Source organism: Oreochromis niloticus, linkage group LG9 (genome assembly GCF_001858045.2).
Source record: "Oreochromis niloticus isolate F11D_XX linkage group LG9, O_niloticus_UMD_NMBU, whole genome shotgun sequence".
Taxonomy (NCBI): Eukaryota; Metazoa; Chordata; class Actinopteri; order Cichliformes; family Cichlidae; genus Oreochromis; species Oreochromis niloticus.
In genome coordinates, this window is record NC_031974.2 from 18,359,000 (window position 1) to 18,486,849 (window position 127,850).

General features: G+C 40.1%; 11 protein-coding genes across 15 annotated transcripts in view; 2 read left to right on the top strand and 9 right to left on the bottom strand.

The window, feature by feature from the left end:
* vipr1b (vasoactive intestinal peptide receptor 1b) overlaps positions 1 to 6,709 on the bottom strand; it is a 51,316-nt gene extending 44,607 nt beyond the window's left edge. The window contains exon 1 of the mRNA XM_003439191.5: positions 6,414 to 6,709. Within this exon, the coding sequence (XP_003439239.2) occupies positions 6,414 to 6,464 (51 nt within the window). The 5' untranslated portion in view covers positions 6,465 to 6,709. The remainder of the gene's footprint in view (positions 1 to 6,413) is intronic.
* Positions 6,710 to 42,604: 35,895 nt separating this feature from the next.
* Positions 42,605 to 54,373, bottom strand: si:ch211-161h7.4 (eukaryotic translation initiation factor 5B). 3 transcript variants are annotated; one of them, XM_019363114.2, is made up of 17 exons: positions 54,042 to 54,373; positions 53,859 to 53,946; positions 52,970 to 53,013; positions 52,685 to 52,749; positions 52,440 to 52,582; positions 52,179 to 52,227; positions 51,847 to 52,057; positions 51,653 to 51,739; positions 51,107 to 51,250; positions 49,145 to 49,842; positions 48,405 to 48,923; positions 47,106 to 47,670; positions 46,929 to 46,999; positions 45,269 to 45,409; positions 43,224 to 43,384; positions 43,024 to 43,114; positions 42,605 to 42,833 (listed from the first exon to the last, which is right to left on the bottom strand). In XM_019363114.2, the coding sequence occupies exons 2-17, from the start codon at positions 53,880 to 53,882 to the stop codon at positions 42,751 to 42,753; spliced, it is 3,096 nt and encodes a 1,031-aa protein (XP_019218659.1). In that variant the 5' UTR covers positions 53,883 to 53,946; positions 54,042 to 54,373; the 3' UTR covers positions 42,605 to 42,750. The 3 variants fall into 3 exon arrangements, with proteins under 3 accessions (XP_019218659.1, XP_019218660.1, XP_005448913.1); XM_019363115.2 differs by lacking the exon at positions 53,859 to 53,946; XM_005448856.4 differs by having other exon boundaries at positions 53,859 to 54,373.
* A 2,231-nt stretch (positions 54,374 to 56,604) lies between these two features.
* LOC100709399 (uncharacterized) lies at positions 56,605 to 59,847 on the bottom strand. The gene is made up of 8 exons (XM_003439318.4): positions 59,375 to 59,847; positions 58,950 to 59,064; positions 58,680 to 58,824; positions 58,388 to 58,501; positions 58,112 to 58,256; positions 57,834 to 57,982; positions 57,301 to 57,440; positions 56,605 to 57,161 (listed from the first exon to the last, which is right to left on the bottom strand). The coding sequence occupies exons 2-8, from the start codon at positions 59,047 to 59,049 to the stop codon at positions 57,010 to 57,012; spliced, it is 945 nt and encodes a 314-aa protein (XP_003439366.1). The 5' UTR covers positions 59,050 to 59,064; positions 59,375 to 59,847; the 3' UTR covers positions 56,605 to 57,009.
* Positions 59,848 to 61,306: 1,459 nt separating this feature from the next.
* Positions 61,307 to 63,592, bottom strand: LOC100709130 (uncharacterized). The gene is made up of 8 exons (XM_003439317.4): positions 63,469 to 63,592; positions 63,242 to 63,358; positions 63,008 to 63,152; positions 62,806 to 62,919; positions 62,268 to 62,412; positions 62,027 to 62,175; positions 61,806 to 61,945; positions 61,307 to 61,692 (listed from the first exon to the last, which is right to left on the bottom strand). Exons 2-8 carry the CDS (start codon positions 63,339 to 63,341, stop codon positions 61,541 to 61,543), a joined length of 945 nt encoding a protein of 314 aa, XP_003439365.1. The 5' UTR covers positions 63,342 to 63,358; positions 63,469 to 63,592; the 3' UTR covers positions 61,307 to 61,540.
* Positions 63,593 to 66,120: 2,528 nt separating this feature from the next.
* On the bottom strand, positions 66,121 to 67,276 carry nanos2 (nanos homolog 2). Its single transcript, XM_005448855.4, has one exon. It carries the CDS (start codon positions 67,198 to 67,200, stop codon positions 66,595 to 66,597), a length of 606 nt encoding a protein of 201 aa, XP_005448912.2. The 5' UTR covers positions 67,201 to 67,276; the 3' UTR covers positions 66,121 to 66,594.
* A 1,129-nt stretch (positions 67,277 to 68,405) lies between these two features.
* Positions 68,406 to 75,878, top strand: kpna1 (karyopherin alpha 1 (importin alpha 5)). The gene is made up of 14 exons (XM_005448854.4): positions 68,406 to 68,521; positions 69,154 to 69,287; positions 69,436 to 69,549; positions 70,566 to 70,665; positions 70,952 to 71,046; positions 71,230 to 71,361; positions 71,499 to 71,587; positions 71,688 to 71,787; positions 71,953 to 72,116; positions 72,513 to 72,591; positions 72,685 to 72,810; positions 72,922 to 73,049; positions 73,483 to 73,658; positions 73,795 to 75,878. Exons 2-14 carry the CDS (start codon positions 69,162 to 69,164, stop codon positions 73,980 to 73,982), a joined length of 1,617 nt encoding a protein of 538 aa, XP_005448911.1. The 5' UTR covers positions 68,406 to 68,521; positions 69,154 to 69,161; the 3' UTR covers positions 73,983 to 75,878.
* A 4,458-nt stretch (positions 75,879 to 80,336) lies between these two features.
* On the bottom strand, positions 80,337 to 83,909 carry fam162a (family with sequence similarity 162 member A). 2 transcript variants are annotated; one of them, XM_019363117.2, is made up of 5 exons: positions 83,684 to 83,909; positions 82,516 to 82,675; positions 82,034 to 82,145; positions 81,405 to 81,513; positions 80,337 to 80,990 (listed from the first exon to the last, which is right to left on the bottom strand). In XM_019363117.2, exons 2-5 carry the CDS (start codon positions 82,661 to 82,663, stop codon positions 80,874 to 80,876), a joined length of 486 nt encoding a protein of 161 aa, XP_019218662.1. In that variant the 5' UTR covers positions 82,664 to 82,675; positions 83,684 to 83,909; the 3' UTR covers positions 80,337 to 80,873. The 2 variants fall into 2 exon arrangements, with proteins under 2 accessions (XP_019218662.1, XP_003439238.1); XM_003439190.5 differs by having other exon boundaries at positions 80,619 to 80,990; positions 82,577 to 82,675; positions 83,684 to 83,889.
* A 260-nt stretch (positions 83,910 to 84,169) lies between these two features.
* Positions 84,170 to 88,832, top strand: mix23 (mitochondrial matrix import factor 23). Of its 2 annotated transcripts, none has more exons than XM_013277468.3 (5): positions 84,170 to 84,302; positions 85,743 to 85,868; positions 86,845 to 86,991; positions 87,662 to 87,721; positions 87,822 to 88,832. In XM_013277468.3, the coding sequence occupies exons 1-5, from the start codon at positions 84,252 to 84,254 to the stop codon at positions 87,870 to 87,872; spliced, it is 435 nt and encodes a 144-aa protein (XP_013132922.1). In that variant the 5' UTR covers positions 84,170 to 84,251; the 3' UTR covers positions 87,873 to 88,832. The 2 variants fall into 2 exon arrangements, with proteins under 2 accessions (XP_013132922.1, XP_013132924.1); XM_013277470.3 differs by lacking the exon at positions 84,170 to 84,302 and adding an exon at positions 84,338 to 84,489.
* A 3,736-nt stretch (positions 88,833 to 92,568) lies between these two features.
* Positions 92,569 to 93,410, bottom strand: LOC100708320 (cystatin-A1). Its single transcript, XM_003439314.4, has 3 exons — positions 93,254 to 93,410; positions 93,048 to 93,149; positions 92,569 to 92,903 (listed from the first exon to the last, which is right to left on the bottom strand). Exons 1-3 carry the CDS (start codon positions 93,326 to 93,328, stop codon positions 92,775 to 92,777), a joined length of 306 nt encoding a protein of 101 aa, XP_003439362.1. The 5' UTR covers positions 93,329 to 93,410; the 3' UTR covers positions 92,569 to 92,774.
* A 4,529-nt stretch (positions 93,411 to 97,939) lies between these two features.
* On the bottom strand, positions 97,940 to 98,779 carry LOC100697579 (cystatin-B-like). The gene is made up of 3 exons (XM_003439188.2): positions 98,648 to 98,779; positions 98,442 to 98,543; positions 97,940 to 98,270 (listed from the first exon to the last, which is right to left on the bottom strand). Exons 1-3 carry the CDS (start codon positions 98,720 to 98,722, stop codon positions 98,142 to 98,144), a joined length of 306 nt encoding a protein of 101 aa, XP_003439236.1. The 5' UTR covers positions 98,723 to 98,779; the 3' UTR covers positions 97,940 to 98,141.
* Positions 98,780 to 113,303: 14,524 nt separating this feature from the next.
* Positions 113,304 to 115,122, bottom strand: LOC100697316 (cystatin-B-like). Its single transcript, XM_003439187.4, has 3 exons — positions 114,917 to 115,122; positions 114,726 to 114,827; positions 113,304 to 114,199 (listed from the first exon to the last, which is right to left on the bottom strand). Exons 1-3 carry the CDS (start codon positions 114,983 to 114,985, stop codon positions 114,071 to 114,073), a joined length of 300 nt encoding a protein of 99 aa, XP_003439235.1. The 5' UTR covers positions 114,986 to 115,122; the 3' UTR covers positions 113,304 to 114,070.
* Positions 115,123 to 127,850: the final 12,728 nt, after the last annotated feature.

Here is a 127,850-nt window from a genome sequence, read left to right on the forward strand (position 1 = left end):
GATTTGGCTCAGAGTCAGTGACATGATAGTGTCATGCAGTTGCTGCAGATTTGAGCAATTTGAGTACCACGAACTAACTGTTTGAGCCACTGTTTTGAGTTTGTAGCTGACAGGAGTAGACCTTGGTGTGGTCTTCTGTTCCCAGAGCCCATCTGCTTTAAGGTTTACCATGTTGTGCATTCAGATATGCTCTTCTGCACACCTTGGTTTTAACATGTGATAATTTGAGTTACTGTTGCCTTCCTCTCAGCTCAAATTCTCCTCAGCAAGGCATTTTCACCCAGAGAACTGGTGCTCACTTGATATTTGATAGTTGTACAGATCCCCGTAAACCCTCAGAGATGGTTGTTGTGTGAGAGAATCCGAGTAGATCAGCAGTTTCTGAAATACTCAGACCGACACCAACAACCATACCAAAGTGACTTAAATCACCTTTCTTCCCCATTCTGATACTCAGCTTGAACCTCAGCAGGTCATTCTGAGCATCTCTACAAGCCTTTGAGTTGCTGCCTTGTGATTGGTTATTTAGTGTGTTAAGCAGGTAACCTACTGCAGCATTTAGCAGCCAAACAATTGTCTGTTACTTATATAGAGTGCTTATCTACTCTGAGTCTTCAGGAGATGTTTTCACCAAAAGATTCATTTACCCATTCATACAACACTTTATTCTATGCCTTTAAGCACTTCAGTCACATGGATGTCACACTGTCTGATGGATCCATCAAGAGTCAAGTGAAATTTAGTGTCTTGCCCTTGAAATTTAGGAGGACCTGAGGATCAAGCCACCAACCTTCTGTATAGAAGGTGACCAGCTCTACCTCTGGAGCCACAGCTGTCCTATATCAGGGACTTCATCGTGGAGACCAAAAATAGAGAGCAAAAAGCAGTTTTATGTCTTAATGTCTTAGAAAAATCCCTCCAAGCCATTAACTATATGTGAAAATCTAAATTTCTTTGACTTGTAATCTACTGTCAGTTGTTTTCTGATTACTTGGCGTCTGGTGTCTTTTGAATGGCCAGTGTTTCAGGACTTCGGGTCGATGTCTGTCAACTGTGATTGGTCAATAGAAATCAGACTACAAAATAAAATCAAAAAACAGGACAATAATCTTCTTGTTGGATATCTTTCCTGATGGTTTCTCCTATGAGCAGCACTTTCTCCTACATCTCCTCCTCATGACTGCAAGAAAAATGATAACAATCCACTGGCTCAAACCAGAAACGCCCACAGTTGCCCAGTGGCTTCTGAAAACTAGACATGTCTATACGATGGAACGGATAACAGCTCAACTACAACTAAAAGTGCCAACCTTTGAGAAAAAATGGAGACTAATTATAAAATATCTTGAAAGGACATTCAAGCCTTAACTTTGTTACATCTGTGCTTAGGTATGTAGGTATTGATATGTATGTATGTATATGTATATGTGAATATATGTTTTTCCTTTTAAATTAAGTTTTTGAATTACCCTCACCATTATATACTGCAGATTTGGTCTCAGGTCATGTTGTTGATGTGAACTGCCTTGTTATTTTTGGCAATAAAAAAACAGGACAATAAATTGTGTCCCTTTCATACAGATTCTGTTAACATGCAAGTATTTACTTATAGAGATTAATATACAGCAAGACACTCAATAAGTTTAAATACTTAAACTTTATCTGTTTGTGTTTTAAACTCTAGTGATTATGCATGCTGACTCCCCACACTATAACAGGGCCATCCTGAATCTCATTAACACCCAACACCCGTGTTGTCTCTACAATGACAAATCTGCATTTAAATTCTTTTTTTTTAATGTTTATTTGAATGAATTGTGTTTTCTAAAAATAATAATAATAATAATAATAATAATAATAACAAGATCTGGGTAACAGCCAACAATTTTAAATATGACAATGATAATTAAAGTTGCTTCGTGTCTTGGAGCTTTTGCAAAGTGTAACTCATTTTGAATGTGAAGTTTCCCAAAAGCCATTAATGCTGCATAAACAGAAGACAAACTGAAACAAAGTCCCTCATCAGGGAAGAAAACAGACATAGCAGTGGAATGTGTGCATGGCTTTCTACTGTAGGCTGCTGGGATCAAGCTTTCTCTATTGCATGGAGGTAGTTTATTAGTTCACATAATCCTGTATATTGTGAATAGAGCCAGAGCACACAAAGAGGTAGACCAATGATAAAACAGTCATCAGAGTTCACGGCAAGGGATTCATACAGCTGGAGTGATACAGGAGGGGAGGAGATGTGACAGTGATTTATAACTGAGCTCAAAAAGGAGGAGACAAAAACTAAGTGCTTGCCGCTTGAGATACTGGAAACCTACTAATACCAAGCACTTAGACAGCCAACTATGGAGATGACTGTATTGAGGAATGAATTAAAATGTCAGCGCCAAACTACGCAAAATTGTACAGATGATAAGTGGACCTCATCAAAGACTCAGCTACAAACACGTATACACACAGAACACATATGCATGTTGTCTCAGTGTGGAAAACGTTGCATAAATACCTGCAGGATTTAAAGTTTTGGTTGCGTAGACCTCATCATGACTGGGCCAGGATGCTGCTCTAAGTTTTTACTGATTGTTGTTATTCAAAGTGGCTCCCAGCCTGGCATTGTTTGAGATAACAATCAAATTTAAAAAAGGAGGAAGAGCTGAGAGAAGAATGAAAGGTGAAACTCGTGTCTGACATTGTGGACTAATGTGTTTTTGCCAATTCTACACTTCACTGAACAAAAAATAAAGCAGCATGTACATAACGGTTGCCTGTTGTTACAAATCTGCCAAAAATGAAGGATTAAACACCGTGCAAGCCAAACAAACAAGAGCACAGGACACGTCTGACTCGACTTGAGCAGTATTTTGAATTGTTCTCAGTTACTGAGAACAATGTGCTTATGCATGGCCTTCAAAGAGCTTGAGTGATTATCATGTTGTTTCTGAATGATCAAACATCAGGCTGTGGATTTATGTGGTTCCAATTATGCAGTGTCGTTTCCAGTTGCCAGTACAAGTGTCAAAATCAGCTGATGGAGTAGCTGCCGACACATATCTGTAACCAATAACCAAAAGCAGCTCTGCGTGCCTATCTGCTTTAACACAACTTGTTGCTCTATGATTAGTTCAGAGCGAGGTTTCATCAATTGTGCCATACTTGTGAAATACAATCTTTGATAAATAAAGCTAACATTTTGGAATATTTCACATCAGTCTTTCACAGCGCAGTTTTCTCCACGTACATCCTAATGGACCAAACGCCTGTTTGTCTGTATGTTTGTTTGTTTGTTTGTCCAAAAACTCCTCCTACACAATCAGGAGCTGAACAACCAAACTTGACACACAGGTACCTCTTCGGCCACAGAAGGTTCTTATCAATATTACATACATGATGTAATCCTGTTGCCTAGCAACCACCTACTGATGGGCTCAAATGAATAACTTTTAATGTCCGTGCACCTATAACACCTCGAAAAATCATTGTTTTATTTTAAATTCACCACAGCATCTAATTTATATGCACAAAACTGACATGTGGATATTATGATGCCATTGCGTGGCCATAAGAGGCTACATAATGGACAACATAATAGTAGACTACAGCGAGGTTTATATAGTAGAGCAGGCTTGGAGTGTTGCAGGTATTAATTTTTATGCAATAGGCCTCATATTTATCTTTTATTTTTTTCACATAAATACGATTTACAACCCCTATTTTTTCAGTGTGATTAAGTATTACAGTTTGCCAACAGCATGAACAGACCAAACAATACCGTAACATCCGCACGTGCTAGTATTTAAAAAAGATCCTATTACATGCACATTTAGAAAAGCTTTGAACTGCATTCTTATGGCCTTCTCCTTCCTTAGACGACTGTTTTTGATTGCACACCATTACTTTCTGAAGCATTCTTTATGCTTATCCTTTGAAAGTAATCCTATAATGCTACAGATACTTTCATTTCTATTTTTGTGCAGACAAAGTTTGGAAATGCTGACTTACTGTGTGACTGCAGAGAGAGTGGAAACATCTCTAAACTTTAAGAGCCCATGGTGGAAGAAGTATTCAGTGCCTTCACTTGCTTACTTTAAGAAGCAATATGATACTACTGTTAAAATACTCCACGAGTAAAAGTGTTTTACTATCTTACATGATGTTTTAGGGGTAATATAACTGATTCATTAATGTGTTTGCTGAGTTTTACTGCTGCAGACATTTAAGGTTGAGCTATTTTGAACAAACTTCATAAACTGTTGGATGGTTTAATCTGCACCATGTGTTTGTAGGATCAGAGCCCTGTGAGAACTATGCATCTCAAAGCCCTGTTTTCTGCATTTTCTAGCTTTATTTTAAGTTTATAACCTGCTAATATTTAAAAAGAATTGTCAGCCAACAAAGGAACACTATATCCTTCAGCCTGATTTTATTTTAAAATCACCAAATTTGGAGATATGCGGTTTGCCTTGAATTGAGAGAAGGAATATGATAGTTTTAATATGTCACTAAAGCTTACGGACAAATACATAATATTAATATTTGTCTCTGAGACGGAGTAGAGATTTAAATGATCATAAAATTCAAAACAGCACCTGAGTAGATGTACTTAGTTACATTCAGCCACTGGTACAGACACATAAGGATATTAAGGCAGAAAATATATTTGCTTTTTTTTCACACTTGAACCAAAACAGAAAAGTCATTTCCAAGCATCGGAACGGAAACTGTTTGAAGAAATGAAATACGTTTGGGCTGCACCTCCCACACCACCCCACAGCGTAAATGGGTTTCTGTGATTATTTGGAAGAAAAGTTCCTTAAGGTTTTTCTCGCCTGGCTTCATATTCAGAGAGAGACGAGGAAGAGAAATCATTATTGCCCCCACCATCACCACCACCTCTCATCCCTGTCTCTGCTCTTCTCCTTCTCCCATCTGCATTCTGTTAAATCAATAACAGCAACATCCAGCCACTAACATACCCTTTTTAACCACTTTCTTCACTTCACTCAGCACCACAACTCCTTATTGGACATATTGATGAAACATGTCACGGCGTGTTATTATAAAGCAGCCACCTAAGGACTTAGGGGGGGGAAAAGAGACAAATAAACTGCATATGAGCCAATAAAGTATGTCAACTAATCACACATCTGGCTAAGCTAAAACATCAGGCTGAGCCTGATATCAAAGAGTCGTGAGAGGTGAGCGGGGAGAAATTCTCACACAGGCACTTACAGTAGATGTTCACAGTGTAGTCTGGCTGAAGAGAGCTTCTGTGGAAAGCCTCGCTTCAGGGACAGATGACTCAGATCAGCACAAGATTATAACCATTAGTAGATATTTGTCTATTTTTTTGTCTCCCACATGTCTGAAAATTGTAACAAAAAGCATCTTCAGTTCACTGAAACTACAGGTTCCTGACAGAGATCAGATGAATAATGAGTAAATCTCTGCCATCAGTTACTGAAATGCAGTGAGAGCCCTCACTCAATATTCTCAAATATTGACTGTTGTGAAGCGGTGCTATTGTGTAAAAAAAAAATAAAACTGAAGTGAAATTGACAAAACATTTCTGAAAAATGAGGCAAAAACTGACGGCGCTTCGGTTTGTTGCTCACAAAAGGACCAAAAGGTACAACCGAGCAGACCAGCAGAGACTCATGCCTCGCTCCTGCTTACATCTACAGTGAGTGTAATTTTAAGGAGATGCGGGAAAGCCTATGCATCCATCACTCACAGTGCAGGCTTAGACAAACTCCCTGCAGCAACACTGAGTGCCACTAAAAGGTGACTTATTACCAGGTGGCAATGCTCAAAGGCTTTCTATGTAATTATATAAACCTAGAGAAAGTACAACTATTTACTAAAGTAGTAAAAATAGAGCCAAGGTAAATTACTCCACTCATCCACCTGGGAGAATGGATGAAAATAGTGGGGAGCCCTGTATGAGGTGTCCATTTGTATATAATAAATCAAACAGGCGAAGGAACAAAGTAAAAAGCAGCCAGGCGGGTGGATTTCACACACAAAGGTTTCACAGCGAATTCTGATCTGAACCACTATCATGTGCGATCTTTAAGAATTTAGAGGACTTTTATTTTACTACACTCACGGTTTTTTTTAAAAAAGCCAACTGTTCACGTTGCCAGCTACTGAAATTACCTAACCACACATATATTGCTGGGTGGAAGCAGCCTAGTTTATCTTTTTAAAGCCAGATGTCTTACGAGAAGATGAACAGGAAATATCATAGAGCGGGAAAAGTAAAATAGTAGTAAAAGGGTTTTTGTTTTATTACATTAAACACACTCGAAAATGTTTTTTAAGAGTCCAACGGCGGATTTAATCTAATATGCCTTTAGTAAAAGTATATATTAATGGTTTCAGTATGAAGAGAGACAGAGACTTACTTTTGGCAGATATCCGCACAACACCAGAAGGAGCAGCTGTGCAGAATCCATCCTGTCCTTAGATTTTTTTTCTTCTCTTTGGGTAAAAAACCTCCCTTGGAGACTGGTTTAAGTGTTTCAGGAGAAGTGAGTGCGTATGTTTACGCGTGTTTAGGTGTGTGAGGTAAACCGCCTACGCTCCATCGGATTGCGCTTTTCTGTGTGCGCTCCTCCGGCAGGAGAGCTGCGTCTGCTTCCCTGTACCCGCCCCCTCTCCCATTCACAACTCCACGCCGCCTGTCACGTCCCTGAAGACTGCTGACAAGTCTGTCAGGCTGGTTAATTGTGAACACAATGCATGCTTTTGTGGACAAACACGCCGATTCTCCACAGCGAGGCTAGTGACAACACACACTGCGGAATAAAACCTGCAAGTGTGGGTTGGTGTTTTCCTGCAGATTTTATGAAGTATTGTGTTGCATATCTTAGAACCATAGATGATTGCATTACTCAAAGAGTCAAAACATTGATTATGGAGAGAATAAGAATATTACAATCAGAAATAAATATGACGTACAATTTTATGTTTCTTTCTTAAACATAAAATATTTACCAAGCTGACTCACTAAATATTTGCCGTGCGTATTGTTTTCTTGCTTAGTGTTTTCTTCTTCGCGTGCGTCACTACTTTGCATTTCACTACCATAAATCAAGAGGGGGCTGTGAAACTAACTGCAGGGAAGCATAATGTTTGTATATGCTTGTATACAGTACGACACAGAGAAAGTCACTGTGAAGACATCCATTGGTTTGTAGATTGGAGGTTCTGACGCCTGGTTTAAGCACTTTTATCTTTTGCAGCTGGATGTTTGGACGGGAGCAGTGAAGTGTTGAGTTATAAGCTAAGAAAAGCTAGCTTGGTTATCAGAGCCCATCCGTCTGTATTGGTGTAGCATTCAGACAGATAGCTGCTAACTGTGCTAACTTTTAAATAAAAATATTGCTAGACTTTCACTTAGTGGTGCAGTGGCTAGCACTGTTGATTTACAGCAAGAAGGTCCTGGGCTCGAACCGCTAAGCATGCTGGGTAAGTTTGCGGGTTTAATTTTTAAGGTAAAGCGTTTAGCTTTTGCTAAAATTACGGGATACTGCGCTTAAATCTAAACCAGGAGGAATGTGTTTTGGTGTCATGGTGTAATAAAAGAGTGGCACAGAAATAGAATATAGAATAGCATATGCAATACATACATAGCCATATAAATATTAATATAAGTGCACACAATAGGAATATATACCAACTGCCTACAGATATTATTAGAATACAAATTAGAATTTGAAAAATATGTAAATGTTATGAGCAATAAGGGAGGAAATGCAATATGTAGGTGGAACATGATGTGCAAAGTGCTTGTATTGAATCCAGTGTGCAAAGCTATTATAGCCTGTGTAAGTAAGTGCCTTATTGTAACACATTAATCGAGTAGTGATCGAAGTAAGGGGGCGTAGTAAAGTAGTCCGACAGCCTGGGGAAAGACAGAAGATATAAATAAGTAAAGCTTTCAGACAAATGTAGGTTGCGCTATATTAACAATATTTTTTATCGCTGAGATAGAGCAGTGATGATATTCAGTGATATGAAATGGAAATGTATCTTGAACTTTTACTGAAGCTCAGTATGAGTCATCTGAGTTAAACTGCACCACTTGTCATTTTTGATTAAAAATATATATAACATCGTCAATGTAGGCCACTTTATATTATTCAAATTATATTGTAATGACACCAGTCACATAAATGACATAGCTAGCTGTTGTTTACAAGCTAACGTTTTACATTTGGCTAACAGTCTTGTTTTTATGTGACTATAGTCTCTCAGCCTCAGACAGATCTAGTAAAAGTAAAAACAAATGAGGCAAAATGAAGATTTTCTCCTCCATCTATGTTGAGGAATGATAAGGTCTGTAGCTGCTAGGCAACAGAAGCGGCGCATCGTAGGCTAGACCGTCCCATTTAACAACCGCTCACTTCGGCTCTTCGTGATAGGCCACGTCCTTCGAAGGATGCTTAGGGCACACTTAATTTGATAGCTCTGTGATGGATTGGACCTGCAAATAACTGCCAATGATAGTTGAGACAGGCTCCAGTCCGCCCTCCTGAATTACATGAAAAAAAAAATGGATGGATGGAATTTCACTCACACAAAAATCAGGAGTACAGACTTCTTGAATGTACTCTGTTAGCAATTAACTACAAGTAGATGTATCATTTGCTGGGTAATTGCACCGAAAATGCTAAAAAAACAGATATGAAAGCTTGAATTAGGAGATGTTAGACCTAGCAGCCTGTGTTAGCATCCGCCTACCAAATAAAGTGACCATCTAACTTTAAGCCATTAAGCCTGGACATTTTAACTGGGAACTAGGAACAATGAACCCAGCTTCCCTGTTCCCTGCTTGAGGATCGCACTTAAAACTCTAAACTTAGGCAAGACTGAATCAAACTCCTGCAAAAAAAACAGAGAATGTAATAATCTTACTGACATCTGACACATAAAATGGCACAATGGTAACTTGAGTAATGAGTAATTTAATGTACCTGCAAAAAAAAGCAGCCTAAATGCATCTTTGTTTGGGAACCATTGCCATATATCCACTCTTACGACAGTATAAATTAATCAAATAATCCTTGAAGGTTTGATAATAAGATAAAGGTTTCTGAAAGTTTTCTGAAAACAAAAGTTATGAGGTTGAAGATGCGCTCTGTGGTTGTAGCGGCAGGAAGGAGGAGACGCGTCTATTGCAGGTGGCCAGCAGCTCGTTACCCTAATGTTGGGGTAAAAGCCTGATGTGACACAAGGGTAAGAAATCTATAAAGAGGGATGCACTGAACAGCTACTTCCTTCAATGACAAAAAGTCCATTACCCAAATTGAAGTGGGCAATCCCTTTGTAATTGCTAATGCATAAAGATGAGCACAGTGTGATCAAAAATAACATGCCGCACCAAGTGAGAGACACAAAATTGCCTATAAGTTCTCGCAGAGCCTCTAAAATCCTCTCGTCCCCTGCAGTCACACAAATACACTCATCATCCTGACTGCAGCATCGGGCGACCCCTCCATCTTCTTAAGTCACAGCGGTACCCTCATTGCCGTCTGTGTCACGGTGGCTCCGCTCACAGCTGACTAGACCTCACAGCACAGTAAGGACTTCTCTGCCTGAGCTCTCCCATGAATACTGATGGATAGTGTGGCTGGCGCGGGCCATCGTAACACGTAACAGAACACATACCAACACAGAGCGTTCTTGTTTTACTTAATCCTTGCTTTCTTTGTGTGACATCACAGGTTATTTCTATCTTATGGCATCACTCCCTGGTTTGTGTCTAATTTAAGCATGCTGCCTTGGTAGTTTCAAAGCACACTGCACTATATTTGCCATATAACCACTAATGAATATACAAATAAATGTGGGATCGTATGCAAAGATAAAATATAAATGCAGTTAGAATTTCATCAAGTTAAAACATTTTTAGCACCACTGTCAGGCAAATGTTTATGAATCAGGGCTTAAATTTTGCTGCTACTGTACTGAAAAGCTGTGATCCCTGTCAGATGGATAAATCTTTTTCTTATATACAGTAGGCACAGTTTTATATAACTTATTTTTTGAGTTACTGAAAAGAGCTGATGCTGTTACAAAGTATATATGACTGCACAAACCTCTTTGCTTTCCCTTCAGATGGGTAACAAAGAGCAGCCTTTGTGCTGAAAGAGACAATTTTTTAAGTCATTAGATTAAAAAAAATCTATAGTTTCTCTTATGTGGTTGGATTTGAATCACATCTGACCTTTAGATCCAGAGAGTGATATATTAGACCACCAGACCATGGAAAATTAACAGATTTCTCTCTGGGTAAGGTCAAGAGTCTTTCAGGCTACTGAATTCATCTTAGGCCACCTCCATGTGTAGGGATGGTTTCACAATGAAGAGGCAAAGGATGGCGAAAAATAAATGCTCCAAATTATAGCTCAAGTAGGATAAATTGCTCCTTGAAGCGTCAGAAAAAAATAAGGATTAAGGTAGATAGACTCTAATTTTGACATTTCCTTTAATCATCTCAAATTCTTCAGCACATTTTCAGTAAGAAGTAAGGTGAATTCTGTTGGGTTCAACTTGCAGGTTTAAGTAAGTTACATTATCTGTGATTTTAGCAGCTGCTCTAGTTTTTCTATGCCTCATGTGCCATGCATACGCGAAGACATTCGCAGCGATGTGACAACTACATCCAGGAATTGTCAATAAAATGTTGCAGTGATGGATAAAATAACAGGGTGTGTTGAGCTGATTGTAAGAGGAGAGATCAACGCAGCTGTCAGTGGGAGCGAAGGATACAGCTGACTGGTATACAGCAGGGTGGGAAGTATACAAGAGGGTTACCAGAGCCGATAATACCCATTACTATCTGTCAGCTACAAAGCTGACAAAGGAAATGTTTTATACGTAGGTGGTGCTTTACCCTGCATCCATGTGTTACTCAGACTTAATGTGATTTTAAGTTAAACAAAATGAATGCGACATAAAATGGGTTTTATGTTATTATTCAAAGTCCCAGATTTACTAATAGTTGGTTCCAGACAATTCCCTCTTGTGCCTACAGCTGATATTTATTACGCAGTTAATTTTGCAGCTGGTCTTACGGCATTCGCATTTATAGGAATTTACTATTCATAGTGCAGAATCTCAGAAAGAGGTTTATTAAAGTTTGTGGCAGATATTCTACTGAGTCACATTTAACACAGAAAAAGGTATACCAGCAGAAGATCAAGTTAGAGTGAGTGTGTATCTGGTGTGGTTGGATTTTGTCAAAGCTGTGAGCTCAGCGTCAAAGCTTTTGCCTTTGTCCTCACCTGAATCGTGAGTTTCAGTAGCTTAGTGGACTTCTTGTTCCCTAATCATGATTCCTCGGTATCCTCCCTGCTGAACTTGATGTTTCTGTTCACTGAGTTATTGTGCTCACCAGGGAGGATACAAAGAAAACAGGTTATCGCTCCTGGACTGTGCTGTGTATTTTGGGGAGGATGATAGCTTGGACTTTGAAGTTTGCCAGAAACCCACATACAGACCAGCACCTGCTCTTTGACTTCCACCACTAACTTGAACACAGACTTGAGGTTATCAGGACCTTATGCCACTTGGCAGAAAACGTTAACTGCAAGGCAGAATGGAAAGAAAATTAACACAATCATTAAGAGAGTGCTCAAAGCATGCTATTATCCCAACTGGGTCTTTATTAAGTCAGTAAAAAGGCATGACAAAAACCTGAGACATTAACCAGAGGAAACAGAACAACAGGTAGAATAATACTTTTTATTTAGCGGCTTTGTCAGAGAAACTCCAGTATTTTCTCCAAGAATAACATCCCAGTTCATCTCAGAGGACAAAAACACCTGAACACAAGATGGACAATGTGTAAGCTGCGCAATGCAGTGAGGAGAGCTTGGACATACAGAACACAGGAGAGGCCAAGTGTATGCACCTCAAATGTAAGACACTAAGCTGTGCATCTGCACTTAATGAAGAAAATACTTTTTTTATGAGTGTGAATGTTCACATTTTTGACCAAGATGGTTTGAGAGAGGAGTGAAAACAAAGGTGGTGCCCTCTTTTACAACATACGACACCAACTACCAGCCACCTATAGCTCAGTCTGGAGAACCCTTCCCAGTCAATTCAACCCCCACTCACACCTGTCTTTTGAGTTGTGGTTGATTGACATGATAACAAGGTGGGGCCAATGACTCTTCGTACCACCTCCAAGGTGATAACCTCACTAGGGGGTTAAATATCTTTAATCCATCAGTTTTTGACCTGAAAAAGGCTCTTGGATGAGAGGTGAAACAGTTACTTTCAACTAAAGTGATTAAGACCACAATGATGTGGACGATTGAGGACCTACACCAGGTCTGTTGAACTCCAGGGCTCAAGGGCCGGTGTCCTGCAGGTTTTAGATCTCATCCTGGGTCAACACACCTGAATCAAATGATTAGTTCATTACCAGGCCTCTAGAGAACTTCAAGACATGTTGAGGAGGTCATTTAGCCTTTAAATCAGCTGTGTTGGATCAAGGACACATCTAAAACCTGCAGGACACCGGCCCTCAAGGCCTGGAGTTCGACACCTGTGACCCACACAGACTTCCTGTTAAAAAGGAGTTCTTTCTCCCCACAATCGTCAAGTACTCAATCACCGGAAATCATCCAATTTTGGGGGTTCTCTCTCTAAAATTGTAAAACTTGATAAATGGGATATATCTAGAATGCTTTTATGATAATATCTTTCAGTTTTAATTAATGCGCAGTGAGCTTGTTTTTAAATATTAATGCAGAGCATTTAGCAAGTCAGTCATGCTAATAAATGCATTTACAGTTTTGCCCCCAAGTGGGTCCACATTTCATTTGTTTGCATGGGAAACAATAAACACCGTAAATTCAAGCACCATCATTATAATCCCACACAGCATTTTTCCCTTTCATTCTTCCATTGCTGCAGCTGCTGTTCATCAAAGCAACAAGCATTTCTTTCCTGCCTGCATTTTCTAAAAAAGAGCCTTAACCCAAGGTGAAGGTGAGACCATTAGTGTCTGTGAGTGTCATTGTCAGCCTGTGATTCAAACACACAGCATGCAGGACTTCAGCCAGCTGAGCCTGTTATGAGTGAATAGAAGAGGAAATTGGAAGATAGTTTGTATACCTGTGTTTTTTGGGGGTTGGGTTTTTTGTTAAACACAACGACATTTTACAATTTGGAACATCCCTTTGTTAATTGCGAACACGGGGAAAATAATAAGTATGTCCTTGTTTATTCAAATCAAGTGCACAGCAGTTAATTCTGAGTTTGAAGAATAATGGGTTCAAATGGGTTTCAATGATATGAAACAAAGTGGGAGGAAATCAGAAATATTCTCAATAACATGCTTGAGCCAAAAGAGAAATTGATAGAGATGGGAGCTATATCTCAGGAATCTACCATCGAGTTTTTTCGTTCCATTATGTGCCGTCTCTGCATTGTGTTAAATTGTAAATATTGCAGTCACATCCCTTTTCATCTGACTGACGTCCGATAGAGACTGCAGGCGTTGTCTCTTCCTGAGAAGCTAAAAGCTTCCTGTAGGCAAGGAAAACATTGAGGAAAAAGATTCATGTGGAGCTCACAGCCCTCAACCTTTTGTTCAGGCTATCAATTCAAGCATCAGGAAAGTGTTGCTCACAGTTTCAGGCCAATTGTTGTATCTATCAGGTTTTATACAGTTATGGTAAAAGCAAATACATCTTCTGTTAATTCTTTGGTTTTACCTATCAGAACATAATGAAAATCATCAGGTCTTAAAATGACATAAGCAACATGTCAGAAGAACAAAATGATGTGACACAATGTCATTATTTATTTTACAAAAACTGAGCCAAAGTGTGGAAGCAGTGTGTGAAAAACTAAGTATACCCCATGATTCACATTTGTAGGATCACCTTTGGCAGCAATAATTCAAAGAAAATCCTTTTTGTATGAGCTTATCAGTCTCTCATGGGGAGGCATTTTGGCTTTCTGGCTCAGTCTTTACAATGAATGTTGTTTCATCTGATTGAGGCATCTGACCATTTGTTTATGCACAGCTCTCTTAGGGTCTAGTGACAGCATTGAGTCGGGTTCGGGTGCAGCCACCGCAACACCTTGATTTTTTTCCTTTTCAGTGATCCTGTTGCAGATCTGCTGCTGTGTTTGGACTCCTCGTCATGCTGCATCCCCCAGCTTGTGCCAACCTTTACCTGTTGGACAGATGTCCTCACAGTTGACTCTGGAATACTTTGATATACAGACCAGTACAAGGTTGCAAAACAAGCCCAAATCATCACCCCTCCCTCACCATGCTTGACAGTTAGTACCACAGCATGGTTGGTTGTTACCAACTGTGGTGCTATGGATTATGGGCAGATATCTCCACTTTGGCTTTGTCGTTGTTCCACAAGTCTTTGATTTGTTCAGATTCAGACTTTGCAAACCTAAACTATGCTGCTATGACCTTTTTTCAGTAAAAGAACTTCCGAACAAACCATACTTATTCAGTGTTTTTCTAATTGTACTCTTATGAGCGTTAACATTTAACATGCTAACTCAGGCCTGTAGAGTCTGACATGCAGCTTTTCTGAGCATTTGCAGTTTTTCTGAGCATTTCACAGTCTCACCTCGGAATTAATTTACTTGTGTGTTGACTCCAGGGAGCATTGGCAGCTGTCTTGAATGTTTCCCACTTCTTTTACACTGCAGAATGATGGACTTCACATTGTATGAAAATGGCCTTGTAACCCTTCCCAGATTAATGGGCAGCCACAATGGATTTTTTAAAATAATATCATTGCTTATATCTTTCCCCCTTGGTATTGTGTTAACACACCTGAATGCTTTAGACCCACAAACTGCCAAAATGTCTGTTTTAGTATAGAGGTGCTCACACTTGCAGATGATCAATTAATCAAGTGCATTTGTTAACAGCACCTGGCTGCTACTTACCCTCTTAATTCTAATGGGTGTAGTTAGTTTTTCACAGGACTGCATTCATACAGTCTTACGGCTGTATATTAAACAGATCAGTGCTAAAACTGTACTTTCTGTAATGTGACACAAATTAATCAATTGCAAATGCTTAATTTGATTAACTTAAAAGGTACAAAGATGCATTTCCTTTCACTTGAGCTAGCCTTTTGGTTAGAGCAGAAGGTTTTTCATGTCAGTAACGGAAGCATCTATTTATGGCTGTTTGTGCCAGACTTCAGTTACCAGTGTTCCCCATGGTCAGACAGTTTAAGAGCTCTTGTTGTTTAAAGGCTTCTCATGCCTCAAAAGTGTAGAATAGAGGAGGTGTGCTAAATGCTGCTGCTGGAAGAAGTGAAAGGTGAAAACGTGATACACATGGTGCATCATAATGGAGGTACATCGCAGTGACAGCAATCATACTGACAGCCAACTTGATTTTCTCTCTCTGGTGAGGTCGGCAAGAACAGCCTGCCACCTGCAGTGCCACTCAGCCGTCGTCTTTAATCCTCTGCAGCCGCACATCAGCAAGCGCAACCAGGCCGGCCACATCAATGCCTGCTATAGAAGGTTTCTGCAAATTGTATATTCCAAGATTATGTGGAGTCGGTTGCTTTACTGTCTTAACCTTGGAAGCTTATTATTTTTGCTGGAGCTGTATCAGCAGAGAGACTCTTCTATGTTTCTTTGGCATTGTTTAATATCACTCTGTCCCTTCGCTGTATTGATATGTATAAGCTGGAGAAAATGCCTATAGTTTTTGCTCTATTACTCTTACTTGCCAGTGACCAACTCAGGTCTGCATCTGGTGCTTAGAAAGCATTGTATATACTTGGATATTTTCTATACAACTACATGCTGCCACACAAACCTGCGCAAGACAATGAACTATAAAAATATTTGAATACTGAATAATCTGAATGCTTCCACTCTGGTCAGAGCTTCTTCTTTTATTCTGCATGACTGGCACAGTCACCTTACAAACAATCAGGAGTGACAGTCTAATCTGAGCCTCAGTGGGCATGACTGCAGCATTTCTTCCAAGGACAACCATTAAAGTGCATTTCACCTGTAGCTTGCACTCTGAGAGTGCACAGTTATGCACTTGGCAATCATGACACAGTTATAATAAACAGTCTGCTGATGCTGCAGAGAAAGCTGTTGACAGTTGAGCCAATAGAAAGCGAGTATGCAATTGAGCGGCAATCAGTACAAGATGCAGGTTGTGGGATAGTGACTGCCACTTGGATGAAGGTTTTTGAAATGATGCTTAGATAGTGGGAGCAATGCGACTGCACAAAGCACAGAGTATTGTCTTCTGCCTGGACGCTGCGTGTGTGTTACAGAGCTGTGGCAGAGAGAGGTGTGATCATGTGTGTCAGAGAGCTGCTCCTCAGTCACAGCTCCCAGAGAGGAAAATACATCAGCGGTAAGCTATAAACTCACACTGCTTTCTTATTTTTATCCCAAATGTATTGCTTCAAGAGAGTAAAATGGTTAAAACCTCCAGACATACTGTATACGTAGTGGGGAATTCCTAGTGACATTTATTTCTCATCTGAGTAGTGCTTTTAAATGCAGCATTAACTCTGATTCCTCCTCCAGCTCTCCAATCAGAGCTTGATTATAAGGGGCACCTGCAGCCCATCATTCAGTCTCTCTCTCTTGACTTTTGTTGTTGTCATTCTAGTCGCAGTTGTGTGCAAAGGGGATTTAGTGTGTTTATACTAACTGTGAGAGCACATTTAGTGACTGTCTTTCTGTTCCAGTCTGATCCTGATGGTTGTTATTTCTGTTGGTGATTGTTTGGCTGCCCAATGCCCGATGATGGTGAGTTTCACAGCATTAAGTCTCCGGTTTGAACAACTATGGTGATTTTTTCCCCTTTTTATATGACTACCCTGCTGCTGGCTCGTTTAAGCCTTCTTATTGTATTTTAGCCTAATTGTATATTCAATGTATTAACCACACAAGCATCTTTATTTTAAATAGTATGGTATCCTGTGTTGTTTGGTTTATTTTTTATTTTTTAGTTATTAATCTATTTTAATTATTGCTTGATTTTTAGCTTTTCCTTTTAGGTAAGCATATTATAATAAAATAATGTATTTACATAATTTTGTGGGGTTTTGGAGTTTAAACTAAACTGAATACGTACCTCCACTAACTGCTAATATAATTCATTATATTTCATTAGAGTTATATTTTATCGTGTCCAATTCCCCAGGTAGTGTTGTGTTCTTCTTCTTCCTTCCAGTTCTCTTGAAGCTGCCCCCATGGTATAATTTAAAGAATTGGCTTCTTATAAAGTATGAAAATGGGTTAAGCAGGCATGGACAGTTCATTGCAGCATCTTTATTTAATGAGTAATTAAATCTGGTAGCTTACCGTCAAGCTAACTTTTCATGTGCTGCAGCCAGGTGGTGTCTCCAGGTGTTTTTGGTTGTTTTTCCTTCTCATCCCTGTCCTGGATTAATGGTGCAGATGCCAATAAAGTTGGGGTTGCAATTTAAGTGTCTTGCTAGTACTAGAGAAGAGGAGAGCAGTGGGAGGTATTTTGAAAAGCTCAACAAATATCAGCAAACACACAGTTTCTGTGTACACTGGCTCTAAAGAACTGTTATGTATTTTTCAGAAAGAAAAAAGGTCCATGAGTTTCTTTTTTTTTAATACTTCAGAAATGAAAACTTGGAGAAATCGAAGGGCAGGAAGATTTTTTTATTTTCTTTTGTGGAAGAGAGAAAAATCAACTTTCATCTGATATCCTGTTTGGCCACTTTTCGTACCTGTTTGGCCACTAAAGTCAAAGTAAATTCAGAGATGGTTTCAGAATGAGTGCACAGATGCACTTTAGTGTGGCTGCTGAATAACAGGTTGCTTAAATTTAAGTGTTTTTGTTTGTTTGTTTTTCCCAATTAAAGTGACATTTTCATATTGGCTAGGGTTTGGACGTAACATTTTCTTATATGCTGTTGAATACAACTGGCTACAAAGTGCAGTAAACCTCAGAACCTATTCTGTATTTTTTGACTTTTATTGGCCTCTCAGGCCACACAAGGAGCACCATAACAAGTTTACTGTAGCCCTTTGCAAAATGACTCCAAACAAACATGATGGGGAAAAAATGGCTTCTATTTGGAGTCTGATAATTAACAGACTTGAACCAATTAATATTTAAAAAATGAAAAGGAAGCAGATAAGGATCATGGAATTCAAGGCTGACACTGTAAACAATGACCCCCACACTGCCTGGAAATTAAAAGCTGAATCAATCATGAAATTAAAAATGAAAATGATAAGCTTCTTAATGAGCCACAGAATCAGAGAAATCTGACCTCTACAAAGCATTGTTAATCTTAAGTCTAATTAAACATACTTAATAAAACTGGCAAAGAAGTCAAAGCGAGTGAGATTCTGTCAAAAACAATGTTATCTCACAATGGTAAACAACAGCAACCACTCAGCCTGCTCGGGAGCCATATGAATGTAGGAGTGAGAGGCCAAAGGAAAGTCGGAGAACATGTTGAAGCTAAGCAAAACTGAAGCTATTGTATTCTGGAGATGAAGCAGATTTCCTCATTACACTTGCTGTTGCTTTAAAGGTGCCGTTTTTTCTTTTTTTTTCTTTTTTATGTATATTGAACAGAAGCCTCATGTCCTGAACAGAAGTCAGGGCTCTAACACATGAAAATGTGCATTTATTCCTGATATTAGACTAGACAAGTGACCTTCCTGCCTCCAGACAGCTGACAACAAGCCAGCTAAACAAGGCTGGTTTTAAGCTAACACTGTATCAACTAATGTTAGGAGTGAGTATCCTAAAAATCACTCTTTCCCGCTAACCAGTTTAATTATATTCTCACATCGTATGTGAGTTTATTTATTAAGAGTCCAGTAATGTTACATTCACTTAAAAGGAAAATTTCACAAATACTGGCTAACGGCAGGAAACAGATGCTAACAGTAGCTAACAGCAACAAAAACACCAGCACTTACCAACAGAAAAATCGGTATCTCAAAAACGTATGTTACTATTGCTGTCATTCGACAGAAGGGAGCTCATAACAAATGCCATTCACAAAGTTTTAGCCTCCTCCAGAGTGAATAGATGTTGACACATATTGACAGCTGAGGTAAACAATGGACTGACAGCATTGTAGCCATTCCCAACTCTTTGGAAATTGTACTCGTGGTTATTGATTGATGGGCGTTACAATTTGCAAAGTCCGTGACATAACATTCCTCCAACTTAATACACAACATGTAAATGAACAGGCTCAACTTTCATTGGATACTGACATTCAGTGGTGATATTTTAGACACTAACCTTTCTGGTCCTGTTCTGGTTCGGCTGTGTTGGGTGTGAGAAACACGTCCTCCTACACTCCAGAAGAATCACAAAGTTGTTGTCCTCCCCTCCCAAGTGTTTCTTCTCTTAATTGGGTCTGCTTAGCATGCTGCCTGGAATACATACCACCACAAGATCCACCACCAGGCTGGATAAAGTGTTTCTCTCGATGTCTCAGTCAGGCCACTTATTTCATGGTCCCATCCTTATGACTTTAATATCCTGAATTTTCCTATTGCATCACCAGCAGGTCAAAGAAGCCAAATCTTGCCCTTCCTATATGCATGACTGGTGATCACCTTCAGTGTTATCACGAGGTTGCAATATAATGAATCTGTGATGGTTTGCAATGTAATTTTTTGCACATCTTTATGCTCCCAGCAGGATAAAGATGGGATCTTCGAATTCATCCACCTACCCATCTTTTGTTCTATTGTGATGATCCTCTACATTTTAATAACCTACAGAATCAGCCTTTGATTCACCCAATTACCTGCTGCAGCAATACAGCATCACATCTTGCTTCGAGACATGATGAAAAGCAGTGAATTCAAATATATCCAAAGAAGTGCTTTCCTCTTTCTCTCGATAGACCTTTCATTGGTCGTGCACAGCCTCCAGAAGCAAATCGGACTCATCTTTTTCTTCATGAAATTATGATATCATAACAGTCCAGTGTCCTAACAGAAGGTACTGTATGGTGGTCAGAAGTAGAACCTCTATTTTTGTGTGTGGTTAGCTTAAATTTGCACCACAGGACATGTTTGTGACTCAGTTTGCTGCTGCCTTGCTGCCTATCTACTGTTAGGCCAGCAGAGTGAATTACCTGCAGCGCTGTGTATCTGAGAGTACATGAGAGCAGCATGACATGTTACATCATACCTCATGATATTCCCTAAATATAAAGTCCAATGTTTTTTGTTATTAATAGAGATTTCACAACTTGCTTATGAGTCTTGTCTGAGGTAATTATGTCACTGCTAGAAGCGGCGGGGCATTGCAGCCTGTCTGTTCAGAGAAACAATTTTGACTGCAGGGATGTAAAGTCCAGGACACAAGCAGCCAGAGATGCATTGAAAAAACACACAATCATACTCTGAAACAAAAAATAAACTTGGCCTGTGTTTGCTTGGTGTTCACAGGCACTTGATTGTTTAGAAAAAGATTTACAACTATTGAGAAAATGTGACGTACAGCTATGTGACCAATGTGTAGACATCGGATTTCTTGTTTTGTGTTGCTTCAAACTCCCAAAATATAGAGTTTGAAGCATGTAAACCTCCCTTATCTGACGAGGAAACGCTGCAGTTCTTCATTCTGAGACATTTTAACCAGAGTGTGGCATTTCTCTTAAAATTCTTTGCATTTCATTTAATATTTAAGTGTCTGTTGAATCCATAGACTGATATTAAGGTACTAATTATTTTTTTCTCGCTCATAGTTCATAAATGGAAAATGTTACAGTTCACAGTCGGAGAATAAATGAGTTCATGTTCATTTCTCCTGGAGGGAGCTCTAAGAAGAACTGCTTTTCCTTCCTGTTAAAAAGGAGTCAGGTGAGGTGGTTGGTGCATCTAATTAGGATGCACCCAGCACCCGCTGGAGAGATTAGATATCCCCTCGAGCCAGGGAATGACTCAGGATCTCCCAGGAGGAACTGGAAAGCTCTGCATTGGAGAAAGATGTCTGGAATACCCGGCTTATCCTGCTGTCGATGTGCCCAGACTTCAGTTAAGTGGAAGAAAATGAATCGACATACTTCCTACAATCTATGCAGTCCCCAGTCATTGCCACTGCCCAGACTAAATGAATCAATTATTAATACATTACAATCACAGACAGATTGCTTTTAAAAGCGAGGAAAAAGCAGCACAAGTATGTGTTTCATCACTCAATGAGTCATGAAGCAAGAAAGTTTAATTGCACAGATATAATTCAGCTCTATAGGAACTTTGTGGCCTTTGCTTCATATTAATGATTAATGATTTCTTGTTATAAAGCTCTCTCGTCAGATATTTCCCAGGACTCAAGTCAATATCGCGTTTCAAATTTGTTGCCGACATCGATGACATTTTGTCTTGTTCTTTAAAATGTTACATTTATTTTTTTCATCTGAATCCATAATCATCCGCTCATAACACTTCACATTTCCGTAACTGCAGTATGGGTGTTACAGAAGCTGCACTGTGGTCATCTCCACGATCCATGCCAGCAGCTGAAGTATTTGGTGTTTACTGTGCATCATATGCAGCGCACAACCTTCACTGCACTCATTCAGTCTTTAACTGCAGACTCAGTTTTTGGGGGGGATACTGGATTGCTGTTTTTAGCTCATTCATGCTTGGCACTGGTCAAGGTTTCATCTCACACACGTTGGTCATTTATTGTGTTAATGACTCAGTGATTCCTTGACAGAATGTTAACTTGCTGGATTCAAGGATTTGAATGATCCAGTGAACAAACTCACCTCTGAACTACTCTTGAATAACCAAAAAAGGAACAAAAGAAGACCCCAAAACTGTACTCTGTGCTCTAATTTGAAAAGAGAAAATCAGTTACATGATTAGAGCACTTGGCTCAATTTACCGACTTTTTGACATTTATGTGCTTTCCAGACAGTTTGAGAGCAGGTTTGTACAGAAAGCTAAGAATTAGGATATCCACTGCCTCTCCAATACCAATATCCTCACTAATGGAAGGACATCGTATACACTGTAAGAAAAAGTCCTAATATAAAAGTATTTTACAGTTTTGTTCTGTTCTTCTAGAATATCATTAAATGTACATAAATAGACTGATTTCACATTTCAAATGTAAATTAACGTAAAATCACTGTAATGTAATAAAACATAATTTTCTTGTTTTTTAAATGTATTCGTCTGTACATATGCATATTTAGATTGTTAAAATACATTCACAAATGTATCATGATGTCACAAATATGTGTCCGTTATTTGAAAGATTGAACTGTTAAATTCAAATGTAATGCTATGGAAGAATATATGAAATGATTCTTATAAACTTTTTTAACATCAAATAATTATTACTATTATTGCTGTTTAGGGCGATCGTGGCTCAAGAGCTGGCAGTTCGCCTTGTAATCAGAAGGTTGCCGGTTCGAGCCCCGGCTCGGACACTCTCGGTCGTTGTGTCCTTGGTCAAGACACTTCACCTACTGCCTACTGGTGATGGCCAGAGGGGCCGATGGTGCGATATGGCAGCCTCGCCTCTGTCAGTCTGTCCCAGGGCATGCAATCCATTATTATTTAAACCAACTGTTAACTGTATATTTCTCTACATTTAAGTATTATTATTCATATTGCCACATTCATTGACCTTCTTTATAGGTAATTTCATTGTTTAAAAAATGTAAAATAAAGTAAAGTAAAAATGTTCCTAATTTAATGTTTAAAAGCACTTGAAATAGGCAAAATCCCATGTAAAATTAGGGCAACAAACTGTATTGTCATTACTGAAAATAACCGTATTTTTATGAGAAAGTTATTTTCTGGTATTTTCTGGTATTATTTTGGCGCCCCAGCTGCCGGAATATTACTGTTTTTCTAGGACTTTTTTGTTTAACAGTGTAGTGTGAGCTCAGCTCCAGCTCCAGTGATCCTGCAGAGTGCTCTTTCATCCTCAAACCCATTTGATTAGCCTGATCGCGTCACAGCTGAATATTGCCCTGAACAAACTCAGAAAACAGCCCTGCAGTAATATTGTCCTTCTGTCACACGTTAGGACAGTCAGTGCGCTACTTTTAGGTCGTTCATTTTCTTGCATGCGTCATACTCTTGATTCATTTTGTTGAATTGAATTTCATATCATTACGTGTTAAACGTGGTTAAAAATGCCAAGGTGGAACAATTTCAGCTGAATTTTAATACACAAAACCCTCTGTGAGCTCAGTTAATTTAATTTAAATTCAGAGGTGTCGGTCTGTTATTCCTTGTGAAAAGTCCAGTGCCACAGAACACCAACGTACATTTACGACACCAGACGTCAAACCTGGGATCTGTCAGATTATGTAGAGGTATTTCTCTTCTTGTCCATTTAGTTACTGTACAAAATCACCTCGTTACATAGCAGAGCTTACAGAGAGGGACAGAATATTAACTTCTAGCTCCTTTTGATGCTAGATCCCTGTCAAATTCTTTATCACCGCCAGCAGAATTTATAAAACAGTATGCATGCACACTTTCGCTCCGCTCCATGAAGACTGTGAAGCAAACTGCCTTAACATCTTTTCACAAGCTCCTGCTTAGACAATAAGTGACCAGCAAAGTTGGGGTTACTTAAGAATGTGGGGATTAAAATACATTGTGGACATTTCCCATTGTGCACGTGCAAAAGCGTAGACCTGGCTGCTCGATTGGCACAACAACCTTTCGGTCCACATGCATCACTGTAAACCATTTCAAGGCCCTTTTTCTCTGCTGCAGCTTCCTGTCAAGTTAATTGTAGTTGCACAAACACTTTTGCACTTGCTGAATTTATAGCTGGGTGTTGTTGGAACACTGTACTCTATAGTACATTGGCCTCTTTACAAGATTTATATGGTGATTTGCATTCAGTGAGAATTTAAGGGTTCAAAAAGAAAGGAAATGCCCACGATGATCTACTATCTGAAAGGGGATTAATGCCTCTGTGAGAGTGGACGAGGGGTAAACGCCCAGTTTCATTCGTCATTGTTTTCAGCAAAAATACGAGAGCAGTAGAGGTAAGGTCAAATGCTTTAAGCAACATACTTACATAATTACATTTCTCTGCCAGGCGTCATTCTACTGTAGTATTGTCTGAGTAATAGCTGTTGTCAGGAGCAGAGGCAGGAGTAATGTGACTTTGCAATAGTGCACAACAAGGACACATCGTATAATTGTTGACACTTAATTGCTGTAGCTCATCGTTTACCAACAGCTAGAGGGGCGACTAGCCAATTAACACTACAGATGGGTATGGTAAGACTTTTATCATTACTGATACTGCTCTCTATATTTTGATTTAAAATAAGCAAATACCATGACTATTGCTGAGAAATCCCCCATGGTGTTTGTTCACATCAACTTCAGGTGGCAAGCAATGTGCCTCTGGGATAACGTGGTGTGATAAACCCCCTACATTTAAAATATTAATAACTCTGAGCAATAAGGAAGTGTGGTTATCTCTGGTTGTCAGAACATCTCCCGCTAAGCTCTTTAATTAACTAACTTGGGGATGGGGCGGGGTGAAGCCTACTACATTCACAAGGACCAAATGCGAATACCATTAGTTTGGGCTTGTTTTTGACTGTTCAGTTCCTCCATACAGTCCCTTTAAGTGTGTAAAAGATGGATAATACGATGTAGGTTTTTTTGTCAACAAGTTTAAGCTCATCAAGTGTGAACCTTTGACTCTAAACTCAAGGGTTAGAGGCTTTTAATCAAGAGGGCAATAGAAAAGTCAGTGATTCGATTCCTGGCTCTTACTAATCTGCACGTTGGAGCATCATTGGCCGACACTAAACATTGAGTTGCGGCTGATGCACGTGTCAGAATGTGTGCATGAATGTTTGGTTAAAAGTGCATAGAAAGTTTTTTGTGTGTGATTGAGGCTTGTAGTAAGAAAGTCCTTTGAGTGCTCAAATACAGTAGAAATGTGCTATATCAGTACCAGTCCATCTTCCCCCAGTGTGTTAATTCTAGAAAATCTGATCTTTAACACAGCTTAATTAAACTTGATGTCCTCCTCATTTCATCTTTTGCTATGAAGATTTATGTGGTTTTTTTTTAAAACACAAAACAAAACAAAAAAACTCACCAGCACTTTTTTAGGTGGACTCACTGAACTGGTCATCAACAAAATATTTAATGAGCTAAAGAGCATCGTAATGGCGACGAAGGCTGATTTAAGTGACGTGGTGTGGTTGTTGATGCCAAATGAGCATTTCTCAATGCACAACACATCCAACCATGATGCAGATGACCTACAGCAGCAAAAGACCATGCTGGGTGCTGCTCTTGTGAGCTAAGAACAGGAACCTGAGGCTACAATTAACTGAATCTCGCCAAAATTGGCAATGTTTTTACAGTCTTCTGTTCACCACCAGTTCAGACTGCTGCTGCTGGTGTAATGGTGTAAGGGATATTTTCCAACCACCAATCCAATAAAGCACCTTTGGTATGTGGTGGAACAGGAGATTCACATCATGAATCTGCAGCAACTGTGTCATGCTATCATGTCAAAATTGAACAAAATCTCTGAAAAATGTTTCCAGCAACTTGTTGAATCTGTGTCATGAAGACTTAAAGCAGATCTGAGGACAAAAGAGGGTCCAACCCAATACTAGAAAGGTGAACCTAAAAAGCTGTCCACAGTGTCTTTTTGTGGTGCATGTAGTGTAAAATATATTTTACACTATGCATTCATATTTTTGTTTCAAATGCAAATGAAAATCTCTTGGAGTACAAAGTACAGACATGCTAGCTCATTAGTATTTTGTAAATCTAACACCAACTTTGCTAACTGAAAATCTATGATGATCTGTACCACAGAGCCTGCCATAATATTAGGCATATAATCCATTAAAAATGCTCTAAAAGGCCTCTTTGATCACTTGAAATACTGGATAAAGGGTAGCAGACACTACCTGGCCCAAGCTGCTCACAGGACAATGTCAATCAAGAAGCCACTCCCCTCAATTATCCAGGTAGATGAGTTATAAAAAAAATTCACCCCATTCAGAATTATGAAGGAGTAAACTATCCATCGAGCCCCAAACCTCATCTGTGAATATTTTAAATTTAAATACATAACATAGGAGTCTATAGGGATTGACTCCCTTTTTATCACCAGCCTCAAATGGCCAAAAGAGGAACTGCACTTTTTTCCACTAATGTATCTAAGCACTACTTCAGCACATTTAAAGCAGTTCTTAAAAAAAAAAAAAAAAAAAAACAGTCTTAAAAGTGTGTCTTTAACAAATCAATCTCATTTAAATAACTGTGTGGGATGTTGACTTGCATCAGAACCAGGAAGCTGCACTGAAGAGGCTGAGATGTGTCACAGCTTCAGTCATTATGCATGATGGATTTTTTATTTTTATTTTTTGTAAAGTTCCTGAGTTTGCTTGTGTTGCATATTTTTCATGCAGCTACTTACCTGGCAGTTTGAAAACATCAGCTAAATTTGGCGCTGCTTGTCTAGCTACTTATCAATACTTTGATCTGGAAGCAGTGCCCATTTAATACCTGTCCTCTCTACGTGTCCCTAAAGTAGAGTGCTTAGCAGCTAAATAGCCAGATATTTCCCATGAGAGCTGATTGAAAACAGAGTACAACCTCTCACACATCTCATATATATCTGTGTGCTGTTATTTTTTTAATCATAAATATGTTTCACACCATAAATTTATCAGAAAACAGAGAACAAATGAGAGAGAATATTACATTTAAATTCCCAGGCGGCAGAAAGTCTAGCCCACACTGAACTGTATTGTTGTGGAGTGTTGTTGCATTCAAGATGCTCTGTAAATGCTCTCAAATAAAAGGAAAGTCAGTTAATATTAACCACAGAGGTGAGGGATCAAAAAAAAGTCCTGCACAAAGACTGGGAACCTGAAATGTTTGTAAAATCCAAATATATTGCTCTGCATTGTCTTATTCCAGCCGCTATTTTTTAAAGTGCATCCACTGACAGCATCCATTACACCAATGATTTCCAATAAACTAAGAACCACAAGTATGTGCGTTTACCTCTTGCCATGCTTCACAGCAGACTGAAGTAATACAAACACAAGCTCATACTTATATTACTCATCTTGGAGGGTCCCAGGAGGGGAAACCTCCCATAGAATTACTGCTAAGAGTGTCAATTAGCCTTTATGCTGACACACTGACACTGCACATGAGTTATTAAAGACCCACCGATCAGGCAGTGTCAGACAATTGCAGTGAGGGAAAATGAGTAAACCTCTAAAGTGGTAAAAAAGTGGCTGCAAAAGTATCATGCAGTCACTTAAGTTTCATTTTGGGCAACGTCACACAACTGGTGCAATTTCCTGCCCAATTATCTGAAACTGTAGAATCTACATTTCAATGGGATAAATCAGAAAGAAAAAAAATCATGTCCTTCTCATAAATATCCAACAAAAAAAAGTTTTAAACTGATTTTCATCGTTTTAAAACTCTTGTGTGGCAGCAGCATTAACAGACCACTAAATCCAGCAGAGCCAGAAGTCACGGCGCATCCATGAGTGAGAACTGCAGCTATGAGGCAGAAAATCTTTCTCTTCTGCTCCTGTCCACAGAGCTAAAATCCATATCGCACACAAGCTGACATCCTTCATCGGAGACTGCAAAACTCATCTGGGGGGCATGTTGGAAATCACTACCTGAAGAAGATGAAGATAAGGATAAATGAATACACTATATATAGATTTCTGATGGGAAATGGGGAATGGAATAGTGTCAGTTTTCTTAAAAATTTCTCGATCGTCAAGCAGTGGCCGGTGCTTTTTTTCTTTTCCTTTCTTTCTTTAAAACACTTACACATCCTTAAAATTTATTGTTGATATCTCGGGCTGTTAAATCACTAAGCAGAAGGTAACTGAGAAGGCTGACTCATTGTCTGCTGGAGATTAATTTACTCCGTCAGACCACAGATGGATTTCAGAGGTTACTGGCTGCTTTTCAACACCATTATATCTGGCTCCAAATGTCACATTCACAAGGTGAAGAAAGGGAAGCTCCACAGAGCTTTTACTCTAATTGGTGGCTTTATAAGTGCAACAGAGAGAGGGGGGAGTCCTCCTTTACACAGCCTGTGACGAGTCTCCTGACACAACATCCCTCTGCAGGGAGCCAGCTGGCCAACTTTGATTGTGGCTAGAAATAAACTTAGCCGTGACTGCTCGTGTCATCGGTTTTCGACTGAACATCCTGCCCAGAGGTACAAATGGGATGGGCTGAAAAAAATACAGAAATCACAAAGAAAATGTGAATATATGATTAAAGTTTTCTCAACAAAAAAGACCCTTAGTTAATCTCTCGCTGTCTGATCTGTGGCACCAAGCTCTTCATTCCCTCATGAAACTATAAATTTGAACTTGAGATCACAGATGTATGCATTCGTTTAAAAAGCAAAACATTTAGCACAATTAGCAATTAGCACATGTGATGAGGATTTTGAAATTTTTGTTTAATAATACATATTTAATGCTTGAGTGCGTATGCATGACTCCTTCTGAGCAGTCCAGTAATACATTACATCACAACCAGTGTGAACCCTCAATGGATCAGTGCTGCCATGTTGTTGAAGCCTTCTCTTCTTCTTCTCTTTTTTCTTTTTGTCAGCCCTTGCAAACTGCAGCCCCAGTGTCTTTTCCTAATTCACACTGAATAGCACCCAGGGTGCTCTTCTGCTGCTGTAGTCCATCTGCTTCAAGGTTTCACAAGCTGTGCATTCAGAGATGCTCTTTTAAAAAGTGATTATTTTAGTAACAGTTTCCTTTATACCAGCTTGAAGCAATGACCTCTGACATAAATAAGGCAGTTTTGTCCAGAGAGCGTCTCTTTTTTGACCCTTTCTCTGTAAACAAGGATTTAAAAGGTGTACTTAATTAACTGACCAGTGAGTGTAGATGAATGGAGAAAAAGGTGATTGTTATAGCAAACAATCTGTCTCTAGCGTTAAGCACAGATTGTCACAGATTATGTTAAATACATGGGACTTGTGCTTTTGTTTGTTTGTTTGTGTGTTTTTCTTTTCGTCAGATTTGTTCATAACAACAAAAATAAATAATAATCCAAACCGCATCCTTTAAAGCGAAAACATTTGTGACCTTCAGCTTATGAACCTGATTGTAAAATCCTGAACGGAGTCTAACCTTTGATCTTTATTATAAATGGGAGATGAATACAAAAAGCATTCTTTTTTTTCTGTGGATGAATTTCGCCGCAAAACATCAGTTTCTCTTTTCAATTACGGCTTTTGTCCTTTTATGTGCCTGACGTGTCATGTTTCTCACACAGAACTTTCTATTGGCAGCTTACAACAGGATATTTGGAAAATGTTGAGCTCTGCAGCATGAAAGATTGCAGTTTTGAATTTATAGCCACATGTGTGTCGCCCTGCTGGGATCTATTCTCTGGCAGGATCCTTTATCCCTCCCCCTCCCCCCAACCGTGAGTTCAGTGACATTTCAAGCCTGTCTCACTTCACGATGAACAGTGGGATGCAGGAAGGATTCACGTGGGGAGGGGGGGTCACCCACACTGCTATTATGATCACGCACTAAATCACTGTGCAATGACAGCTTCAGTTTTTGAGTGTTTGGAGGCTACAAGAGCAACGATTGGGAGCAATGGAGCTGAAAATAAACTGAATGACAGTTTTAGATTTAGTTTGATATGTTACATGTAAAGCCCTTCTCACTGTTCCTAATGTGATGAAATAAAAAGCAAGAAGCTGAAAACAACATCTTTGAGCAACAGTCACAAAACTGTAAAGGTGAAAGTGAGGGTTGAACCGAGATGATGGGTTATGCCTGTCCAATGAGAACAGCGTGTAATGATGTAATAATCACTGCTCATTTCTCACTACCAGTTAATCTGAACATCAACATGATGTAATCCCACTTTAAGATCCCCAGTAGCTGATTTTTCCCTTAATATGCATCAGAGACGGGCTGAATAAAGGACCGGATCCTACTGTTGGAATGGGAATCTTTTTAGGAATAAAGAATATCCTCGTTATCTCTAACTTTGAGTTTTTTAGGAAAGAGTGGATAGTTGTGAGGTTAGGAGAGCATTATTAATGGCTTGAGGAGATTGTGTATAAAACCCTGCTGAATTCGTTACTGTGATTTCTCACTCTTGATCTGCTTGAAATTTGCTTAATCGGGCTCCTTTCTTCCCAAGATTCCCAAGAGTCGATCTTTATTCCTAAAAAGAGGGACAACTCAGGTTGTGCTGTTTACAGGCAAAGTTAGAGAGGCAAGGCTGAGATAGTTTGGGCACGTGCAGGAGAGGGGTGATGGATATAATGGACAAAGGAAAATCTGTGGAATATCCACAGATGTGGATGTGGTGAATGGTTGGTGTGACAGAGGTGGATGTTAGGGTTAGAGGAAGACAGTCCCACAGAAATAGAAGAAGGAAGTGTGTTTGTATGGATCTAGTTTTGCAGTGATGGGTCAGAGCCTGTATTGATGCATGTACCAAGTTTTTTGAACTTGATAGAAGTTTATTCTGTTCTTGAGTGTAGGAAGGTTTTAAGCAGAGCTTTGGGATGACAGAAGCAACGCAACTCTCAGATGCGTTTTTTCTGACATTTTCAGAGAATATCAGTTTGTGATTCTGCTCTCATCGGCCACTTTGTTAGGCACACATGTTCACATATATCTACAAATATCTAATCAGCCAATCACATGGCAGCAACTCACGCATATGTTCAAGACAATGTGCTGAAGTTCAAACTGAGCAGGAGAATGGAGACGAAAGGTGATTTAAGTGACTTTCATGGAGGAACTGTTGTTGGTACCAAACTGGCTGATCTGAGTATATCAGAAACTGATGTACTGGGATTTTTCCCACATAACTATCTCTAAGTTTACAGAGAAAGGCCAAAAATAAAAAATAAAATATCCAGTGAGTGTCAGCTCTCTGGTTGAAAATATCTTGTTGATGTCAGAGGTCATCTTTGAGTTGATAGGACGGCAACAGTGACTCAAATAACCACTCATTACAACCAAGTTGTGTAGAAGCAGCAGACAGGGTGCTGCTGGGTGTCACCCCTGTCAGCTAAGAACAGGAAACTGAGGCTTTAATTCACACAGGCTCACCAAAACTGAACAATAGAAGATTGGGAAAATGTTACCTGGTCTAATGAGTCTCGATTTCAGCTATTCCATTCAGATGTTAGGATCAGAATTCTGATCATTCTGACAGCATGAAAGCAGAGATCCACCCAACCTGGTATCAATCATTATGTGTGGCAGATATTTTCTTGGTATCCTACCTACCTGAGTGTTGTTGCTAATGATGTCCATCCTTTTATGACCACAGTGTATGATGTCTGAATGTCCAGCATGCTTTCTTGTGCTATCAGCATATTACGCTTTTCACTTGATATCTGTGAAAAACAGCAAGATACTGACCGAGGACGTGATCAATAAAATTTTCCTGGCATTTATACAATCCAGGACCAGCTTTGTGAAGATACCGGTGTGGTTTTAGTGTAGCAAGTGCAGCTAACAGTAGTGAGTCACAACATTTAAATAACGAAATAATAATCATCAAATTGAATAATCACCCTTCCATGTAAACATGATCTATAGATACAGCAGAAGAAGATGCTACCAAGTGGATTTTTAAAGTAAATGCATTCAGTACTTTTCCAAAGTTGCACATTAATTAAAAAAAAAAAAATAGTTACAGTATAATCAGCCTGTGCTTTCATTTAAAACTGCAAAATGTTACTGCCTTATTCTAAATTTAAAGTAGTTGAAAGCAATGATGAAAATTACAGATACTGAAAATGACACCCTAAATTCAGAAGAATTACACGCTTCATGTTGGGTAATTACAATGTAAGTGGCAGGCTGATTTTTATCATTTTTATTTAAATTCACAAGTTAGTGGAAAAAGTTGTGAATGTAATACTTTATTTTAATTATACATATCACAGCTTATATTTGCCCAACATTTGTTTTCTCCAGACTAAAAATTTAATCTGTTTTCAAAGGCTGAAAAACAACCTGATGACTACTTTGAGAAAGGACCATTGCTCTTAGGCCAGTCGTGCCACTGTTACGATTAAGTGTGCACACTGTGCCATTGTTTTCTTGCTGCTGGGTGACTTCTCCTTTATGTTCTTATGCTGCAGACTAAATTTGGAGTGAGTTACACACCTCTCTGCTGGTGCTGCGTGATGGATATAAATCTAAACATGTGAAATTAGAATCGCTACCTCGTATCGGCTTTTTAAATCTGTTCTGGTTCTGGTTATGGAAACTAACTCAATCATTGCTCGACTTGGCCAGGTTGTGTTCAATCTATGTGACAAATCCACTCAGATAAACACGTCCTTGGCTAAAGCCCCAGAGAGGACATAACAAAATTGAGGCGCTAATGATATCAAAACATTTGGGAAGCTGTTTAAAGTCAGGACTGTTTAGAGGTTTAAAAAAAACCCAAACCCCTAAGCACCTCCTTTTATCAAATACTTCCTGGATATAGACACTCATCTCAGAGCAAAGCAGACACTGACAATCATATAAACTGCCTCTTGGTAAACTTGTGACAAACAAACAGGAAGGAAACAGATTTTGCTCTTATATTTTCTGAAATTACAGGGGAGCAGACTTAGAAGACTTTAAGTGGAAGGTATTGTGTATTAGTAATCAGTATTTCTCTTCTAATACCAACACATATACATGGGTGTATAATAACGAATGAGCAGGTAAGCAGGGTGGCAAGGAAGGAGGCCTGATGGGTAAGTATTACTGCGAGGGCTTTGGAGAGTGGGCAGGTAGGCAGGTACTCGAGGCAAGAGTCTATTTTCTTTGGAGGGGAGCGATAAAACTACTCCAGGGCAGGTGGGTACTTTCAAGTAAGAGCCTCTTTTCAGAAGAGTCCAAATCCAAAACTTCAGCAGCTTCATGCAGCAGGGGGTCAAACAGCCAGGGTGCACCAGGAGGAAACTAAGGGGGGGGGGGGTGAGAGTGCAAGGTTAGTACACAGGAAGTAAAAAGTAAGAAGAGAGTCTGATTGTTGCTGCTAAACACAACAATCTGGCCCGGATCTTAAATCCACAGCAGGTAATGAGAAAGTGGAAGAAAAGTTTATGCCGCGTCTCCAGGTGGAGCTTCCTGGAGAGGGGGTGCCTGGCACACCCAGCAGAGACAAGAGACTCAGAGGGAGGGAAAGAGATGGAATGGCCAAGCCATAAAGTCAATAAATAATGGATACAATTATTAAAACACCCTTTATCAGAGCTTTCCGATTTTCAATGCAATGGAAAAGCGAATAATGAGCCGACATCATGTGTGAGCGACACATTGACGGGTGGGTATAGTATGTGAAAGCTGTATTGTGAGTCTGGAGAGTTTAAAAGGGTTTCCACAGCATTCATTATCAAATAAATGTTGAATCTATCGTGCGCCAAATCCTCCTTTTTTACGGTCTTTTTGTTCTGTTTTCTAACTAAACACAAAATGAGCTGTTATCTCTCGCCTCGCTGTTTTTTTTTTCATGCTCTGAACATTTTAAGTACATAGTCTAAGCTAAATTCAGAACTGAAAGGTTGGGTGGGTGTTTGGGACGTTTGTGGCTAATGTATGTGGTGTGACCTGTATTGTAAAAAGTCTCCTATTTTTCTGAACCTTTTCTAAACCTAATAATAATAACTGTACAGTCCCTAATACAAATACCACACAGCTTAATTACAACACCACAAACCGCAGCCTCGGAAAAATACACAGCTCTGATAGGCTGTAAATAACTATTAAACATTCAAAGGTTTAAGTTTATTGTTATTGGAATAAGGCTTGTGTGAATCCTGGATGCATGTCACAATTGGAAAAATAATTAGAAACAATTTAGTTATAGTAATTACAAAACAATTACCGTAACAGTTAAAATAGTAAACTATATTTGAAAAAATAAAGCAGAAGTAATCATAAAAAAATAAAAGAGACTTTCCCTGAAATCCATTTCTCAGTAGCTTTCAGCTGAGAAGAGCTGTAGCAGAAAAACACTGATTAATCCGTGAGTCGTTCTTCGTTTGTGCCTGTATCTGTGACTAAAGCTCTCGCTCTGCTTTTCTAAAGCCGGAACACTTTTTTGAGAGAATTTTTCATTTGATACACCTTGAAAGGTGCAGACGGGAAAAGCTTGTTTGTGGATTTCAGCTGCTATGAATCTGACTGCGAGGTTGTAAAGTGGAAAAATTGGAAAATGTAAACTGCCACTTCTGATGGGAATCACCAACTGATTTTCAACCATCTGAGACGACGTAGGGAAAGTAAAAGGCCCGTGTTGATAACATTTGATGAAGATGATGGGATGACATTGGACTGACTGAAATTTAATAAAGATTGGCAACAGAATGGAAACACTTTCAAATATTACACAAGATTTCACTCAGGTTGCAGCTGCTGAGAGCGCCTTCAGTCCTGCTGTAGTGGTTTATCACCTTATCTTTTCAGGTATACTCCTACAGCCTTCACTGACACCACTTGTCTCTCTCAGATGTGTTGTGATTCATACTGATTAAGCATTTTATTTTGACACACAACTTTTATTCTAGTTTTCACTGAGCTTTAGCTGAAATACTTAAAGTTTGACTTATTATTGAAGTCTTAATTAAACAGGCTTCTTTTAACTGTTTCAATCTTCGAGTCTTTGGTTTTAGCTAATTACAGTTGGCTCCACAAGTATTTGGACAATGATAGGCATCACTTTAATGCACAGCCGAGTGAAGAACACACTCGAGGAGGTGGACATATAATTGTCAAAGTCTACAATCACTACATCACAAAGTGCAAACCGCTGGTTACACTCAAGAGCCAGACGACCGGATTAGACTTTGTCAGGAAACATCTGTTGATGAACAGTTTTTTTAAAAGAAGGATCATCTGGACAACTTAAAGCAAGATTAACTTGTACCACAAGGTACATACGAACTATTTGTCAGATGTGGTGGGGGCAGTGTTACAGCATGTATGGCTGCCAGTTGATGATGTCACTGTTGAGAGAAGTAGCAGGATGAATTCTGAAGTGTACAGGCCTCTGCTCTCTGCTCTGATTCAGCCAAATGCTGGAAAACCGATCAGATAATGATAATTAATGACCCAAAGCATCCTACCAAACCATCCCAAAAGTTTCTCACAGCGAAGAAATGGGATCAAGGATACTTGGGTAAACAGTTTACCCGAAGGTTAGATTGTGCAATGTGCAGGGAAAGGACATAAGAACTACATCTGAGACTCGACAGGCCTCGTTAGTGTGTTAAATGTTAAAGTTCATTAGAGTGCAATTAGAAAAGAACGGAGGATTGTTGCCAGGAACAAACCATGATACTTCTGAAACAATGTCCTTTGGACAGATGACATTCTCAACACCATATTTGGTGAAAACCAAACACAGTTTATCAACACAAACACGTCATACCAAAGGTCAAGTATTGTGGCGGAGGGGTGGTGATTAGGGTTTGTTTTGACATGACAGCCTTCCAGTCACTGGGTCGAGCATGAGCTCTGTTTTAGAGTCCATCTCTCTGACACCTAAAGACAATGATCCCAAGCACAGCAGCAAATCTACAACAGAGGGACTCAAAAATTAAAGAATCGACGTGCTGCAATGGCCCAGTCAAAGTCCAGACCTCAACCTGACTGAAATACTGTGACGGGGATTAAAGAGCTGTGTATAAATCAATTCCTGCAAACCTCAATGAACTGAAGCAACGCCTAAAAGAGAGTGGGCCAAAAAAAATAAAAAATCCTCTACAACCATGTGAGACACTGAGAAAGCACACAAAAAAACGATTACCTCAACTTGCAAGCTGCTGAATAATTTTCACTGGACTGTATATTTATTTGTTTATCACAAATGTAATTAAATGGTCTTAGTAACTGAATATATCTGATATTCAAAACACATGTGGCTATTCTTTAAACACTACCACTGGAATTCGCAGGTCTGCTTTTCGTCTTGTTCCCTTTTAAATTATATCTGGCCAGTTACAGCTGGTGCACCTGGCTGAAGGTGCTTCTCTCAGCATCCATCTGCAGCTGTAGAAGAGTTCAGCGGGAACAGATTGAATCCAAGGTTAGAGAGGCCTGAACGAGCTGTTCAGGGAGGATTCTTGAAGCGCATGTGTGTCATTACAGCACACAGATGGAAAACCATTTTCCACTAAATCGACCTTTTATCATTTAACACGGGGAAGAAAAGGACTGTGTCCCTTGATTTCTTCTTTTTTTAAAAAAAAGAAAAAAAAGCTCTCAATATATGTATTACGCTGACAAGCGAACATAAAGCAGCCAAACCCGCTGACAAAAGATAATTGGGAATTTTAGAGTCAAAGGCTGCTTCGGCTCCCTCATCAAGACAGTAACCCTGAACACGTTTCTCTACTGTACTTCTTTATAAAGAGAAACGCTGGTCCATCATGGTTGTGCTTTTCCTCTGAGAGCCCCCTCTCTCTGTAATGCAGGTGAATCAGGTCATCAGGGTGAAATGTTTACACGGATTCAGACTGCTTCCATATTATTGCATCATAATGATCTTTTATAGAAAAGGTTAATGTCACAAGAAGTGACGTCAGAGGAAATCTTTTCTTATTTATGTCTAATTTTTGATCACTGACTTCTGACACACATGGCTCGTAAAATTTTCTTTATCAATGCTTTATTATATATTATATTAGCTTGAATAAAACACTGATGCAGTGCATCACCAGATTTATTAAATCTACTTATTCAGTGTTCATTTTGATGAATGCTCCACTGCAAACTATTTACAACATAGTTAGAATAAACGAACAAGGCTGACTGTTCAAACCATCTCTTTGAGTTTTACTGAAAAGGTTTTTGTGTGTGTTCAGAATGTAGAGTTCTTCCTAACACAGGCTTGGATGAGTAAACTCAATCCAGTCTCCTTTTTTCTTTTTCTTTTTCTTTTTGTTGCTATTGAAATCAAATACTATGTCTTCCTGCTGCTGCTGAGAGTGACTCCTACACAGCTGAAGATAATTATTTCACTGTTAGTTTTTACTCCAGTCTGTTTGCCCAGTAAAGTGTGCGCAGTCTATAAAGCCAAGTCCGCCAACCTGAGCGACTATATTTGTCCCTCTCGTACAGGACTGTAGCATGGGCAAGACAAACGTTTTAAAATTAAAATTTTTATTAAAATTTACACTCACCGGCCACTTTGCTAGCTAAACTTTATTAGTACCAGGTTGGAAACATTCCTCAGAGATTTTGGTTCATGACAACTACATCCTAAATATTTCATTTGAGTAAAGCTGACTCACTGTCATGTTAAAAAAAACAGTCTGAGATGATATGAGCTTTGTGACGTGGTGCGTTATCCTGCTGGAAGAAGCCATCAGAAGATGGCTACACTGTGGTCAGCAACAATACTCAGGTAGGCTATGGTGATTAAATGATGCTCAGTTGGTACCGAGGAGCCCAAAGTGTGACATGAAACTATCACACCACTGCAACGCCAGCAGCCTGAATAGATCCGTGCTTGCTGTTTATGCCGAATGACTCCACCATCCGAATGTTGCAGCAGAAATTGAGGCCGATCGGACGAGGCAACATTTTCCGGTCTTCCTTTGTCCAGTTTTGGTGAGGCTGTGAACTCTAGCCTCAGTTTCCTGACTTAGCCGACAGGAGTGGCACCTGGTGTGGTCTTCTGCTGCTGTAGTTCATCTGCTTCAGGGTTCAATCTGTGGTGCATTCAGAGATGCTCTTCTGCATATACTGGTTGTAATGAGTGGTCATTTGAGCTAATGTTGCCTTATCAACTCAAAGCAGTCTGACTATTCTCCTCTGACCTGTAGGATCATTTTTACCCAGAGAACTGGTGCTCACTGGATATTTTCGTGTTTTCAGACTGTTCTTTGTAAACACTAGAGATTGTTGTGTGGGAAAATCCCAGTAGATCAGCAGTTTCTGAAATACTCAGACCGGCCCGTCTGGAACCAACAACCACGCCAATTTCAAAGCGACTTAAATCAACTCTCTTCCCCATTCTGATGCTCGGTTTGAACTTCAGCAGGTGACTCATTGGATAATTTTCTGAACAAACAGTTGAACAGCTGTAGCTGGAAAAAGTGGCCAGTGAGTGTTTAGAGTTTTACGAAAGTCTGCTAATCCCTATTTCTTAATCCGAGAATGAAGTGGTTTTATTACAGGATATCGATCCTGTAATAAAACTAAACTGTTTGGACATCTCTGCATTTCTTCTGTGTGCATCTACATTGCATAATGGATGTGCATATGATTTACTTCTCTAATAACTAAAACACTGCGTCCATTTGCAAGGGCGTGCTCTTCAGTGCAACTCCTGTGGATAATTTTTCAATGAGAAATATTCAAATTCTGTTTGTGCCAAAAGTGTCAGTATCCTCTGTTAGCAGGGGTGTAAACAGGATGTAAAACAACACACTGGAGTTCAGTGACATGGGAGACGGGGGTAGGAGACTCTGATCTGTGGCTCTTTCAGCTGTTCGACTCAGGGTACACATCAGGAACACAAACATGTGTTTCAGGATTAATTAAAAAGCTTTATTTTCCCTCTCAACGAGTCTTTGTGTTAAAATTTCAAATGAGCATTAAAAAAATGATTTCCTGTTATTTGCCTGAACATGAAAGCGCTCACTGATTAATAAAGGCTGATTCATGGAACAACACAACAGCTTTGTTGCAAATTGGTTTATCATAGACTCATGCGCCCATTAGCAAGTGCCTCAAACAGTTACTCGGAGCCAGTTCGAACAAAGGAAAGGAACAATGATCAGTGCCTGAAGTCGGGTCCAAGAACTGAGACTGAGATTAATGACTGAAAACTTAAATAGGCTTTGTTTGGACAAATGAATTCATGGCAGGCTCAGTGAATGCAAGTACTGTGTGATGTCTGTAGGCTCGGACTGTTAAATATACTCACTGGCAGCCAGGTTTCTCATTATGAATGCTCTACATCGTTTATCCCAGCTGCTTTAATTCAAGATTAGAAAGCAGTGATTGCTATCCCGACTCATCGTAGCTTAAACTCTGCTCAAACTATCTCAGAAATGTAAACACTGGCTCTCCAGAAGTTGTCTGCTGATAAGCACTTTACTCACAAAGGACCTCTTTTTGCGAAAGAAATCAAACATCTGAGCAACAACTTCCTGCATCAAACGTTTCCCTGCAGAAAGAGATAAAGACAAAAGGTCATTCATCTCTCCCGAGCACGCCTGAAGCCACACACCTCTGCTTTGCACTTTGAGCTGAATCACATGGAGTTTGATTGAAATCTGCTTTGTTTAAAAACAAATATATATATATATATATATATATATATATATATATATATATATATATATATGTACTTGCATCTGATTACATCGCAAGCCCTGGGTGAAAAACTTAAAATAAAATACTTCTTTTCATTTTCTCATGTTGACATCTTAGGTGAAACTTTAATAAAATACATACTGATCCCCACGAGGTATAAGACCGGCGAGGTAAGCGCCGTATCTGTGGCGGTTAAATGAGTCATTATGCAGTTTTAGATACACTTATGTCAGATGCATTAAGGAGTAGAACTGTGAGTAAGAGAGTGCATTTCGTTGGCAGAGACTGAGGTTAAGCTCTGTGTTAGGCAGACTGTGGATACATTATTCAGTGTCTGTCTTACCACTTAAACCAACTTATCTGAGAATGGGAGTCCACATTTGCACTTTAGCTCAAACTAAGGCGCCACACTTCTTTCACTCTATCACTCATTAGCCGAGGGTTTTTCAGACTGGCTTGCAGCTTTGTACTTAATTTTGGTGACTGAAATATCGTAAGACTTCTAAATGAAATTTAGCACATGAATCTGTGTTTGAAAAATTGGCAAGACCGAGGCCCAATCATTTCTGAGTGTCTATGTTAGAGCCCGAGCCACAAGTTTCTGAGGGATCCATGTGATTTGAGCGTTTGGGCTCAAATTACGATTAAAACACTGCATCCTCTCACACTGTCTTCTGTCTTCTCTTTAGGGTTCACTACCGGGGGTGATCTGTCTCCATCTCACCCTATCCCTGTCATCTGTAACAACAGTTCTCCCTGCAGCATCCATGAACCTCCACTGTGGTCTTTTCCTCCTGCCGGGCAGCTTTATCTTTAGCGTCCTTTGTCCAATATATCCACTATCCCTCCTCTGCACATATCCAAACCACCTCAGCCTTGCCTCTCTACAACTCATTTCTAATTCTATCATTTTGGTCACTTGCATCAAAAATCTTAACATCTTCGATTCCAGTTCAGCCTCGTGTCTTTTTCTCAGTGCCAGAGTCTCCAAACCATACATCATAGCTGGTCTTGCCATCATCTTGTAAACCTCCCCTTTCACTCTTGCCGCTATCCTTCTGTCACAAATCGCTCCTGACAGTCGTCTCCACCCACTCCATCCTGCCCAATCTCTCCTCTTCACCTCTCTCGTGAACTGTCCGTTGCTTTGGATGGTTGAACCCAGCCATTTAAAGGCATCCACCTTTACTATCTCTGATCCTTGCATCCTTTGCGTTTCCTCCAATCTCACCTGCATTCTCTTTTTTAAACGTGAGAAACATGGTGGAGACGGTTTTCTTAGTGAGCAAATATTCACTTTAACATTATTCACTGCGCCCTGCTTTTCCTTCACAACAGCAGACCAGGCTTGATGTATTTCGCTCACTTCCTTGCACAGATGTTGCGTTACAGGCGGCATATTACGGTAGTTTATAATTAAAGACCTTGGGAGGCCATTCCCGTGAATACTCTGGTGGTCCACACACACATCCTGAGTGAGAGTTCCTGCCCCGAGGCGAGTCAGTCTGTGGGTGCACTATGCAAAAACCAGACGTTCAAAAGTGATGAATTATCAAACCGGCAGGTGGTTGGATCCTCACCGTGGACAAGATTCATTTCTCCTTTATTTTACATTCAAGTCATGGGTGTTGATGAGTTAATTAGCGACTATCAGCGCGCCTGCAGCAGTGATGGACATTTTGTAGCCTGCAGAAACAGACCTCTTAATGGAAGTCGCTTCACTGCACAGCGAAAGATTTTCAAAGCCACTTGTGTGTGATACATTATGAAGGAGAAGCTTCAAGGCTTAACCCCAAAGTTCTTGTTTAAGAAACATGTTGGTATCATTGTCTCATAAACTATTCAACAGTATAGTGGGGGGAAAATACCATATTCACTTACGGAAACATGATTTTGGCTCCTGAGGTAGCTCGGTAAATATTTAATGACAGAGCAGAGCGGTGGGTGTGACTTAGTGCTTGCCAGCAAATGTGTGAGCTTTTAAAACAAACATGACAAACGCCTGTTTATCATCAGTTACTTTTGGCAAGATTTTACTGCACTGCTGTCAGTGATGTGCTTTTTATTTCTCCCGTGCGTTACTTGATCAGAAATTTCAGCTGTTTTAAAAAAAAATTTTCTTACACATAATTTATATTGCATTTCACAATAAAAGCCTTCAGTGTACCAAAACTTCCATTATCCATTATTCTGTGGATTCTTTCCAAAGAAAAGACCAAAAGGTGCGTTCAGGTGAGGTGAGGGGAGTAGTGTGGGGAGAAGAGACTTCTCGTGGAGTCCAAGCTTGTGTCCCATGTCAGATGAATCACACACAGTGCTAGGTCATTTTTATTTTTTCTGCAAAACTGCCTTACAATACTGTATCTTTTAAATATAGTAATTTTCAAAGGTGGTCTTTAAGGATGTGAAAGATCACTGGTAGCACGTATAATGTGTTTCCGTGTGGTATTTCTCATCTCTTTATCATTTTGAAAGATTACAATTCTTTCAAACTTGACGTGAAAAGAAACTCAGACCAGAGGAAGAGGCAAACATTTCTGGCAATGCCTCTAACATGAGGTGACTTCTGAAGGGCAGTTTCTCTAATGACAAACCGTCTGTGCACACCTGTGGACCGGTCACCCTGAATGCATTCACAAGCCAGGATTCCACTGAATGCGGTGTTTCACTGAAAATCTGAGCATGTGACAAGATAAGTTTTAATGATGTTTACGTGTCTACTTCCACCTTTCACTCCACTGCATACATCCAACTGCTTGACAGTGACTCTGGAGACTGAAACTAAAACATTATTTCAACATTATTAAAAATAAATGGCCTCTTCTACCTAGATTACAGCCAAATATGGCTCCAAAAATGAAGGTCAAGGTTAAATGCTTAGCCAGCCTTTGTACTCTCGTCCTCCAAGGCCTGGAATACTGTTTTGAAGTTTGAAGAGAATCCTTAAAAACTGGAGGTAATATAAAGTTTTACTGATTTTCACATTTAGTGTGACCTTGACCCAATTTTCACAAAAATGAAATCAGGTCGAGCTGTTATTGGCATCTACCGTAACACAAAATTTGAACAACATATCTTGAGAACTGTGAATGCCAGACAGCTAACAGACAGACCTCTTTCTTCAGAGGGGGAAACAAAACCAACTCCAAACATCTTGAACTAAAATTATATCCGAATTTCTCGATAGTCACGCTCTGATAAAGATGCAGTTTAACGCAGGCTTTGGAAATGGCAAATACGGTATTTAAAAGCAAACTTTATTCAAATATTTTACATTTTTTTACCAACATTTTCTTTCAGCTTTTTTCCTAGAATCATAAACTGAAGTAAGTCTTAGGAAAAAAAATTACAGCCAATTTTCTATTTACATTTTCACAATGCATCAGTTGACAGTTTCAGCTAACATTCTGGTGAAGTACAGAACCGCAGGCTGTGCAGTCAGATTCTTGATGGCGTATGCACGTCCTGTAAGAAGAGAACAGTAACTGTAAGAAACAAAAAAAAGCATCAAAAATATGTGCATTTATCACTAAACCATGTTAAAGAGCTATTATGTATATACACGTTTTTATGATCAGCTAGAAAGTTGGCTAAATTTCCCAACACCCTTTTTTGTTCTCTCTCTCTCTCTTACAGTAAATGTAAATAGTCTTACCAGACTCCACCACAAAAGATTTTCCAGGACTGAAGCACGACTCACAGCCATCGATGGTCACACCCACTGAGCTGGTTAGTAAGTTAAAAACCTTTAAAAAGACACAGAAATAAATAATGGAAATACTTTAGGACTCTGTTGTATAAGAGGCCTAGTTACTGCATAATTATATGTGAGAAACAGAATAAAGTAGTACTCACTGTTGTAGCACTGTGGTCCACCCAGAGAGGCTTCTTCATGAGGGATCCCAGCAGCAGCTTTCCACTACAGAAGGAGTTGGTGCTCACATCCTCCTGGAGGCCCATAGCTCGGTCTTGATAGAAGTACCAGTCAAACTGGTCTGGAGTGACACCAGGATCGCCTACAGCAATACGAAAAAACACACAAGGATCATTAGACGACAAAAGTTTATTTATTGAAAATGTCTTGTCTACATTAAAAAGAAAGCAAACAAAATTAGATAGACGCATAAATGCTTTGAGTTTATTGATGCAGGCATTTTAAGTATTTTATTTTGATCCTAACTGACATCCATCCATCCATCCATCCATTCGCTTCCGCTTATCCTTTTCAGGGTTGCGGGGGGCGCTGGAGCCTATCCCAGCTGTCATAGGGCGAGAGGCGGGGTACACCCTGGACAGGTCGCCAGTCTGTCGCAGGGCCAACACACAGGGACAGACAACCATTCACACTCACATTCACACCTAGTGACAATTTCGATTATCCAATTAACCTATCCCCACAAGCTGCATGTCTTTGGACGGTGGGAGGAAGCCGGAGTACCCGGAGGGAACCCACGCAAACACGGGGAGAACATGCAAACTCCACACAGAAAGACCCCGGCCTGATGGTGGAATTGAACTCAGGACCTTCTTGCTGTGCGGCAACAGTGCTAACCACAATAAAGAGGAAATTAATAAAAGATGATCAATGTGTCCAGTTATGAAGGATAAACTACTGTGAATCCAATTCAGCTGTTTCGGGGCAAGTGAAAGTGACAACAGGTGCACTGGAGAGGCCACAACATGGATTTAACAGGTGTTTGCCATGGACCACTGCTTTCTCCTTATCCCTCCTGACTGATTGTTCTCAGTTTGGCTTTTTGCTTGTGTTTTTGTTCCTGCTGGTAACATGAGATGATGCCTTCAGCCCATTCTGTTTGCACAAGTAGTCCAGCTTCTCCAGGATGGCACATTCTTATGTGTCGTTGCAAGAAGGCTTGTCGTGTCTCCCAGCAGAGTCTAAAGAGCGTGGAGGAGATAACAGATGAGCCGTTACATGAGAAGAGCCGAACAGGGCCATAGAAGGTCATCAGCCCTGCAGCAGAACGGATATTGACTCCTTTGTGCGGGCAGAAGGATGGCTGCAAATTTCCCCAGAAAATGACCAAACTGTCAGAAAAAGACTCCATGTGCATAGCATGAGGGTCCTTTAGTAGGACCTATGCTCATAGCTCTGCACCATGCAGGTCAACTGGCATTTGCCAGTGATATACCTCCCCAGACCATCGCTGACCCACGGTCAAACCAGTCATGCAGGGTGATTTTGAAGGCAGCATAACATTTGCTACAAACGGTTGTCTCGAGACTCTTTCACATCTGTCACATGTACTCAGTGTAGTCCTGTGCTCATCTGTGAAAAGAGAGAGGCCAGTGGGGGTTCTGACTGTTCTGGCGTCCTCTGGCGAATGCCAATTGAGCTGCACAGCGCTGAGCTGTGAGCAGCAGTCCCACTAAAGGAAGTTAGGCCCTCATGGCATGCTCATGCAGTCTGGTGCTGACAGCTTGGTCAGAAACATGCACATGAATCGCCCACTCAAGGCCATTTTGCAGACCTCTGGCAGCGCTCCTCATGTTCTTTCTAAAACAAAGGAGCAGATGCTGCTCCTGCTCTGTTGATCCCCTTCTACATGCTTGTCCAGGAGTCCTCGGTTAATGACCCCTGTCACGGCATCTTCTCCACACTCTTGAGACTGTGCTGGGAAACATAGCAAACCGTCTTGTGATATGCTGTCCTGTAGGAGCTGAACTACCTGTGCAACCTGAATGGACTGCAGACACTGTAGCCAATCTGCTTTACAAACAGCACAAACAACAGGTATTTATCCCCAAACAGCTTATTTTATTTAACAGTGTAAAAAGCAACAGACATTTAAACACCTGTATCTGTGAAGTCAGTGCAAAAACAACATTTGGAAATTATTTTTTCTTATTTTTTCCTCTTTTCTTTCTTATAATTTTCTTACCTTCTGGTGTAGCCAACCAGAGGCTCCTAAACCACTCAGCCAGGTTGGCCATATCCTTCCGCTGTAAGATCAGCGGCTTGAGGGGAGGGGCACAAAGATCTGAAGCAGAGAGCAGAACTGGGCTCCTGGATGACGGCAAAACTGGAACATAATAAAAATAAAACGCAGATATTTATAATGAAAAAATAAGGGATTTTTTTTTAACCATTCGGGCACGCACCCAAACAGTGACCACACTTTCAGATATTTATCATTTATATTCAAGCCAATTGAGGTTAACAAGGGCTACCATTTTAGGGCTGTAAATATTGCAGTATGAATGCTCGTATTGCCAGCCTGACAGACGAAAATGTCAAATGTGGCTTATTCATTTCATTAATTCAAGACTGAACTCACAGTGACACACACTGATTCATCCGCAACAAACACTAGATTAGGCTTCAGCCGGTTCTACTACTGTGTAACAACAAAGGGAAAGCTTCAGTACATTTCAATTCCTCCTCTAATGATTCTGAATCCTTTCAAAAACATTTCTGAGTCTCTTTATCTGTTTAGTAGTTTATAGGACTGACAGTTTATTTCCTAGTTGGTCTGACATTGAAAATCATTGTGAGAACCAATTCTGCTCTCAGTTATTTACCTATTCATCCAGGTTTTAAAAACTGCCAGTGCCCCAAGTTCCTGCTTCAATTACTGATTCTATAATATTTGTAGAAAAGGACCGTCCACAAACACTGCACTTTATAGTGGTTTGTCTGACTTTAGTAAAGTGCATTTCTACCTCAGCACAGTGCAGTCAGTCTGTCTGCAGATGCCTGCAGTATCAGAAAACACTGAGAGGCTAGGAGAGATTATGAATGAAATATCAGATGATCACAGAGCTTAATGGTTCTGGGCATGTCACCAGCTTGAAATCTGACGCAAAATGGAAAGAATTTCAGGGCCTTGAGATTTATACAAACAATAAACTACCTTTTTTTTTTAATTAGCAAAATACTTAAAGGGGTTTTGATTTCAAAACAAGCCAATAACATTAAATCCTTGTTGATTAGATTTGTCTTTCATGTAAAGTAAAAGCGTTTTAATGACTTCAACTCATCCCATCTCATTTTTACTGCGAGTGAAGCAGCCAGTGTTTTAGTCTTTACACTTTATTAAATGTTATAGTGAAGCTTTTTTTCAAAGAATTGTGTAAAATGTTCTTTGAAAGATAAAACTGTGGGAAAAGGTTTCATCCATCCATCCATCCATCCATCCATTCGCTTCCGCTTATCCTTTCCAGGGTCGCGGGGGGCGCTGGAGCCTATCCCAGCTGTCATAGGGCGAGAGGCGGGGTACACCCTGGACAGGTCGCCAGTCTGTCGCAGGGCCAACACACAGGGACAGACAACCATTCACGCTCACATACATTCACACCTAGTGACAATTTGGATTATCCAATTAACCTATCCCCTCAAACTGCATGTCTTTGGACGGTGGGAGGAAGCCGGAGTACCCGGAGGGAACCCACGTAAACACGGGGAGAACATGCAAACTCCACACAGAAAGACCCCGGCCTGATGGTGGAATTGAACTCAGGACCTTCTTGCTGTGCGGCAACAATGCTAACCACCGTGCCACCGTGCTGCCGGAAAAGGTTTCAATGTAATTTAAAACCCACTTATGCTGTCAGCGTCTTCATAGTCTTCCAGCTCAATCATGGAGGACGGTCCACTCCTGTGGACTTGTGACCTGCCAATAAAAGATGAACAACAGTCAGAAAATACTACTGAAAATATAACAAAGACAGAGGTTAAGAGTAATTCAGGCTTTTCCTTGCGTGTCATGTAGCTGATACCTGCTGTCTTGTGTGGTCTCCTGGTTGTCTGGGCTGTTGTAAGCTGCATGAGTGTTACTGCCTGCTACACAGATTTCCTCTGACGGACGTGATCTGACATTACATCTGTTAGTCTGACGCCTGTCCACAGTCGAAGACTCTACGACTGAAGCAAAAATGTCTTTAAACGCTGCCAGAGAGCGTTTGACAGTCTTAGGAGTGATCAGTGACTTTGCTGTCAAAGGAGGCACTGGAGCTCCTCCTAGAGGTTTTAATGAGACTGCTGTGTTGCCATTTTTGGGAACACCAAGTCTGGGAGATTTGCTCTGTTTAGACTGTTTCTTCCTTTCTTTTTTAGGTTCGGGCCTCTTGGGATGAAGCTGCTGAGGCTTTGAGGACATATTCTCCAAATCTTCAGCCATGTTGTTGACAAGCCACCATTCGCCCGGCGCTCTCCTTCTCCGTTTGGCTGAATCTGCTTCCGTGAGCCGCTCCTTAGGTCGACTTTGAGACACGGGCGCTTTTGGTGTGACTAGCAGTTTTCCAGTAGAATCGTGCTGATATACTTTCTGAAATATCTTATCTCCTGTAACAAAAAGCACATTTCCTCAAATAAAGTTTTGAGATAATCAACTTTTGTGTTTAGATTCTTTGCTACTTAATATTTCACACCAACTAGGAGGTAAAACAAGAGCACTCCGAGAGCGCAAACATTTAAGAGAATACTTTAGTTTTACTTTTAAGTTAACAGTATTATATTTCGCAAACTTTCATTTTGTTTTCTTTGTTATTTTTAAATGTGCTTTATGAGTACAATAAAAGCAAGTGCAAAGTGCAGCCTTTTTATTTGCACTGGTGAAACCCATTTTAATATACCAGGCACAATTTTGAGTGCAGTTATTTTTTATTTATGTGTAGCATGCATTTCACTGTTTAGTAAGTTACATTTGTGTTAAGTTTTTAGCAATAAATAGAAAAGTTTTTGATCCCAAGTTTATCTTGTCTCCTCATTTTGCCAATTCTAGACAAATAAATCATTGAGTTGACCTTGAAGACCTTGGTGGATCTAAGCCAAATTTTAATGTCTTGTTAACATTATCACAGTATAAACTCATAGCCAACAAGATTGACCTATTTTAGTTTGGAAGACTAAACTACCTGTCAAGACATCTGTTAAAAGTCGATCCAACACAAAAGGCCAAAGTCTCTTTATCTACACATGCATCAGTACTAAGAGTCCAATAGCACAATATATAAAACACCAGTCACAGAAACTTCAGAAACTCCTCTGTAGTACTGGCACTTTTACCTTGACCTTACCTGAGTTAAGGCTGTGGTCCCTCTGATTAAAGACCAAAGGGCTAGACTCCAATTCTTGATCCGGGACCTCCTGCTGCTCCGGCTCGTCGGCGTGCTCCGGCTCAGCCGTTATTAAATCTTCATCAATTGCTTTCATCTTGTCTAACTTTTCTCCTTGTTTATTTCCTTTTTCGCTCTGTTTTGTTTTCCTTTTTTTAACCTCACTCGTCTGCTGACTGGGCAACACTTTAAGCTGTTTCTGATTTCTTTTCTTTGAGGCTTTGCCTTTCTTTGCTTTTGCAGGTGAAGGAACTGCTGCGCTGGAGTCTTTAGGTTTCTGTTTGGACTTCTTTTGCGTGACCTGCTGGCTGTTGTCCGCTTCCTCTGTGCTCTGAGGGCAACTCAACCACCACTCTCCTGTCGATTTCCTTTTCCTTTTCCCGAGAACCTGACAGTCTTCAGATGAACTCCCTTTAGAAACAACTGGCTGGTTGTTTTGTTTCACCTGTCCATCTGTTTCACAATTCATAGCTTCTTTGTCTAAAGGGATCAAAGGAAAAACATTTATAAAGTAAGCAAAGTAATTTTAAATGAATGAAGGAAAAAAATATGTTGCAATTCCAAAAATTAACATATTTTGATGATAAAGATCAAAACTTTAATCAAACTTCAAAGGTTAAGATCACATAAGATGACAATAGCTAGCACAAATATTCAACAACAAATTACAGAAGAGTTTTTAAAAAGTACAAAGGACTCACCAACAGTAGAAACTATGTCTTCAGTATCTCTGTGCTTGTCACTGCTCTGCTCATCAACATCCTTAACAGCAGGTTCTCCCTGCAGCTTTTTCCTGCTCGCCTTTAACGAGTTAGCCCTCTGTGTCTTTGTATTTTCTTTACCATCTTTTGAAGACTTTTGTTTCTTTGTTTTAGCAGACTTACTTGCCTTCGTTTCTGTTTTCTTAGAGAGTTTCGCTTTTTCTGTTTTCCCACTCGTTGTGTCTTCAGGCTGATCTTCTGCTTCATCACTCTCCTTTGACGAAGTCTTCTTGAGCTGCTCCTTCTTTTTTTCTGGCTCTTCTTGAACCAATAAGTCACCCGCAGGAGCATCTTGAGCAGCAGGAAGCTTATCGTCCTCATTTCTCGGCCCAGTCTCCTCACTGTTCTTCTCTTTCTTAGTTTTCTTCTTAATTTTCTGATCAACAGGCTGACCTTCCAATTTACTTTTTGACTTTTCTGTTTCCTGCTGTGGCTGTGGCATCTCCACTGATCTATCCTTTGTCCTCTTATCTGAGCTGTCTTTGTCTGTGCTGGGAATCCTGCTGTGACTTTGTTTCTTACTGGTAGCACTTTTACTTGGGATGGAAAACCACAGAGGTGTCTCATCTTCTAGGATCATAAAATCATCCTCTGGTTCAGGGGGAGGAGTGGGTACTTTAATTTGTTTCTTCCCGGAACTTAAAAAAAGAAAAGGAAAAAAAAAAAAAAAAAGGATAAATACATATAATTAAAAATTTTTTAGGAAAGAATATGACTGAGGCCATGTGGTATTATGTGATCAGTGTTGGGGAGTAACGGAATACATGTACCGCCGTTACGTATATAAAATACAAAATATGAGTAACTGTATTCCGTTACAGTTACCGTTTAAAAAGATGGTATTCAGAATACAGTTACTTTGTTGAAATAAATGGATTACACGGCGGTCTTTTCCTGATTTATATGTTAGGCTATGCCTTCTCTATTTTTGGTAATTCCACGCCGGTGAAAACCCAAACAAAACACGCATTAAGAGGCTCTAATGCCTGTGTCTCAGTCTCACGGCCCATGTCACCTCTTCTTGAGGCCCGCATAATGACGTGAAGAAATATTTTTTTAAAATTATTTTTCAAAAAGTGATTTAATATGAAGGCAATAGGCAGAGTGTTACAGACATAGCCCTAAAGAATGTAGCCTCATGGGCAGTGTAGTCCATGCTGCAGGGAGAATGGACTGCCATACCCGTTATGTGTCTGTGAGCGCGAGGGAGGGAGAAAAGGGGAGTCGAAAAGTACGAATTGTCACTGACCAGAAACGGGTTAGGGTTAGCATGTAAATATAATAATAACCACTGCAGCCAAAAAGAGTGCCTGACGAGCCCAGTTGTAAGCTTTTAAGACTCGACTGTACACTGTGTTCGTGTTTTCCTCCAAAACAATAAGTTCCGCTGGAGCAGCCTTTCAACGCATCTCTCTGTCTCTCGCTAGCAAAGTTGACCCAGACAACAAAGTAAAGTTTGGTTACGAGCCCGACACTAACCCGACGTATTAGCCAGAGGTCCCTTTACTACGGTTCGGAGCTGCGGACCAGTTTTATATAAACGCGGAATAGTTTTAATACGAGATCGCTGCAAAAAGTGCAGCCTTACCTAATGTCCACCCTACTGTTACTCATTTTATATTAAGATTTAAAAATCTAGTTGGTATTCAGTAATAAATGACACAGCAATAGTACATTCATGTAGTTGTAAAAAGCATGATAATATATTAAGTAAGCCAAAATATTCAGAATACGTTACTCTCATTGAGTAACATAACAGAATACATTACAAAATAAATTTTGGGGCACATATTCTGTAATCTGTGGTGGAATGCATTTTAAAAGTAACCTTCCCAACACTGTATGTCATGCAGACATGTTTAGGGAGACAAGTTATAAAGATGTCCTCTGATCTCAACTCACCTGAAAGGTTTTGACTGTACGGCATCTTTCAGTTTCTGCAGAAAAGCTGTCATATCTTTTCCCGCTCGTGTGGATGCCACAGGAGCTGCGACTTCAGGCTCCTGGCTCACTGTTTGAACAGCTGGCTGTGTGCTTTCTTGACTCCTGTAAACAAAGAAGATATAAAATGTAACTGAAATAACCGAATAGGTTTCAAGGAGCAACCAGAAACACTTTCCTAACTGTTTGAATCGGTGTTGCTGCCTCCACTGATCAAAATGAAGTGTATCACCAATACAGTATGTTTGATGTGCTATATAATCCCATAGCCTATAAATATTGTTCATCTTTGATTGCTGTTGTGCAGTATTGCTGTGTATGTTTGTTTGACTGGGGATTTTTTTTAAGTAGAAAAGGGAAGTATTACACTGGACAATTGTAGGCAAATGTCAAAAAACGAAAATATCTTGTACAAATAATGGTCTCATATGGTCACATTTACAGCATGAAAATCCCTTCCTCCTGAAAAAACACCCAACACGGTATTTAAATGAAAAGCAACCTTACCCTTGTAATTCAATCTCCTTCTTGTGGCCAGATATCTTTGTTAAACCAATCTTGCTTGGGGGAGACTCCAATCCAGACTCACTGTTCCTAGAGGAGAACAGGATTAGTGAAAGATTTGTGGAAAATAAAAAAAAAAACATGAAAAATTGCAGAGGCAACATTTCCTGCTAGGAACTAAGTATGAATTTCCGTACTCCTCTGTGACGTGTCCATTACACTGGGGATTCTGGGTGGGTAGAGAGTCTTTCTTCACCTCTTCTATTCCTTCATCTTCACACATAAAAAGAATTGGGGACACAACTTGTGCTTTTTCATCGTCCTGCTTTTCTTCTTCAGCAGCCAAATTTAGTTCTGCTGGACTGGAAGTCTTTACTGGGCGATGTCCTTTAAAGGGGATGTCCAAATCTGTAACAAGAAAAAGGCCACTGCTAAACAATTCATTTAATAAAAAAAACAAAACAAACAAAAAACATAAAAACACACAAGGCATATATTTTCATTATGAACACAAATTTGAGTGTCTTACTGAAATCCAGTTCAGGACTTGCAGGATGCGAGACATCTCCATCATCTCCCTGAAGAAATTCAAAACGTGAATTAAAATAATGAACAAAGATTACAAAGAATTTTGTCTCGTTCAAAAAAGGACTCACAGCTGAGCCAGTAAACAAGAATTCATTAGAAACTGTGTTTGTTTTAATAGCTGGACTGCAACAGATGTTTCTAACACTGGAGCTTAGGACATGCATGCAATATAAGCAGAAATGACCGTATCGACTGACTGTACCATTACTAATTGGTGTCCTGGAGGTTTGTTTATCAGCTGTCCCTCTTGTGGAACCGAGTCCTCACTCTTATTCTGGTGTATTTCTGAATCAGAAGTCTGGAGCAGAGGAGAGGGAGGCTGTAGATTCACATGTGAGGCTGAATCTGAAAAACAAAAAAAACAAGCAATAGTCGAGAAGAGGTTAATAAAATGGAAATACCTAATTTAACGCAAAGAATTACACCAATCGGATGAATCTCACTCACCCAAGTCATCAAAGATCTTATCAATATCTTGCAGTGTCAGTGTACCTTCCCAGTGCTTAGATGGGCTGAAAAACAAAGGTAAGAATTAAAGGGTAATTCCAAACTTTTGTAATTCCTGTTCAATTTCTGTGATATCAAACACAAATAAATCTGCAATAGCATGAATAAATCCAGAAAACGAATGAATGAAGCTCATAGATATTAAAAAAAACAAAAACACACACACACACAAAAACGTTTAACTAAAATAAAACAGCTAAATTTTAGAAACGTGTTTAAACTTACCTTTCATTGTCGGTAATGTAACAGAGCTTCCTCTTGGGTCTCCTCTGTGAAGAGAAACCAGCTTAGAAAGCACTCCAGGATCAAATGAATAACTATGTTGACTTAGCAAACACAGCCCCTGCTCTTATAGATACAAAGGGTCTGAAGAGACAACAGATGGTACTATGAATTAAGCAATACCATTTTAAAGTAAGGCTAAGTGATTAACTCTTTTGTTTTTTAGTGCCACCATCTCCAAGCCATGCATCATAGCAGGTATTACTACCATCAACATTCTCTTTCACTCTTGCTGCTATCCTTCTGTCACAAATCACCCCTAACATTTGTCTCCATCCACTCCACCTTGTATGCACTCTTCTTCACCCCTCTTGTGCACTGTTAATATGATATATAACACGATTTAAATGGGATGGGGGGTATTTTATTTACAGGCAAAAGGCAAAAGTATTGTTACTGGAGGTGGAAAAGTTGGATCAGAGCATCCCTGCTTTTCAGAGAAGGGTCAGAGTCACATGATCAGTCACCTGATCCAGTCCCACCAAATAAAGAAAGCTTTTACCTTTGTTTTCCCATGGAGCTTTAGTATTATGGAATTACAATATTCCAGCCCACAAGTGAGCAGCGCGGATTATTTTTTTCAGTATCGCTCTGCAACAGGTGCTGCAGAGATTAAAGAATGCAGTCCTTATATTAAGTTTAGAGGACGAGTTAAATGACAAGTCGTGTTCAAATGGATACAAAAGGCGATGAGCGTTTGTAAATAAAGACGGTAATCTGCAGCCAGACTCGGAAGTTTAAAAACTTGTCACCGGGAAAATGTCTGAATCCCAACCCTTGGGCCAGGGTAATGTTTGAAATAAGTTTGTGCAAAAGCACGAATAGAACTTACCAGGACTGGGTACTCCGTCTCCATTTGTGTTAGCTGGCTGTCGTTCTTTCAACAGTATGATTAGCCGACTGTTTCCGACCGCGAGACCCTAGTTAACAGGTAATAATCATTTCGTGTTCGTTTACTCTCTAGTCTGTTAGCCCTCCCGTGAACACCTTTTTAAAAAAATCACGTAAAAAATACCTATTTTGCCATATAAAGACCAATTATGACGTTTTCTTCTAGCCGATATCCTTCGTTAGCACAACAATGGCGCTGTTTACAGTTTGTACTTCACCCGCGCACTCTAGAAAACTATGGCGACATTGTGCCCCGAGTACTGCCTCAAAGGCGGGAGTGTCGCGAAGTTGGCACGCTGTAATTCACAGTCCATGTCTTCAATAACATCGTTGTGAGTGTGTTAATTAAGTAATGACTTGAGCATAACTGTCTAATTGGTAGGGCCTACTGATTTTTAACAAAGTTTTGGCTTGCAGCGGACTTGCAGCCTGAAGAACCACGCAGAGGGAATCAGTGTTCACAGTTTTCTTCTTCTACATATTAGTTTCCGGCAGATTAAAGTTGGCGCTTTGCTTACTGCCCTCTACAGTTTAAAGTCGGAACCAGCATCCTGCGGCATATACTGGATAACAAAATCAAAATCAGAATACTTAATTAATCCCTAAGGAAATTATGTGATTACAGTTGCTCCAAGACAATAACAGTATAAGTTTGAACTAAATTAAATAATACAATATATTACTAAGTTTACAAATTATAGAAAATAGCTCTAATAAATAGCTTTCCAATTTCATACGGTAAGTATGACTGTGCAATGACAATAAAGAGCTATCTTATCTTAATATATACAAATACTTTAATTATAAATAGCATATTACAGAGGTGAAATATACATATTGACATATTACTCTAAAATGTAAAAGTTTGTTTTACATTTTAGAGTTTGTTAGGTTGGTCATTGTAGGTCATTGTAGAGGTTGTGCAAAAGGGTGCAGCTGTTTCATTATTTCACAAAAGAGCCATGAACATGACTTAACTGACTTAATTTCTATCCTTAATGGATTATCCGCAGTCAAACAGCCAAAAGCTGTGCATTACTGGTAAAAAAAAAATTATCTCTGTTAGCTGCTGTTTTTAATAGCTGTTTCCTCAATGTATTTATCTTGTGAAATACAGTGTAATATTTTGTGATTTGTTAATTAAAAAGCTACACAGCTTTGAATGAAGCCTTGAATCCCTTCACGCATAGTGGCCACTACACTGGACAGCTATTCAAAGGCTGTTTTCTCGTATTTGTGTCAGTGTTGATGGTGTACTTGCACATAAACCACTACGTTGGACACTGATGTGTCACTCCATACCCTGCCACCCACTTTTCAGCCAGTGTAAGTGCACAAACCATTTCTTATTTAAATTTAAATTTCTCTAACTCCTTAGAAGTTTAAAAAAAATCTTTTTTTCATGCCTAAAGATGAATAAAAATACTTGAGAAAAAATCCTGATTGAGGTTGTCATAATTCATGCATGAAAGGGTTGAATGGTTGTTACAATTACCAGCTGTTGCAGTTTACTCCTACAGACTTCTTTTCTTTTGGTAAACTGGGTAAATATCTTCGTTTTCATATATACAGATAAATGTTAAGTAACGGCAAAAATTTGGACGCTATCTTGGGATAATGGAAATGATCGTCATGTTCAAATGTGTAACATTTCACTGAAAACAAGTGCACACTAATAAATGAAACTTAAAGTTCATTTGTACTTGTGAAATATGACATATAACTGATTAAAACATATCAAAATGTTTCTCCTTTATGTATATTAATGTGTTGCATATAAGCTCTATGGTGTACGTCTTTTACTATGAAACCACAGCCTGCACAGAACTCATCCCTAAAGCAGTTACATAATGCATCCATATATGATCTGCATGGGATATAAAGAAGTTAAAAATAATTAAGTGTGGTAATGTTTATATTTGCTGTGTCATAACTCAAGTTATGCACTGTTACATCCACTGCATGACTTCTTCGAGTCAACAACTTCACACATAACATCTTGACAATAATATAGTCGTACGTATATGCTCTAAGTCAAGGGTGTCAAACATAAGGCCCGTGGGCCAAATTTCAAATCCAGCATACAGAATGGCTTTGGAAAAGGTGAAAGAGGGTGTAACGTCTGGACTTTTAACTGTATTTTCTTAAATTTTACAGCATTTCCTACTAATAAAGACCTCTCCCATGGCCATACACTAAGGTATTTAAGTGACAGAAAAACAATTACATGGCATAAAAATCACTGTTTTTTCACTTTCTGCTATAGAAGTTTGTTTTTTTGAAATGGGTCCACATTTTCTGTGAAGTAACAAAAACTTTTTTATGTTTTATAATTGCAGGACAGTTTGGGCAATCTGCAGCCAGAACCTTTTCGCTAATTTTACACATTTATTTTTACAATTTAAGCCCAAAAGAGTTGTGCTGACAGATTTTTTTCATTTACTTTCAGCAACATTTATTTATCATGTAGAAAAACTGAGATCTACAACTGAAATTTTCCTCCTTTTCTTTTATCAAGATATCTGAGGGATTTTGTGTGTATTTACATTTCTTTACACTGATAGAAATGTAAATGTAGATAGTAACATCTCTAAAGTTAAGCCTTATAGTCTTTTAAATGTAAAAAAAATTCTGAATGCTTAAAATTTAAAAAAAAAATCTTTAGCGCACATCTTAGGTCAGAAATAATATTTTATAACACCTTGATTGTGGAGTAGCAACATTTATCTGGTGTTAACACTGAACAAACAGCTGTGATCATGTATAGTCTATGTTTTATTTCACAATAAATATGTCAATATTAAGACAACTACATTTGGCTTTGGAGTGTAAGTTTGCACTAATACAAAACAAACAAACATATATTCAATCATTTGTTATACATAATAGTCTTATAAAGTTCAGTGTTTACATGTTTACACATCAGTGTCAAAACATCGTTAATGCAATATATTCACAATATTCCAGTGCATTTTAATACGTCAGTAAACATTAAAACAATACAAATCAATACGATGGGAAAACAATTACATCATACATGAAAAACCTTCAGTAATAATAACAATCAGGTTTGTTTTTTATCATAAAGCTGCTCAGCAAAATATCTTTTTCTGCTTCTTAGCGATCTCCATCGGTTCCATGGTTTCAGGGTCGACACCTTCGTAGAGCGGCTGTTTGACGTGTCTCCAGACCACCAAACTAACCCGAATCACAAACAGCACACAGGCTGCAGCCAGCAGCACAGCTGAGAGAAGAAAATCGAATCAGTACAGCTCATGCACGTGACACACGGTGACACAGAGCTCTTTACTGTGGGTGTATTTATCTAAAAAGTCTAGTGTGGATGCAGGGATTTATGACCGAGAGCTTAGGTGGGGTCTTACCAATGAAGACGCCATTGCGACTGGGTGATTCAGCATCATAGTTTTTGTCAAGGTTTCCAGACAGCGCCCAGATCACAACGGGGTAGGTAATGCAGATGTACCGCACATGCTTGTCGAGGACAAGATTCTCCAAAACAAACCTATGAAACACAAAACGCGTCGCTTTAGCGTCTCAATTTTAATATGTTAGATTCTAACATATGTTAATATGTTAGAAGCCTAAGAGTTCAGCCAATTCTACACCAGTCATATGTCAAGGTCATAGGTCAGAAGTTTTAGCTTTCATTGGATCATCTCCAAATTTTAAATATATTAATCATGGGGGACATCAGAGCTGTCTTTGTTTGAACTATTTCAAACATTATTGTTTTAAAGAAACATTATTTGACAAATATCACTACACTAGCTTTCCATACCGATGCATAAAGCATCTAACTTTTAGTGTAGCTGTTGCCCTTCAAAGGGAATTGGAGGGAACTGGGCTCTCTCAATGCTCTTGATTGGTTTATTTTTTTTTAAAGATGCACACTCACCATCCAAGCAACAAAATAGTCAAAAGAGAGTATGAGAGTGTGGCAGCATCGTCTTGGGACATGTCCGTTTCATAAGCCAGTACAATGGTCAGGTTGAGGAGGGTTGCAACAGTTGTCCAAGTCGTGTATATCATGACACCATTCTGGACCTGCAAACATATTTTTTCATAGAGTCCAAGCAAGCATTATATTAATAATGTCTGACCGCAACAGGCTAATGTAACTTGATCTACATGCAGGATTAAAAGCTTAGCTTACAGTTAATAATGCACACTTACCAACACCCGGAGGAGCCACAGGTCTGCTTTGTGGTATTTGTTGAGCCAAGCTCCATAAACGTGAATCCCATGGCAGATGAAGCATATCATGGAGTAGTTAGTGCAGATGATGAGGATGAGAAACACCAGTGCAGGAATCATGAGTCTTTTTTAAGGACAGATAGAGCAGAAAAACACATTTAATGAGTCTGTTGAACAGCTTTCTTTTACGTCTTTTAGCGCCATGCATTACTGCAGGCTTAATGTAACTCACACATGACACTCAAAGACTCTTACTCTCTGTCCCAAACCAGCAGCCAACCAATATTGACGCCCATATTGACACACCAGCTAATAAAGAATCCATAAGGCAGTACTGCAGGAGTGCAGTAAACATATCCATATCCATTCCTACAAGATAAAAAGTCAATAAATCTGTGGGAACAGTTTTTCAGTGGGTTTTAAAAATAGACTGAAGAGACCTGGAGAGACATGAAAAGCTACTCAAAAGTACTAAGTGACTTTTAATCTGTGCTTTAAAAATAACACTGTAGTTTTAAACAAGAAAATATAAAGAAGTGGACACAACTTTCTGAAAAGACCCGCAACAATGTAGATGATCATGAAGATCAGCCAGATGTAGATGAGGGTCCAGATGAAAAATGTCCACCCTGAAGGCGTGAGCTGGGTGTCAAACAGAGCAGAGACATTGGCTTGGGTGGTGTGAAAAGGACCTTTGTGGAGAAAAAGGTTAGATTTTAGGGAAAGTTGACTGTTCGCCGTGTGCTTTCACATCCTCCACACGAATATCAAAGATACTGAACACAGCTGACAAACGACTAACAAAGTTTCAACTTACTAACTCCAACTACAGCCAGCCCATTAAGCACCAAGCTCACTGTAAAGGCAGCTAAAGACACGAGTACTGCAGCGATACGTCCTGGGTTGTGTTTTCCCATCGCGGTCCTCTTATTCTAAAATGGGAAGAAAAAAAACTTGTTGTAAAACAAAACCAGGAGCAGGAAGAAGTGGCAATTAATCACTTTCACACAGTTAACACAGAAGCCACTTAATATATCTTTATACATTAATCAGAAGCTCTTTTTATAACTTTTATCAAAGTTTGCCACCATAAAAAACAAAACAACAACAAGAAAATTGACTCTTCTTAAGATTTGACCAGATAGTAATTTTTAAAGCTTCCTGTGTATTATCCACACGACATACATGTTTTAGTCCGGTTTAATAAAACAGCGTCCACATGATGAGATTAATAAGACTTACCTGGCTTTGCTCCTTGTTGTGTAAGCCGTGTGAAGATCAAGAGTAACTGTGCGGAGGACACGGGACCAACTTTTATATGGAGCGACTAGTTGTGCAAGAAGAAGGTTTATGACTCTTCAAGACATCAGGTGCATCTCTTATCCTCTTTACATTTCTGAAACAATCAATCATAAAAAGCTGATAAATATATCTACTCATATATTAAATAATTTTGAAAGCACTTATATACATGTATGTGTTTAATGAATTACAGTTTACAGCATGATTTTATTACGTTATTACTTCCTATTTGTCTCAGCCCTCCTTCAGAAATTACAAATTTACTTTTATACTGTATAACTGGGAGTTTGAAGGTCCTTTATCAGGTGGCGTGGCATGATAGTAATCCCTGGTTATGTACAAGGTCATATCTGATGATGAACACGCTCTTGACAACAGGGTTTGTGGAATATACAGGTAATTGTTTGCATAAGGAAATCAGTGGGTGGAGGTCTGTATTTTTTTTTTTTTATCAAAGCTTTTTATTGATCTGTAAAAACAAAAAAAAGAGCAAAGCCAAGATAAAAAGATAGATTTCATGAAATTGTACAGCTCTTTGAAGTCTAAGTAAAGAGTATAATCCTCATATCTGTGTAAGTCAATTCAATTCAATTCAATTCAATTCAATTCAATTCAAGCACTTTGGCGACAGTGGGAAGGAAAAACTCCCTTTTAACAGGAAGAAACCTCCAGCAGAACCAGGCTCAGGGAGGGGCGGGGCCATCTGCTGCGACCGGTTGGGGTGAGAGAAGGAAAACAGGATAAAGACATGCTGTGGAAGAGAGACAGAGATGAATAACAAGTATGATTCAATGCAGAGAGGTCTATTAACACATAGTGAGTGAGAAAGGTGACTGAAAAGGAAAAACTCAATGCATCATGGGAATCCCCCAGCAGCCTACGTCTATTGCAGCATAACTAAGGGAGGATTCAGGGTCACCTGGTCCAGCCCTAACTATATGCTTTAGCAAAAAGGAAAGTTTTAAGCCTAATCTTAAAAGTAGAGATAGTGTCTGTCTCCCGAATCCAAACTGGAAGCTGGTTCCACAGAAGAGGGGCCTGAAAACTGAAGGCTCTCCCTCCCATTCTACTTTTAAATACTCTAGGAACAACATGTAAGCCTGCAGTGCGAGAGCGAAGTGCTCTAATAGGGTGATATGGCACTACAAGGTCATTAAGATAAGATGGGGCCTGATTATTTAAGACCTTGTATGTGAGGAGCAGAATTTTGAATTCAATTCTGGATTTAACAGGAAGCTAATGAAGGGAAGCCAAAACAGGAGAAATATGCTCTCTCTTTATACATATGGATGTAGTTTGCCACCAGCAACTTGTGCTGTTCAGTGGAATTTGTTTAAAAATATACATTAAAAGGTTATTAAGGTGTACAGCAAGCAGAGGCTGGCTCTGAAGACTGTACGTGACAAAACCAGCAGCCTTGGACTGGAGCAGAAAATACGCATAATCTTAAACTTTGAACACAACTGAGATTTGTTGACTCCGTTCACGTTTTTATTCGCTTAAATGGTTTTATGCCCACAGTGCTCTACATAATAATGCATTTACTTACAAGTGCAGTGTGCTCTTAGTTTATCCAATAAAGATGATTTTTTTCATGAGGCTGATCAACAATCAGCTCCACAGCTCCATTGTGTGTGTGTGTGTGTGTGTGTGTGTGTGTGTGTATTAAACATTTCACCATATGTGTTAGAATGACTTTTTTCAATCTTATCATCCATCCTTGTCATTATTGTCAAATCTTAATTGCTTCAGATTTCTTTATTTGAGCACTGCTGCATACTTGGTGCCCAAATACATTTGTCTTCTCTCTTATTGAACAGCTATACTGTCTGTTAAATAACTCAAAAAAGACCCCATTAAAGTCAGTGTTAACGTTTATTTTTACAGCTTATGAAAGAAAAGTAAATAAAAGCATAACTACATGTTTCATGTTTGTGTGGTGAAATCAGAAATACACACTTTATTGCAGTTCATAATTTTTGACAGGTGTGAACCTTCAGCTTTATATATCACTTTATGAGGCTTGATGATATTCAGCTGAGGCTGGAGTCATTTACAATACAGATATCATATAGAAATCATACTGCAAATCTTTTCCTCGCTCTCTCACTTAAATATCTTTTTCTGCTTCTCTAAAATCTCCATCGGAGACATTTTGTCGGGGTTTACGTCTTCGTAAAGCGGCTTTTTCATTTGCCTCCAAATGACCAAACATATCCGAGTGGCACACAGGGCACAGGCTACACCCAGCAGGGCAGCTACAGTGGAAAGAAAATATCACAGCAAGGCATCAGTGCGCATCCGCATGTGAAGTTATCAGTTATAGTCAGTGCTATAGTGTCATTGAGACTGGTTGATGGTTTATCCTCACCGATAAAGATGTTGTTGCGGGTAGGAGCTGCGGTGTTGTAGTTTTCGGTGAACACCCCTGTCAGCGCCCAAATCACAGTGGGGTAAATGCTGAGGATGAATCTCACATATTTTTCGAGAATGGAGTTTTCCAGGATGAACCTGTGAGAGAGACGGCACCTTTTATTTATCCGTTTTTTGTAAAGAAGTCACCGTTGTTGTTTCCTCTGTTTGTCCACTTACCAAGCTATCAGCACAACGGACAAAACAGAAAGAGCAAGAGTGGCGCCGTCAGTGTGGGACACGCTTGCATCATACGTCAGCACAATAGTCAGGTTAAGCAGGGAGGCAATAGTTGTCCACGTTGCATAGATGGCAATGCCATTCTGAATCTGCAATGAAGACAAGGCAAAAGACAGAGATGCTGAGATTATAAGCATGTATATATAAAAAAAGAAAAGCAAACATCAGGCGCCATACTAACCAGCAGATGATGCAGCAACAGGTCTGTTTTGTGGTATTTGTTGAGCCAGGCTCCATAGTTATGCAGACCATAGCAGGAGAAGAATATCACAGCGTAGTTAGTCAAAGCGATTAGGATGAGGAAAGCCAGCGCAGCAGGTGTGTACCTGAAGCAGAGATAAAAAATAGAATTTGACCACAATTAAAACAATTAACATGTACACTAGAAGCTGTGTTTACATGCTTCTTGCATGGACATCCTTCTTTTTTCCCATTTATTTCATGAATTCAGGTCAATCTTATCTTATATTTAGGCCAAGAGAGCCTGACAATCTGATTCAACACACCTTCATTTGGTTACTCAGCTTAGGTGGACTGACCTAAACAAAATCAGTTTTAAATGAATCAGCATGCCGCCTGTGCAGTGCACTATATCCAGCCCAGTTTATATGCCCCTTTTTCTAATGCAGTAAGGAAAAACATTAATCAATACTATGGGTTTTACTGACATCAGCTAAAAATCATGTTGCTTATGTGAGGAAAACTCTCTTCGCACTCACTTTCTGTCCCACAGGAGCAACCATCCAATATTGACGCCCAGATTTAAGCAAAAAGTCACAAAAAACCCGTGTGGCAAAACCGCAGGGCTGCAGTAGACATAACCATAGGCATTCCTGCAGAAAGAAATCACAGCGGTAAATGTAGACTTCAGCAAACATCATTTAGGAGAAGAAAAAATTAGTCTCAAGAAAAAAAACTTACTTCCTAAAGATGCCTGCAAAGACATACAGCACCCCTAAACCCATAAAGATGTAAATGATGGACCAGATGGTAAAAGTCCACCCTGAAGGCGTGATCTGGGTCACAAACTCATCTGAAATGTTCCCGGTGGTGGACAAAAATGGATCTGTGGAGCAGAAACACAGAAGTCAGAGAGTGTGGCAGCATGTGCAAAGGTTACAACGTATTCCTAAGAGTATTCAAAGTCAGACTTACGTTTTCCTAACGCTGCCAGAGCAGACAACACAATGGTGATGCTGTAGAAAATCACTGCCAGCACTATGGCAATGACAAGAGTGATGTGGTGTTTTGCCATTTTTAGTAACCCAGTTTCTATAAAACAGAAGTATAATTGAAGACAAATTATAACAAGTTTCTAAACTCCATATTAACAATTTGCCATCAGTATTAAATGTCACTAAGCAGAAGAAGCCATGACGTACCGTTTAATGTCTTTTCTTGACTGAAAGCACTGGAAGACTGCTGTGTGGGGTGGGCTTTTCTTTTTTACATGAAACAAAGCTGGTTTTGTAACAGAGAAGCTTTTATAGCCCTGTAGCACGTGTACATGTTTGACATCCTCCGCGTGTCCTCTGTTTTCGGCTGATTAACTGAACAAAAAAAGGGGAAAACAATCCTTTCGCAGAAGCTGACTCAGCTTTATAACCATGTTCCATAACTTTAAACATATATAAGAGCTGGACTTTGCCCCAGCAGTCGTGTTTAGTAACAAGTTTTTATCACAGACTCGTATCAGCAGCAGGTAAGACCAGGGAATGAAGAGCCAAAGGATTATATCAGCTTTAAGCAATTTAACCTTCACAGTTATGAAATGTTGGGTATCTGCCAGCTGGAGATCTGTGTATCCCAATCCTGCAACTTCTACAGGTAAATGAGAAGAGTCAGTGATATGTTTGTTAATGACTGACAGGCCAAATAAATCAGCTAGGGTTCTATAGAGCTGGAGTGCACGTGAAAACAGAAGGTCATAGATGTATGATCAGGCACATGGGAATACACAGAAGGCCACACACCCTGCATCAGAGCAAGACTTTACTAGAAACACATGTAAACAGCTGCACTGAGTTAAGAGTTTGTGATCACCTGTTTGGTCAATTTTCGTTTCTTTCAGCTGTTTCGTTTCTTATTTGAATCACGTGATCCAACAAAAGATATCCGTAGTATACAAAGTTCTGTTCTTTAGGACATATTTTTATACATCTGTGGATTATTTAAAGACAGTGGAAGTAGGTTTACTGCACTTTTTCCATACATTTCCATTTGGAAATTAATATCCAACATTGTTTTTTTTATGGATTCTTAAGGAAAAAAACAGGCGATATAAGTCGGGACGCCACAGGCAAGTTTTTTTTTACATGATCAGCTCATGACCATGTCTTCTTTTAGAAAGATAACATCCAAAACATACATTCAGCTGTTTATTTTACTACTCTTTGTCTTTTTGCACATGCACAAATTAGTTTATAGTTATTGTGATATTCTCATTTCCACATTTGCATATTTTTTTTAAACCAATCAGAAAAGGTTTCCAGTAAATATGTATGTAATGTCATATTTAAAGGCCGTTTGTTGTGGGGGGGGGGTTTACAGTTTTTATGGAAAAGTTTGTTCACATATTATTCAAAGCCTGCAATATACTGTGTAACACTCAATGTTCAGATTTATGTTCTGGAATTGTATTCAGATAAGCTTATATTTAGAAATGTAGGCTTTATAATGCATATTTAAATGTATGTTAAAGTATTTGTCTTGATATACACCACTGTGCAAGCGTCTTGAGTGACCACTCATTTCTTAATATTTCCCTTTCATGGAGCCAGACTTTGTTGTATTTTATAAGCTTAATATATAAGTTTTTTTCTGGACATTGGCTGCTTTTTCATTCATTTTCAGTCCAGTTCTTGTACCTGAACATTTTCAAACGACTCTTTTGTTGTTTGTTAAGCCACTTAGCTTTGACATATGATTCACTTAAGCATTTTTTTGAAAGTACGTAACACAAGGGCTGAACCAGTGTTGTGTCCAAACATAACAGCAAACCCCTAAGAGGAGTGACCGCCTATTCTTCAAAGAAAACTCAAGCATGAAGGTGATCATTCTAAATTATGACTTTGACGCTCATTAGAATTGTAAAAACTCTGTTTTGACCTTAAATCCTGTATTTCCATCTATTTTGAAACTAAAACTATTGAACTTTAATTCAGTTTCTCACTTCACACAATCGTTTCATTATTGCCTTGAAGTTTTACTTTTAATTTAATTTAATTATTTTTTATGACACATGTTCTCTGGTGAGTTCAGTTACATCTGTAACTTCAGCTGGAAGAGTTGAGAGTTCAAATTTCCTATAATACCAAAAACAGACAAACTACTGATGTTTTTGTAGAATAACCTGTCTGACATGAGGGATAATATAGCATTTTCATTTTAACCAAAAGAAAGGGCTCTAAATTCGCCTTTGGCTGCATGTGTCTTTTATCTTATTCTTTTTCATTAACAATGTACTGACACTAAGGGCACATTTTTAGAAATCTCTGTAATTCCACAGAAAGGTTAGCCACTTTAGTGTTTCACTTGTGACCTATGAAATACCTCAAAATGACCTCCTACCCCCTGCACCCTTTGAACAGCCCATTAAAGCGGCAATGTAGTTGAATAATCTAGTGATATAAGATATTTCTCTCTTTAAAAGGGCCCCGTGTTTATGCACCAGTTCTGCAGAGGCGGTTTATTGCCCGATCAAAGCACGTTGCTCTTTTATGAACACCACGACTCCTGAGTTATGAAATCCCATAAACATCACTTGAATTAGTTTGAACACTGCTTTGTGATATTTTTATGTTTTATATGTTAAGAGAAAAACGTGTATGTGATGGCTGCAAACAAACCGAAAAGTTCATAATCAATAAGAGGAAAGCTTTTTTTTTTTTTTTAGATATTTTTCCCAGAATTTACATTTTTATGCTGTTGGTTTGTTTTTTAAATTACTATAAACTCGCTAATGCTGATAGAGTGACTTCACTTCATTTCACTTATTCTTTTTTGTATCATATTAAACAACAACAACACTGGAGGACTTTAAAGACTTTAATTTTTTCCAAGGTTTGAGAGCGCTCACCCCGGCTCGGGGCTCCACAGATGTGATGGATGAGGGCTCCTTGCTGCAGACTGCAGCGGAGTGTTTGACAGTCAAACATGAAACAGTTTTTGGAACTGAAACGGTCTCTGCTAACATGAACACACACCCCAAACAGTTCGGTAAATATGTACAGTTTCTCTCAGCTTCAGTTTTCAGCAGCTACCAGAACTTGGGACACCCCCAAAGCTGGCGCAGTTTTCTCCCGTTGAGCCTGCGCGTACTGGCGAGCGAGAGCGCTCCGGCTCGTGGCTCCAGATGTGATGGATGAGGGCTCCTTGCTGCAGATTGTAGCGGAGTGTTTGACAGTCAAACATGAAACAGTCTTTGGAACTGAAACGGTCTCTGCCAACATGAACACATACCCCAAACAGTTCGGTAAATATGTACAGTTTCTCGCAGTTTTCAACAGCTACCAGAACTTGGCCCCTGTCTCCATCCTCCCAGCCGCCTCCCACTTCATCTGCGGGCAGTACCTGCGTGTGTGAGCGCTGTCACCGGTGGCTTCGCAGATAGGGCAGGTGTAGTTCCGGAGGATGGGGCAGAAAACTTTCCCGTCGTCTGATTTGAGCTTGTGAGATCGGTACACCCTCGGAGTCTCCCCGTTCTGCTTGCAGAAGCGGCAGTAGTCCGAGGATGACGCGCTGCTGCTGGTGTCCGACGCGCTGCTGGTCGGACTGGACTGCGATGAGTTTTTGGAGGATTTCTTCCCCCGAGTGGAAGTGTGGACCTTACTCCAGGGGGGCGCTTGTCCCTTCTTTGGACGCTCGGTGTCTCGGTTTTCAACCTCACGGTTGCTGCACAGTCTCTCGAACACTTGGCTCAGATTCATGTAGTCCTGCCACATGTTAAAGCAGTCCCCACCGGGGAGGATCGAGCTCTGGACCTCCAGTCGTCTCGGCATTGTGGTCATTTTTTGGCAGAAGTCAAAGGGAGGGTGTGTTTGGAGCGCCTCATATTTATAGCTCACTGAAGTTGGTTTTAAAATGTAACAATGTTTGGATCCTATAGATTGCATGCAGCCTGACGACGTTTTTTGGAGGCAGAGAGAGAGAAAAAAGAACTTTGGTGCAGGTGCAGTCTTTTATGTAGCTTTCTGGTGACCTTAGGACCTCTTAAGAACCTTTACGAAGCCAGTTGACAGGCCTTTAATCGAATGATCGGTTGGTTGATTGATAACAGAAAAATGACGCATAAGCTGGACATAAAGGACTGAAAACACCAAGAGCAAAATATTGCATCGCATTCATTTTTTGTAGTTTATGTTTAGATTAGATAATTTCGCAAAATAACGCAGCAAAATAAATAATAAGAGCCGGGATGTGGAGACTATTTAGCACTGAAAACGCTACGTCCAGGTGAACAGAATCAACTTTCTGGGATTACCTTACCTGGATGATTGAATATGTATCAAGACTATTTAACAATAAGCTTACTTTAAAGGCTCGTAATAGGTGAACTGTTTTGGTATAGTTGGGTCACGCAAAGTTCATGCATTTCTTTTTTTCTGTCGCAGTGCGTTGGCCTTTATCCTCTCATCCCCTCTCGCTCTTTCTCTCACACACAAACACGCGCGCGCACACAGTGTTTAATTGTATGAAGATAGATAGATAGATAGATAGATAGATAGATAGATAGATTAAATTCAAAGTGAATTATGTGATTTAATCTGTTAAGTTCAAATCTCTCTTCTTTCCCTTAGTTTTGCATGTATTTGCGTTTTTTTTCTTTTTTCCCTTTCTTTTCTTATTTTGTCACTTGTTTACAGTTTTATTATTATTCGTACTTCTAATGTGCTCGTATCTGATGGTGCTGATGCTCGTGGGCCGTGTGTGTGTCTGAGGATGATGATGGTCCATGTTGTGTTACTTGTTGTTTGTGTGTGTGTCCCCCGATGACCCCTGGCGCCGGAGCGTCTAGACTACATTAGAGAAGTGTCGCATCCAAGAGCCGCACCTGCACTTATAGAGAGCACATACATAGAGGTGAGTGATGAGGATAAATGGATAGATGGATTTTCGAAGAGCGCACAGTTGTATTTCCTGCACAATCACACACGTAGTGAGGCTGTGTGTATGCCGGTTATACCATGAATGTAACCCTGCAGCCACCGCTTGTTTGTCAAACTGTTTATGAAGCAAACGTCGCATTTCTGTTAATTTACAAAGCAAAAAGAAGAGGGGGGGAAAAAGAGGCGTAGGAGGGGGCGGAGCTTAGATACGTGCGGGGGAGTTGTGGGTCGTTTGCGTTTAGTTGGACGCATGCGCACTAGTATACCGGCGACGGCTGTTCAAACGGTGGCCTAGCGAATAAGGGGATTACGGAGCCCAATCTGACAGGTTAGATAACGAAAAACGTTTACATTTTAGCTGTGTATGTGTGGCAGCGATTCATAATGAGAAGTTAAATGAATTCTTACTGTCTCAGACGGTGGTCTGTCGTTTGCGCTAAAGTTAATGTAATGGATTTTGGTACTAAGCTAACGTTAGCTACAGCAGTTAGCCGCTGGCTGCCAGCTAGCTTTCGATAGTAGAGGAGGCTAAGAGCGGCGTTGACATTAGCCAGCTGACCAAGTGTACCCTCCCGGGGGACTTGTGCTTTTGGGTTTTCCTTGTGCTTGTCCGAGTTGTGAGTTGACAACGGAAGTACTGGACCCCGATCAGTAGGTGGTAAAATGATGCTTTCTTTTCACGCAGCATCAAGGCACGGGAAGCTAATAGGCTAGCTGCTATCCTTACATGACCCTGTTTGTTGAACAATCTTTTTTGAGAGGAATGATGCACACCGGTAGCTATGCCAGCGTTGGCTACGTTAGTTGGTGTCTGTCTTGCTAGTCTTTGCAGTACAGTTGGTGGTGTTTAATAAAAAAAAATATGAAAAAAAAACAGGAGGGTTTGTTGTTTCTCATTTGGGAACTTTGAAAGATTTGCTCCAAAGCATATCCAAATAATAGACTTCTGACTCTTCTCAGGCTGCACAATGAGTCAGGGCAAGGACAATGCACGCCTCAAAAGCTACAAGAATAAGTCTCTCAACACAGATGAGATGAGAAGGAGGAGGGAAGAGGAAGGCCTGCAGCTCCGTAAACAGAAGAAGGATGAGCAAGTAAGCAATGTGTTATACTGTACAACTAAAACCGTCATAATGATCCTGAAATTACATACTGCCAGTGTTTGGAGTAAACTTGAGGCCATGCTTTGTTTGCAGCAATTTAGTGTTGGAAGGGAAATGCCTATTTGTACTTCTGTTGCAGCTTTTTAAGAGGAGAAATGTCGCCACTGTGGAGGATGATGGCACCCTGGACGAGGATGGGATGGCTGATAGCGGCTATCTGGAGTCCCAGGCCAACAACATGGACCCACTCATGGTGAGAAGGCATTCATATGTCTGCTCTGTCACACATACACGCCTTTCTGGTAATCAGATGGCATCTAAACATGTTGGTTTTATGTCTAAATGATTACTTGGGTCATTTTTCTGTAAAACTCATGGAGGCTGTAGAGGAGCTTTTCTGTGTCATGTTCAAAACAACACAAATTTTAATGTATGCAGTGACATTGACACATAGCAAACCACACAAATAGCATGTTGAATCTTTCGTACACAGTGCAGTGTGTTTCTCGCCTCACCAGACCACAATGTTGTATGCAAAGTTACATTTTAGCACACAAACTGTAATTTGCATAAATTCCTCTGTGATGCATTTAGTTCTAATCAGTTAGGGCACTGTCTGTAAGCATGTTAGTAACTGTAATTTGCATAAATTCCTCTGTGATGCATTTAGTTCTAATCAGTTAGGGCACTGTCTCTAAGCATGTTTAAGATAAGATAAGATAAGATAAGATAACCTTTATTAGTCCCACATGTGGGAAATTTGTTTTGTCACAGCAGGAAGTGGACAGTGCAAAAGTTATGAAGCAAAAATTAGAATAAAATAAAATAAGAATAAATACAGTACACAACTGTACAGAATAGAATAAAATAAAATACTATATACAGTAGAATAAAATAGAATAAAATATACAATAAGATAAAAATAGAATACAAATGCTATATACAACTGAGTAAAAAATACAACGATGCCAGGAAGATTATTGCACTTAGTGTTATTGCACATGTGAGGAGTGAGCTACAGCTTTCTCAGCACCACTGAGCAGACTCCCTGCTCCAAGTGGCAAAAATGAAAATGAAACATTCAAAAGTGTGGTTACCCCCCCCCCCCCCCCCCCCCCCCCCGAGTTTCGTCAACTGACAAAACTCATTGTACCAAGAAGATTCCTGATATCCAGGCATATGAGATGTCATCACTCACTGCACACATCAAGTCAGCTGTTACAGCAATTCATATGTGTTATATAAAATCCCCATTGTTGTGCCACACAGGGTGGGGTGATCTCTGAAGACATGATTCAGATGATTTTCTCCAGCTCTCCTGAGCAGCAGCTAATAGGTACTCAGCGCTTTAGGAAACTACTTTCTAAAGGTAAGTGGGGCCCTAGCTTTGCCCATTACAGCCACTCCTGTCTTTGTATTTGTTTCAGTATGTCTTACAAGGGAAAGATGATAACTGATTGAGGCCCAATGCAAGGACAAAAGCATTTTTTTGAGCTGCATAATCTGCCACTCTATCTCACAGTTTACCGCTGCCAAAGCATTCCTGCTAAAATTCATAACTACACAATATCAGAGTGGCCGGAGTGAATGTTACATGGGGTGTAATGCTGTTAAGTATGCCTGTATTAATTGTTGCCACGTCACCTCACACGCAGAACCCAACCCACCTATTGATGAAGTCATTGCCACTCCAGGGGTGGTGGAGCGCTTTGTTGAGTTCCTGAAAAGAAGAGAAAACTGCACATTGCAGGTACGTTTTCCTAGAAAACTAATATTAGATTTTATTTGAAGCTTGTAGATTTTTGTTTTTGTTTTTTCTCCCTCATGTTTGTTTGCAACGTGTTCTTCCTGTTTCACCATCATATCTGAAAGGTTGCATGTGTTGTGAGTTCAGTGCACTAACTTTCTTCATATGTTTTGAATATGATTGTAGTTTGAGGCTGCGTGGGTATTGACCAACATTGCTTCAGGTACATCTCACCAGACACGGGTGGTAATCCAGGCAGGAGCTGTGCCCATATTCATAGAGATGCTCAGCTCGGATTTTGAGGACGTACAGGAACAGGTGAGGAGGCTTCATTTTTACCTTTCCTGGTGTTCACTGACCTCTGGCAGCTTGTTGAGGTCAAATTTAAACTGATTAAAATTGTAGTTTTTCATGTTGTTTTTATTGTTTGACTTGAATAATTGCTTCACCCTCAGGCGGTGTGGGCCTTGGGAAACATAGCAGGCGACAGCACAGAATGCAGAGACTTTGTCATAGACTGCAACATACTGCCCTCGCTGGTGCAGTAAGTATCCCCTCAGTCTTACATTCTTTGCTTGTGAAGTTGCCTCTACGGGGAAACAAAGAGGAACTTTGATTGTGATTGTCAAATTTTCCTCTTCCAGGTTATTGGCCAAACAGAATCGTCTAACAATGATGAGGAATGCGGTGTGGGCGCTCTCAAACCTGTGCAGAGGAAAAAACCCACCTCCAGATTTCACTAAGGTAATTTGCCAAGATAAACGCATCACTATGGTAACTGCACACCTCTTACACTGCTTAAAGGCACATCGTGTCTCAGATTTCAAGGTCACAGGCTATGTGAAGATGCATAATTGCTAAACTGGATAATGGTTACACCTGCTGAATGTGTCCCTTTGTTTCTTTCAGGTGTCTCCGTGTCTCAGCGTGCTGTCTTGGCTGCTGTTTGTAAATGATACGGACATCCTAGCTGATGCATGCTGGGCGCTCTCCTACCTATCAGATGGCCCAAATGACAAAATCCAGGCTGTTATTGACTCGGGAGTCTGTCGCAGGCTCGTCGAACTGCTGATGTGAGAGCCAAAACAAACAGTCACAAACACATGCGCACAGATATTTTCAGAGGCTGTTCTACAAAGAGATTTATTGTATGCGAAACACTTGGGACTCTAGTTAAATACCCATAAAGTGACACGTAACACATGAGTGCTATCAGTTAACAGGACTGAAACATCTCGAAGAATTAGGTTATATTGTAGAGGAAGGGTGCAAAGGTGCATTAAAGCTGTTCTGACAGCACATGATGACCTTACTAAGACTGCATTTTTTCCTCTTTAATTTGTCACTTAGTAACAACAAATAGTGGTTTAACATTATTGCTACCATCCTAAAAATGTAGGGTTAACATTTCTAAAACTTGATGAAAAAACTGTATGATCTCACACTTCAACTTTGCTCCCCTGTTCCAGACACGTGGATTATAAGGTGGTCTCTCCTGCACTGCGGGCTGTTGGAAACATAGTCACTGGAGACGATTTACAGACACAGGTGGTAGCTGCATCTACACAGACAGATGTGAAAAAAGCTTATGCAGAAGGCAATGGCTCTTTCTGACTCTGTGAACATTTGGTATTTTTCTAGGTGATTCTGAACTGTTCAGCACTGCAGTCTCTACTTCAGCTTCTGAGCAGTCCCAAGGAGTCTATCAAGAAGGAAGCGTGTTGGACAATCTCCAACATCACTGCAGGGAACAGAGCACAAATACAGGTGTGCTGCACATTCTTACAGACTAACCTAGAAAAAAGCTTCTTTTTTGTTCCCTGAGATTGAAAAGCTGACTATTAGAGGTTCTAACACATTGTTTCCCACTTCTTGTAGATGGTGATAGATGCAGGTCTGCTGCCTCCGCTCATCACTATCCTGCAAGTAGCAGAGTTTCGCACAAGGAAGGAGGCAGCGTGGGCCATTACCAATGCCACCTCAGGGGGTTCTGCAGAGCAAATCAGGTACAAACTGCTGCACCTTAACGTACAGTGTACAGCCAGTGTACCCATAATAGTCACGCTTGACTTGAGTAAAGAAGTCAACTCATGCCACTGATTTTAAATTATACAGACGCTTCCATTATAAACAAACCTACTTCTGTTTTGTTGTATCATTTAAGGCTCGAAACTATTATTTTGTATTCTTAGTTTAAAGTGCATAAAATCTAAACATTATATGTAGCAAATGAGGCTTCAAACAGGTTTATTCAAATCATTTTTCAAGACAGTGAGTTGGAGAGGGATTAGGGAAATTGTCCATCAGCTTGTTGCCTTGCATGTCAGTTTTTCTTTCAGTGTACTGTGTTGTTCACTGATTAATATGTTGTCTCTTAAAAAGGTTGTTTGTCTTCAGTGACAATTAATGTCTACTCTTTGTGTGGGCTGCCATCTGCAGGCACTTGGTGGAACTTGGGTGTATAAAACCTCTGTGTGACTTGCTCACACTCATGGACTCCAAAATAGTTCAGGTGGCTCTAAATGGCCTAGAGAACATCCTGCGACTGGGAGAATTGGAGGCCAAGAGGGGAGGAGGCATCAACCCCTACTGTGCACTCATTGAGGAAGCCTATGGTAAGTAATTAAATCCGGACAAAGGAAATAGGAAAGTAACGGTACTCGTCAGTAACCCTGGTCATCGGTTAATCTTTTATTTTCTGGACTGTGCCTCCTCTGTTTTAGCACTACTCTCCACCTTTTATCTTCATAGGTCTGGACAAACTGGAGTTCCTGCAGAGCCACGAGAACCAGGAAATCTACCAGAAAGCCTTCGACCTGATTGAGCGCTACTTCAACACTGAAGATGAGGATCCATCTTTGGCTCCGGCCGTGGACCTGCAGCAGCAGCAGTTCCTCTTCCAGCAGTGCGAGGCCCCGATGGAGGGCTTCCAGCTATAATGCTAATTCCTCCCTTTTCCCAGAGCTTCACGTTCATCCTCACCTTTGCTCTCGTCTCACTCTATCCCCACAGCCATGATTCAGGGTGACATGCCTCTGCCTCCCCCTCCTGTTCCCCTTCTCATTGTCTGAGAGGTTTAATCATCATCATGATTATTAAAAACGTACCATTAAAGGGGCACACTCTGTTCACACATCCAGCACGGGTGAATTCTGCAGTCTTGTCAGCCAGTTTAAGGTTTTACTCATTCTGTCTTTTGCTGAATTCATTTTTTCCCTCAGCACCTGGACCTCTCCTGCCTAGTTAAGCCCCAACATTTCCAGCTATAAACTTTTCCTATAACCCCATCCCCACATTATTACTATTTTTTTTATTTTTTTTTGGAATTCCTCCTCAGCTTATCCCAAATAAAAGAACCTTTTTGTGGTCCTGTAGGATTGGCTATTGCTATCTCTTGAGTCAGTGGTAGTATTTGGGCTGCACTGCTTGTCTGATTGAAGCATTAATGAGTCTCAGAGACAGACGAACATGGACATAATTTCATTTTCATTTTTTCTTCTTTTTTTTTTTTGTAATATATAAACCCCTCCTCCCATCCACATTGAGAATAATGAACCTAAACACTGGACTGACCATGAGACGTTGACCGCACACTCGACTGTGGTCACTGGACTGAAATGCCCACACTGGGCCACATGGCTAGTTCCAAAATAAAGACTCATCTGACCACTACGAAAGGCACGACTCAAGAATGAAGGTTGTTCTCCGATCGCAGATGGACAATTTTAGAAATGTGACTGTGTTGCTGAAGGTTGGAGCTCGTCGGTGACAAATTAGGCTGCTTGCATTCCCATATGGATCTCATATCACGCATTCCTCTTTCCAGTAATGGGACTATTCCACCTGCACAGGCTCCATCCCGAAGAGTTTAGACTGCCTGCTGCCTTCTGGTGTGGCGTGAATTAACCCCATGGAATCATGGGAACCGGAGTCTTCCCTCGCACTGAGACAACTGGACAGACTTGGACAAGACAAAATAGACTATTTAACCCTGGTTTCTGACCAGTGGGGATTTTTTTTTTTTTTGTAATTACCATAATTTCATTTCTTTTGCAGCACTTTAGTTCAGGACTGATGCCTGCTCATTGACAATAGACCACAATTTTTACATTAGCTATGTAATTGGTTAATGGCACGGCTCTTCCCTCCTAAAAAAGCGAGGTGCAAAGAGGTGGTCTTTATTGTTGTCCCCCCCACCCTCCTGGTATGACAAGGATTTACACTGTTTTGCCCTTAACCACAGAGAGACTCGAGCAGATTGTGGACTGAAAATGTTAGCACACACTTATCGCAGTCGGAGGATCATGGTTCCTCAGCAAAGCTAGAAGAACTTTTATTCTGACAAAGCAACCTCTACCAATCAGACTGCATTTGGAAAATTGGCCATTTAGCCAATTGGCTGTGTAAAAAAATAACGTTCCAATACGTGTTCAGGTTGTATTTTTCCAATTTGATCATGCCAAATCAGAAACATACAGTATGCCAGCTATTAGGCCCACAGTCGGTCTTATTTTCAATAAAATGTTTTTGTTTTGTTATTTTTAATTTGGGGTTTAGCATCTGCCATGTAGCTGATGGTGCCATAATCCTTATTCTACAGAAATCCTTCCACATAATTTCAAGAAAAATCCAGATTAAAACTTGAAAACCCCGGTGATCACCTTAGTTAGCAAAACTGAATGTTTGTTTACCAAGTCCTCTTTACATTGCTTATTTTTGTCAAAATCTTAGCAAAAGATGACCAGCTCTACGTGTTCATTACTGTTTGTTGTACTGGGTTTGTGCATCTGTCCCCTGTTATGCCATTTGCATAAAAGTCGTTTCATGAACTACAATGTTTAATCGGTTTCATTAAGAGTCACTGAGTCTTTTTGTTTTGTTTTGTTTTTATAATGGGATTTTTATTAACTTGCTTCCTTCAGTTTAAGGCAGCAACTAATTATTTTCCGTGTCATTATATCAAAGCTTGCTAGAATCATAAATGCTAAAAGATGGCTGAAGCCACCGTGACATCACTCTGATTTTTAGACTGTGTTAAAGTCAGTAGGCGCCACACAGAATCCATGCATCTGTGGCTGTGAGAGGAAGATGGGTGGAAAGGTAGTGAAGGTGGATTCAACCATTCAAAACAATGAGTGCCCAAGGAGAAGGAGACAGTGCAGGCAGGGTGGAGTGGGTGGAGATTAGCATTAGAGGTGATTTGCGATGGATGGCGGCAAGAGTAAAAGGGAAGATCTGAGGATGCTCGGACCAGAATGGACAAAATTAAAAATGAGTCCATCGGAGGGACAGGTTGGGTCAAGGGGTTTGGAGGCAAGGCTGAGATGGTTTGGACATGTGCAGAGTAGGGATGGTGGATGGATATGGAGCTGCCAGGCAAAAGAAGAAGACCATAGAAAAGATTTATGGAAGTAGTGAAGGAGGACCGAAAAGGATGCTAATGGATGGGGTGAGATGTAGGCAGATGATCTGCTGCGGCAACCCCTAAAGGATGCAGCTTCGGAAAAGCAGCTGCTTTTTAAAGCTTTAGCTTTATTATTATTTTGGCTGCTTCCGTGTGTTTTTAGAGCCAGGAAGGATTACATTTGGATGTAAGTGGAGTATGAAGTTGTTTAGACTTTAAACTGGATGGGTGCATCACAGACACTTCCTAATTTGTGCTGAGAAACAGAGCAGTTTTGGGTTGTAAATCTGTTTTAAATACTCTAAGGTTGAACATTTAAAGATGAGAGTACAGAGGCTGATGACCTTAAGTGGCCACCAGAGCAACTGCAGTTTTTGGCACGTTATTATTAAGCTCTGGAGGTTGCCACTCAGCTAAAACCTTGCAAAGATTCATTTACTATCATTATTTGTAGGTCTTATTATCAGTAACAGGAAGTGCAAATGTTACAAGTTGAGAAGGTGAAACAGGTTGAATTATACAGCCATCTAGCTTGTGTTGGTGCATGATGAGAATGCTACCATTCAAATTCACAGCTGAGTATGTAGGTTGAACCATATTAAAGACCTATCACATATGCAGTTGTTGATATGAAAACGTTTTTGCAGAATAATGCAGAAAAAATTGTCAGAGCCACCACTTCTTACAATATTTAGAACTGTCTGCTTGTAGCTGAGTAGATGTAGGATGATTGGGGCATTACCACGTGCTTCTCAATACTTATCTCAGCTGAGCAGGTGGTTGTTCCACTTCTAACTGCACTTCTCAAAAAAACTAAACACTTTGAAAACACATGACATCTGAATGAGAAAAAAATGCTCGATATCTACACTGTTAAGGACTGGGCAATGTGTTAGGAATGAAAGCATGCCCCATCATCTGGGAATGAATGGAGATCCCCCAGGATGGTGTGCTGGTGGATCCTGGTGGAATTATGGCACCAGTTTAGGTCAGGTGAATCAGGGGGAGCGAGTTTATGGTACCAATCCGTTCATTCACTAGGAACTGCCTGTATGCTCTCGCCTCATGAATCCAGGTGTTGTTATGCACCAGGGTGGACCCAGGATCCACAGCACCAGTGTAGGCTCTGAAAACAACCCCCTGAAACCTAATGGCAGTCAGGGTGTTGTTGCCTAGTCTGTAGAGGTCTGTGCCTCCCTCCATGGATATGCCTCCCCAGACCATCACTGACCCACCACCAAAATGGTCATCTGAACAGTGTTACAGACAGTATAATGTTCTCCACTGCTTATCCAGACCCTTTCAAGTCTGTCACATATGCTCAGGGTGAATCTGCTCTTATCTGTAAAAATCACAGGTCGCCAGTGGTGGACCTGGAAATTCCAGTATTTTACAGTGAATGCCAGTTGGGCTCCATGGTGGTAGGCAGTGAGGACCGGGGCTAATAGAGGATATCGGGGCCTCAGGCCATGCTAATCAAGTCTGTAGGCGTTTATCAATATGCGTACTTGTGCGTACTTGCGTTCTCGTGTACTCGTGATACGTCATCAGTCGGAGACCAAGTACTGTTCCAATTCGAAGTACGCATCACGCCGAGAACGCGAAAAAGTCCCGGATGTGTTCTCGATCCGCCCATTTTATCGAGCATGCATCGATGTAGACTTGGGACAGCTATGTATCCCAGAATGCATTTCGTCCAAAACTCAACAGCGGACTCCCGGCACATCGTCCCCCCCCCCCCCCGCTCGCGGACTTCTCACTACTCAGGTTAAAGAAACCCCAGCAGCTGTCTATAGTATTGAGTGTCCACTAGAATAGAAATAAAAGCGTTCTAACATCTCACCTGCTTGTTTTTATTAAGGTATGTACACGTATGTACATGTACACTATTTTTATTATTAGAGGTTTCACTAGTGCGGTTAAAAATGATATATAAGTCACTTAGATCACTTCTAAATGTTAATGTTTGGTTTATTTCAGTGTGTTATTTGTTCCTGAGTAAACCGGTTTGGCTGTGATTAAAGTTAAGCTTCATAACATGTTACTCACAGTTACATTAAGAGGGGACGGCAGTAAAAACTCCGGACCTGTGACATCATCACCTATGCTGGTGTTCCGACTGTACAAATCACGAGTCCGTGCTCGCGTACTTGAGAATTGAGAAACGGCCCACGAGTCCGTGCTCGCGTTCTCGGCGGGTACGTACTCCCGTGCGTTCTCGGCGAGTACGTACTCACCGAGAACGCGAGTACGTACTCGCGTACTTGGGCATTGATAAACGGCCTCACACTAGTCTGCTGGAGGGCATTTTGTAGCTCTGGCACTACTCACCCCGTCCCTCTTTGCACAAAGGAGCAGATGCTGGTCCTGCTGATGGGTTCAGGACCTTCTACGGCCCTGTCCAGTTCTCCTAGAGTACCTGCTTGTCTCCTGGAATCTTCTCCATGTTCTTGGCTGTGGTGGGAGATCCAGCAAACTTAGCAATGGCACGTATTGATGTGCCATCCTGGAATTGGACTACCTGTGCACCCCCTCTTGCGTCCAGGTATCACCTCATGCTAACAGTACTTAAAATGAACATTAAAACTCAGTTTTTTACCTTTACTCACAAAGGGTTAAAAAGAGAATGCCCACAATTTAGGCTTTTTGAATGCAGGATATTTTATTAAAGTAGTTTAGCAGAAGCAAAGCAAAGGCCAAACACAAATACGACCTATCTTAATGACCTATTCTGAGCTAATGTTGATTTAGTTCTACTCTGTGAGCGAGATTGGAGAGAATGACCACACCTTGACCACCGACACACTTATCTCTTCTGTGTAGGTATATAACCCAATGGGAGAGAAGCAGAGTCCAAATCCTGTTGAATTTATAATCTAATGCAGGAAAATGAGCAGAGAAAAAGTCAAAAATTATAAATCCAATTAGTGTCTCCACACTGGTTGCTCTTCTGGCATTATTTCTTATAATTTCTAACTGCGGACCACCAAAGCCAAATCTTCAGATTTCTTATGCTCATCGGAAGAACCAACCCCGAATGTTCCCAGGTGCCCTCTTTTACACTCATTTGCATCCCCTTCTCTCTCTGGTTATCCCATCAATGTTGACATATAATCACCTCATGTCTAGCAACACCTTATCCTCCCTCTTTTTCACAGACATGATTGAAAACCAAGTTTAATCTTTAAACCAGCACTTTTCATATTCAAAACTGTTTATTAATCATAACACATCCAATTTCTTTTATTCAATCATATATGTTAAAACAAACAAAAGAAACCTCAACCCCTCTGCTTAGTCATTCTGACTGAGCGCTACAGACAAGCTCTGGGCCGTTTGCCATGTTTACATTCCCCGCATGTGCAAAAACCACTCGCAGCACAGAATCACATGCATGCACCCACACACACACCAATCGCAGTAAAAGGTAAGGGCAGTTAGAATAATTTTGTCGCCCAAACTTTTATTGTTAATCAAAGATTTACTATTGGCAAAAGCACATACAGCTAAACTGTATTATAGCACCCTGTATCACTTCACCCATTAAAAAGTTAAAAAAGATAAGACCTTTTACCTCCCATCCGATATAATGAGAGGTAAGCCAGGGGAAATCAATCTATTTCAATCCCACCTTTCTCACCATGCAATATGCTGATTAAAAAGTGGTCCTTTAAGTTTTTTCCAGCAGTATAGTTCGTGACGATATTGCAGGGAAAATAAAATACTGTATTATCCAAATTACCCTCCCAAACTTTAGTAGAGATAGCTGCAATAAATAAATGAAGGCAGGAGGTATTCAATGGTGCATATTTCCTGAAATAAGCCTTCCAATAGCCTTGGAAGGTGTCCACATGTGCCCAAACCAGGGGTCATTAAATGAGACTGCACATTTTTATAGAAGAACTGCTTTATTGCACTAGTTTTGGTGCTCACCACATACAAACACAGATGGCACATCATAGTGGCCATGAAATAAGAAGCCCAGTTAGAGGGGCCCACTGCACAGGTGAACAAGTCACATCCAATCAGCTACTTAATGTTCCACAAAAAGGGGAAAGAATGTTTTCACAAGGCATAAATGCACATTGCAGCAATAGTAAACCCTCCACTGGTCTGAGACAACCAAATGGCACTACCAAAATAATGGTTTGTGCCATTAATCAAGTGCCACTTTATAACCCTGTTATTTATATACATTCACTAAGTAGATACATTTTGCATTAGGTACTAAATTATTTCAAACTATTGTTAAGGCCAATTTCCTAGTTGCAAAAGCACTACTCAGAATTTACTGCTGATATTTTTTTGGTTGCACTACACCTCCAAACGGTGGGACTGGAGAAGTTGTGGTATACACAGAAAGTGAGACGCTATTGGCTTGGGTTTGAGAATAAATCATGAGCGTGTCTGAACGAATCATCTTCCATCACTGAGCCTTGTCAGACAGGGCAACAGCACTGTCACTTGGTTTCTTGAGTTCTTCCCTCCATCTGGCTTTCTTCTCGATGTTTAGTGCCGTCAGGGTCTCATTCCTGGCAAGAGCCTGCAGGAAAATACATGTGGCATTATTTAAATTTGAATGAGAATACGGAGGCAATGCATGAATCAAAGCAGTGAGAATTAAATTACTCACTAATTATTAAAATTCTTGCAGGGGACTTAAAATTGTGATACATTTTCCACTTTGATATCCTGCTATTTTTAAACATAGGTTGAAATGTCACAGTGGGAACTTTGGGACATTTTGTGACGAAACTTTTAATTGCAAGTCATTGCTCTGTTTATTCATAACATGACGTACATGAGCCTATGTGAACAGGCAGGATTAAACCTGCTCTTTCACATTACTGGATAGCAGTGATGACATGTCTGTCCTTGTTGACAGTTACCGGAGTTGAAAAGAGAGAGAGAGGAAAAAAAAAAAAGTTTCACGCAAGACTCATTCATCCATTGTTACCCTTTTGCCCATGAACACCATAATCATACAGGCTCCTATCGTGGCAGCCATCATCACGTAGGCAGCCTTTACTCTGATTTTGTTTCTGGCAGCGTCAATCATCTCAAACCTGTAGAAGAAGCACACGTACACATGAAAACTCATTAGGAAATGTTTTCTTGGCTCAAAAGTAGGCTTGAAACATGAGAAGACCTCAGCATTTAATCTTGTTATTGTTATTGAGGATCAGCGCAGTAGCACGATATTTACAGGGCCTTTTGTTCCAGTTATAGCAGCATTGTTGACTGTCAGCAGATATTCAGTCCTTCACACATTTTGCTTTGTTTTGGATACTGGGGCTTTTGAGTACAGGACATAGGAGGGCTTCTGTTTATAAGCTTGCCATGCAGGTCTTTACATCGCAGCAGCAGATCAGATGTGATCTCCGCCCCGATGCCAAGATAATCCTCTCCAGTCACCAATAGAGGGCTTGTTTGAACTGCAGCTGTCCGAGGACCAGCTACACGCTGTGCCGCCGCTCATCCTGTTAGCTAGCCCTGTTCCTGTGATGCAACTTAACTGAATGTGACAGAGGCAGTTGGACTGCAGTGTGCCGGGAGGTCTGGTATAAACAGGAAAAGGCTACTTACGACACAGTCTCTGGTATCTGGTCTGCTGACTTGAAGCGCCCTGACCAGATCAGCATCTTCTTGTCCATATCTGAGGGCCTGTAGCCTGGGACTCTGAATGCAGGACGTGGCTCTGTGTGAATTAACAAAGCATGCATTATAATGAAGCCTGCAACTCCACGTGCTTCCTGAACAAAAAGCCAGAGATTCACATCGTGACCTGCACACTGCGACCTCACTTCCTGTGTCCCTCTTAGTCTTTTGGGATTTAAAAAATTCACACACTTAGCCATCACAAATACCCTGCAACGCACAAAGTCAACATTTTTAGAATACTATTACATCACTATGAGTGTAGCATTTTCCATATTAAAGTCATGCCACACATTTTTATGAAAACATAGAAGTTCAAGTTCAAACTTAGAAGACGGTATTTAGTTTTTTTCAGGTTTATCAGTAAATATTGTGCATTGTCTTATGATGACTTTTGAACTAGGCCTTACTTTTTGGGGTTGTACAGATGAGACAAAGGGGTGGGCAGCTTATCTGCTGTTCAAACCCTACCATGTGCTGGTGCTGCAGGTGAGGCCTCCGCTTTGGTAGCCTGCAGTTTATTGCACATCCCTCTGTGGCTCCATGTCTGAATGACATGTCTCCTCTGACCTGTTTAGATACAGAACAATGTGTGTATTACCTGCACTAGTATCACATCGAGTAAAGCAGGAAGTCACATTAGTGACGATAGAACTAGCTGATGCTACTGAAAAAAGAAATTAAACAGTTAAAACAAGAAATTTAGTAACGTGTTGCAACAACTAATTAATCACCCAATTACAACTTTAGCATTACAAATTTGAGAACAGCCCTTAAAAGGCTCAAAATTAAATTACGTTCTTTAATTACGCTGGGGCAAAATGCCAAGGAAAAGAGAATAAACGAATATTATGAGAATCATTTAGCGTTGAATCTGAATTATTCAAACGAATTTGCTATTGCGCAATGTCAGTATTACTTTTTATCCTAACTTAACCTCATTTTTATTCATTTATTTTTACAATTCTGTTTTGCACTGTCTCAAAGTCCTCATTATACGTCTGTAGCACTTTAACTAAGCTGTGTATTTATTGTATACCGTTATTCTTTATCCTCCTGATATAAAAGCAATTTTCTTTGTGGGCTCAATAAAGTATCTATATCTAAAGCTCTAAATTGGACACAAGTGACAACTACATGACACAAAACAGAAATCATCACACCTGAAGGGGCTAAAACTGAGAAGTGTTTAATTTTACAAAAAACAAACAAACACGACTACGAACATCTTCAATTAAAGACACTGTTCATACCAAGTAGGAGTGCCTGGTTAACCAGGCCTGAATAGCGTATAATGATAATAAAACAAGTTAACTAGGCCAAATGTTTTTAATGGGATAATTTACCGAGACACCACGCACCAATTTCACAAATTGCTTTTACTGCCACAAGTAGACAGGAAATACCATTCCAACAAATGCAAGACCTCGAAAAAGCATCAAACATTTATTTATAACAGAGTCCAGAACTAACTTACAGCTGATTTTATAACCAAATAACATCAACAAGCATCAGAGAGAGTATTCAAGCGAGTTATTACGCAACGAAAACATAGAAATTCAAGTCAGCTATACGAACCGAGGAGGCTGCCGATGGAAAGGCGGGATCTGATGAAATTCATGCTTTTGCTGATTGAATACACAAAGTCCAGTGTCTCTAAAAAACCATTAAAGTGCGCTGGAAATCTGTCAGTCCCTCCTCAGCTGCTGAATGTCAAACAGCTAGCTAACAGGACCCGTAAGATAGGACGCTGTGTCGTATGACTGATCAAAAGAAACAAGCTAGGGCCCGTATTTATGCCGTTTGGACAGCGTCCACCCTCTGTGGCTGTGGTGGGGGCTTTGCTTTCGCTAGGTTGTGGTTTAATTATTAGGAATCACAAACAGGGCTGCTGGGAGTTAAGCTAAAGTTAAGAAGAACAAGTGGAAAACGTATTAGTAAAAATGGTGTTATTCACTATACTTGTATTTTTATTTATTTTAATATATTCACTTTGCGTTAATACGTGCGGCAGATGGTAATTTGTGAATGCGGCAAAAACAAATAAATAACCTATAGGCATTATTAAAGCCTTTCCGTGCAGGCACTTTCTTGGACAGCCACCTCCACCACCGGTGATCCTGGTGAAGGACCCGTGCAGTCCACTATGGCGGCGCCCGGTGGAAGTTTAAACTGTGAGGACTATTCAATGTTTCAGGTAACGTTAACGACTGATTAATTGTTCCGTGAAGGCCGATCACGCACCGACGGCCAGTCGAATCACCGCCTCCCCCGCAGTTCGCTTGCCGCGCTGTTTATTTTGCGCGAGAGCCGATGAATTGGTGACCCTCCTGATTACTAAAGACCTGCACGAGTTCAAGGAGGCACAGTGCTCAGAGCTTTCAGTATGTGGATCAGCAAACCCGTGCAGCCTTTCATAACTGACTCTCTAAACTGCCATAATTTATTTATAGATGTCATGGTTTGGTTTATTGTGTTATTTTCCAGATTTATATTTTTATGCTAGAACTTGACTGAACTCGCTTTGCATAATTCATAATTAACACACGTACATTTATTTATTCCATATAGGCTGTTTATGAGGCTTTGGGAAGTCATTTTAGCGCCTATCTCCAGGCAGCAAAAGCACTCTTTCTTCTGATTGGTCAGCCTTTGCAAGCCAGCAGAAGGGCAGCGCTTATCTTTTTATGTGCTGATGCCAGAATACACACAGCCATATCTGATTAAAAAAGGAGCCTCATACATTTCTGCTCAAAAAAAATCCCATTTTGGGGGGGGGGTACATATTTCAGATTCTTTCACTCAGAAGTCCTCTCAGAGTACGGAGTGTACTGACCAAAGCTATGCTACTTTGTTATTGGTAAACCATATGTAGAAGTAGAGTTAAATGCTGGTAGAAATTAAGGGGAAAAAGCCCTGTTTTTAGTTGCATGTAAACTTGCCTCTTATTCTAACATTAATTTTGAAGATTTAGAGGTTTGACTTCTTTTTCTAGGTGGTTTTGGAGATGATCATTCATGCCGTCAATTTGTTTGTTTGGCGAGCAAAGCATCTAAACCACAGTTAAGAAAATAAACAACAACCAATAGCAGCCTATTAGTGTGTTCCTAGAGCTGATGCAATTACCCCCCTCCCTTAACTGTCTACACTTTGCAGGCATGCTGTTCATGCAAATGCATGCAAATGACTATATAAGGAAAGCAGTGGATACAGAGCATTGTGAGCACAGAATACTACATTAATCCTTTACCCTTTTGCTAATCAAATATGTAAATTATATTTATCTCTGGGTTCAACAGGTTCAACTTTATATTAAACCTGTATTTCTTCTCTCATGGTAGCAGGCTAAAGATGTTTGGATCCCTCCTTAAAAGTATATCAGCTGCTAAATGAGCCTTGTTAATCTTGCCTGCCATCTTGCCCTCTGTTGTAAACAAGATACATAAACTTATTTCCTTAAGGAAGCAACTCGTTTTGAACCACCATTTTTGGGTGGGGAGTACAGCCGATCAGATTTAAATCTGACTCCATCTTAATGAGACAAAAGACAGCATATCGTGTTACAAATGTATTTAGTTTAGTTTTAGTTGATGTAAAGCTGCTGACTCTCTTTGTGTACTTCTGTGTGTTATTTCAGGAGGTACTGAAGGTGATGCGCACTATAGACGACCGCATCGTCCATGCCCTGAACACCACCGTGCCCACAGTCTCCTTCTCAGGCAAAGTGGATGCCACACAAACCTGCAAACAGCTCTATGAATCTGTGAGTGTGACCACCAGGTCTCACCACGTTGTGAATTCAAATTCCCATTATTGTCATTGCCACAAAAACAACAAAAAGGTTACCACAGCAATAAAGAATAAATAAATGGCATATTTTAAACAGTGAACTTAATACCTGGCAGTTTGGTTATGTAACGCAATGCAATGCCAGGGAGAGGTTCAAAGGGGACCTGTTAAGAAGTCTGTCTAACATCAAGTGTCCGGGAAACAATTTCAAGCAGCCTCTTTAAACTTGCCTTAAATCTTCACATAGAGTCAGGGACGAACTGATTCAAATTCAGTCTTTTAAGTTCAGTTTCATTTCACAAAACAGCGTTCACCTCAAGGAAAAGAGACCACAATATTAGAGAGAACCCCAATAATCAGATGATCCCCTGTGAGCAAGCACCTGGCATGAAAGAACTCCAGTAAAGTAAAATGACGCTGAGGGAGGTGTGGCCCTCTACTGCAATTGTGGTGATAAGCCAAAGGTTACTGTAGCTTGACAAAACTTAACAATTCATACTCTAATTATGACAGTTTCCAAATTTTGGATAAAATTGTCAACTAATGATATTTTTGTATCCAAAAAAGTCAACGATCACAAACAATATGGCAACATAAGGGTCTACACAGACTTTTCTGGCCAGCGTTCAGTGCCATAAAACTCAGGGAGAGAGCTTGACACCATAATCCACATGTTGGCGAATGCTGAACTAGTCATAGCTGCTTACTTTGGAAATGCTGTGCTGCCGGGTATATGTGTGTGAAGCATCCCTGTTTCAGAACTGGTGCGTGTTTCGCAGGGTCATCCATATCTGAATAATTGTCTTGTGTCAGAATCGGCTGTTGTCCTCCAAAGTCTTCGCTGCAGGAGCCATAAGAGTCTGAACAGACATGAAAGCTGGCATGAAGTCTGTGAAGGCGTACAGAAATATTAATGTTGTGTGTGTTTATGTGTATGTGTTTTCTTACAGATGATGGAGGCTCATCTGAGCAGAGACAAAGCTATCAAGGCTTGTATAGCTCAAACATCAGAGGTGGTGGGACAGCTGCGGGAGCAAAGAGCAAAGGACAATGAAAACATGGCACTAATCAAACAGCTCAGGAAGGAGCAAACCAAAGTAAGTCCTGTCTATAAAAATTCCATGTCCTTTTTTTTTTTTTTTTACATTCTTAAAGCAGTTTTCTTATCATGTTTTTTTTTTTTGTTTTTTTTTTCAAAAGGATGAGTGGATTTGTATTTGTAGAGCTCCAAGCATATAAAGAGCAATCCACTAGATTTATACATGAAGTTTAGCTTGCTTTTCTAAAACAAAGTCTGCATTTCTAACTGCAAGGAAGTCTGCCTCCAATCTTATTCGGTTGCATTATGGGAGATGTAGGATTCTGTGTTTCTGCAGTTTTTGACCATAATGAGGAATACAAATAAGGATCTGTCACTTTGTGTTGCTTCATTGTTAACTCTGTCTCTTGTAGGTTTAGCAGCTATAGCCACTGAATCCACGGTGGATGCCTTTAATTTAGTTTTCCTGTGCTGTGAGGATCATAAATGAATTGTAAATGAATATCTTAAACTTGCAAAAAGCTTCAAATTTGAAATGGTAAACTTAAAAATACAGAACAAACCTTCTGTAACTGACTGAACCTGCAGGGCTAAATGCATCAAGTAACTACTGAGGAAATCTAATCCTTCTCTTTTTTTATTTTTTAAAATTTGAATAAACAGACCCTGTTATCTTATTAGAGCAAAATAATAATAGAGATACTTTGGTTTTTTTCCCCTGTCCCCAGTTAAAGCTGATGCAGTCAGAGCTGAACGTTGAAGAAGTTGTAAATGACAGAAGTCTGAAGGTACTGTTTGCTCGCTGTTCTCATCACTGACTCGTCCTACAGTCACACATAAATGAGCCGTCGTTATCGTGTGTTACTAACTGACGTTTCCTCGGTTCAGGTTTTCAACGAAAGGTGCAGAATCCACTACACGCCTCCGAAGGTGAAATGAAGTCCTGCTTCATGAAAGGAGCTCTTTCACTCGAGGTTTAAATCCAGGCTGGAGCTGAAACTGTGAACTGTTGCTGAGTCCTCGCTGCAGGCTGTTCACCACCCAGACATCTCCGACCTCTTCCCCGACACACAAATATATTCCGGTGTCATTACTGTGTTAATTTACCACCGTTGTAAAACAGTCACCTGTGTGCTTCTCCCAAGACAAAAATATTGTACAAAAAGAGTTTTTTAAAAACGGAGTCAAATGGTTGTCTGAGTTTGAAATCATTTGTAGACCTTAGACGTCCTTTTTACATGTATTGAATTCAAATGTTTACTATGCACTGTCTTCATCAGGAATCGGTTCAACAACTGTTGGGTTGTTCATCAGTCCATCCCTCACGATGAGATTTACAAGCTTTGATCATTCCTCAAGTTTTCATACAGTGTCAAATATCTGTCTGTCCAAAAATTTGATTTGGTACCAAGCACCAGCAAAAAGAACGACACTTCCATTAGCCTCAAGTGTACCTTATAAGAAATCGCCAATCCTCCAAACTAAGTCGTCTTTGTTAAACGTGGTCTGTTGTACTTGCTTAACAACAGGAGCTGTATTCACTACGTACGTTGGTATTTTACTTTTGAGTGCTTCTGACTTGATCTGATCATTTTCTCTGTTTATCAGAGATGTAAAGATCTCTCAATAAGGAAAGGACGAAAACTTCTATTTCACAGAGGAAATGTGACTGATCCTGATGTCATGGCTGACACGTTCTATCACTATAACGTTTCCTGACTGAAAAAACAGAAGCACTGCAGCGGTCTATCTCAGCCTCCTGTCAGCAGAGTGATCACACAAGTCCAGTACTCGCAGTTCATTTCATTTCCACTGGAGGGCCCCACCTGATCACAAATGGGTATTAATAGTATTAATTATTGTTGGTTTAATAAAAGCTGAGTCTTCCTCCTCTTAAAATACTTGAGTAGATTTTTTTTTTTCTAAAATTTCCACCATTAGAAATAAAGCAAGCAAATATATTTACTCCTGTGAGCTGTGTTTTCAAACATTTTTAGGCTGATGCAGATATTTCTTGAAACTTTTCTTACTTTTATGAACATAAATTCTCAAATTTCCTTTGACCAAACCACACAGATGATAAACACAGCCGGTTATAAATAAAAACATTGTGATGTATTTTAAAAAGCTTGCAGAGAAGTCATAAACATTTACTGAAGGTACTGGGATTGTCATTCCATGCTTCTGTAATGAGAGGCATGGGTGTCTTCCTTTTTTCTGATTGTTTATGACCTAATATGAAAATATAAACTCAAGTTTCTCCAGTACTTGATGGGTGGAGCTATATGTTCCAGCTTACACTGTGGCACTTCTCAAAAATTATAATTGTGCAATTCAGAGGTTGCAGACAAACAAACAGATATGCATGGACATAGCAGGTTTCCCTGTTGCTCTTGATCGAGTTCATATCAAAATCTTAAAAGGTTAAAGGTCAGATTTACTAAGCAGGCAAAATAAGCATGAAGTTGCGATTACAAAAATGCACCTTCATGCTTACTTACAGTCTGTCTGTTGTCACCCAGTCAAAGCTACATACAGTTTGATTTGTCAGTTCAGCTTTTAAGTGGTTTTCAGCACAGTCACATGTTGCTGTGATAATTTTTTGTCATAACAGCTCCTTCTGGGTCATGTTTGTTCTTCTTGTTTTTGCTGTTTTTTCATGATTTAAATGGAACATAACAATTTAGAGTAGACTTATTTTCTACGTAAAATCCATCGACCCATCAGCTCTCTCTAAAAGCATCAACTATTTTATATTTCGGAAACACCTCATCATTTTTATCACACATTTATGTCATATCTTTTATTGAAAAAATATGTATTATAGAAAGTGTTGAAAGACAATGCCATACCCATACAACACGAGCCCATAGGGAAAAATATTGAAGACCAATAGGGAGGCAAAGTTTAAACCACAGCTCTTTTTCAAATCGATCATATTCATGTCTTGTTTTTACCATATTATAAAAAGCCTATTCAATAAGGAGTGGGATCCTTTCTTTGTCCCCTGGCCAACCGGAGATCCATGGAGCCATGTAAAACTAACTTGAAGAGTTTATTCAATTCAATTTTATTTATACAGCACAAAATCACAACAACAGTCGAATCAAAGTGCTTTATATTGTAAGGTAGACCCTACAATAATACATACAGAGAAAAACCCAACAGTCATATGACCCCCTATGAGCAAGCGACAGTGCGAAGGAAAAACTCAATTTTAACAGGAAGAAACCTCCAGCAGAACCAGGTTCAGGGAGGGGCGGGGCCATCTGCTGTGACCGGTTGGGGTTGAGTGAAGGAAGACAGGACAAAAGACATGCTGTGGAAGAGTGACAGAGATTAATAACAAGTATGATTCAGTGCAGAGAGGTCTATTAACACATAGTGAGTGAGAAAGGTGACTCAATGAGAAATACTCACTACATCATGGGAATCCCCCAGCAGGCTACACCCATTGCAGCATAACTAAGGGAGGATTCAGGGTCACCTGGTCCAGCCCAAACTATATGCTTTAGCAAAAAGGAAAGTTTTAAGCCTAATCTTAAAAGTAGAGATAGTGTCTGTCTCCCGAATCCAAACTGGAAGCTGGTTCCACAGAAGAGGGCCCTGAAAACTGAAGGCTCTGCCTCCCATTCTACTTTTAAATACTCTAGGAACAACAAGTAAGCCTGCAGTGTGAGAGCAAAGGTCTCTAATAGGGTGATATGGCACTACAAGGTCATTAAGATAAGATGGGGCCTGATTATTTAATACATTGCAGGATTTTGAATTTGATTCTGGATTTAACAGGGAGCCAATGAAGGGAAGCCAATACAGGAGAAATATGCTCTCTCTTTCTAGTCCCTGATGAGAAAAAACGAACCCGACAATTACAATGTCTGTTTTTCTTAATCTACTATTGAGGATTTGCTAACTCTGTTGTAGAACTGTCATGGGAGGGTGTGGTGGGCTTGTCATTCTTTGGTATTTGTGTCGAAGAGTTTGTTCCTTGTTAAAACTTAACAAAAGTATTGAAAAAAGAGAGAAACTCCTGCAAATACATGCAGCTCATGAACTGGAATGTGACGTCTGCACATTTGAAACTTTAAACTTGATCCATTTAAACCTTAAAGCTTACTGTCCCACAGCCTGATAGAGCAGACGTGGAAATCATTTCGGTTTGTCGCAGATCAAAGTTAATTCAATTTTACTGATTAAATTTTGATGCTATTTTCTGGTCAGCTGATGGGTTAGTAGGACGAAGCTCAGAAGGCAGAGCAGGTGATCTACTGCATGGACAGGTGGTGGTGCAATCCCTGGCTGCTACAGTCTGCATGTCAAAGTTCATTGACTGTTGAGACATTGTTGATTGTTCCTTAAGTCTGCTCTTTGGGCCTGCTATTTGTCGCATTATGGCTGTGAGTTTTCTTGTTAAAGTGAAGTCCTGAAAATTAGGCAAAATAAGGTGTTTCCTGGTTAGAATGCTATAATATCCGATACTTGAAGCTTTAGAGGAAACCTGAGTTCATTTCATAGTACACTTAGCTGATAAAGTTGTACTTGGTATACGAGCAGTGCCAAGGAGGCCAGTCTTCTGGAGCTTCTGTACGTTGATAGTATGAGGGAGTTTCCTGGTATCATCTTACATCCCCTTCTTGATCTGAGAGCCCCTTTCGCCACTGATACTGTTGCGGTACCAGTGGTGCCAAACATAGTTTAATTTTGGGATGTCTTAATTAAGCAAAATTCAGACATATTAAGCTGTGCATATACTTGTCAATAAACTGTTTCTTGTTAAACTCCCAGATATTCTGATACTCGCAGTCCTACTCTGCTGATGTAAGACTGGATACAGAAAATAAAAAATGTCTCAGCCATCGTTACCTGCACTAGGGTTGGGATTTAATGGAAAAAGTCACAGGATTAATCAGCAGGCGAGATGAGAAGGCACGTCTGAGCACAGCCTGGTAGAACAACTGGTGAAAGTCGGTAATGACACTCCTTAACAAAGCTCAATCCATGAGAAAAGACTTTCTAAGAACTGGGTGTGTCAGCATAGCTTATTTAGATTCAGTGATTATATTACTGCCAGTCTGTCAGTCAGATGAAACAAAGTATAAACCTAGTACTTGGAGCCAAGCTAACATTTCTGTTTGGCTGTAGTTTAGCACAGTGATGCTAAATCATAATGCTAACAAGTCTTAGCTGAGTATGCTAGGATATGTATCAGCACTAATCAATTTGTCCTTTTTCTATTATAAACAAAGTTTTCCTCTTCAGTGCTTGCGAACTTTTACATTCAAATGAAAGTAATTTAATTAATTTATTAGTTTTCGTTTTTGGGCTGAAGAATGGAGCTCACTGAAATCGGAGATACCATTTTTAATTTGACAAGGACATTGTATCAGTATTGCCCATCAGGCAATGCTCTGACACTTTGTTTTTCTCCAAGTGAGGAGATTTTATAAATATGTATATAGATACACACACACACAGACACACAAGCGCACATACTTGTTATCTCAGCTGAAATAAACTTACCTCCTCTTATTCAAATATTAAGTGAACCTCACTTAGTATTTGAATTAAGACTCATTCCACATTTTTTACTGGTTGCAAGTGATTTATTTACATGATAAATGACAAACAGATTATCCCAATGAATGTTATTTTATTAAATATTTGTGAAATTATTCATTCACCTTCATTCAGTTATAAAGTAAACATTGTATTAGCTGTTTTAATTACTGTAAATATAAAGTTATTCTATGCATAACATTCGACTTCAAAGGAATATGGATGTGTGAAGTTCTTTAAACACAACAAATGCACATTTTTAAAGGGAGCTGAAACAAGCTCACATTAGAAAGGTAAAAGGGGATCGTCTTTGTGGTGATGCTCTTGTACTCGAGTCAGGACGGCATTTCCTCCTTCAAATGGAAGCTTTCTCCACACCAGCAGATGAAGGTAACTGGTTCCTCCAGCATGAACCTGCAGTGGAGAGAAGTGAAAACCACACTGTGTTCAACACTGAGGCTCAATGTAACAGGTCTGTCCAGAAATAGCTTTTCTTTTCTGATTTTTCTTCAGGATGATGTGAAGAACATGTATAATGAATATGACAGTAATATTTACCTTGATGAGATAGTTTGTTCCTGCCACCACCTGACTCCTGTACTTAAGAGCAAGGAATTCCACATATTTCTTATTTGTCTTTTGCTCTGCTTGGCTCTTGACCTTTGTTTGAATAAAATAAAATTTGATATGAATCCAGACTGAAATTCAGAGTAAAGAGTTTTGTGTGTAGAGACTGCGAAAAATTAAAGTAGACTGAAGCTCACCTCATTACAGATCTTCCGGATTTCTGGAGTGGCAGGCATCGTCTCTGTGAATCCTCCACTTAACACTTTAGCCATTCTGAAGGTTTGTTCAAATAAACAGAGATGTGAACGTTTGCCTTTAGGTGTTTCTGATGTGTCAGTACAGGTGGTTCACACACATATTTATACTGTATAACATCCCTGGAAAGGGTGGAGCATTTTAAGACTGAGTCATCAAAATGTTTAAGTTTTTTTCCCCTCAAAACCTTGTTGAGTTTGGAAAGAGTTCTGCAACAATGTAGGCCTAATGTATAGAAATATTTCAGAAACAAAATGAAATGTGAAAAATGGTTTTGAAACTTTATAGAAAATAACACTTGTTAAACTGTATTCTTCAGAAAACAGGCAAAGGAAATATAAACAATCTGATAACACAGCTGCAACTACTGTATAGTCCAGTAAAGTCACACTACTTACATTCAGCAACCTTTTTATTAGGTACGCCATTCCACTGCTTGTCAGAGGAATCAGCCTTTTACATCAGGAGCAACTCAAAGGCATGTAGACATGGCTAAGACAGCCGGCTGAAGGTTAAACTGAACACCAGAATAAGGAAGAAGGTGACTAAGTATGACATCGTCATTGATGTCAGAAGGGTGTGAATATGGTAAATGGCGCTTTACTTAGTCCCTAAGGACCCCAAAGCGCTTTGCACTACATTCAGTCATTCACCCATTCACACACTGGTGATGGCAAACTACATTGTAGCCACAGCTGCCCTGGGGCGCACTGACAGAGGCGAGGCTGCCAGACACTGGCGCCACCGGGCCCTCTGACCACCACCAGTAGGCAATGGGTGAAGTGTCTTGCCCAAGGACACAACGACCGAGACTGTCGGAGCCGGGGCTCGAACCAGCAACCTTCCGATTACAAGGCGAACTGCCAACTCTTGAGCCACGATCACCCCTATAATATTTCAGTCATTGTTGATTTACTAGGATTGTGTGCAGGAAAGTACAACCATCTCCTGGGTTTACAGGGAATGGTCTGAAATGAGAAAATATGAGAGGAGAATGGACAGTTCGGACTATTTCAAGCTCATAGGAAGGCAACAGTAACTCAAGTAACCACTCATTACAAAAAAGGGTATGCAGAACAGCATCCCTGAAAGCACAAGACATCTGACCTTGAAGGAGATGGGGTAGCACAATGGAAGACCACACTGGGGGTCACACCTGTCAGCCAAGGGCAGGAAACTCGGGCTACTTTTTGCACAGACTCATCAAAACATTTTACTTAAATGGCCTCCAAAGTCACCAGATCTCAGTCCAGTAGAGCATCCTTGGGATGTGCGTGAAAGGAAAATTTGGATTAACAGCCGTGACACAGCTCGAATTCTCGAATTGTGATTGAAAAAAGTACAAACTGTTCTGATGATCTGTCAGATTGAGAAGTATATGTATAAGGTAAGCGAGCCTTTTAAGGGCAACATGGCTTTTGTTTGCTCATTGTTATTTCAGTAAAATTTGAACACCCCAGTATGATACTTCCTTGTGTAGGCTCAAATTGATGTTTGAACGCTTGTGGTGATGTAAAATAAAAAAGACATTCAACCTAAAGTAGCAAACCTGTTTTAAAAATGTAAGGAATACAAACTACACATATTTATATTGTGTAGGCAGTAAAAGTAAAAAGTAGTCTGAAAAATAAATACTCAAGTAAAGGACAAAAACCTGAAAATTAATACAGTAACCAAATACTTATCATCTGTCTGCGTGTCTCAGTTGTTTAATCCCAGGTGGTTATCACATATATTTATGCTGTAAGCACTGAAAACTTACCAGAAGGTGGCACCAGTTCCTGAAGAGTGAAGCTACATGCAAAGGTTGCCCTCACGTCATGATGTCGCTTGTTGATGAATTTCTCTCCAAATTTGAGCTTACACTAAGACAGTTGTCAAAAATAATAATTGTGCAGTTCAAAGGTTGCAGACAAACAAATGGATATTCACAGACATACCAGGTTTTCTTGTTGCTGTTGATAAAATTGATATAAAAATCTCAAAAGATTTACAGATTTTAGGTGCAACAACAATGTGAAGCTGCAGTTGCAAAAATGCAACTTTACACTTATTAACAGTCTGTCTGTTATCACCCTGTCAAACCTGCCTTGTTTGTGTTTTTTAATGAGAACTCTTGTTTTTGCTCATGACTTAATAGAGATATACACATTTAGGTGAGTCAGTGTTTTCTATGTAAACTCCATATTCACTTCTTCTTTTTATTTCATTTATTCTCTTACAACATTGTTCATTCCATTTCATTCATTGCTAAGTGTTACAATGTCTCAGTAGCTATAGATTTAAAATAACTTATAACATAAATATTATCAAATTTGAATATTTGATTAATTTACATGGAAAGCAGCCTAAAGGCACAGGGCAATCTAAACAAGTTAGATTAAAAAGTGCCAATTTGATCATCTTTACTGTGACCTTCTCTTACTCAAACAAGTTCAGTCTCCCCACCGTTGGACACAAGTTGTTGAAGAATATTCAGATGATCATAAACCTGCAATCAACAGAGATGAAAACTCTTCTAGTCTTTAAAAATTTTACGTGCCCGTTTCATAAGTGCATTCAGAATGTGTATTCTAAACAAGAATTAAAATTCTTTTGCCTTTGTTTGTATTGGCAACATTTGGCATTATTAATTAAACTGCCATATTAAGTAGCAAGATTTATCAGCTAGGTAAGGACTACTGCTTCATTGCTTATTAATAACAGTCTGGATAATTTCATGTATACTATAAACTACTTCAAATATTTCAAAATTGGTCTGTGATCATTTTTTTAAAAAGGTTATATAAAATAATCGAATAATTGAGTGTAAACAACTATTATTAAAGCGTATTGCACATGGCTATATACTGCCCCCTTCTGGTTATCTTACAAGCAATGTAGCATGTGGAAGCTGCATGTTGCATATAATGATGCAATGAGAATTCTTTGTAGGATACCTACCTTGTAGCACACATACGCTGGTAGGATGGGGGCAGCATGGGCGCAAGAAACTTTTTTTGTTGATGCCCATCACGCCGCCCCTACCACGATACCGCCCTGGGCAATGGCCCATGTCGCCCATATCAAAAACCACCACTGCCTCTAGTAACAGTATAATTTTACCACTCACAGACCCGACAGTGAGCAGTTCCCGTTACTCATCCAGTCTGACGAATCACTGGTTGTATTTATTGATTTCATTTAAGTAATTGTGTATTTCATGTAAATTATAGTTTTATATCTTTACAATATCTTTTATATTTATTTTATAGGTTTATATGTTGTGTTGTTGTTGCTGTTTTTTTTAAACGATAGGCGAAAAGTCTGTCAATAAAGATTGATTAATTGATATTAACATCACGGGAAAAAAATAGACTAGAATTCTTTTCTTTACAGGCTCTTGACTTAGATTTAAGGTCTCAGCAGTTCCATCACTTTAAAATGTAATTGTTCTTTTCAGTTAATAATCTAAATAGCCTTTTATCTTCCTCTTCGTTGCAACTAATCATCTAGATTTATACCTCAGCACAACAGGACTGTGAGTATTACTGCAGAATGCTTGGAAGAGTAACAAGAATCAGTTTAGAGACAAGTACTTTCTTGTGTGACGTTTCTGGTTATCTTTAGTTATCTGGGAAACTGCAAACTGACACTGTGGTGAAAAAATCTGGGGTGAAGGATTTATGACTTGTTTGAAAGACAAAAAACTTGTTGAACTAGACATGGATGATATGATCACTTCACCTCTGAATGCTGCACACAGCTAAGACAAAAAGAAATTCGGGGTAAAGGTTTCCAAGAAAAATGATACTGAGAAGCAAAGTCATATTACTGACTTTTATTCATTGTATGATTTAATGATACGTGTGCTTTTATCTTCTTCTGCACTCTATATATTTATTGGTTTATTTGTTTTTGTCATGCACTATTATTTGCATTTTTGAATAACTTATGATTAGATTTTAAAAGTAATTATGTACATGTATTCTCATCAGGTTGTCTGCTTATCTCTTCTTGTGGTCTCCAAGTCTCAGGTTTTCTCAGATCTCAGGTTTCTGTACTGTTTTTCTATGTGTCTCGTGTTCTTACATTTAGCTTTTCCGTTATAGCTTTTTGTAGTTTATCTCAGTGCCCTATCGCATTTTGTTTTGTAGTGTTTTGTGCAGCCAAAATAAAGACTCGCTCTTTGTTAAATTTCTTTCTTCCGGATCTTTACAAATCAATGCCTGTTATTGAATGAACTACTCCTACATAATGTTTATGGAACCAAAGTAGACATTTGTCATGCTTCCCTTATCTGATTTTTGCTGCATTACAAACTTCTTAAATTACCTTTATAAAGAACAACAACAACAGCAAAAAGCCCTAATTGAATGTATGCTAAATCAAATACTATTCACTTAAAGTAAATACTGCCCAGAGGGTGAACTGCCTTGGTGGAGGTTTGCATTCTCTGAGTGCTTCTTGTTTATTAAGTCACTTCCTTTCATTTTTCACACCAAGATAAACAGTATCTTGTTTGTTTTCTTTTTCCTTTCTCAATTTTTATTTTTCATTTTCCATGTCCTCTTATTGTTTGTAAGGGATTTACTCACAGTATCAGCACCAAATATGACTTCACTGTCAAGAAACTGATTAACCCAAAACATTTTATAATTTCTTTATTATTCATGTGTGAATCTATTTATTCAACTTCATCCACTTCTAAAGTATACATTGTACCATCTCTGTCTTCATTCCTGTATATGTAATCATACTCTCTGTATAACATTCAAGTTCACAGGAATATTATTACAATAAAATGATAATAACATTTTGGAGAAAGCTGAAGCAGGCTCTGTGATCACATTAGAAAGGTACAAGGGGATCGTCTTTGTGGTGATGCTCCTGTACACCAGTCACCACTTCTTGTCCTGCATTACATGGAAGCTCATGCAACACCATCAGATGAAGGTAATTGGTTCCTCCAACATGAACCTGCAGTCAAAGTGGGGAAAACCATGCTGTGTGTTCAACACTGAGGAATCTCAGATTTACATTTTAATAACACACATGGATGTCACAAATAACTCTGTCCATAAACAGTTTTTCTTCTTCTCCTTCAATGATGTGAAAAACACATGTAATGAATTTCACAGTAATAATTACCTTGATGAGATAGTTTATTCCTGCCACCACCTGACTCCTGTACTCCACAGCATGAAATTCGGCATAATTCTTCTGTGGCTCTTTTTCTACTTGGTTTTTGACCTTTGTTTAAATAAAATACAATTTACAATACAATCAGACTGAAATTCAAAGTAAAGATTTTTGTGCATAGAGACTCTGAAAAATCAAAGTAGACTGAAGCTCACATTTTCACAGATCTTCTGAGTTTGCTCATCAGCTTTCTTTGTTTTTGACCATCCTCCGCAGATCACGTCTGACATTCTGAAGGTCTGCTGAAATAAACAGAGATGTAAACGTTTGCTTTTAGGTGTCTCTGATGTTTCAATACAAGCTGCTGACACACATATTTATACTGGATAACAAACCCAGAAACAGTACGTAAAGGGTGGAGCTACCTGTGTAACCGCTGCCCTCACATCATTGTTACTCAACTGGAATATATTCCAGTTCCAGTTTACATTGGGTCACTTCTCAAAAGTTAGACTTGTGCTTTTTAAGAAAACTGCGGACACAGAAATGTATGGCATTCATAGCAGGTTTCACTGTTGTTATTAATTAAACTGCCATGTTAGATAGCAAGATTTATCAGCTAGGTAAGGACTACTGCACATTTAAGTCTGTTTTCTTTAATAGCTTTAATTTATTAAAAGAGACATTCTTTACATTTATTATTACATGATGTCTTAATAGAGTAAAGTTAAACTGCTGTTTACAGAATAAATCATCTACAGTTATAGGTTCATTCACACCTCAGTAAGACAAAAGCTGCTGTCTAGTTCATCGAGTTCTCCATCCCTGTGTTTCTTTACAGTAATGATAATTACTTTGGGTTGGATATTTATTCATTTCAATTTGTGTCACTTTTGTTATTACAGTGCATGTACAAGAGGGCAATGTTCAAACTGACAGGCAGGAGGAAGAAAAAAGACAGAAAAAAGGAGAAAGCATAATAATTTTGTAATCAAACCGTTTTATCCATTATTATTTTTCACATCAAATGAGTCACAAATTCAATGCGATGGTGCTCTAAGCAGGAAATACTGTTTGATCTGTGAGCAGAAATGTTTTCCTTTTTTGATTTATTTAATGTCGCTTCATTGTTTATTAATGCCAGTCTTCATAATTTCATATATTTATCATGGCTCAAGAGTTGGGAGTTCGCCTTGTAATCAGAAGGTTGCCGGTTCGAGCCCCGGCTCGGACAGTCTCGGTCGTTGTGTCCTTGGGCAAGACACTTCACCCGTTGCCTACTGGTGGTGGTCAGAGGGCCCGGTGGCGCCAGTGTCCGGCAGCCTCACCTCTGTCAGTGCGCCCCAGGGTGGCTGTGGCTACAATGTAGCTTGCCATCACCAGTGTGTGAATATGGGTGGATGACTGGGTGGATGACTGGATATGTAAAGCGCTTTGGGGTCCTTAGGGAATATTAAAGCGCTATATAAATAAAGGCCATTAACCATTAATATTTTTTGATAGTTTGTCACCACATTTGGTTTGTCATCACTGTCATCACTTTATACAACAATAATCAAATAACTATCTATAAAGTAAGAAGTACAACAAGTAGTACAACGATTAACATGCCTAAATAACCTTTTTTCCAACCTCTTTTTTGTAAATGATCATCTAGATTCATCTTATGGAACTCAAACATGGTCATTGAGTGATTATTTTCAGCGATCGTGGCTCAAGACTTGGGTGTTCGTCTTGTAATCGGAAGGTTGCCGGTTCGAGGCCCGGCTCGGAGAGTCTCGGTCGTTGTGTCCTTGGGCAAGACACTTCACCTACCGCCTACTGGTGTTGGCCAGAGGGGCCGATGGCGCAACATGGCAGCCTCGCCTCTGTCAGTCTGCCCCAGGGCAGCTGTGGCTACAACTGTAGCTTGCCTTCACCGGTGTATGAATGTGAGAGTGAATGAATAGTGGTATTGTAAAGCGCTTTGAGGGGTCCCGAAAAGCGCTATATAAATGCAATCCATTATTATTATTATTATTATTTTCAGTCATCTGTCTACATTTATAATTCAGCACAACAGGACTGTGAGTATTACTGCAGAACGCTTGAAAGTGTAACAAGGATTAGTTTATAGACAAGTACTTCCATGTGTGACATTTCTGGTTATTTTTAGTTATCTGGGACATTACAAACTGACACTGTGGTGAAAAAATCTGGGGTGAATGATTTATGGCTTGGTTGAAAGAAAAAAACTTGTTGAACTAGACATGCATGATATGATCACATCACTTCTGAATGCTGCACACAGCTAAGAAAAAAAGAAATTCGGGATAAACGTTTCCAAAAAAATAATACTGAGAAGCAAAGTCATATTACTGACTTTTATTCATTGTATGATTTAATGATACGTGTGCTTTTATCTTGTTCTGCACTCTATATATTTATTGGTTTATTTGTTTTTGTCATGCACTATTATTTGCATTTTTGAACAACTTACGATTAGATTTTAAAAGTAATTATGTACATTACTGTATAAAAGTCTTGAGCTCTGTGCGTGTGTGTTTTATTATGTGGTTCAGGCCTTCTGGAGGTCTCCTAAAGTTTTTCAGGCATAACAAAGACAGCACATATAACAGACAACTTAGCCAAGACTTAATTTTAAATTGAATCTTTAGACACAACTTTATTACTGGCTGCTGACATAAAAAAAAACATTTTATACCCATTTCTTTAGTTTAGTATATGAAAGTACCATGGATAATATTATTGGATATTATTTGCATAGATAAAGATCTGCCATCTAAAAACCTGGTATATAGCAGCATAGTGTGCAGCATGTCCTTAAAAAATCTGAGGAAAATGGACAAGTGGAGGACAAAAGAAACGTGGGCAGGCCTAAAATACTATCTACAGCAGATGAACAGTATCTGAAAGTCATGTCCTTAACAAACAGGAAGGGTGGTTGTCAAGAAGCCCTTCTTAAGGAAGGGAAACAGCTTCATTCTTCAGCCTGACAATGACCAAAACACACTGCCAGTGCAGTAAAAGCATACCTGGATAGAAAAACACACAGTGAGACTCTATCAGTCATGGACCGGTCTCCCCAAAACCAGATCTCAGCATTATTGAATCAGCGTGGCATCATCTTTACAGCGAACAGAAGAAAAGGCAGCCAACATCCAAAGAAGAGATTTAAATATCCTTCGTGAAGCCTGGAGAACTATTCCTGAAGACTACCTAAAAAAATTAAAAGAAATGACACAATAACATTTGTAGAATTTGGAGTTTCAATAAATTACTCAGACTCGATGATTTTGTGCATTGTTTTCTGATAGTATAAGTTAGGTAAGCTAACTAATACCAGGAAAGTCCAGCAGTTTTTTTCATATGAGTTTCACTTTCACCGGTCTCTCTTTTCTTTTTTGAAACCCACACTTTCCTTTTAACGAAGCAATCCTATCATGTTGCTGCTCTACCGCTCAGGATCAGACAAAGCTGAACTGACTTTTCCTCCTTCACATGTAAACATTTTCCACACCAGCATATGAAGGCAACTGGTTTCTCTGACATGAACCTGCAGTCAAGAATAGTTAAAAACAATGCTGTGTGTTCAATGCTGAGGATCAGGAAATTTTTAATAACTCACAGAAATTCTATTAATAAGCATAATTTTATTTCCTTTGTTAGATAGTTTGTCTTTTCCTCTTGATTGTGTGTCACTCTGCTTGGTCCTTGATCTTTGTAGAATAAAATATAATTCGAAAAAAGTTTTGTGCATAGAGGCTGTGATAAATGAAAGTAGACTAAAGCTCTAATCAACTAATCATATAGATTTATCTTGAAAACCTTTTGAGGGGGGCCAGAACTCAGGATGGCAACTGAGTCATTTGGCATAGGAGTAAGATATTATTTAATGATTTTCATTCATTTCCCTGCATTTATACCTCAGCACAGTAGAACTGTGAGCACTACTGCAGAATGTTTGGAGATGCAACAACGATTAGAGTATGTCATGGAAGTTTTAAAATAACCTGCAAACACCTTTGTGAGCATTATTTGAAGTGAGTTTAATAAACACATTGCAATGTGGAGAGAAACACTAATCGAACACCAAAGTGATCTCTGACGATGGCGGCTGCCCTCACATCTCATACACACACACAGACAAAGACATTCCACAACTCTTACATGTTGGCCCATGCTCGGGGTGGCGGGATTTTACTTTCATCCTTAAAAACCTTCTCCCTCACAGAGAGAGAATCATGACCTTGTTTTCTGCCTAGCTGTCACCTAGAGATTTACATCCCTGATAAACAGGAGTCTCACTTGCTGTTTAACGTCTCGCATGAACTTACAATGGCCCCACTGTGTGTGTGTGTATATATGTGTGACAGAGCATAAGGCCCTTTTGTGGCGCACGTGCATACAACTGGTGACAATGTGATTCTACAATTACTGAAGTGATATGGTTAAAATATGTGTTCAATACAACATAAAAGAAATCTTCCACCATGAGTACTTTGTGTGTTCTAACATTTCTTATTATAATTTGTGTATCTGGGATGTTGTGTTGTTGTGTATTCCCTCGTTATCCTCTGTCTATATATTGTCTTGTGTTTGCTCCTCATCGGGTCCGTCTGCTTATCTCTCCTCTAGGTCTCCAAGTCCCAGGTTTCCTCAAGCTTTCTGTATTGTTTTTCTATGTATCTCGTGTTTTGATGTTTAGCTTTCCCCATTTTAGGTCTTTGTAGTTTGTCTCAGTCACCTGTAGCATTTTGTTTTGTAGTGTTTTGTGCAGCCAAAAATAAAGACTCGCTCTTTGTTAAATTTCCACCTCCATTTGTTTGCATTTGGATCCGGATTCTCTTCTTTCCACGCCATCTGCCTTAGCAGACATGACACAATGGTCTTTACAAATCAGTACCTGTTAATAAATTAACTACTCCTACATAATGTTTATGGAATCAAAGTAGACATCTGTCATGCTTCCCTTACCTGATTTTTGCTGCATTACAAACTTCTTAAATTACCTTTATAAAGAACAACAACAACAACAAAAAGCCCTAATTGAATGTATGCTAAATAAAATACTATTCACTTAACCTCCTAGGACCTGGCGTCCACATATGTGGACGTCACATTTTGGGTTATTTAGACCAAAATACTCAATTTTGCTCTACATGGGCCTGATATCCACTTACAAGGACTTTATACTGCGACTGTTCTATCGAAATTTTTAATTACAGTTTTTCTCAGTTGCTTTGGTGCATTTCTCACAACAGAATTGATCTCTGCACCACTACTAAGACTCTTCTCAAAACAATTAGTGCAAACTGCAAAACATGGTGGATAACTTGCAAAAGTGAGTCACTTCATCAAAAAGAAAAGTCAGTTGCTCAAAATAAGTAGTCAATGCTTCAAAAGCAAGTCCCTTAATCAAAACAGATAATATATTCATCAAAAGCAAGTACTTATATCAGTCGAAGTGTCTGGGCTGTCACAATTACAAGTCAGTACACCAGCACCTTTGGTCACAAAATCAAATGGTTTGAACATGTTCTCATTGTGACGGATTTCTTTGTAGGTGCTTCCCAATGACATGTCAAGTCTGAAAACCATAAATTGTAAAGGAAACTCAAGACACTTCATATGCACTCTTGATAATATTCAATTGAAACTGTGCACAGCATTGTGCAACTGGGGAAATACAAAAAATCAAATATTTTACAGCAAACATAAACTCACTTAGACAGTAAACCTTACTGCAGTAGTTATGAAACAAACCCCCCCCCTGAAAAACAGACACTGCTGCATATCAGTCATTGATATCTAGACGCTCCCGTCTGCCCACATATTTGCATCAACATCACAGCGAATGTCAGCTCTATCGTTGCATCGGGGAAAGTATCGTCTGGAGTGTCGAATCCACCCTCTGCAGGACTCTGCTGTGATGTCATCACAAGCTTTTGTAGATTCAGTATGCACCTCATGCCAATCCTGTCTGTTGGTTTACATTACAGTTTTTTTCATCCCAGCCTTGCCGTAATGGTCCATCTGATTCACCTTTTACAGTTTTTCTCAGTTGCTTTGGTGCATTTCTCACAACAGAATTAAACTTTGCACAATAGTTAGTTCAACCTCCACAACATATAGTCGTTTTGGCACAACCTTGTGGCAGTTTCATGTTCATTTCGTCCAAAGGCAAATGCCTTTGGACATGAAGCAGCTGAGTAAGTACAAATATCTAAAGAATGGTCACTTTTGACTTGCTATTCATCACTATCTCCTTGCTTCTATCATGAATGTCACAATTATTTATACTTGTACCGGCTGAATAGTCATTGTCCATACAACTAATAGTCTTCATTTCATTGCTTGTGTCAGTGCACTCAAAATTGTTGAACATCTTGTCAAACAATTTGTACATCCATTTTGAAAACCCTATTTTTAAGGAGTTTCCATGAAAATCTCCATAAATTACTTTTCTCAGGTGAACCTGATCTCACACTAATGAAAATTGGTGTGTGTTACTCTTACTTGCAACCAATGAAAAGCCTCTTCTACCCAGTCATAGGTGAATCGCGTTACAGTATCCCCTACTCTACAAGTATATATATAATGTAAACCAACAGACAGGATTGGCATGAGGTGCATACTGAATCTACAAAAGCTTGTGATGACATCACAGCAGAGTCCTGCAGAGGATGGATTCGCCACTCCAGGAGATACTTTCCTCGCTGCATTGCGAGGGATAACATCTGTTGTGATGTAGATGAAAATATGTGGCCAGACAGACAGGAACGTCTGGATGTGCCAGAATGATTTACTGTACTGTTACATGTGCTGTTTATTGTTCACATTAGTGCACAGCTCTACCAAATGGGAGATTTTATGTTTACATGTATTCTACAGTGAACAAGTGACTGTAGCATATTTTTCTTTTGCACAATTCTGTAGGATTACAAACACTTCTACACAATGGAAATGTGAAACGTACGTATTCAGTGTCTCAGTTACTCCCAAGACTCCCATAACATCTACAGTGACTTCACTGCACATTTCAGATGGCTGTACAGGTAGGCCATAGTGCTGTCGTCAGCATTTTCAGGTGTCACCAATTGTTTTTGCAATGGGAAACACTGAAATTATAAACTGTCATAGTGGAAACATGACAATGCCATTTGACTATCTTGTTCATACAGATGGTGTCAAGACTTTTCATTTTGATGGCACTGGCAGTTTCATTGACATGGATACTTGCTTTTGCGGTATGGATAATCAATTCTGTGCATGTGACGTGCTTTTGCAGGCTATCCACTAGGTTTTGCAGTTTGCACTAATTGTTTTGGGAAATGCACTAACTGCTGTGCAAATGTTGATGGTGTTCTGAGAAACGCACCAAAGCGACTGAGAAAAACTGTATTGTTTATTTTATTTTCACTTGCTGAATACGGGACAGACTTGACTGGTGGAAAGAAAGGGGAGAAAGAAAGAGGGGGAAAAAAAAAAAAAAACCTGAGAAGAGGGACGGGGAAAAAGGGCAAAAAACAAAAACCAACAGAATAAGCAGACAAAAAAAAATACATATATTGATCACCTGGATCACCTGTTGAGAAAGAAAAAAGAAAGCAAGCAGAAGAAGACAAGAGTAATAAACAAGATCACAATGATCTATGGGAATATGACAGTAAATACTAAATATTAAACATTATGGTGCAGCACGTGAGATCGACAGCGCACAGTGTGCTTTGAGGTAGGAGCCCAAAAGGGTGTAGTTTGTGTGTGTGATCACCCGTGTGTACACTTGTGAGCATGAACGCGCTTGTTTTTAAAAGGTTCCTTCATGTAATGATCTGCTAGAGGGTGTGGGGGGCCACTGCCCCGACCTCCAGGGCATGAAGCAGGTATGGAGGAGATCAAAACTCCAGACATCCAGAGGCCCCCAGAACACAAGAGACCAAGGAAGACCAACAGAGGGGCAGCCGCGCCACTATCCCCGAAAGAGCTGAGGAGAGTCCCAGATGAGGGGTCACTCAGCAGCCGCGGAGCAGAAGCCAGGGGGGTTGCAATGACGTGCCTGTGAGCTCCGCCGGCAGCCAGCTGTGCCTGAGTGACCGAGCCCCGGGCCGAGAGGCCGAGGGCACTCCATCCCCGAAGTGGCCCGAGCGAGCCCCAGGCTCCATGCCCCGATAAGCAGCCGCCAAGGAGTGAGCCGGTGGGTACCTGGGCGCCCACCCCCGGACACAAAGAACCACCAATGCACCGATGTCTGAGGGCGTCTGCCACCGGCAGGGGAAGTGGTGGGGGAGATGGGCCTCCAAACCTTGGAGGGCCTGAGATGTCCCCAGAGAGGTGGGGTCTGATACCCAACCTGACATATAGACACAGACAAACAGGCAGACACAGATACAAACATCTATTCCCACCCTCATGCTCTCAACACTCACCCAACGTGGAGACAGACATAGAGAGACAGTGTACACACAATCACACTCCCCAAGCGTACTCTAAGCCCCGGGTCTAGGTACCCTTGCCCCTGGAGGGGGAAACTGCGCCCAGACCCAGGTGGTGTTACCCTTTTCCCTGTGGTGGGGAGAAGCAGACCGCCCCGACTCCGCAGCAGCAGGGAGGCCCCACATTCCAGACCCCAGTCAGACGGCCAACTCCTCCTCCTAGCCCCCCCGCTCCAGCAGGCCGCAGAGAACGGGGGTGTAGGAAGACTCCAAACCTCCCTCCACCCGCTCATATGTAGTGTTGATGTATGTGTGTTCTAAGGTGCATTTAAAACCCAGGAGGGCATGGAGCTACCTGCCAGAGCAGCAGGTAAGCGTATAGCCCCTCCTGCTGGCCCTCAATGTCTACGTGTATTTAAAATTGAGAGGTGGGCAGCGACGCCAGGGGTGAGGTGTACACCCTGATGGTGATTGGAATCCGTGTAGCGTGCCCACCCCCAAGATCCTATATGTATGTGTAATGAGAGTGTGAGTAATGTGAATGTCTAAGTTGTGGGATAAAATTGAGGCAGAGGCAGCCAGAAGGGGACAGAGGGGGGGGATGCCTCCTCTGCACCCTGGTGACACACCCCTACCCCAAGGCCCTGCATGTGTGGGTGATTGTGGTGGAGCGGGAAGAGGGAGGCAGCTGGAGATGGGGAGGGAAGGAAGGGAGGGGCAAGTGACCCCTCCCTGGGGTCAGCTCCCCCGCTGACCCCAGTAGGCACCCCCATACTCTGCAACCCGCCAGGGAAAGGGGGGCCCAGGCCCATCCAGACCGGGGCCCAGTGGAGCAGCGCCTCCCGGCCCCACAGAGCCCGGGACAGTCCACCTGACCCCACCACAGAGAAAACTGCACCCACCCCATCATCCACTCATCTTCCAAACTACACAAGACAATAGACGCCCAGGCTGAGATCTTCCTCCACCTCTCCTGTATCTCCCCCTCCTGCAGAGAGAGTTCCTGAAGAGAGGAAGGCTCCTGCAGGATGTGACAACCTCCCCCACCAGTTGAAGAGCCCCCCCAGGTGGTTCGATGCACAGGCGGCACCCTGCGCCAGGACTGGGCCCCCATACACCCACCCGCCCACAACCCCGGCAACACACCAACCAGGACCCAAGCCCCTGAGGCTTGGCCAGGGCCCCAGCCCAGAGACGGAGTGCCCCCAGAACCTCACGCCCATCCCGGACCCACCCAGGGGCAGCCAGGCTACCAGGTCAGTAACCCACGTCCGTCAGCACAGACCCTCCCCTAGCCCTGCTGCACGCAGCCACGAGGAAACCGTCACCTAAGAGCCAACAGAGCCCCTAATTGGCCATGACCGTACTTATATCAATCAAAGTGTCTGGGCTGTCACAATTACAAGTCAGTACACCAGCACCTTTGGTCACAAAATCAAATGGTTTGAACATGTTCTCATTGTGACGGATTTCTTTGTAGGTGCTTCCCAATGACATGTCAAGTCTGAAAACCATAAATTGTAAAGGAAACTCAAGACACTTCATATGCACTCTTGATAATATTCAATTGAAACTGTGCACAGCATTGTGCAACTGGGGAAATACAAAAAATCAAATATTTTACAGCAAACATAAACTCACTTAGACAGTAAACCTTACTGCAGTAGTTATGAAACAAAACCCCCCCTAAAAAACAGACACTGCTGTATATCAGTCATTGATATCTAGACGCTCCCGTCTGCCCACATATTTGCATCAACATCACAGCGAATGTCAGCTCTATCGTTGCATCGGGGAAAGTATCTTCTGGAGTGTCGAATCCACCCTCTGCAGGACTCTGCTGTGATGTCATCACAAGCTTTTGTAGATTCAGTATGCACCTCATGCCAATCCTGTCTGTTGGTTTACATTATATATATACTTGTAGAGTAGGGGATACTGTAACGCGATTCACCTATGACTGGGTAGAAGAGGCTTTTCATTGGTTGCAAGTAAGAGTAACACACACCAATTTTCATTAGTGTGAGATAAGGTTCACCTGAGAAAAGTAATTTATGGAGATTTTCATGGAAACTCCTTAAAAATAGGGTTTTCAAAATGGATGTACAAATTGTTTGACAAGATGTTCAACAATTTTGAGTGCACTGACACAAGCAATGACATGAAGACTATTAGTTGTATGGACAATGACTATTCAGCCGGTACAAGTATAAATAATTGTGACATTCATGATAGAAGCAAGGAGATAGTGATGAATAGCAAGTCAAAAGTGACCATTCTTTAGATATTTGTACTTACTCAACTGCTTCATGTCCAAAGGCATTTGCCTTTGGACATGAAACTGCCACAAGATTGTGCCAAAACGACTATATGTTGTGGAGGTTGAACTAACTATTGTGCAAAGTTTAATTCTGTTGTGAGAAATGCACCAAAGCAACTGAGAAAAACTGTATTATCCTCATACGTGGCTCTTATTTTTCTTAAAAACAAAAATAAGGTAAAAAAAAAAAATCTGGCAATTTTTTATTGTTATATTCATCGGGCCCCAATATGCCCAAATATCAAAGAGAAATTGCAAATGCATGCCGTGGTTATCTTTAGTTATCTGGGACATTACAAACTGAAACTGTGGTGAAAAAATCTGGGGTGAAGGATTTATGACTTGTTTGAAAGACAAAAAACTTGTTGAACTAGACATGGATGATATGATCACTTCACCTCTGAATGCTGCACACAGCTAAGACAAAAAGAAATTCGGGATAAAGGTTTCAAATATAAATGATACTGAGAAGCAAAGTCATATTACTGACTTTTATTCATTGTATGATTTAATGATAGGTGTGCTTTTATCTTTTTCTGTATTCTATATATTTATTGGTTTATTTGTTTTTATCATGCACTATTATTTGCATTTTCAAATAACTTATGATTATGGATCCAAATTTTGAATTTTTAGTTCAAAACTTTGTTAATATTTGCGTAAGCATCCAGGAAAGAGGCACAACAGTGAGTGTCTGCAAGCTGCACATATAAAATTGTATACTCCCCTAGCAGAGAATATACAATACACTTAAAACATGCTGTACATGAAAGAATCCGTGAAAATGTGGCAATTTTATACCCAAACTTAGGTTTTATTCTCTCAGCTGCAAAGTTTTTAGTTAATTCTCAGAAAATGTTCTAATTTTTCAGATTTTTTTTCCTTTGCCACTGGAAAAACAAAACAACCAAAGACAAAAATAAAAAAAATGATAGATAGAAAATAAAATTAGAATATATATAATTGTTTATCTATTACTTAGCTACTTTGGTGTTGTGAGAATGGCCATGGGGGAGATCTTTAAAGGAAAAGCTTTAAAACTAATCAAAATACAATAGAATTTCAAAATCTCTGCATTCGTTCACATCTTCCATACCCTTGCAGTGGGACAGATTGGAGTCTTTGACAGGCAGATTCTGGCCCCTGGGTCATATGTTATGTTTCTGTTTGACCCCTTGTTCAACATGTTTTGTTGATACAATCAAGATGCCTGAACAGGAGATATACGTAAGCCATACAAGCCATGAGATGCAACTGAAATCTCTTCTTGAAACACGAACCTACAAGGTTGAAAGTCAACCTCTGAAGTTAATTTTTCAGAATGTATTAAAATTGTTGTTCACAGCTGGATAACGTGGTCTACATGGAAACAATGATCTCTAACTTTTGCGAACAAAATGTGAAAAATGAAATTACAGCGCCATCTAGTGACATTTTAAGAATATTGACAGTTAAATATTATCAGGCTTTAAATGGAACATGAAAAGACCAACATACATTAAAACACACATGGAAAAATGATAATTGAGTAGATTTGTTTGATGGTTTTAGGAGTAGAAACATCTGAAGGTTCAGTTACTTTGTCTTTGTACTTTGGTTGCACTTATACACACAAATGGATATTACAATTATTCATTAGTCACTAACCCATCATCATATGGCCAAATGTGTTTAGGACTAGGTGACTATAAATAAATAAATAAATACATAAATAAACTTCAATAAACAATGACACCATCACAGCAAAGTGGGCAGTGCCATAAGATTGGTGTAGTGCTATAAAATATCAACATCTAACTATTCAGAGCTACTTTGAAACTCAAATCAGATATGTGTGTATGTATAGTGTGAAAAACAACCCCACAATACACCTTGTGAGATTATTATGTTATCATATGTTACCTTATATCTGTAATCAAAGTAGTTGAATCATGATACTGCTGTAGGTCATAGTACATCTTTTAGTCTAGATTGTGTGATGTGTATGTAGTTTAGTTTCCATTATACTTCTGAGTTAAAAGAAGGTGACAATCATTAGATTTGTTAGATAGGTGTGTATTATCTTGTACCATTGATCTGCTGTGAATGTGTTACACTGTTTCTTGACATTTCATACTGCTGAACCATGAAGAGAATGTTGGGTGCAGAGGGCCTTGTGCCGATAATAGAAGAGACAGACCACATTCCATACCCCCACCTTTACAGAGAGCAGAAAGACAGAGAGCCAAGGCCATAAGTCAGGCTCGCTAGGAATTAGAAAACGTGAAGGTTTTGATTTTTACGACTAGGTGGGGGCCACCAGAGGCTATAAGAGTTTGAGTAATCCTCCACCATTTTGAGATTTGCTGTGACCCTCTGCATGCATGTCTCCCCATCTGGATGGTTTATGCTCATAAAGTGTTGAATTGTATGGAAATAAATAATTGTTGATTGAGCATTTATACACCGAGTATTGTCCTTCCTTCAGCCCAAAGATTAAAAGAATTGGGAGATTTTAACAACCTAAAATATGGATCTCTACACATTAGATCAATGCAAATGTTTAGTCACGATTTTCACAGGACTTCTTCTTCTGCTGTTAGAGTATTTCCCTCCTTCCTTCTGTTTTCTGATCCACTTTGTGGTCATATTGTACCAGTTGTCATAAGGCAGGAGATGGGCTACACCTTCTCCATCACAGGGCCAGGACAGTGAGACAGACAGTCAGTGATGCTCACATTGACATTCATTGCTATGTAGAATCACTGATTAACCTAACATGCAGGTGTTTGTGCCATTGCACAACTGTGCCACCTGAGTATTATTTACACCTATAAATGTATAGTTATTTACTGTTTACTGTTATTTACACTTAGCTAGATTATTGCGACAGTGTTGTGTTTATTGTGTTGCTCTCTTTTTGGCTTGTTTTGTCTTTTTTTTTTCTTCTCTCAACAGGTGATCCAGGAAATTTTTTTTAAGTGCCCTTTCTCACTGTCCCTCTTCCCCTCTGTTTTTCTTTCCCTCCCTCCCTCTCTTTCTTTCTTTCTCCCTTTCCTATCTTGAAGTCATGTCTGTCCCGTCTGTAACAACTGAAAATAAAATAAAATAAATAAATAATAATAACAAAGGTCAATCAAATAGACCAATATGGCAAGGCTGTGATGGTCCACTTGGTAACGTAAATCGGTTGGGCATCTATCTTGGCCTTCAGACAATAATTCTGATGGCTAAAGAACCAAATGGGACAGGCAAAAAAAAAAAAAAGAAAAGAAAAAGAAAAGAAAAGAAAAGAAAAGAAAAGAAAAGAAAAGAAAAAAAAGAAAAAGGTTGGATGGGATCTTTGTCATGATGGTCTTCCACACCAGTAACTACAGCTTCTCCTCCATAACATGGAAGCTTCTTCCAGACCCGCAGATGAAGGTAGCTGGATCCTCCCACATGAACCTGCAGTCAAACCACCACTGAAGATCTTCAGTAAGGTGTTCAACAGTGGATCTCACAAGTAACTCGGTCCATAAACACTTTCTTTATTTTCTTTCATTAATAATCAGTAACATGTATAATGTCACAGTGTTAATAACCTTTATGACATAGCTGACTCTTTGCAGGACCAGTAGAGTCACACACATGAAAATAAGAATGAAATAAATTAATAATTGATAAATTACTTAAGTAATGTTTAAATAAATAAGATAATTAAAAATAATTAAAAAATGAATTGGTACGACGCCTCACTCAGTAAATTGAAAAAGAAAACAAACAACAAAAATCACATTGCACATGATTAACAAAGGGAAGCGTCAGTCACAAAATCAAACAAACACTGACTTAATGGTAAAGTCTGCTAATAAAATACTCCTTACAACCTACTGACCACCTTTCATGTGTACTTTTAGCCACTGAAAGCCAGCAGAGCTTCACTGGATGGACGGCACCGTTCTTACAATAAATATTCCCTTTCTGCCCTGTGGATGGAGGCGGTGCTGCACTGGACAACTCCCATCAGGGCAGAAATGTTTCAGCACAGGAGAAAAAAGAATAAATTTGAATTTTTTTGAGACAAGGAATGAAATTCTGTTATCTCCTAAAAATAGAAAAAGTTGATTTCAATCAATAAGGGACTCTAGACTCAGGTCAGACTGAACTGTGCTTTATTTTAGGTCACTTTCAGATATGCGTTAAAAAAGGACACCATGCTAAATGAAATATAACTCTCCAAATGATGCTATAATAAACTCTCCAACATTAAAGAACATGGGATGTGGGGGAAAAGTACTTACAGTTCAGTCTCACATGGTTATTGCTACAAGAATGTAAAATATGTTAGATAAGCAATCAGACCTGAACCAAATCAATATGACAGGTCTGCAAATTTTTTAGCTGAAGGGGGAAAAAGTGCATGATTGGAGAAATTTTAATTTTTGTAAAACACTCTGGAGACATGTCTTCCAAAAACTCATGAAAGGAGTATTCAAACCATATAAACCTGAATATAAAGAATGTAAATATTATTTTGTGAGTTTGAAAAGACATAATATTGTGTGCTAAAATCCATGAATCAATTTAGAGCCTGGAGACATGCTTACAGCTGAGTTTTACTGCAGACATTGTCCATATCAGGAAAGAGATGTGTGTTTGGCTTCACTGTGACAAATGAAGAAATAGAGTCTGCTCCAGAAACTGCAGGCATTTCACAAATCAGAAACAATAACAGAAAAATAATCGGGTTCATTTATTTACCCACCTTGTATTTAACTGGTCCACTTTGCCTTCCATTATCTGCAGTATGTTATTATATGTAAATAAGGAAAACTTTCCCCACATGAAGCAGCAGGTTATTAATGGATTACAATGAGAGTACAGGCTGTAGGCACTGATGCTTTGGTTGGTTCATTGTCCCATTAGAAGTACTCAATACTGTCATATTGACTCTTGGGGTGCTGCAGATCGGTCAGCTCGAGCTCTTCTCCATCACACGGGAGTTTCTCGTAAACACGGAGGTGAACATATTCTTCATCTCCCACATAGACCTGCAAGGAAGAACAAGGAAAGTTAAAGGAGATGCTTAATGTGCACATAGAAGTACTCCTGATCATTTTATCACAGCTGTGGTAATGTAAGCCACAGCTGTGGGCCAAACGACATGCTAACATGTGGAAAGGAGAATCCAGATCTTCATATATAGAGTGCACGATGGTTCTAGTGTTCACAAACACAACATTTGTTGATTTCTGTTCATGGCTGAGACAGTATGAAATGCACATGGATTTTCATTTTCTTTAACAGGTTTCTCTCCAGTTTTGAATACATTTAAGCAAAATTTGGCTGGAAACAGCAGTGATGAGTAACACTTCATACTAGAAAGTCAAAAAATTTTGTATGAACCTCCGTATAAATATAAAACAACATAACTACAGAATGAAAAAAATCACTGATCATTGCTTTAGTTTTCACTTGAGAGATCAGATTATCTACCATCAGTACTCTTATTGATGATATTTCATTATATTGAAGAGCTTTGTAGTATTGCCACTGAGCTCACATTACAAACATTACCTTAATGAAGTAGTTGGTCCCAGTTACGACCTGTGTTCTGTAGCTCTGTGCAATGAAAACCTCGAAGTTTCTCTCGGCTTTCTGCTCTGCGAGAGGCTTCATCTAAATAACAAGGACAATACCATCAACATGAAGCACAGGCCCCGTGTGTGCACAAAGTTGTGAGTGTGAAATCTCTCTTTTCTACTCACTGCATCACAGATGTTCTGAACTTCTTCATCAGCCTCCTTTTCCTCGGTCAGCCCTCCGCACATCGGCATTTTGACAAGCTTTTGGTAGTGAAAAACGACTGAAAAGTGAATAAAAGCACGCAGAGCCTGTTTTTATGGGGTGTTCAGTGCGTCAGCGAGTCATAGGGTGATGAGAGGGGCGGTATTTGTAAAAGGTCATGTAAAAAAACCCCCACACACATACAAAGTGAGAGAGAGAGAGAGAGAGAGAGAGAGGAAGACTCCTTTGTGTTTGTAGGATACATCTCTTAAGTATCTCTTAAATATCCATACACAAATATTTAGGCCCTTCCCTTTTTCCTGCATGCTCTCAAGTTTGCTGGGATGTGAAAATACAGGGTGTGAGCTGTGATCTGTAATGTTTGGAGAGGGTCACACATGAGTCATGGCCTAAAAAACTGCTTTCAGCTCTTCCTTTCTGGTTATCGTACGTCTGACACCTGAACCTCAGCAAACCACAGTTCCCCAAAGTACTGAGTGGGTACTGCTCTCTGTGGTTCAGACATTATTTTATTGCTATTATTTGTTGTTTAAGGCTGTAGAATTAGATTTTACCCAGTTACCTACTTTTTTTTAAACTGGGGGTCTCTTCTCGTCACTTACTTTGAAGGAAAATTTAGAGGCCCTTTGCCTAATTAGTACTCTTTTAAAGTTCAAATGTAGAGCTGTAAATGTTAGATGCAAAAGTAAAAAAAAAAACAAAAAGGAGATTTGAGCAGCAAAATAAAACAGAGAGATGAAAAACTGGACACAAGCTAAAGAAAAAAAAAACAGACAAAACGGGCAATGGCCACCTAAAGATGAGGACAGACATCAAGGAGACACAAATAACACAGAAAAGCAAAACCTGTGCACACATAGACCAAACAAGCTCACTCATATGTATGACATCACTGCATTTGCTCTTAAAATGACTTTGTCTTGTAATTGCACAGGTGGAGTGTTGGGTTTGTTATTGAACAGATACCACAACGGTTCTGGTGCGTACAGGAATCAGGGCAACTCTAACATTAAACCCCTCCTGCTGTTACTTTGGGTGTTAATGTTAAATCTCTGGGCTCTCTTGCTTTTATCACTTAAGAAATATTTCCAAATCACACTTTAGTGTGTCATGCTCAGAATTACTGTTATTCATGCCTTTATTTCATCATGTCTGAATTATTGTAATTCATTGCTCACTTGTCTTTAAAAAAACAAAACATTGGGATGTCTGCAGGCTTCTAAGTCTTCCAAGTACTCACATCACGCCGCTGCTAATTCAGTTGCTAATTCAACTGATTCCCCGTTAACTTTAACCTAAGATTCTGATTTTTACTTTCAGAGCTCCGCATAGAAGAGCATCAATAAAGTTTTACATCCACACATTTCCCAAGGTCATGTGATCAGGTCATGCTGGCTGTGCAGCATACAAAGCTGAGAACTAAAGGAGACAGAGCTTTTGCAACAGTGGGCCCACAGACTCTAGATCTTTAGTTTTCAGTAGCACTTTTCTTTTTCACCACACTCTGGAACTCTCTCCCACTGAGCTTTAGATCTGTGGACTCGACGGTCTGTTAAAAAGCAGCTAAAAACTCATATTTAAACCTTTTTTCAGGTAACTTTATACTTTGTAATTTTAAGTACTTAGGGTTATGCATATATGTTGAAATTTTAAGGATTCTTCTTTTTGCTTTGCTTTTTTGTTTTTTCTTAATGTCTTAGCTGCTTGATTGAGTGTTGATATTGTCTCTGTGTTCTACTAGAAATTAAACAATCATCAATAATCATTTTGACAGCAAAACAAAATTATTATTCTTGAAAGTAATTTTAAATAACAAAATGAAACAGAAGGGAAACAATGAAATGTTAGGGTGGTCACTGAGTAGCCTTCTGACATTACCGCGAGGTATAAATTAGTTACATTCAGTTAGTGCAAGCATTTATATAACATTAGCCACTGCATGTTAGCCTGATTTTCACAATGACAACACCAGATGTCTCAAACAAATATATAGCATGCATATATAAGGAGGATAAAATATTGGATTATGTTTAACACTGAAGTCTTTAAACAGATCTACATGCTGGTCTATTAGATAAGTTGCTAAATATTTTAAGCATTTCTCCCTTTGTCTGAGTAAAATAATTTGAATATCACCTTCTGTGAATCAGCTGACTTTTACTGTCTTTCTTATCAGTGAGGCAGGGTGCATGTGAAGTATCTCCTCTGTGAGCTTGTGGCTCCCTCAGAGTCTCTTTAAAACATTTAAAAGCACCACGGCGTTCCAGGCAGGGCGAGTCCGAGGCTGCTGGGAAAAGTGAACACGGGGGATATCTTTGACTTCTGTATGACAGATGTCTTCTGTATAACCTTATCTCTGCAGATGCATGACTTGAGCCACTTGCTGACATTATCACATTCACAGGGATACTCCCTCACTCCCTCATTTCTCTGAACATATCAATGATGTAATCAATCGCTTAGTGAAGAATCGTTGTCCTGCACGTTCATCTACGAATTTAATAGATCATCTCAATTTCTTCAAACTAAAGATTCGGTCTTTTGAATAAATTGTTAACACAATCAGATTCACTTTCACTCAGAAAGTAAATCTGATTGTGTTGTAGGGGGTTGATTGCGTAAGCTGTGCTTCCCTTGACAAGATTAAATATCGACCTATACTTGGAGCAAATATTACAAATACAGTAAATTTAATTTGGCGGAGTAGGGCATATATTGGGGGGAGTGATTTAGATGTAAAGAAGGTAGTGTGATGATATATTATTATAGGAATGTGTGGGATACTGCATAGATGAGAGGAAAGGTTAAGGTACTTTATGTGCCTGGAAAAGAGGAAAACTATTGAACAGGAAAATATTATTGTCATTGTCTGGTTTCCAACTTCATATAACAAGAATTTGAGAGGCTGGGGAAGGAAAAATATCATGGAGGGTTGCGGCTATAGGATTGAACATAGTTTAAGGGTGTGATTTTTGAGCTATCTGACACATGCACACATACACACACACGCACACAGGTTAATATACTGTATGCCATTTAAATGACAAACTGCTGTAGCCAAAGTCAAATTCTTCTGAGCCTTCCCCCCATTGCTCGCCTCTGCTGGGCTGAATGTTTTCAAACACAGTGGGTTCATTGGGGTGGATGGGCACAGGGTGGAAAAAGTTCTCTAACGAGCTCTCAGTCTCAGTCAAGGATAACAAGAATGAAAAGCAGGGAGAGAGAAAGAATGACCACTGTCTGGTTACAGAAAATGTTCAAACCGGCCCAGTTTGGCATTGACTGAGATGTGTGTGAGGGGAAAGTGTTCCTGTTCACAGCTCAGGCTTTTTAATGTGAAGCCAATTACACCCATGCTGGACAATGCTGGTTTACCCGTCACGTAAAAGTACAGTACTGTGCAAAAGTCTCAGACTATCCTCATTTCTTTATATTTTGCTTCCAAGGAGCCAGACTTCCTTCTAGGACTTCCTTGTTTTAAATTTTTTTTTTTTTGAAGTCTGGAGGTTTTTAACAAATTTTCAGACCAGTCCTTGTGCCTGAGCAACCAGTCCTTGTGCCTGAGCAGTTTCAGAGGAATGGTTTTGTGTGTTAGGGCAATTAACGCTGACATATTAATCATTTGAGCATAAAAAACCCACCTAACCCAAGAGAGGAACAGCAGCCTGTTCCAGAAATAAAAAAAAAAATTGTTCCCATTTCTTTTGTTAAATCTATGAAAAATGACAAAAAAGCACCATTTGACAAACATAAAATAGTATTTTTGCACCAGAAGGTGATTTCCAATGACCTGTTAGCCAAAAAGCTGGTATAACTTGGTATGATCTGCAGTTCTTAAAAAGATTAGGAAACTGAACAACAAGTGAAGGACAGAAATGAAGTGGCAGACTTAAAGAAAACAAACAACAACAACAAAACAAAAAAACTACCTACAACAGATTAACTGTATCTAAAAGTCATGTCCTTCAGAAATGAAAAAAAATTATCCAGAAAAAACCCTGACACAGTCGGTCCAACTACTCTTTACCATTTTTAAGGAAGGCTGAGATTTGACAAGATGCACAAGAACTGCACTGAATATCAGTGGCCACAGCTCTTATGGAGAGATGAATCCAAAAGTTGAAGTTTTTGGTTCAAATAATTCTCTTAACTGGTTACTGAAACATATTTCAAGTATAGTTATATTATGGACACAATGTGTAGACTCTCAGCTTTCATTTGATGGTATCCACATTCAATTTGGATGAAGGGTTTAGGAGTTTCAGCTACTTAGCATGTGCTAGGGACTAAAAGTAATTGGACAATTGACTCAAATGCTATTTCATGGGCAGGTGTGGGCAATTAATTCATTATATCATTATCAATTAATCACTAAAAGGCGTGGAGTTGATTTGAGGCGTGGTGCTTTCATTTGGAAGATTTTGCTGTGAACAGACAACATGCAGACATAGGAGCTCTCCATGTAGGTGAAACAAGCCATCCTCAAGCTGCAGAAACGGGAAAAACTCATCCGAGAAATTGATACAATGTTAGGAGTTGCAAAATCTACAGTTTGGTACATCCTGAGAAAGAAACAAAGCACTGGTGAACTCAGCAATGCAAAAAAGACCTGGATGTCCACGGAAGACAACCGTGGTGGATGATCGCAGAATCATTTCCATGGTGATGAGAAAATCCCTTTACAACAACCATATGGCTTTATTTTTCAGTATGACAATGATCCCAAACACACTGCCATTCAATACTGCTGAGTTACAGCGCAGACTATAGGTGTCTCACCATTTTACCGCTCTTTTTAAAGTATTTTTATTTAAAATGTATTATCTGTTTCACTATGGACAAAAGGAGCTGTTACATGTTTCTTTGAAACTGAGCTGGTTATCCTTGCTATTCTGATGGCATCTCTCAAGTGAGTCACATAAGTGGTGAATTGTGAGTCAGTTCAATTCCCCAACCAATCACATACGTAAAAATAGTCCATATGACCACAGGATGTATCTAACATTTATAAACTTAGACTGTAATCACACTAAAACTGTGTCCCAATTCAGGGTCTGCATCCTTCGGAGGGCTCATTCTCGCTTGTCTCATCTTTGTACTAATTGAAGAGCTACAACAAATCACTCATCACAGACGAGAGATTTGAGCTAAAAAGTACATTCACCTTCGGGTACAGTGAAAAAGGGAGGTCTCTGAGTAAGTCTCTGAAAGTGGTGCTGAATCTACTTAACCAGGATTGGAGACATGGTTGGGGTGCCACAATTGAGGTGTTTCTTTTCTGGCTGGCTAGTGGAGCATCCTACAGAGTTGTTTCCAGAGTTTTCGTAATATTTCGTTCCACTGTTCACAGCATTGTCCACAGGGTCACAGAGGAGGTGGTGGCTATTTGCCATCAGGTCATCCACCTCCCTCGAACCCCTGAAGATCTAGACACCGTGTCTCATGGGTTAACAGGGCTGGCAAGACACAGAGCCTTTTTGAAAGCTGCTGGTGCAATTGACTGCTGTCATGTCCGCATCAAACCTCCCAGCGGCCCTGATGGTCAGTGCTACAGGAACAGGGCCACTTCATCGATGCATATGTGGGCTGGCCGAGGTCAGTGCATGACTCCAGGTTGCTCCGCAACAGCCCACTGTACCGACAGGCCATTTACCCTCCTCCAGGGCATTTCATACTTGCAGATGGAGAGTACCCATGTCTCCAACATCCACTCCCTCTCATCACTCCCTAAAAGAGGCCAGTCCAATCTGTGGGAGCCCAGTGCTTCAACTCTCATCATTCCAAAAGCATGCTCCATTATAGAGCGTGCTTTTGAAATGATGAAGATGAGGTTCTGTGCCATCTTCCTCCAAGCGCTGGAGGTGCACCACACCTTTGTACCACATGTAAGTCATTAGAATACATTGTCATTGTTTTTGGAAGAATCATAATGACATAATGGGAACTTTAGTGTATGTGCATGTATAATATATAATTATTTACAGAACCAAACATCTGTTTCAGGTCATAACAGCATGTGCTGTCCTGCATAACATCTGCCTCGGTGCTGGTGACATTGCAGTGGACAGTGGAAACAAGCATCGCTGAACACCTTCTGGAGACCACCCTGTATGATGGTCCACTCAGTAGCTGGAAAGCCAAACCAAGGGTCTCACTTATGGCACCTCCTTCATCTCTTTGGTCCTGGTCCAGCAGATTCAGCAGCACTGCCCAAGACTTCCTGCTCAGCCAAATATCAGGCCTGGTTAAAAGTGCCTGTGCATACTGGGACACTCAGGTTAATCCTTTAATGACAAGTACCAATAATCCTGTTGTGGAGGTAAGAAATAACGACACGAGAGGTCCCTGTGTCTCACTCCAACTGTTTATTCACACACTGTCTCTCAGAACTTAAGATACAGTAAGCGCCAAAATCTCCACCCAGCTCTTCCCTTCAACTTGGGTGTGAGTGGAGCCATCTGGTGGTCCGCCACACATACCCCCCCTTGAACACACAGTTAGGTCTCTATTCAGTCCAGGACCCTGGGCCTAAGCAAACGACCCGAACGACTGAACCTGGGAGGGAGAGAACAGGCAGAGGAAGGTCCATCCTGTGAACGAGGCTGGTGAAGGCGAGCAGGAAAGGCAGAAGGAGGCTCAAACGTTGGTGGTCCGGGGGTAGTCCTGCGGGGGAAACCAGAGTCTGTCAACCCCATTGAAGGAGGGCGGCCACGGCGAGGGGCCTGGGCCGGCACTACATTACTGTCCGGAAGAACATGTGCAGGCTTAAGTCTGTCAACACACACAGTCTCCCTTCGACCCCCAAAATCCAAAACAAAATGTTTCTGGCCCGGTTCGATAACCCTGAATGGGCCGTCATACAGCGGCCGCAGCGGTGTCTTGTGGGCATCGTGCCTGACAAAAACAAACTTAGCAGTCTCTAAAGTCTTTGGAACAAAAGTGTCAGGCACGCAATGGTGCACAGGACCAGGAACCCGAAGCGAGCGCAAAAGTGGGTTGAGCGATAGCACTGATGGATCGAAGCAGGGGGGAGGGTTCTCCGGCAAGAATTCTCCAGGCACGCGGAGGGGCTGACCAAACACGAGCTCAGCTGGGGAAGCGCCGAGATCCTCCTTAACCGCACAGCGCAGCCCAAGCAAAACCCACGGGAGGCGGTCAACCCAATTGCCACCTTGTAAGGAGGCACGAAAAGCAGCCTTTCCTTGTTGCCAGCGGTCGCGGCTGCTACCGAGCGCTGACATGCCCGTTTCCCTGGGTCTGGAAACTGCAAGGCGGGAGACAGCGCCGGGCCTTCGCTCCAAAACGCTGGTGATAAAAGCAAAGCCCTTTTCCGCGGTGCTGCTGCGCAGCGATTCCGGCCACCGTGGACGAGTCGGAGGGTCCCTGGAGCATCGGTGAGGAGGCAGGGGAAAACGCTGGTGAGTCCTGAACAACCGCCTGGACGCCGAAACTCCTGGTAGCAAGGAGGATGCGATCTGCCTCTTCCGCCAGAGAGCGGTAATCCTTCGTGGCCAATAGCGGGGAGTTGGCAAGGCCAGCGCGCACTGGAGCCGGCAACTGTCGGAGAAAGAGGTGGGTGAAGAGAAATCCTCCATCATCCGCGCCCAGCAAGGACAGCATGCTCTCCATGAGCTCGAGGGCGGTGCCGTCGCCCAGGCCCGCGAGGGAAAGGAGTTTCTCGGCTCGCTCAGCATCAGAGAGGGAGTAACGCCGCAGCAGCAGCGCCTTGAGAGCGGTGTACTTGCCGTGGGCTGGAGGGTCCCGGAGGAGAGTCATCACGCGGCGGGTTGACAGCGGGTCAAGAGAAGCCACCACATGGTGGTATTTAGTATCGTCGGCTGAAACTCCACGAAGAGCAAACTGAGCTTCTACGTGCACGAACCATGAAGGGGGATCGTGAAGCCAAAAATCCGGCAATTTAAGCGCCACAGCAAACGCAGCCATCGGCGGAGGTGCAAATCCGGCGGCAGCCGATGCTTCCAGGCCGGAGCTGGCTTCGTCGTCGAGCCTTAGCATGTTCGCTACTGGGGTCACCAATGTGGAGGTAAGAAATAACGACACGAGAGGTTCCTGTGTCTCACTCCAAATGTTTATTCACACACTGTCTCTCAGAACTTAAGATACAGTAAGCGCCAAAATCTCCACCCAGCTCTTCCCTTCAACTTGGGTGTGAGTGGAGCCATCTGGTGGTCCGCCACACTGTGCTGTTTTCTTTTCAATTTTGTTATTATCTCACTTTGGACAATTTAATAGGTCAGGTACAAATAAATTGCTGTACATAGTTTGAGAAAATCACGCAAATACAGTTGGAATATTTCAAATGTTTTTATTTTCCAAACTTCATTCATTTTGTTTAATTACACGGGATCGTCTCCAGGGTGATATTTAAAACTTGCAGGACACCGGCCCTCGAGGCCTGGAGTTTGACACTCCTGCTCTAGTGTATACTCCTCTCTGTGGTTTAGATATTATTTTATTACTCTTATTTGTTGTTCAAGGCTGTAGATATTTATGTGTGCCTATGCCAAGAGGCACACATATTACTATTCGTCGGATTTATTATTATGTGTGCCTATGCCAAGAGGCACACATATTACTATTCCTCGGATTTATTATTCTTATTATTATTATTATTATTTTCCTTTTTCCGCCTGAAATTTTGCAGCGTATCTCGACCCGCAGTTTTGAGACAAGCTTCATATATGTTACCTCATTTTGTGCGGCTGGATCTGGAATGGTGTGCTATGACTTTTGGTGTTTATGAATTTTATAGTTTTTTAAATATTAATATTTTAGTGAAAATTTTCCCGCGCTCCTCTGCCAAACAGTTTTGACATTAGGGTTACATATGTTAGATCATTTTGTGCGGCTGGAGCTGGACTATTATGTTATGACTTTTGGTGTTTATGACTTTTATAGTTTTTGAAATATTTAGATTTTAGTGGAAATTTGGGCCAATTTCTAGGCTCCTGAGAAAGATTCTATTTTTGGCCCCATAGAAACAGACGTCATTTGTGGTGTGTTGGCTCTCTCTAGTGGTATACCGGGAGTAGTACGGGCTAAAACTTTTATTCTTGTCGGAAAACTCCATATCCCACAATTCATAGCACGCCTCTGCCAGTGAAACAATGGCGGACACCACTTGGATTCTATAATGCTTTTTTTGGTGTTTCTAGGTCACAAAATAAACTTTTACGATATTTTCAGGCGAGAATGTAGGTGTGTAAACTTCAAATATCTGCTCGTTTTATCAAGACATCCCATATTCTCTTACGTGTTGTTGATAGCCGGCTAGCTAGCGCTGCTAGCGTAGCCGCTAGCGACCCTTTGTGAAAAAGCACCCAGGTTTGGCTTATAGTGAAGCGGCAGAAAGTCGTGTCAACACCCGATCGCTCGCCAAGGGTCTGCGTTTAGCTGGACTTATTTTTCGCTTATATGGGCCAATGATGCTGGAAACCGAAGGCAGGAGCGTGAGGTGAACTGAATTTCAGGTAAGATGTTATGAACTGCACTCTATTTGGGTCAGATATAAACAGAGTTTAGGTGTAGTTTATTTTCGTTGTGCTGACTTTTTACAATCGTACTGCGTGCTAGCTAGCACGACGGGAGTTTATATACAGCTGTGTGCGCGCTAAGTTACTGACGTTGGACTTTATTTATTCATAATGGTTAGTTCGTAGAGTTGCCGTACAAACGGAATCGTGCCACATTCAGAGAAAATATTACGATTTATTCTGTCGTTACGAAGCCTCCCCTGTCATTCTCTGCCTGTTGCAACTTCAATCATGAAACTGATCAACGATCGGCTTTTCGCTCTTGTTTATCGCGCTAAACACAGCAGCACGTTTAAGCTTGATCAGCTGTTGTTAGAATTCATTTGCTTTTAATTTCTAGTATCAGCTGATGTTTGCTGGAGCCACAGCTGTAGAAGCGGCTGGTCGAAACCAGGAGATGACCTTACTGAATCATCAGAGCTGAACTGGTGATGGAGAAACAGGTTACCTTTTTTTAGGTGACATGAATGAGTTGAAGGAAGTTATGAACTGTTTCTGAGAGAAATAAACACCAAGCTCCTTTTTTATTTAGCTGACAGCTGGTAACTGTGCAGGGCTGGATCTAGCAAGGCTTTTGCCAGGGGGCCAGGTAGGGCGTTAACAGAGAAAGGTGGACACAAAGATATACCTTTCTTTCTTACTCTCATACAGGGAGTGCAGAATTATTAGGCAAGTTGTATTTTTGAGGAATAATTTTATTATTGAACAACAACCATGTTCTCAATGAACCCAAAAAACACATTAATATCAAAGCTGAATGTTTTTGGAAGTAGTTTTTAGTTTGTGTTTAGTTTTAGCTATTTTAGGGGGATATCTGTGTGTGCAGGTGACCATTACTGTGCATAATTATTAGGCAACTTAACAAAAAACAGATATATACCCATTTCAATTATTTATTATTACCAGTGAAACCAATATAACATCTCCACATTCACAAATATACATTTCTGGCATTCAAAACAAAACAAAAACAAATCAGCGACCAATATAGCCACCTTTCTTTGCAAGGACACTCAAAAGCCTGCCATCCATGGATTCTGTCAGTGTTTTGATCTGTTCACCATCAACATTGCGTGCAGCAGCAACCACAGCCTCCCAGACACTGTTCAGAGAGGTGTACTGTTTTCCCTCCTTGTAAATCTCACATTTGATGATGGACCACAGGTTCTCAATGGGGTTCAGATCAGGTGAACAAGGAGGCCATGTCATTAGTTTTTCTTCTTTTATACCCTTTCTTGCCAGCCACGCTGTGGAGTACTTGGACGCGTGTGATGGAGCATTGTCCTGCATGAAAATCATGTTTTTCTTGAAGGATGCAGACTTCTTCCTGTACCACTGCTTGAAGAAGGTGTCTTCCAGAAACTGGCAGTAGGACTGGGAGTTGAGCTTGACTCCATCCTCAACCCGAAAAGGCCCCACAAGCTCATCTTTGATGATACCAGCCCAAACCAGTACTCCACCTCCACCTTGCTGGTGTCTGAGTGGGACTGGAGCTCTCTGCCCTTTACCAATCCAGCCACGGGCCCATCCATCTGGCCCATCAAGACTCACTCTCATTTCATCAGTCCATAAACCTTAGAAAAATCAGTCTTGAGAGATTTCTTGGCCCAGTCTTGACGTTTCAGCTTGTGTGTCTTGTTCAGTGGTGGTCGTCTTTCAGCCTTTCTTACCTTGGCCATGTCTCTGAGTATTGCACACCTTGTGCTTTTGGGCACTCCAGTGATGTTGCAGCTCTGAAATATGGCCAAACTGGTGGCAAGTGGCATCTTGGCAGCTGCACGCTTGACTTTCTCAGTTCATGGGCAGTTATTTTGCGCCTTGGTTTTTCCACACGCTTCTTGCGACCCTGTTGACTATTTTGAATGAAACGCTTGATTGTTCGATGATCACGCTTCAGAAGCTTTGCAATTTTAAGACTGCTGCATCCCTCTGCAAGATATCTCACTATTTTTGACTTTTCTGAGCCTGTCAAGTCCTTCTTTTGACCCATTTTGCCAAAGGAAAGGAAGTTGCCTAATAATTATGCACACCTGATATAGGGTGTTGATGTCATTAGACCACACCCCTTCTCATTACAGAGATGCACATCACCTAATATGCTTAATTGGTAGTAGGCCTTCGAGCCTATACAGCTTGCAGTAAGACAACATGCATGAAGAGGATGATGTGGACAAATACTCATTTGCCTAATAATTCTGCACTCCCTGTATAAAATATTTAGCTTTTATTAAATAGTTATCTGAATCTTACAACCAAAGTTTGTATAATAATACACAAGATTGGCTGTAGACCATTGTTCATCATTCAGAACACTGTGTAAAATAACAAAAAACAAAAAGTGAATGCACAGCCGGCTGTGTGGGTAAACAACCATGTGTGAAAAGTGGTCCATAACGTAATGCTTCAAAGGTGTTCATGCAAACATTGTCGGGTCTGCCGTGGTACAATGGGACTTCTGCTCATGAACCTGTGTGCACAGCGTCTGCAAATCGGCGCTGTACGAAGTAACTTCATCTTTACACAAAACTGTAAGCTGTCATCTGTGAAGCGTGAGCGGTGTTTGTTTTTACCATAGTTCATGGTGGAGAATGGCTGCTCTTCTGAGTTTTGCTCTCTGTAGCCGTATGAATGGCAAACTACAGTGATTAGCAGCGGCATAGGCACACATAAAATTTCTTCTGAAATTTTCGCTTTCTAGTTATGTGTGCCTATGCAAGAGGCACACATATTACTATTCGTCGGATTTATTATGTGTGCCTATGACAAGAGGCACACATATTACTATTCGTCGGATTTATTATTATTATTATTATTATTATTATTATTATTATTCTCCAGTTTCCGCCTGAAATTTTGCAGCGAATCTCGCCCCGCAGTTTTGAGACAAGCTCATATATGTTACCTCATTTGTGCGGCCGGATCTGGAATGGTGTGCTATGACTTTTGGTGTTTATGAATTTTATAGTTTTTAAATATTAATATTTTAGTGAAATTTCCCGCGCTCCTCTGCCGAACAGTTTTGACATTAGGGTTACATATGTTAGATGATTTTGTGCGGCTGGAGCTGGACTATTATGTCATGACTTTTGGTGTTCATGACTTTTATAGTTTTTTAAATATTAATATTTTAGTGCAAATTTAGGCCAATTCATCTTTTGGGCCAAATAAACAGACTTCATTTGTGGTGTGTTGGCTCTCTCTAGTGGTATGCCGGAGTGGTACAGCCTGTCTACCCTTATTGGATTACCGTAATGATGACAATTTCAACGGTGCGCACAGCGTCGCTGCTTTCAGGAGCCATTGGAATTTTTAAGGTTGCGCAAATCATTCAAAAGTTACG

Excerpts from the sequence above, each read along its gene's own strand:
- kpna1 (XM_005448854.4), top strand. The coding sequence starts at position 69,162 with ATGAGTCAGGGCAAGGACAATGCACGCCTCAAAAGCTACAAGAATAAG. Across the intron at positions 71,362-71,498 it reads TTGAGGACGTACAGGAACAG|GCGGTGTGGGCCTTGGGAAA; the intron begins GTGAGGAGGCTT and ends CTTCACCCTCAG. Across the intron at positions 71,588-71,687 it reads ATACTGCCCTCGCTGGTGCA|GTTATTGGCCAAACAGAATC; the intron begins GTAAGTATCCCC and ends TTCCTCTTCCAG.
- LOC100708320 (XM_003439314.4), bottom strand. The coding sequence starts at position 93,328 with ATGGCTAAAGTGTTAAGTGGAGGATTCACAGAGACGATGCCTGCCACT. Across the intron at positions 93,150-93,253 it reads TCCGGAAGATCTGTAATGAG|GTCAAGAGCCAAGCAGAGCA; the intron begins GTGAGCTTCAGT and ends ATTCAAACAAAG. Across the intron at positions 92,904-93,047 it reads GAACAAACTATCTCATCAAG|GTTCATGCTGGAGGAACCAG; the intron begins GTAAATATTACT and ends TCTCCACTGCAG.
- si:ch211-161h7.4 (XM_019363114.2), bottom strand. The coding sequence starts at position 53,882 with ATGGAGACGGAGTACCCAGTCCTG. Across the intron at positions 53,014-53,858 it reads AGACGGAGTACCCAGTCCTG|AGGAGACCCAAGAGGAAGCT; the intron begins GTAAGTTCTATT and ends TTCTCTTCACAG. Across the intron at positions 51,740-51,846 it reads AATGGACACGTCACAGAGGA|GAACAGTGAGTCTGGATTGG; the intron begins GTACGGAAATTC and ends GTTCTCCTCTAG.
- fam162a (XM_019363117.2), bottom strand. The coding sequence starts at position 82,663 with ATGTCATTCAGACATGGAGCCACAGAGGGATGTGCAATAAACTGCAGG. Across the intron at positions 82,146-82,515 it reads CATCTGTACAACCCCAAAAA|AGCCACGTCCTGCATTCAGA; the intron begins GTAAGGCCTAGT and ends TAATTCACACAG. Across the intron at positions 80,991-81,404 it reads TGGTGTTCATGGGCAAAAGG|GCTCTTGCCAGGAATGAGAC; the intron begins GTAACAATGGAT and ends ATTTTCCTGCAG.
- mix23 (XM_013277468.3), top strand. The coding sequence starts at position 84,252 with ATGGCGGCGCCCGGTGGAAGTTTAAACTGTGAGGACTATTCAATGTTT. Across the intron at positions 84,303-85,742 it reads AGGACTATTCAATGTTTCAG|GAGGTACTGAAGGTGATGCG; the intron begins GTAACGTTAACG and ends GTGTTATTTCAG. Across the intron at positions 87,722-87,821 it reads TAAATGACAGAAGTCTGAAG|GTTTTCAACGAAAGGTGCAG; the intron begins GTACTGTTTGCT and ends TCCTCGGTTCAG.
- nanos2 (XM_005448855.4), bottom strand. The coding sequence starts at position 67,200 with ATGCAATCTATAGGATCCAAACATTGTTACATTTTAAAACCAACTTCA.
- LOC100697316 (XM_003439187.4), bottom strand. The coding sequence starts at position 114,985 with ATGCCGATGTGCGGAGGGCTGACCGAGGAAAAGGAGGCTGATGAAGAA. Across the intron at positions 114,828-114,916 it reads TTCAGAACATCTGTGATGCA|ATGAAGCCTCTCGCAGAGCA; the intron begins GTGAGTAGAAAA and ends CTTGTTATTTAG. Across the intron at positions 114,200-114,725 it reads GGACCAACTACTTCATTAAG|GTCTATGTGGGAGATGAAGA; the intron begins GTAATGTTTGTA and ends TCTTCCTTGCAG.
- LOC100697579 (XM_003439188.2), bottom strand. The coding sequence starts at position 98,722 with ATGTCAGACGTGATCTGCGGAGGATGGTCAAAAACAAAGAAAGCTGAT. Across the intron at positions 98,544-98,647 it reads CTCAGAAGATCTGTGAAAAT|GTCAAAAACCAAGTAGAAAA; the intron begins GTGAGCTTCAGT and ends ATTTAAACAAAG. Across the intron at positions 98,271-98,441 it reads GAATAAACTATCTCATCAAG|GTTCATGTTGGAGGAACCAA; the intron begins GTAATTATTACT and ends CTTTGACTGCAG.
- LOC100709130 (XM_003439317.4), bottom strand. The coding sequence starts at position 63,341 with ATGGCAAAACACCACATCACTCTTGTCATTGCCATAGTGCTGGCAGTG. Across the intron at positions 63,153-63,241 it reads TCTGGCAGCGTTAGGAAAAC|ATCCATTTTTGTCCACCACC; the intron begins GTAAGTCTGACT and ends TCTGCTCCACAG. Across the intron at positions 61,693-61,805 it reads CCGCAACAACATCTTTATCG|CTGCCCTGCTGGGTGTAGCC; the intron begins GTGAGGATAAAC and ends TTTCCACTGTAG.
- LOC100709399 (XM_003439318.4), bottom strand. The coding sequence starts at position 59,049 with ATGGGAAAACACAACCCAGGACGTATCGCTGCAGTACTCGTGTCTTTA. Across the intron at positions 58,825-58,949 it reads GCTGGCTGTAGTTGGAGTTA|GTCCTTTTCACACCACCCAA; the intron begins GTAAGTTGAAAC and ends TTCTCCACAAAG. Across the intron at positions 58,502-58,679 it reads GTTGCGGGTCTTTTCAGAAA|GAATGGATATGGATATGTTT; the intron begins GTTGTGTCCACT and ends TTTATCTTGTAG.